This window comes from Dryobates pubescens, chromosome 18 (genome assembly GCF_014839835.1).
Source record: "Dryobates pubescens isolate bDryPub1 chromosome 18, bDryPub1.pri, whole genome shotgun sequence".
Classification (NCBI taxonomy): domain Eukaryota; kingdom Metazoa; phylum Chordata; class Aves; order Piciformes; family Picidae; genus Dryobates; species Dryobates pubescens.
The window spans coordinates 21,791,746-21,929,283 of NC_071629.1; the positions used below are offsets into that span (position 1 = coordinate 21,791,746).

The 137,538-nt window shown below is 55.3% G+C and overlaps 2 protein-coding genes across 4 annotated transcripts; one reads left to right on the forward strand and one right to left on the reverse strand.

The window, feature by feature from the left end:
- Nucleotides 1–16,430: 16,430 nt before the first annotated feature.
- On the forward strand, nucleotides 16,431–119,650 carry PLS3 (plastin 3). 3 transcript variants are annotated; one of them, XM_054169308.1, is made up of 17 exons: nucleotides 16,431–16,488; nucleotides 75,622–75,708; nucleotides 89,494–89,657; nucleotides 95,029–95,158; nucleotides 96,943–97,075; nucleotides 99,808–99,889; nucleotides 101,188–101,353; nucleotides 105,934–106,076; nucleotides 106,898–106,924; nucleotides 107,040–107,135; nucleotides 108,129–108,324; nucleotides 110,822–110,900; nucleotides 112,031–112,145; nucleotides 113,004–113,137; nucleotides 114,870–114,993; nucleotides 115,943–116,067; nucleotides 119,489–119,650. In XM_054169308.1, exons 2-17 carry the CDS (start codon nucleotides 75,642–75,644, stop codon nucleotides 119,619–119,621), a joined length of 1,914 nt encoding a protein of 637 aa, XP_054025283.1. In that variant the 5' UTR covers nucleotides 16,431–16,488; nucleotides 75,622–75,641; the 3' UTR covers nucleotides 119,622–119,650. The 3 variants fall into 3 exon arrangements, with proteins under 3 accessions (XP_054025283.1, XP_054025285.1, XP_054025284.1); XM_054169309.1 differs by lacking the exon at nucleotides 16,431–16,488 and adding an exon at nucleotides 53,689–53,828; XM_054169310.1 differs by lacking the exon at nucleotides 106,898–106,924.
- Nucleotides 119,651–131,205: 11,555 nt separating this feature from the next.
- On the reverse strand, nucleotides 131,206–132,589 carry LOC104301317 (nyctalopin-like). The gene has a single exon (XM_009901689.2). The coding sequence runs from the start codon at nucleotides 132,587–132,589 to the stop codon at nucleotides 131,300–131,302; it is 1,290 nt and encodes a 429-aa protein (XP_009899991.2). The 3' UTR covers nucleotides 131,206–131,299.
- Nucleotides 132,590–137,538: the final 4,949 nt, after the last annotated feature.

Genomic DNA, 137,538 nt, shown 5'->3' on the forward strand with positions numbered 1-137,538 from the left:
CTCCAGGTGGGGTCTCAGCAGAGCGGAGCAGACATGATCACCTTTGTCCCATAGCACCTAAATCCTCCAAGCAGAGAGTGCAAGGGGGCAGCCAGGCCCAGAGAGCAGTGTGCTGAAGGAGGGGGCACTGTGGAGGGGAGCTGGAAATGGAACAGATCATGCAAAACACTCACACACAGACACAAACCCACCACCAAAATCCCACAAACAAGCAAACTGAAAACCAGAAACAAAGGGAAAAAAACCCACACAAACCAGCCCAAAAGCTGGGCTGGGCCAAGGGCAATGTCCAGCTCTCAGGCCTGAAGGATTCCACCAGCTGGGTGCCATTAGCTGGAGTGGGACTTGACAGGGGAAGCTTCAAGACTCCTAACATTGCTGACTGACAGATTAGCACCATGGTGAGAGTCACAGACTCACAGAATGGCAGGGGTTGGAAGGGACCTCTGGAGATCATCCAGCCCAACCCCTCCTGCCAGAGCAGACTCACCTAGGGCAGGTCACACAGCAGTGGGTCCAGACATGCCTTGAATGTCTCCAGAGAAGCAGACTCCACAACCTCCCTGGACAAATGATGCCCAGAAGATGCCAAAGCTGAGCTTTAGACCAGAAGGATGGATGCGAGTGGGAAAGCTTCCTCCCAGCTAGGGATGTAAAAGCTTTACAGGCTTTGCTGATCCAGGCCAGGATGCTGGTGGCCCTCTTGGCCACCTGGGCATACCCTGGTTCAGGTTCAGCTGGCTGTTGATCAGCACCCCCAGGTCTGTTACTGCTGGCCAGTTCCCAGCCACTCTGCCCCAAGCCTCATGGGGTTGTTGTGACCCAAGTGCAGCACCAACCCTTGGCCTTGTTGAAATTCATCCCCTTGGCCTAAACCCAGTGCTTGAACCTGGCCAGATCCCTCTCTGGTGTCTTCCCATCCTCCAGCAGATCCATGTTCCCTCACCAGGGGTGTCCCCCAGGGATCAGTGCTGGGCCCCAGCCTGTTCAATATCTTTACTGATGACCTGGAGGAGGGGATTGAGTCCATCAGCAGTAACTTTGCAGATGACAGCAAGCTGGGAGCAGGAGTTGATCTGTTAGAGGGTAGGAGAGCTCTGCAGAGGGACCTTGCCAGGCTGGGCAGATGGGCAGAGGCCAAGGGCAGGAGATTGAACACATCCAAGTGCCAGGTGCTGCACATTGGCCACAGCAACCCCAGGCAGTGCTACAGGCTGGGGGCAGAGTGGCTGAGAGCAGCCAGGCAGAGAGGGACCTGGGGGTGCTGGTTGATGGTAGGCTGAACATGAGCCTGCAGTGTGCCCAGGTGGCCAAGAAGGCCAAGGGCATCCTGGCCTGCATCAGGAACAGTGTGGCCAGCAGGAGCAGGGAGGTCATTGTGCCCTGGTTGGGCCACAGCTTGAGTCCTGTGTCCAGTTCTGGGCTCCTCAGGTTAGGAAAGATGTTGAGCTGCTGGAAGGTGTCCAGAGAAGGGCAACAAAGCTGGGGAGGGGTCTGGAGCACAGCCCTGTGAGGAGAGGCTGATTTGATGATCTCAAAGGTCTCTTCCAACCTGGTTAATTCTGTATTCTGCATCTGCATCAGTCTCTTGTCACATGCAACAAGTGTCAGGACAAGAGGAAACAGCCTCAAGTTGCACAGGGGAGGTTCAGGTTGGATGTTAGGAACAATTTCTTCCCAGCAAGGGCTCTCAGGCCCTGTCCCAGGCTGCCTGGGGAGGTGTTGGAGCCACCATCCCTGCAGGGGTTTCAAAGCTGCATGGATGTGGAGCTGAGGGATGTGGATCAGTGGCAGTGGCTTAGCAGCAGTGGTGGATTGTGAGCTCTGGCTGAGCTTGGGCTTGATCTCACAGGTCTCTTCCAACCTCAAGAGTTGTATGGTGCTGTGTTGGGGTCAGCACTGCTGTTTCAAGTTTCAAAGGATAAACCAAGGTTTAGCCACTTAGCAGCTTGGTGACAGAGAAAGCTCCCTCAGATTTTCCTCCAGCAGCAGCAGCAGCTTGGTAGATCATTAAGCTTTTAATGATGAAAAGCCTCTTCTGGCAGATCAAGAGAGGGATATTTAGTGGCTGGCAAAATGGTTTAATGTGTTAATGCCTTCAGCAGTGCTTCCTTCTCAACATTTCTTGTGAGACCCATGTGTGAAGGCAAAACCAAGGAAGTTGCAAGAGCTAATTGGGGCAAAATCAAACCTAAGGCCAAGCTTTGCTTGCCCTACTTCTAGGAGTGTGCTTTATTCATGGCTTGAACACCAGTGGAAGTTGGGCTGGATAGGAGCACCAGAAATGTGGAAAGTGAGGACAGATAATGCTAAAACAGCAACAAAGCAAAGAACAGCTCCAGGCACCAGTACAGGTTGGGGACTGAGCTGCTGGAGAGCAGTGAAGGGGGAAAGGACCTGGGGGGTCCTGGTGGATGGAAGGTTGACCATGAGCCAGCAATGTGCTCTGGTGGCCAAGAAGGCCAAGGGCAGCCTGGGGTGGATCAGAAGGGCTGTGGTCAGTAGGTCAGAGAGGTTCTCCTCCCCCTCTGCTCTGCCCTGCTGAGGCCACAGCTGGAATCTTGTGTCCAGTTCTGGGCCCCTCAGCTCAAGAAGGACCTCAGGGAATTGCTTGAGAGAGTCCAGCCCAGAGCCACAAAGATGCTGCAGGCAGTGCAACATCTTCCTCATGAGGAGAGCCTGAGGGAGCTGAGGGCTCTGTGGCTTGGAGAGGAGGAGCCTGAGGGTGAGCTCCTTGCTGGGGATAAAGCTGTGCAGGGGCAGTGCCCAGAGGCTGGAGCCAGGCTCTGCTGGGGGATGCCCAATGCCAGCACAAGGGGCAGTGGTGGAAGCTGAGGCAGAGGAAGTGCCATGGGCACAGGAGGAAACATTTTGTCCCTGTGAGGGTGCCAGAGCCCTGGAGCAGGCTGCCCAGGGGGGCTGTGGAGTCTCCTTCTGTGGAGATATTCCAACCCCACCTGGCTGTGCTCCTGTGTGAGCTGCCCTGGGTGACCCTGCCCTGGCAGGGGGTTGGACTGGATGAGCTCTGGAGGTCCCTTCCAAGCACTACTGTTCTGTGACTCTGTGGAAAAGGGTAGGAAGGGATCAAAACTCTTCACATTGCTGATTTTATGCAGGAGATAAGCTCTCTGTGGGGCAGATATGTGTTCCTCTGTCCTCCTTGTGGGGCTTTTGGTGATGGTAGCTCTTAACACTGTGTTTTGTCTCCATCTGGGGCACAGGAGATGGTGAAGTTGGGAGAACTGAAAACACAGACACCACTCAGCCCAGCCAGCTCTGCTTCCTGGAGGCAGACACCTGGGCTGCACACAGAACCATGGAATCAATAAGGTTGGAAAAGACCTCGGAGATCATCAAGTCCAACCTGTCACCAAACACCATCTGATCAACTAAACCATGGCACCAAGTGCCACATCCAGTCCCTCTTGAACACCTCCAGGGATGGTGACTCCACCACCTCCCTGGGCAGCACATCCCAATGGCCAATCTCTCTTTCTGTGAATAATTTCTTCCTCACCTCCAGCCTAAACCTCCCCTGGCACAGCTTGAGGCTGTGTCCTCTTGTTCTGGTGCTGGGTGCCTGGCAGAAGAGACCAATCCCCACCTGGCTACAACCTCCTTTCAGGTAGTTGTGGAGAGCAAGAAGGTCTCCCCTGAGCCTCCTCTTCTGCAGGCTAAGCAACCCCAGCTCCCTCAGCCTCTCCTCACAGGGCTGTGCTCCAGACCCCTCCCCAGCTTTGTTGTCCTTCTCTGGACACCTTCCAGCAACTCAACATGATGAGTTTCTGGGTGGAATTCCTTTCTGGAGCTGATGCTGAGGAATGAGCTTGGGGGCTTGGGGATATTTTCAGTCCTTTCCCAGTAAATGACTTTGGTTGGTTGGTTGGTTGGTTGGTTTTTAATAGAGTCTGTTGGTCAAAACCTGCAGGTTGTGGTCAGGCTGGAACAGAAATGCCAGGCTAGATCCAATTGCTGTGGTGGAATCACAGAGAGCAGCCCCCTAGAGAAGGGCCTGGGAGTGCTGGTGGGCAACAAGTCCTGCATGGGACAGCAATGTGCCCTGGGGGCCAAGAAGGCCAAGGGGATCCTGGGGGGCGTTCAGAGGAGTGTGGCCAGCAGAGCCAGGGAGGTTCTCCTCCCCCTCTGCTCTGCCCTGCTGAGACCTCCCCTGGAATATTGCATCCAGCTCTGGGCTCCCCAGTTCAGGAGGGACAGGGATCTGCTGGAGAGAGTCCAAGGGAGGGCTGCAAGGATGCTGAAGGGACTGCAGCACTGCCTGGGGAGGAGAGGCTGAGAGCCCTGGGGCTGTTTAGTCTGGAGAGGAGAAGGCTGAGAGGGATCTGATCAATGTCTATCAATAGCTGAGGGCTGGAGGTCAGGAGGGAGGGCACAGGCTCTGCTTACTTGCACCCTGGGATAGGCCAAGGGGTATGGATGGAAACTCCAGCACAGGAGGTTCCATCTCAACATGAGGAGAAACTTCTTCCCTGTGAGGGTCCCAGAGCCCTGGAGCAGGCTGCCCAGAGAGGTTGTGGAGTCTCCTTCTCTGGAGCCTTCCCAGCCCCATCTGGATGTGTTCCTGTGTGACCTGTGCTGGATTCTGTGGTCCTGCTCTGGCAGGGGGGTTGGACTGGAAGATCTCCAGAGGTCCTTTCCAACCCCTAACATCCTGTGAGCCTGTGAAGCCATCTGAGAGCAGGGGATGAGGTTTCTGCTCACCCATCTTGGCTGTCACCAGTGCTCCCCCACATCAATGGCAGCAACTCTCCATGTGAGCCCCAGTTTGTTATGAATTCATGAAGGATTGCTTGGCCAGAGGAGTTTGACTCTTCATGCAGCTTCTTCACTGCTGAGCACTTTCCTCTCAGCCTGGACAAGATACAGCCTGCTCTGGCCAAAGAATTAGGGGGGTGGGGGGGTTGAGACACAGGAGCTTCCTGTGAACTGGTACAGACTGTCCCAAGGCTGCATACTTGGAGGCATGGCTGAGGTGCTGCCTGCAGGGCTGGGCTTGCTCTCAGTGCTGCTGACTGCTCTGAGAGAAACATTTTACATTTTCCAAGTTGGATGTCACCATAGCAGAGCTGTTGGTTTGCCCTGAGCTCCTGCTGAGACCACACCTGCAGTACTGAGTCCAGTTTTGGGCCCCCCAGGTGAAGAGACACAGGGATGTGCTGGAGAGACTCCAACAGAGAGCCATGAGGATGCTTAGGGGAGTTGAGCATCTCCCCTGTGAAGAGAGACTGAGAGCCCTGGGGCTGTTTAGCCTGGAGAAGAGAAGACTGAGAGGGATCTGATCAATGTCTATCAATACCTGAGGGCTGGGGGTCAAGTGGAGGGGCCCAAGCTCTTTTGGGTGGTGCACAGCAATAAGACAAGGAACAACAGGTTCAAGCTGGAACAGAGAAGGTTTTAGCTGAACATGAGGGGAAACTTTACAGTGATGGTGCTGGAGGCCTGGAGCAGGCTGCCCAGAGAGGTTGTGGAGTCTCCTGCTCTGGAGACTTTCAAACCCCACCTGGATGCATTCCTGGGTGACCCTGCTCTGGCAGGGGGGTTGGACCTGATGATCTCTGGAGGTCCCTTCCAGTCTCTAACATTCTGTGATCCTGTGATCACATCTGTGAGAATTCTGTGGCACTGCTTTGCACCAGCTGACCAGGAGGAGTGTGGAAAAGACCTTCTGCACTGCTGGAAAGAAGTGTGGTGATGATTCCAGGATGCAGATTTGAGGGGGAAAGGAGCCAGTGGTTTTACAACATGGAAATGCACTTTGCTTGGGTTTGTGGTTTGGGGTTGTTTGGTTTTTTTCCTCTTGAAGAAAATATTGCTTGCTTTTAAGATGAAGTTAGCAGGACACAGGTTAGACTTCATTCCAACCGAAGTTTGTTACTGGGATACGAACCCTCAGCCCAGGGCAAATGACTTCAGCAGTTGACAGCCACAGGCTGCAAGGGCCCAGCTACCCAAGAACCCTGCCTGCAGTCAGGCACCAAGAGGAAAATTCATTTTAACGTGTCTACATCAGCAAAAAACTGGAACAGCAAGAGCTCAGCACAGGGAGTACAGTGGTGGGGTCAGGAAGGAGGAATTGCTGCCAGCTGGATCCAGCATGCTGCACGCTGTGCCCTGGGGACTGATCCATGCTCCTGTGCCAGGGGAATCACAGAACTGTCAGGGCTGGAAGGGACCTCAAGGCTCAGCCAGTTCCAACCCCCTGCCATGGCCAGGGACACCTCACACTACAGCAGGTTGCTCACAGCCACCTCCAGCCTGGCTGCAAACACCTCCAGGCAGGAGGCTTCCACCACCTCCCTGGGCAGCCTGTGCCAGGCTCTCACCACCCTCCTGGGGAACAACTTCTTCCTAACATCCAATCCCAATTTCCCCACTTCTAATTTTGCTCCATCCCCCCCAGTCCTATCACTCCCTGACACCCTCAAAAGTCCCTCCCCAGCTTTCTTGTATCCCCCTGCAGATCCTGGAAGGCCACAATTAGGTCTCCTCAGAGCCTTCTCTTCTCCAGCCTGCACAACCCCAACTCCCTCAGTCTGTCCTCACAGCAGACCAGCTCCAGCCCTCTGCTCCTCCTCCTGGCCCTTCTCTGGACACCTTCCAGCCCCTCCAGATCCTTCCTGGCACAGAAGCTCCAGAACTGGCCCCAGAGCTGCAGCTGTGGTCTCAGCAGAGTGGAGCGGAGGGGCAGAATCCCCTCCCTGGCCCTGCTGGCTCTGCTTCTCTTGCTGCAGCCCAGCATCAATGAATGGAGCTCAGCACCACTCATGGAGCTGGCCATGAGGCTAACCCCTTTGCACCTACAGCCTGCAGCTGCTCCATGCCCTGCAGTTGCAGCATCCATGCTGTTTGGGGTCCTGCACAGGGAGGAAAGGAGAGAGATCCCAGCTTGACTGGCACTAAGAGACAAGGCTGGAAATGCCTTGGAGAGGTGAACTACTCCATCCCATGCCCCACAGCAGATTGCTGGAAAAGCTACCTAGAAGAACAAGATCTGGGGCTGTTGGTTGACAGCCAGCTGAACATGAGCCAGAGTGTGCCCAGGTGGCCAAGAAGGCCACCATTAGCCTGGCCTGGAGCAGCAATGGTGTGGCCAGCAGGAGCAGGGCAGGGATTGTCCCCCGCAGGGATTGTCCCCCTGTAGCCTTAAAAACCTCCAGGGATGAGGCTTCCACCATCTCCCTGGGCAACTTGTGCCAGGCTTTCAAGACCCATCTGGATGTGCTCCTGTGTGACCTGTGCTAGATTCTGTTGGGGGGGTGTGGATTCAATGATCTCCAGAGGTCCCTTCCAGCTGGTGAGGCACACCTTGAGTCCTAAGTTCAGTTTTAGGCCCTCACTCCAAGAAGGACATTGAGGTGCTGGAGGAGGTCCAGAGAATGACAAACAAACTGGGGAAGGGTCTGGAGAAGAGGGCTGGGGAGGAGCAGCTGAGGGAGCTGGAGGGGTTTAGCCTGGATAAGAAGAGGCTGAGGGAGACCTCATTGCTCTCCACAGCTCCCTGAGAGGAGGCTGCAGTGAGGTGGGGGTTGGGCTCTGCTCCCAAGTCTCAGGTGATAGAACCAGGGGAAATGGCCTGAAACTGTGCCAGGGGAGGGTTAGGTTGGAGGTTAGGAAAAATTTATTTACTGAAGGAGTGGTCAGGGATTGGCAGAGGCTGCCCAGGGAGGTGGTGGAGTCCCCATCCCTGGAGGTGCTCAAGAAACCTGTGGCCATGGCACCTGGGGCCATGGTTTGATGGCTGTGGTGGGGTTGTGCTGAAGGTTGGACTGGGTGATCTTAGAGGTCTTTCCCAGCCTTACTGATTCTATCACCTGACTCATTTTTACTTGCCCTGTCTCACATTCATCCACCACAAGTTCTCTGCACTCCCCTTGGCCTGTGTGTCCCTTACCACAAAATCCACAACATCTTCCACCAATTCTTTCCTGCTGTGGCCACAGCAATAGAGCTCAGGGAATGCAAAGCACTGATAGGGAAATGTTGGCTGATGGATGACCCTTACCTCTGCTGGGGAGGCTGCCACCCACCTGAGCCTCCCAGTTTTGGTACAGCAGAATCAGCCTTGCCCACACTCAGCTCCTGGGAGATGCAGCTCAGCCTAGGAGGGCAGCACAGCTTCCTCTGCTCTGCAGGTCTGCCTCGATGCAATGCAAGCTTGGGAGGTCAGGGCACTTGGGCTGACCCCTGCTCTGCAGGACATGGGAGGAGGAAATAAAGCCTTGCAGTTACTACATCTGTAGGAGAAACCCCCTCTCTGGGGGGCATTGAGAGGAATGTGTCCAGCAGATCCAGGGAGCTTCTCCTCCCCCTCTGCTCTGCGCTGCTGAGACCTCACCTGGAATATTGCATCCAGCTCTGGGCTCCCCAGCTCAGGAGGGACAGGGATCTGCTGGAGAGAGTCCAAGGCAGGGCTCCAAGGATGCTGAAGGGACTGCAGCAGTGCCTGGGGAGGAGAGGCTGAGAGCCCTGGGGCTGTTTAGTCTGGAGAGGAGAAGGCTGAGAGGGATCTGATCAATGTCTATCAATAGCTGAGGGCTGGAGGTCAAGAGGGAGGGGACAGCTCTGCTCACTGTGCCCTGGGATAGGCCAAGGGGCAATGGATGGAAACTCCAGCACAGGAGGTTCCACCTCAGCATGAGGAGGAACTTCTTCCCTGTGATGATCCCAGGGGCCTGGAGCAGGCTGCCCAGAGAGGTTGTGGAGTCTCCTTCTCTGGAGCCTTTCCAGCCCCATCTGGATGTGTTCCTGTGCGACCTGTGCTGGATTCTATGCTCCTGCTCTGGCAGGGGGTTGGACTCGATGGCCTTTGGAGGTCCCTTCAAACCCCTAACATCCTCTGATCCTGTGAGCCAGTGAACTGCTCAGCTGAGTTTGTCCAGGTCACTGCATGGAATTTTGTGCTTCCTGGGCCCAGCAGGAGCTGCCTGGGGTGTTCAGCTTGGCAGGCCTGATGCAGCCTGGCCTCAGAGCCCCTGGGAGCAGTTAACCCCCAGTGCAGCCTGGCTGCAGCACTGCAAAGCACCTTCCATCCTGGGCAGAGTGCAGGGGAGCTGAGTGTCCCACACACAGCCTCCAGCACCTGCCCTGCTGCCTTCCATGGGTGATGCACAGCTGGAGGGAGAGGTTTGCATTTCAGGACAGCCCTTTTTTTCCCTCCTTGGCAAATATCATTATCCGAAATCAGCTCACAGGAGTTTTGTGAGCCTTGTCTCATTCTGCCTTTCCCCTGCTTGACACAGGCACTAATAGTTCCAACATTTACCAGCACTGACACCTCTCCAGGCTGGCTCCCCAGCCCTGGGCCTGCAGGGGTGTAGACAGCCCTGCTCTGCTGCTGCCCTGCCCTGGCTTGTGGAGGCTGTGGCATGGCTGAGACTTGAAGGAGCTGTGGGAACTGTGTGCCAGGATGAGTAAAGTGAGGGAGAAGGCAAAAGGTAGAGGGAAAGAAAAGGGAAAGGGAAAGGGAAAAAAGGAGGAAGAAGAAGAGGACAAAGAAGAGGATGAAGAAGAGGAGCAGGAGGAGAAGGAAAGGGGAAGAGGAAGGGAAGGGGAAGGGGAAGGGAAGGTTTGGGAAGGAAAGGGAAGGTCTGGGAAGGGAAGGTAAGGGAAGGGGAAGGGAAGGTTTGGGAAGGTAAGGAAAGGAAAGGGAAGGTTTGGGAAGGGAAGGAAAGGAAAGGAAAGGAAAGGGAAGGTTTGGGAAGGGAAAGGGAAGGTTAGGGAAGGGAAAGGAAAGGAAAGGAAAGGAAAGGAAAGGAAAGGAAAGGAAAGGAAAGGAAAGGAAAGGAAAGGAAAGGAAAGGAAAGGAAAGGAAAGGAAAGGAAAGGAAAGGAAAGGAAAGGAAAGGAAAGGAAAGGAAAGGAAAGGAAAGGAAAAAATAAAAAGAAATAAGAAAAAGAAAAAAAAAGGAAAAAAAGGGAAAAGGATAAAGGAGAATGAAAAGGGAGAAAAAAGTTTGGAGAAAAGGAGAACAAAATATTGACAGAGATCTTGTGGGCAAGGAAAACCAAAAGAAGCCCAAATTAGCTGGTAGCAAATGGACAAATATTAGAAGCAAGGCCATCACTGCCATGGAGGTGAGCACTGTGCACACAGTTCATCCTCTCCCCTCCCCTCCCCTCCCCTCCCCTCCCCTCCCCTCCCCTCCCCTCCCCTCCCCTCCCCTCCCCTCCCCTCCCCTCCCCTCCCCTCCCCTCCCCTCCCCTCCCCTCCCCTCCCCTCCCATCCCATCCCATCCCATCCCATCCCATCCCATCCCATCCCATCCCATCCCATCCCATCCCATCCCATCCCACCCCACCCCATCCTCTCTGTATTGAACTGCCTATGCCAGCAGCTTCTTTACTTCCTGCCCCCAGTCTTGTCCCAACACAGAACCAGCTGAGTGAAATATTGCCCTGGTCTGGGCTCACCAACCCACCAGGCTTTGCCTCCTTCAGATCCTTCCAAAACTCCCATTCCAGGGTGGCAGTGCCCAGCTCTGAGTGGGCTGCCAGGATGTAATAAGCAGCTGCACAGGGAACACCCAGCAGCAGTTAATGACCAGGCTGCCACCTGCCAAGCTGTCAGCCTTAGATGAGCTGCTGCCACCCCCGTGGGCAGGGACTGTGCTTTCCAGAGTTTGTGGCTAACTCTGCTGGGTTCTTCTGCCCCAAACTGCCAGTGTCTGACCTCCTGCCTCTTGTGCTCCCTGGAAACACAGTTTTGTTTGGAAACAGTTGTTTGTGCCTTATCTATGACAAAGGGAATGTGGAGTCAGTAGCTGTTCAGAGCCTGGTCTTGATGGGTTGATAACTTCATAGTCACAGAACAGTAGTGGTTGGAAGGGACCTCCAGAGATCATCCAGTCCGACCCCCCTGCCAGAGCAGGGTCACCCAGGGCAGGTCACCCAGGAGCACATCCAGGTGGGCTTGGAAAGTCTCCAGAGAAGGAGACTCCACAACCCCCCTGGGCAGCCTGCTCCAGGCCTCCAGCACCCTCACACCAAAGAAATTCCTCCTCATGTTGAGGTGGAGCTTCCTGTGTTCCAGTTTGTGTCCATTGCCCCTTGTCCTGTCACTGGGCACCACTGTAAAGAGCCTGGCCCCTTCTTCTTGACACTCATCCTTCAGATATTTATAGACATTGCTCAGCTCCCCTCCCAGCCTTCTCTTCTCCAGGCTGAACAGCCCCAGGGCTCTCATCCTCTCCTCATCACACAGACGTTCCAGGCCCCTCACCGTCCTCATGGCCTCTGTGGGACACTCTCTAGTTTATCCCTGTCCCTCTTGAGCTGGAAAGCTCAGAACTGGACACAGTACTCCAGATGTGGCCTCACCAGGGCAGAATAGATGGGGAGGAGAGCTTCCTTTGACCTGCTGGCCACACTCTGGTTGCACCCCAGGAGACCATTGGCCTTATGCCCACAGGGACACATTGCTGTCCTATGGATAACTTAATGTCCACCAGGAGTTAAGTAAAGAGAAGAGCCAAAGCCACCTCCTCATTGCCATGCTGCTTTGTTGTTGGGCTCTGTCTGGTTCACAGTGATGGAGGGGAGTTCACTCTGCTGATAGGAACTGCAAATAAAGTTTCCAGTCACTCACTCTCCTTCCAAAGGTCAATGAGTCCTCTGGAAGCTCAGCCCATAAAACCCCTGTAGTTAAGGGTGGTACAAGGACACAATGTGATTCCCTCTGCCTTGCCACTGCTGGGTTGGAAGGGGGGACCTCTCCCTACTCTGCAGCATGAGCAATCCCTGGGGACAACAACAATCTCCTTGACAGGAGGGGGCACAAATTGACAGCAACAAAACCTCTGCTGCAGAAGGGAGGCAGCCTGAAACCCTGAGCAAGCCCTTTGCCAAAGCTTGAACTTGCCTTGCAGGGAATAAACAAGAGGTGGTTTCACAACACAGTCCAGAGTCCCATGAGGAGATCTGGCAGTCAGGACAGTGAGAGAGAAGGCACCTGGCAAGCAGCTTGCCTGCAGCCTGGCAGGGTGGTAACTGCAGTGGGCAATCCACACACACATGAAAAGTCACACAGGCCAACCTTGCTCTGTAAACTTATAGCTACTTATCACAGCTCACAGGATGTTAGGGGTTTGAAGGGACCTCCAAAGGCCATCGAGTCCAACCCCCCTGCCAGAGCAGGAGCACAGAATCCAGCACAGGTCACACAGGAACTCATCCAGACAGGGCTGGAAAGGCTCCAGGGAAGGAGACTCCACAACCTCTCTGGGCAGCCTGCTCCAGGGCTCTGTGAGCCTCACAGTGAAGAACCTCCTCATGTGGAGGTGGAACCTCCTAAGCCTGGATTTGTGCTTGGGACTGCTGGATTGCCCCAGCCCAGCTGCAGGACCTGGCACTTGGCCTTGTTGAACTTCATGAAGGTAGCCTGGCCCCAGCTCTCCAGCCTGTCCCAATCCCTCTGGAGGCCATCTCTTCCCTTCAGCATGCCAAGTGCATCACATGGCTTTGTGTCATCTGCAAACCTGCCGAGTCCCACTGCCTCAGTCCCGCTGCCCATATTGCTGATGGAGATGTGCCCAGCCCTGGTCCCAGATACCTGTGTGCTGTCTGGCCCTAACCTCTCCATTCACTCATGGGAGGTCCCTCTGTGCTCTTGGTCCTTTTCTAAACAGCAGCCTTTTGGAAAGGGCTTAGAAAATGTCCCAAACATCATTTCAGACCTTGGCCAGCATGAATATTCCAGATCTACCCTGTGCTTCAGTCTCTGTTTAAAATCTCCATGGGGCTTTTGCAGAAGAGCATTGGTTTTCCCCTCTGACCCAGGCCAAACTGTCACCCTTCCTCTTCCAGCTACTTCTGCTGTGGATGCAGGGAAATAATAACCCAGCTGGAAGCTGTCAGGTGATCTTGAGAGAGTTTGTTCATTGTTGCCCAAAGCAGAAGTTGCTGGGCTGTGTGTTTACTTTTGTCAAGAAAGGGAAGCCAATGTCTGTGTTCATGAGTGGGATTAGCCACAAAGAATCAGCCACTTGTGTGGTTTTGTAGAGGGCACTCCCTAGTTCTGTGGAAATCATAGACCCACAGACTGCCAGCTTGGAAGGGACACCAAGGATCCTCTGCTCCAGCCTCTCCAGGTGACAGTGCAGTTGCCATGAGCTGGCTCAGCACCCTGGCAAGCTGAGTCTCAAGCTGCCCAGTGCAGGGCACTCCACTGCTGCCCTTGGGAGATGATTCCAGGGTCTGACTGTGCTCATGGCAAACATTTTCTCCTGGAGTGCAATGGGAATGTCCCCAGCAGTACCTTGTCCCCATCCCCCCTTGTCTGTTCCATGGCACTCCTTGTACAAAGGGAGTCTCCATCCTTCTGGCAGGCATCCACTATGTCCTGGTCCATGGTGGTAGGTTCCCCCCTAAGCCTTCCCTCCTCAAGGCTGAACAAATCCAGCTCCCTCAGCCTGTCTTCATATGAAGAGAAACTGAGAGCCCTGGGGCTGTTTAGTCTGGAGAAGAGAAGGCTGAGAGGGAGCTGATCAATGTCTATCAATATCTGAGGGGTGGGGGTCAAGTGGAGGGGGCCAAGCTCTTTTGGGTGGTGCACAGCAATAAGACAAGGAACAACAGGTTCAAGCTTGAACAGAGAAAGTTTCAGCTCAACATGAGGAGAAACTTCTTTACAGTGAGGGTCACAGAGCCCTGGAGCAGGCTGCCCAGGGAGGTTGTGGAGTCTCCTGCTCTGGAGACTTTCCAGACCCACCTGGATGCATTCTTGTGCAGACCACCCGGGGTGACCCTGCTCTGGCAGGGGGGGTTGGACCTGATGATCTCTGGAGGTCCCTTTCCAACCCCTAATGTTTTGTGATTCTGTGACAAGCTAGGGTCTTCCAGCCCTTTGAAATGACTCTCCACACTTTGACATCTCACTTAGCAATCCATCAAAACCTTTAGCTGAGCTTGCTGACTCTGCCAGGGAACAGTCAATGGGATCATCTGCTGCAGCTTAACTCCCTCTGTGCATGAAGACACAGGGGGAATCCCACTAAAGAAGCAACTGGTGAATGTTCAATATGTTTAGTCCTCTGCTCCCTCATTTAGAGAACAAAGAGTTGCCTGTTTCGTACCACTGGGTATAGACAAAAGCAGGGCCCAGAAATGTGTCATCTGCATTTTCTGAACAGTCAAGATCTACAAAGATGATTTCATGTCTCCAGCTCTTTTGTGTTGGCTCCCTAGCAAAAGCTGGCAAGACAAACAAATAATCTAAAGTATATTTTGGGGGAGTGAAATTTGCAGCCAGGGTCAGAAATGCTCCCAGTTCTGCGGCTGTGTTTGCAATGCAATGCTAAGCATCAGCCTAATCAACAAGGACAGGGGACTGTTTGAGCACATCCAGAGGAGGCCACAAAGATGATCAGGGACAGGCTGAGAGAGTTGGGGCTGTGCAGCCTGGAGAAGAGAAGGCTCCAGGGAGACCTCAGAGCAGCCTTCCAGTACCTGAAGGGGCTCCAGGAGAGCTGGGGAGGGACTTCTGCACAAGGGCTGGGAGTGGCAGGATGAGGAACAATGGCTTTGAGCTGGGAGAGGGGAGATTGAGACTGGAGATGAGGAAGAAATTCTTGGAGGGGGAAACACTGGCACAGGCTGCCCAGGGAGGCTGTGTCTGCCTCCTCCCTGGAGGTGTTGAAGGCCAGGCTGGATGAGGCCTTGAGCAAGCTGGGCTGGTGTGAGGTGTCCCTGCCCCATGGCAGGGGATTGGAACTGGGTGATCTTCACCTGGAATATCTCCAGGGATGGGGCCTCAACCACCTCCCTGGGCAATCTCTTCCAGTGTTTCACCACCCTCATGGTGCAGAACTTGTTCCTCACATCAGTCTTAATCTGCTCTGCTCTACTTCGCAGCCATTGCTCCTAGTCCTGCCACTTCAGGTCATCTTGTGCCTGGAAGTGTTTAAGACCAGGCTGGTCTTGAGCAAGCTGGGCTGGTGGGAGGTGTCCCTGCCCATGGCAGGGGGGTTGGAACTGGATGATCTTCAAGGTGCCTTCCAACCCAAACCTTTCTATGAATCTATGAATCTGAGCACAGGACTGCCACTCTGATGCATAAAATTGAACTAATCCTTTAGATCAGTATCAAATGACACCTCCTGAGATCTGGTCTAATAAACTGCTGAAGAAGTAAGAGCTTCTGACCTCCAATGGGAACTCCAATGATGCGGAAAGAAAGAAAAGGATGAAGAGAGGAGGCTTTAATTCTTCTCAGGAAGCTGCTCCTGCTAATGTGATGAGGAAGCTCCCAGTGTGATCCGTGTCACTGCCATCACGTGCCACCATGCTTTGAGACCTCCTCATGTTGCATCTAAAACCAGAAGAGGGTTTTGATACCCAAACCTATGCTTTCTCCTGGTCCTGATGGAGATGGCAGTGTTTGGCTGCTGGAGTGGGATACATCTTCCCCCTTTTCTGGCCCAGCTCCACCGTGCAGCTCTGCCCCCCTGGTTCCTTCTCTCCATCCACCTCCTCCTTCCCGTGGCAACTTTTGCTCTTCCTTTCTCAGTTCTGGGCCTCCTTTGAATTAACTTCTGTTCTCCGCCTCTTCTGCGTAAAAGCCTCCCTAAGGCCCTTGGCTTCCTGAGCTCTTGTAGTGATTTTTGGTGTGAATGTGTGCCAAATGTAGAAATTAGGACATTTACAAGGCCACCTATCCCAAATCGGTCAGCTGGAGGCTGGGTGGGGAAGGCTGAGGCAGTGCTCGCTCCCCAGGGTCACAGACACGGGGCAAAAAGGCCCAGGAATCCCCACCCCGCCCGTGGGAATGGGACTCTGGGCCAGCCCTTCGTTCCTCTGTGTGGGACCACCAGCACCGGCTTCCCCTGAGCATCCCCAGCGCTGTCTCCTCTCCTGGAGAGACGAGGGGAGATTGCAAGGGGAGCCCGGAGCTTCTCTCTGTCTGGTGCAGCTGAGGGACACGGAGCTGCCCCACGTATGGCAGAAAGGATGGAGGCTTGCACTGGAAGAGAGATGAGGGGACACGAGAGGCAGGGATGCTTGTAGGGAAGCAGAGATGAGCGCTTGGAGAAGGCTGCACACAGGAGAAGAATAATAGATATTTGTGGCACAGGAGGGGTGCAGGCACAGGGCGTGGGATGCCTGCGCAGGAGCTGGGATTTATGCAGAGGGGGTGGGATGGACGGACAGGTGGGATGCACAGGAGGTGGGAAGCCGGCAACGCATGGAGGCAGAAGAGGAGGGATGCCGGCAGGGCAAAGCAGAGGAAGGCAGGACGAAGCAGAGCAGCCCGGCGGGGCCGGGACCGCAGCTCCTCCCCGTCCTGAGTGACTCCGCGGCCGCCTAATGGCCGCGCCGGGAGCTGGTGATGCGCAGCCCCGCGGTCCAATCCGGCTGGGGCGGCGGGGCCGGGGCGCGCCGAGCGCGGGCAGCGGGGCTGGGGCACGGCGCGGCACGGCACGGCACGGCACGGCAGGGCGCAGGTCGGCGCGGCACGGCGGCTCGGCTCGCACGGGCGGTGAGTGCTCCCGGGGGCTCTCCCAGCGCGGCTCCAACTTGGGGGAAGTTGCCCGCGCTCGGAGCTCCGCCGGCCCGGGCGCAGCATCCCGGGGGTGGGTGTTGGGGTGCGGGGAACGCGCCGACTGGCCCCGGCGGCTCCACGGGGCCCGGCCCGGCCCTCGCTGCCGCCCCAGCTCTGCTCCCGTGTCCCCTCGCCGCCCCGGCGGTGTTCCGGGACAATGGCGCGGAGCGCTGCCGCCGGGGCACCCGGGACGCGTTCGCTGGGCGCCTTCTTGCCGCAGCTCCCAGCCTCCCCCGCCGCGCTGGCTGCCTCATCCCGCTGGAAAAGTTCCTCGGGCCGGGAGCCCCGCGGCGGCATGGAGCGGGCCGGGCAGCGGGGCTCGGCGTGGGCATGGAGCGGGCCGGGCAGCGGGGCTCGGCGTGGGCATGGAGCGGGCCGGGCAGCGGGGCTCGGCGTGGGCATGGAGCGGGCCGGGCAGCGGGGCTCGGCGTGGGCATGGAGCGGGCCGGGCAGCGGGGCTCGGCGTCGCCGTGCCCGCCGCCGCGGGCTCCGGGCTTTGTGCGGGGGATGGGGAGCAGGACTCGGCTGCGAGTTCCCGCAGAGCGGCTCGGAAAGAGGCTGCCGCTGGCGTTTAACTTTGCTGCAGCAATATGCTCCAAAGTGCGAGGGCTGCAGCCGGCTTCTGACCGAGCTGGAGCGGGATGGAACGAAAGGAGCTCGGGAGGCGGCTGTGTAGGTTTATTTTTGTACATCTCTAATTCGGACGGGGAAAGGAAGTGTCACCCAGCTTTCCCCGAACAATGGCTCCTTGTTGGCAGCCTCGGAGCGAAAGGGGACGAGCCCGGAGGTGAAGGTCTGTACTTTGCTGTACGTAGGAAAAGCTGGGGGGCAGCCTGGCACTGAAGCGTTCCCATGGATGGCCTCGAGTCCTGCTGCTCGCAGAGGGAGCACGCCGCGGGCACCGCTCTGCTCCAGCTGTGTGTTTTTATCCGAGTGCCAGCAGCGATGTGACACGTGGATGGGAATCTAACCCCCAGCGAATGCTTCCTTGGGCCAGGCTGCAGGAGCAGCATCCACCCCTTCAAGCAGGGCATCATTCGAGCTACTTTATTTCGTTTCAGGAGAGCTGTCGGTATAGCTGCGAGCAAATGCCATTGAATCAGCCTCCGAGGTTGTTATTGCTGTTACACAATCCCAGTGGAATGCATCTGCACACAGAGCTAGGCTTCCTGTTTTTGGTCAGCCTGTAGAAGAGACTATAAAAGATAATAGATATCTCAGATAAATTGCTTTTGCATGGGGGTTTGGAAGCATTGTTCAGCCAGTAACACTTGTGACGTTCTGCTGTGAGCCCTGGTAACTTGAGAAGGAAAACCCCCCTTGATGCTGGGAGACTTTACCCACAGTAACTTTAAAGACAACAGCTGGAACCTGGATATAAAAAGGGGGGGGGGGAGGGAACAGTTACAGAGATAACATGTGTGAGTGCCGTGCATGATGATGTGGAGAAACTCAATCTGCTTTGTCAAGAAACCTTGTGCTGGTGGCTTGTCGGGGGAGAGCAGGGTTTGGAGGGGATTAGTGGGCACAAGGTGAATCCCCTGGGTGCAATATCCCGGGGCCGATTCCTGCCTTGGGGGGTGGGGTGGTGGTGTTTGAAAGCCGCCTGTGGGGGAGTCTGCCTGCAGAGAGTTTAAATTCCAGATCTGCTGGTTTGCATCTGAATAACTCTTAATTAATTAGAGGGGGGAAAAAAAGGGGGGAAATAAAACCAATTTGCCGAGAGAAATCTTTTCTGTGCCTAAACCCTGCCGCAATCACAGCCTGTGAGTCTTGCCAGAAGTGTAACAATTTGAGGATGTTGCTTGGTTGTAACCAAGCTCCTTTGGAGGAATTCCTTGCTTGTGAAAGGTGAATTACTCACTCTTTGTCTGGCTGAAGAGATTGTAATGTGATTATTAAACTCGGGTGCGAGGTATAAAGAATTCTGCTCGACCAGGGGCTTTGTTCTCTTATCAAAGCTAAGCTGACTAAATTTCCCTCTCGTCTAAAGTAGGCAAACATCTCCCCAGATTAAAGAATGCCCCAAACTCCAGAAACCTATTTGCTGGTTTTGCTGGATGAGGGTCACGGTGGCGGGGGGGCTCAGGGGACTGATGGCTTCATTAGGTATTCAGCTGATGGATGCTTGGACTGGGGATAGTTGCGGAGGAACTCCTTCCCCTGGGGCTCCCCTACTGATTTCCCAGCTCTGGGTTTCGATTGTTGTGAGATTAAGGTGGTGAAGTGAAGGAATTGCAGCCTCGTTAAAGGGCTTTGCTGATGAATCCACTCAGGATTCATCCCACCTCAGGAGGGACCTTCTGGTAACCCTTTCTTTCTTGTCTTTGCTCTGCTGTCTGGTGCAGCTACTTGTCTGGCTTTGGAGAAATGAAATTAGGGGACTGGAGCACTGCCTGGGCAGGAGAGGCTGAGAGCCCTGGGGCTGTTTAGTCTGGAGAGAAGACTGAGAGGGGATCTGATCAATGTTTATAAATATCTGAGGGCTGGGGGTCAGGAGGGAGGGCACAGGCTCTGCTCAGTTGCACCCCATGATAGGACAAGGGGCAATGGATATAAACTCCAGCACAGGAGCTTCCACCTCAACATGAAGAGGAACTTCTTCCCTGTGAGGGTCACAGAGCCCTGGAACAGGCTGCCCAGAGGGGTTGTGGAGTCTCTTTCCCTGGAGCCTTTCCAGCCCTGTCTGGATGAGTTCCTGTGACCTGTGCTGGATTCTGTGCTCCTGCTGGGGGGTTGGACGTGATGATCTCTGCAGGTCCTTTCCAACCCCTAACATCCTGTGAGCCTGTGAAATGGAAGTACAGCAGTTCTGACCTAAAGGAAGCCAATGGAAAGGGTGATAGGGGCAACAGTTCAGTCATTCTGCTTAAGCAGCTGCCAGTGAGCTGAGTGATCCAAGTGCCAGGGGAGCAGCTTCGTGGGTGAACTCGATGTTGGAAGCATTGCAGTAGAGCTGCAAGTGCTCCAGTGCTTGGAGCAGCAGGACAGGAGCTGTGTGTTGGCTGCTGTGTGCAGTGTGATGTACAGGGAGAAGGGAAGAGCTTTCCTTTTTGTATGATTGGCAAGGAGGTTAGGGAGGGTGTGACCAGCATCTTTCCACAGAGAAATCTTAATCCACTTCCTTGTCAAAGTGGATAGCAGTGATCTATTCACTGATGGTAGGGATCAAATAGTGATCTGTTCAGCCTGGAGAAGAGGAGGCTCCAGGGAGACCTTAGAGCAGCCTTCCAGTACCTGAAGGGGCTCCAGAAGAGCTGGGGAGGGACTTGGGACAAGGGCTGGGAGTGACAGGATGAGAAACAATGGCTTGGAACTGGAAGAGGGGAGACTGAGACTGGGGATAGGGAAGAAATCGTTGAGAGTGAGGGCGGATGAGGCCTTGAGCAGCCTGGGCTGGTGGGAGGTGTCCCTGCCCATGGCAGGGGGGTTGGGACTGGATGAGCTTTAAGGTCCCTTCCAACCCAACCCATTCTAGGATTCTATGAAAAGGAAGGTTTTGCTCTGCAGCTGCCAGGCAGGTGTCTGGGAAGCTTTTTAACTTCTGTATTTCACTTTACCCTTCCCACAGACGTGGTGGAAGTTCTGCATTCATGCTTGTTTGTTTGTTTGTTGGAGGGGGGGTTGTTTGGTTTGGGTTTTTTTTTATGTACAATTAGCAACTTTAATCACTCCATGAGCTCAATGTCCAAAAAGATACTGAATTCTTAATGCACTGAAGTGCTGATTATGCACAAGTCAGCAACTAGTTAATATTGACACAGCACATTGTGGCTATCCCCAAGACGAGGAGGAACTGCAGCAGTGCTAAGTTACAAATTAATAGTGATTATTGCACCCTGCAGGTGGGTAGCTTGTCAGTCACATGTTTAAACAGCTGGCCCTGAGAGATGGCAACCTGCTTTTCTCTGCCTCCCTCCAGGCTGCAGCAGTAATTTGGCACAGGTAAGCATGGAATGGCTTGAGATGGAAGGGAGCTTAAAAATGGTCCAGTTCCAACCCCCCTGCCATGGGCAGGGACACCTCCCAGCAGCCCAGCTTGCTCAAGGCCTCACCCAGCCTGGTCTTAAACACTTCCAGGCACAAGATGACCTGCAGTGGCAGGACTAGGAGTAATGGATGCAAAGTAGAGCAGAGCAGATTGAGATTGATGTGAGGAACAAGCTCCGCACCATGAGGGTGGTGGAACACTGGAACAGGTTGCCCAGGGTTGAGGCCCCATCCCTGGAGATATTCCAGGTGAGGCTTGATGGGGCTCTGGGCAACCTGATCTAGTTAGGGATGTCCCTGCTGACTGCAGGGGGTTTGGACTGGATGAGCTTTGGAGAGAGCCCTTCCAGCCCAAACCATTCTAAGAACTTCTCTGGGCAGCCCATTCCATACTCGTAACTCTCAACCTAAGCCTAAACAACCACCCCAACTATGCTGCTTCTGCCTTTTGCTGCTGACACACAGACACAAACCAAGTTGCAGCCACATAAATGTCACCTCTGCCAACTGCAAAGCAGCACCACAGCAGGTGACACCTCTGTCCTTCTTCCCCCACCTTTGCTGTCCAGCTCTCTCTTTGATCCAAAGCATCACCACATCCCTGCAGAGTGTTCACCTGCCCACCAGCTCAGCAGGTCCAGAGCCCCCCTCAAACACCCTTGTGACCATCCTCAATCAGTCCACCACACAATGGTGAGCTGGGACTTTGCAGGCCACTGCTGCATCTACATGAAACCCAGCAACCAGGCTGCTTCAGCATCGCTTCTCCTGCCACAGACAAGTTCTGAGTGCTGTGGACCAGGATTCCCCATTTGCCCCTCTTAAAGATTGGTTTTTCTGGCACAGGAGCTAAGAAGGAACATGGTGTAGAACATTTTAACTTAACAAGAATAAGTCAATACACTCACTCTCGAGCAGAACTCAGAGGGGCTTTGGGTGTGCTGAAAACACAGCCTGTGATTTACTGCCCTGTAAAACAGGTCAGCAGGAGCATGGATAGGCTGCACTTTGGGCAATGTCACCAAACAAATTACCCCCACCTGAAGTGTCACCAGCAAGATGACTTCATGGGCTAAATGATCCTCTTCTAAGTTATCAGCTTGCTGGAGGATCATAGAACCATTGAATGGTTTGGGTTGGAAAGGAGCTTAAAGATCATCCAGCTCCAACCCTCCTGCCATGGGCAGGGACACCTCCCACCAGCCCAGGCTGCTCAAGGCCTCATCCAGCCTGGCCTTGAACACCTCCAGGGAGGAGGCAGCCACAGCCTCCCTGGGCAACTTGTGCCAGAGTCTCACCACCTTCACTCAACAATTTCTTTCCAGTCTCCCCTCTCAGTCTCCCCTCTCAGTCTCCCCTCTCAGTCTCCCCTCTCAGTCTCCCCTCTCAGTCTCCCCTCTCAGTCTCCCCTCTCAGTCTCCCCTCTCAGTCTCCCCTCTCAGTCTCCCCTCTCAGTCTCCCCTCTCAGTCTCCCCTCTCAGTCTCCCCTCTCAGTCTCCCCTCTCAGTCTCCCCTCTCAGTCTCCCCTCTCAGTCTCCCCTCTCAGTCTCCCCTCTCAGTCTCCCCTCTCAGTCTCCCCTCTCAGTCTCCCCTCTCAGTCTCCCCTCTCAATGCCATTGTTCCTCATCCTGGCACTCCCAGCCCTTGTCACAAGTCCTTCCCCAGCTCTCCTGGAGCCCCTTCAGGTACTGGAAGGTTGCTCTAAGGTCTCCCTGGAGCCGTCTCCAGGCTGAACAGCCCCAGCTCTCCCAGCCTGTCCCCTCAGAGGAGGTTCTCCATCCTCTGATCATCTTGGTGGTCTCCTCTGGAGCCTCTCCAGCAGCTCCAGGTCCTTCTTGTGCTGGGGGCCCCAGAGCTGGAGGCAGTGCTGCAGGTGGGCTCTGAGCAGAGCAGAGGGGCAGAATCCCCTCCCTGTGCTGCTGCTCTCCCTGCTCTGGCTGCAGCTCAGCACACAGCTGGCTCTGGGCTGCCAGGGACCAGTGCTGGCTCCTGGGGAGTTTGTCACTGTCAACCCCTTCCAGTCCTTCTCAAGACTGCTCTCAAGTATGTTGCAAGACTTGAGAGGAGCTGTTGTAGTGAGGATGATACAAGGCTGTATCAGATCAGTGTCTGCTTGGCTGATCTAATGAATGCCACAATATCACCTGCCTGTGCCCTCTCCCTGGTCCCCAAACCCTTTGCTAGGCGTCTGTTGATGCCTTTGCACACACATTCCTGTTGGCACTTGGGGAACCTGATCGTTGTGCAAGTAGCAGAGGCTGTGTTTGTGGGGAGTAAATCTTGACTGAGCTCAACCTGAAGTGCTGTTAGTCAGGGTTTGTGGAAGGACAGTTTCAGCTCTGACCCTCCCAGAGGGTTGGTCAGGCTCAGAGCACAGTGAGCTCTCCCTGCCTGCACTGTTAAAGCCCTTTCCCTTCCTGCAGGTGCCTGCTACCCTTGCTGTGGTGAGAGGTGCGGTCTCATGAGTTGGATGAGGGTCTAGCATCTGTGCTCTGGGTGGTGTGGCTGGGAAAATGCTGCTCACTGGCCATCCTGTGGGCCCTGGGAGAAGGGACAGCTCAGGTGACAGTGCCTAGGTGGCTGTACTCACCTCCAGCTGTGTGACTGACTTTGGTCAGGCTTTGGCACAGGCTGCCCAGGGAGGTGGTGGAGTCCCCATCCCTGGAGGGGTTCAAGAAACCTGTGGCTATGGCACTTGGGGCTGTGGTTGTGCTGGGTAGGGGGTTGGACTGGGTGATCTTAGAGGCCTTTTCCAACCTGATCACTTCTAGATTGTATGACTGCTGTCCCTGGAGTGTGCTACTCAGGCTGCCCAGGGAGGTAGTAGAAGCCTTATCCCTGGAGGTGTTTGCAGCCAGGCTGGCTGTGGCTGTGAGCAACCTGCTGTAGTGTGAGGTGTCCCTGCCCATGGCAGGGGGGTTGGAACTGGCTGAGCCTTGAGGTCCCTTCCAGCCCTGACAATTCTATGATTCTACTCTTGCATGCCCTGCTCTATCCACACACTGGCTAATGGATTTATTGGATGGCAGGGGATTAAAAATAGGTATCCCTGTGTTGTGGTCTGTGCTGGGAGTGGATGTGGGGTGGATGATGCTCAAAGAGAGCAGCATCTGTTACACCTTCAGTCTTAGCAGCTGCCTATTCCATGCTCTTTAATGCTGAAGTTGCAGGTGATGAGCCAGGCTTTCCTGTCCATCCTCACTAGTGGTTCCAGCCCTGGATGTTCTTCCTGCTTCCAGGTCAGCTTTTTCTGAAGCAGAGACTTGGATAGTGTCTCTCCATCATGTTCTGCTGTGAGATTCCCTTGGGGTGCTGCAGCACAGTCTGTGACAAGGCTCCTGGTTTGTGCAGATACCTTTGCTGAGTGAAGGGCAAAGTGAGGTGTAGATTTCCCAGAGTCACAGAATGTCAGGGGCTGGAAGGGACCTCAAAAGCTCATCCAGTCCAACCCCCTGCCAGAGCAGGGTCACCTAGAGCAGCTCACACAGGAACACAGCCAGGTGGGGTTGGAATATCTCCACAGAAGGAGACTCCACAGCCCCCCTGGGCAGCCTGCTCCAGGGCTCTGGCACCCTCACAGGGACAAAATGTTTCCTCCTGTGTCCATGGCACTTCCTCTGCCTCAGCTTCCACCACTGCCCCTTGTGCTGGCATTGGGCAGCACCCAGCAGAGCCTGGCTCCACCCTGCACAGCTTTATCCCCAGCAAGGAGCTCACCTCTCAGCCTCCTCCTCTCCAAGCTCCAGAGCCCTCAGCTCCCTCAGGCTCTCCTCATGAGGAAGATGTTCCACTGCCTGCAGCAGCTCTGTGGCTCTGTGCTGGACTCTCTCAAGCAGTTCCCTGAGCTCCTTCTTGAGCTGAGGGGCCCAGAACTGGACACAAGATTCCAGCTGTGGCCTCAGCAGGGCAGAGCAGAGGGGGAAGAGAACCTCTCTGACCTACTGACCACAGCCCTTCTGATCCACCCCAGGCTGCCCTTGGCCTTCTTGGCCACCAGAGCTCATTGCTGGCTCATGGCCAACCTCCCATCCACCAGGACCCCCCAGGTTCTTTTCCTCTGCTTCACCAGGAAGCAGCAGCAGCCTGACTGGGTGGCATTGCCACACTGTGCCATCAGCTTGGGGACAGGGAATGCCAGGTGCCAGAAGCCCTCCTGCCCCATCTCACTATGCTGCAGCCCTCAGCCTACCCGGTCTCCCTTGGCACAGGGCACCAGCACGCCTCCCAGGGCGGGTGTGCTGTGGCACTGGGCTCATGCTGCTGTAGAGGGTGATGGATGCCCACCCTTGTCATTGATGATCAAAGAGATCATCTGAGTACAGCCAGAAGATGTGACTGTGTGTGGCTGCAGACCCCAGCCCTGGACAGCAGGTGCTGTGAGAGGTTTCAGGTGTTTGGTGTGCCCCTGTGTGATCTGCCAGCTGCTGTCTGAGCAACAGAACATGGAGAATCACAGAACTGACCAGGCTGCAAAAGACCTCAGAGATCACCAAGTCCAACCTATTACCCAGCACCTCCTGACAACTAAACCATGGCTCCAAGTGCCACATCCAAGCCTTTCTTGAACACCTCCAGGGACAGGGACTCCACCACCTCCCTGGGCAGCACATTCCAAGGGCCAATTACTCTTTCTGGGAAGAACTTTCTCCTCACCTCCAGCCTAAACCTCCCCTGGCACATCTTGAGCCTGTGCCCTCTTGTTCTGGTTGCCTGGGAGAAGAGACCAACCCCCACCTGGCTACAACCTCCCTTCAGGGAGTTGGAGAAAGCAAGGAGGTCTCCCCTGAGCCTCCTCTTCTCCAGGCTAAGCAACTGCAGACCAACCCCAGAGTTGATGGAGCTGGAAGACAAATGTCTCCTGGAGGGCTGGAGAGGGGTGGGAGGAGAGGACATGGCCACCTGCCCTCTGCTAATACCACACTGTTTCATGGAGTCATAGAATGGGCTGGGGTGGAAGAGACCTCCAAAGTTCATCCAGTCCAATCTCCCTGCAGTCCCCAGAGACATCCCCAACTAGATCAGGCTGCCCAGGGCCTCCTTGAGCCTCATCTTGAATATCTCCAGGGATGGGACCATAACCACCTCCCTGGACAACCTGTTCCAGTGTTCCACCACCCTCATGGTGCAGAACTTGTTCCTAACATCCAATCTAAACCTGCTCTGCTATAGCCTGAAGCCACTGCCTCTCATCCTGTTTGCCCTGGGGCTGGTGGCATTGGAGGTCATTGAGCTGTCCCCTGTGGTGTGCCAGTCTGATGTCATAGCTCTTAGCAGGCAGGGCTGGCTGCTGTGCCTGGTCTACCCTCTTTGGGCAGGTCTGTTCCCATCAGAGGGGTGTGGACCTCCTTGGACAGGATGCTGAGCTGAGCTGTGCTGGCCAGTCCTGTGCCCAGCCAGTACACTCAGTCACTGTGGCATCTGCTGCCTCCTGGGAATCTGCCATCTGTGGGCTTTTTTTGGTGATAGATGAAGTGTGCCAAGAGTGACCAGCAAGTCCTGCCTGCCTCACTTGGGAGGCTGAGGTCATCTGTAGCTCCTCTGGCACCTCATGTTTTGCCTTGGGCCTTTCTGGGTTAACACTTTGGCTGCTCCAGGCTAGTTTGGTCACTGGTGTGGTGTGAGTGGTGCAGGCTCACAGGATGTTAGGGGTTGGAAGGGACCCCTAGGAGCACATAAGGAGGAGGTAGCCTCCATGTCCCCAGGAGAGCTGGAGCCATTGAGAGCTACTTTCCCCCTTCTGCTTCTTGTTCTCGTTGCTTCCTCTTCATCTCTACCTTCCATCAGCCATGAGGGCCCCTGCTGCCCATGGAAATGCAGCCTTCCTAGCAGGTGGGCTGCTTGCCTTCTTTGGAATCATAGTATCAGTTAGGGTTGGAAGGGACCACAAGGATCATCTAGCTCCAACCCCCCTGCCATGGGCAGGGACACCCCACACTACATCAGGCTGCCCAGAGCCTCATCCAGCCTGGGCTTAAACACCTCCAGGGATGGGGCCTCAACCACCTCCCTGGACAACCCATTCCAGGGCTTCACCACTCTCATGGGGAAGAACTTCCTCCTCACCTCCAGCCTGAATCTCCCCACCTCCAGCTTCATTCCATTCCCCCTAGTCCTATCACTGCCTGAGATCCTGAGCAGTCCCTCCCCAGCCTTTCTGTAGCCCCCTTCAGATCCTGGAAGGCCACAATGAGGTCACCTGGGAGCCTTCTCTTCTCCAGACTGCACAGCCCCAACTCCTTCAGTCTGTCCTCACAGGAGAGGTGCTCCAGCCCTCTGCTCCTCCTCCTGGCCCTTCTCTGGACACCTTCCAGCACCTCCAGATCCCTCTTGCAATAGGGGCTCCAGAACTGGAGGCAGTACTCCAGGTGGGGTCTCAGCAGAGCTGAGCAGAGGGGCAGAATCCCCTCCCTGGCCCTGCTGGCCACACTTCTCTTGCTGCAGCCCAGGCTCTGGTTGGCTTTCTGGGCTGCAAGTGCACACTGAGAGCTCCTGGTGAGCTTCTCCTCCCCCAGCACCCCCAAGTCTCTCTCCTCAGGGCTGCTTTCCAGCCAGTCCCTGCCCAGCCTGCATTTGTGCCTGGGATTGCCTCCACCCAGCTGCAGGACCCTGCCCTTGGTCTTGTTGAAGCTCCTGAGGTTGGCTTGTGCCCACCTCTCCAGCCTGTCCAGGTCCCTCTGGATGGATCCCTTCCCTCCAGCTGTCTGCTGCACCACACAGCTTGGTGCCATCAGCAAACCTGCTGAGGGTGCACTCAGTGCCACTGTCCATGGCCCCAGCATTAATTTTGCCAGACCAACTCAGCTAGCAGCACATGGAGCTGTGTTCACAAGCAAGACCTCCCCTCCCCAGTGGAATGCAATGAATGTGTACAACATACCCAGGATTGACAATGTTATACACATTTACAACTAGCAAACAACACTAAAGCCTCCCTGGTCAGAGAGCAGGGAAGCTGTTCCACTGCCCTCCCTCCCCCTGTCCCACAAGGGAGAGAGAAAGCAGTGGGTTAGACTTAACAGCTCAGCCAAGGCCAGCTGACAAGCAGGTTAATCTCTCCTGAGTGAAGCAAACCAGCAGAGATCAGAAGAGAGAATTGGTTAGGTACAGCCCTTCTTATTCTAGATATTTACCCAGTGAATTTGTGTAGCATAATCTTTTGTTTCCCTTCTCACACCCAACAGTGATTTATTTATTCATGGCTTTCTACTTTGCTGCTCAAAATCTGTAGCTACATTTTAAAGGCACAGCCTAAAACCACCACAGCCCTCTTAAGGGCTCATCAGTTCTCAGTTGTCAGCCTAACACCACTGTGGCCATTGAACCCTGTCCCCAGGTGCCATGGCCACAGGTTCCTTGAACCCCTCCAGGGATGGGGATTCTGCCACCTGAGGTCCCTGGGCAGCCTGTGCCAATCCCTGGCCACTCTTGCAGCAAAGACATTTTTCCTCATCTCCAACCTAACCCTCCCCTGGTGCAACTTGAGGCCATCTCCTCTCCTTCTGTCACCTGAGTTTAGGGAGAGGAGTCCAACCCCCACCTCACTGCAACCTCTTCTCAGGGAGCTGTAGAGAGCAATGAGGTCTCCCTTCAGCCTCCTCTTCTCCAGGCTGAACACCCCCAGCTCCCTCAGCTGCTCCTCCCCAGCCCTGTTCTCCAGAGCCTTCCCCAGCTTTGTGACCATTCTCTGGACCTGTTGCAGCTCCTCAGTGTCCTGCTTGGAGTGAGCAGCCCAAACCTGAACCCAGGACTCCAGGTGTGGCCTCTCCAGTGCTGACTCCAGGGGTCAGTCTCTGTTCTGCTCCTGCTGACCACACCATTGCTGATGCAGGCCAGGCTGCTGGTGGCTGCCTTGGCCACCTGGGCACACCCTGGCTCATGTTCAGCTGCTCTCAACCAGCACCCCAAGGTCCTTTTCTGCCAGGCAAGTTTCTTTGTGTGCCCCAGTGCCAGCTGTCCCATGCTGTCCCAAAGCCCTCTGCTGTGGGTTGATGTCCATGTTCCTGAGGGTGACTTGCCTGCTCCTGCAGCATCCAGACTGTCCCTGTGGGGTGCAGCAGCCTGTGCCCTGCTGACATTTGGGAACTGGTATGGGGGAGATGAAACAACAATTGGTTTGAGCTGCATCTGGGGGTGTGGGGAGCAAGACAACTGTTTGAAAGGGGGAGCTGCAGCAGGGGCTGCTGCTGCTGTCAATCCATATGGGCCAGATGCTTCTAAGCAGCCTCCTTGTCTCATTTCCTTCTGTGAAATGCTTGCAGCTGTTTCTCCTGCTTCTTCAGTAGGCTTGGGGTTGTTTTTTTGGTTCCTGTAGAGAGTGATAGCTCACAGATGCTGCTGGGAGTTCCCACTGCATAGATGGGAAGAGGCTCTGCTGCTCTTCAAGAGAATAGAATGGCATAGAATTGACCAGGTTGGAAGAGACCTCAGAGATCACAGTGTCACATAGTGTCACACAGTGTCACACAGTATCACCAAGGTTGGAAGAGACCTCGAGGATCATCGAATCCAACTTGTCACCACAGACCTCATGACCAGACCATGGCACCAAGTGCCACATCCAATCCCCTCTTGAACACCTCCAGGGATGGTGACTCCACCACCTCCCTGGGCAGCACATTCCAATAGTGAATGACTCTCTCTGTGACGAACTTTCTCCTCACCTCCAGCCTAAACTTCCCCCAGTGGAGCTTGAGACTGTGTCCTCTTGTTCTGGTGCTGGTTGCCTGGGAGAAGAGACCAACCCCCACCTGGCTACAATCTCCCTTCAGGGAGCTGTACAGAGCAAAGAGGTCACCCCTGAGCCTCCTCTTCTGCAGGCTAAGCAACCCCAGCTCCCTCAGCCTCTCCTCACAGGGCTGTGCTCAAGGCCTCTCCCCAGCCTTGTTGCCCTTCTCTGGACACCTTCAAGTCTCTCAATGTCCTTCTTAAACTGAGGAGCCCAGAACTGGACACAGGACTCAAGGTGTGGCCTAACCAGTGCTGAGCACAGGGCACAATGACCTCCCTGCTCCTGCTGGCCACACTGTTCCTGATGCAGGCCAGGATGCCCTTGGCCTTCTTGGCCCCCTGGGCACACTGCTGGCTCATGTTTAGGCAGCTGTCAATCAGCACCCCCAGGTCCCTCTCTGTTTGGCAGCTCTCAGCCACTCTGACCCCAGCCTGTAGCTCTGCCTGGGGTTTCTGTGGCCAAAGTGCAGCCCATGGCACTTGGACTTGTTGAATGCCATCCTGTTGGCCTCTGCCCATCTGTCCAGTCGGTCGAGGTCCCTCTGCAGAGCCCTTCTGCCCTCTAACTGACCAACATCTGCTCCTAACTTGGTGTCATCTGCAAACTTGCTGATGCCTGGCTCAACCCCCTCATCCAGATCATCAGTGAAGATGTTAAAGAGGATGGGGCCCAGCACTGATCCCTGGGGCACACCACTGGTGCCTGGCTGCCAGCTGGCTGTGGCACCATTCACCACCAGTCTCTGGGCTCAGCCTCCAGCCAGTTCCTAACCCAGCTCAGAGTGCTGCTGTCCAAGCCAGGGGCTGACAGCTTAGCCAAGTCCATCAAGTCCAACCTATCCCTTTCCACTATAGAAGGGGAAGATTGGATCAGTTCTTGACAAGGGGCAGTCCAAGGTAAGACCTCCTTTGCCCCAGGTGCCTCAGCCCCATCATCTCCCCCATCACCCCTATCTCTTGTCTGCTGAGATGCCTGAAGCCAGCACAAAGCTTCCAACAGTTCTGGAGGTGGAGCAGAAGAGACACAACTCTTAATACACAGAACACAGAGAATCAACCAGGTTGGAAAAGACCTTCAAGATCATCAAGTCCCACCCAGCACCATCTCATCAACTAAACCATGGCACCAAGCACCCCCATCCAGTCTCTTCTTGAACACCTCCAGTGATGGTGACATTTGCCTGCTGGCTGTTCCAGCACTTCCCCCTTTTCAAAGACCAGCTGATCATATCTGGGGGGTTGAGCAGGTGACTTCTAAAGGTCCTTTCCAATCCAAACCGTTGTATGATTCTCATATCTTTCTTTATTGTCTTTAACCATGATTGCTAAGTCACAGAGAGCACATTTCAGTGCTCATCTTTGAAGCTGAGCCTCACTTCTCTGTGCTGAGGAAAGAGCAGAGAGGCTTCCAGTATCTTTATTCACCTTGAAGATGCTTTGTGTGACAACACCTGAGTGATCCAGGACATAGTGGAGATGAAGAGTAGATGCCAAAGACCAAGAGAGAGAAGCTGTGGTGTCTCTGCAGGGGGGGGGAGGGGGAGCTGATGGTTTGAAGTAAGCCTTTGGGTTGCTTTTTTGAAGCTGAAAATAGAATTTGCTGTCCCATTCGTTGTTTCCTCATCACATACTGCCCTCAGTGAGGGAAGGGAGAGCACAGGTAGCTGTTGCTGTCACTTGTGGGTGTAACAAGGATGGAAGAAGTAGTGTTGGCCATGGCCTGGTGTTAAGAGGTGTTCCCCATCCAGTCTGGCTGCTGTGCTTATAAAATTTGGGTTGAACTTCACAGCATTGCTTAGATGTTTGCCTTTTCCCTAAGAAGTCTATCACCAGAGTCCCTTCCAGGCTGGGAGAGTTAGGGCTGTACAGGCTGGAGAAGAGAAGGCTTCAGGGAGACCTCAGAGCAGCCTTCCAGTACCTGAAGGGGCTCCAGGAGAGCTGGGGAGGGACTTGTGACAAGGGCTGGGAGTGACAGGATGAGGAACAATGGAGCAGAGGGGGAGAATCCCCTCCCTGCCCTGCTGGCCACACTTCTCTTGCTGCAGCCCAGGCTCTGCTTGGCTCTCTGGGCTGCAAGTGCTCACTGCTGGCTCCTCTTGAGCTTCTCCTCCAGCAGCACCCCCAAGGCCTTTTCTCCAGGGCTGCTCTCCAGCCAGTCCCTGCCCAGCCTGTATCAGTGCCTGGGATTGCCCTGACTCAGCTGCAGCACCTTGCACTTGGTCTTGTTGAACCTCCTGAGGTTGTCCTGGGCCCAGCTCTGCCCAGGTGCCTCTGGATTGATCCTTCCTTCCAGCTGTCAGCAGCACCACACAGCTCGGTGCTGAGGCTGCCTCGATGCCACTGTCCATGGCACCAACCAAGATGTCAAACAAGCCTGGTCCCAGTCTCTATAACTCTCCTGGGGCTCTACTCTTCTCAGCCCATGTTCTAAATGATGCTTTAGAAATTGCTGCAGGAAGTGGAAAAGAAAGTCACTCTGCTGTTCTTTAGAGCCAAGTGCACAGGATAGGTCCTGCCCTTCCCTCCATTCACTTTTCATAGCCTCCTTTGTTTTTCATTTATATTTCTTTTTTATTCTAAATTCCTCCCCTCCTCAAAATAGATGCAGCAGCAGCCTGCAAGGAAAGGCTGCCAGGAGTTGGTCTTGTGGATTATAGTTGGCCTGCTTGGAGCCTGACCCCACCCTACGTAGGCTTGGATTAAAAATAGCCTTTCTTCTCAGCAGGCTGAAAACCCTGCACAGCATGGTCATGGTGTGGTTCCTTGGGGAGGCTGGCAGCCACAGGAAGCCCTTCAGCTATGGAATACCTCAGAAGAAATCTGTTTCTGCTAGTTCAGGCAGAAGGGCTGAGGTGACTGGTGCTGGGGAGGTGTGCAGCCAAGGGTCTGACTGCAGCACAGGAGGCAAATCCCAGCCTGGGCTGCAGCCACAGCAGTGTTGCCAGCAGATCCACAGAGGTGCTTCTGCCACTTTTGCTTTGCTCTGCTCTGCTGAGACCTCACCTGCAGTGCTGTGTGCAGCTCTGGAGCCCTCAGCACAGGAAGGACCTGGAGCTGATGGAGAGGGTCCAGAGGAGGCCATGAGAATGATCAGGGGGTTGGTGCAGCTCTGCTATGGGGACAGGCTGAGGGAGCTGGGGGTGTTCAGCCTGGAGAATAGAATGCTCTGGGGAGACCTAGTAGCAGCCTGCCAGTACCTGAAGGAGGCTACAGGAAGGATGGAGAGAGACTGTTTGCAAAGGCCTGCAGGGACAGGAGCAGGGGCAGTGGCTTCAAACCAGAGCCAAGCAGATTGAGATTGGATGTGAGGAACAAGTTCTGCACCATGAGGGTGGTGGAACACTGGAACAGGCTGCCCAGGGAGGTAGCTGGGGCTCCATCCCTGGAGATTTTCAAGATGAGGCTGGACAGGGCTCTGGGCAACCTGATCTAGTGGAGGATGTCCCTGCTGACTGCAGGGGGTTGGACTTGATGAGCTTTGGAGGTCCCTTCTGGCCTGGACCTTCCTATGGCTGTCAGCCATGTAGTTATTGTAGATACTAAGGCAAGGATCTGAAAGGGTTGAAAACTGTAGACTGCAGTGCCCTGGAAAGAGTCTTGGTCTGTCCTACTAAGGGAAGAGTTGGCTGGATGGGGTAAAGAGATGAATGGATGCTGTGCCTCAAGGGCAGGAAGCAGTCAAGGCCTTTGTTGGTTCCTTGAATGCCCATCTGGGCTTAGGCAGCCTTTAATAAAGCACTGGCAGAAGCTCTTATGCTTCAGCACCTGTGAAGGTAACATCTTGGTGCAATGGCAGGGTGCTTGGTGCCTGGTACCAGGACCCTGAGGCTCTGCTTGAGGCTCTGCTCCTTGGGGAAGTGTTTAGGGATGGAGGAGGTCCCTGGGTGGGGAGGTGCATCCACAAAGTCCAGGAGACTCACAGATCCCTAGCTTCATGAAGGACAGAGCTCTGGCCAGCTGAAAATGGGGGCAAATGCTTCCTATCGCTGCTCTGCTACCTGGCTGTGTGAGCGTGGCAGGGAGCTGGGTGAGGATGGGTGCTGCTCTGGTGGCTGGAGGTCTTGCACTCCTGGAGAGATGGCAATCCTGGCCTGAAAAGACAGCCTTTGGGCTTCTTGCCTTCATGCTGACCAGTGTTTTGGTGCCTGGCAAGAGCAGCAACACCGTGAGGCTACTCCAGGCATTAGGCTGCCAGCTTAAGTACCTCCCAGCTCAGGTGCTGCCAGGAGGTCAACAAGGGCTGGGAGACTGCTCCTGCCCCACATCCTGCCCAGAGCTGAGCTGCACACTCCTCCCTCTCCTTATAGAACAGGAAAACCCACTGAGGGCAAGAGGTTGAGTGGTGTAGTGATCTCATTCTCCCACTGCCTATTGGAAAAGCCAAACCTCAAACCCAAGACTTCTCGGAGAAGTCTGAGTGGTTGGCCTTGGGGGAGGAGGAGGGCAGAGTGGAGTGTCTCCTTGCTCTGGGCATCTGGCCTCTGCTTCATGAACCTCAACTGTTGACTTCCTGTGTTGATCAATTTGTTTTCCACTGTCCCTGGCCATGCTTGTGTGAGGCAGCAAGGAGTTTTACAGGTGGCAGCAGATGCCAGCCCCTCGCAGGCTGCTGCCCGCTCTGCGGAGGAAGGCAGCCTGCAGCTCAGCTGGGATCAGGGAATCATACAATGCACTGGGTTGGAAAGGAACCTTGAAGGTCATCTTGTCCACCCCCACTGCAGTCAGCAGGTTGCTCAGGGGCCTGTCAAGTTTGACCTTGAATGTCTCCAGGGATGGGGCCTCCACTGCATCTCTGGGCAGCCTGTTCCAGTGTTCCACCACCTTCCTTGTGCAGAGCTTCCTCCTGATGTCCAACCTAACTCTGTCCTGCTCCAGCTTCAAACCATTGCCTCTTGTCCTGTCCCCACAGCCCCTTCTGAACAGTCCCTCCCCAGCCTGTAAATGTAGTTCTGAGGTCCCCCTGGAGTCTTTTCTCTAGGCTGAACAGCTCCAACTCTCCCAGCCTGTGTAGCAGAGGTGTTCCAGCCCTCTGATCATCTTCATGGCTGTCCTCTGGACCCACTGCAGCAGGTCCATGTCCTTCCTGTGCTGGGGGCCACAGAGCTAGACATGGTACTCCAGTTGAGGTCTCATCAGGATCCCCTCTCCCCAGCTCTGGCCACACTGCTTTGGATACAGCCCAGGCCTTGGCCTTCTGTGCTGGCATTGCTGGCTCCTGTCCAGCTTCTTCCCCATCAGCACCCCCAAGTCCACCTCTACAGGGCTGCTCTCAATCTCAGCATCCCTCAGCCTGGATTCATCTTGAGGGCTGCCTTGATCTAGGTGCAGGACCTTGCAATTTGCCTTATTGAACCTCGTGAGGTTCTCCTGAGCCCAGTTCTCAAGCCTATCTAGGTCCATCTGGATGGCATCCTGTCCTTCAGTCTTGTCAGCAGCACCAGCAAACCTGCTGAGGGTGCAGGGGGATGTGGCAGCAGGCAGTGCTGCCTGGTGAGGGAAGCCCCAGGCTCAGCCATGAGCCCCTGGGTCTGCAGGGCTGGAGTGGGAACAAAGGAGCAGGGCAGGAAGAGGGCAGGGAGCCTCTGCCTGTTGCCTGCTCCCCAACTGTTTATGCCTGGCCTGCTCTGTGGGCCTGGAGCTGTTCATAGAATTGTCAGGGTTGGAAGGGACCTCAAGGCTCAGCCAGTTCCAACCCCCCTGCCATGGCCAGGGACACCTCACACCACAGCAGGTTGCTCACAGCCACCTCCAGCCTGGCTGCAAACACCTCCAGGCAGGAGGCTTCCACCAGCTCCCTGGGCAACCTGTGCCAGGCTCTCACCACCCTCCTGGGGAACAACTTCTTCCTCACATCCAATCTCAATCTCCCCACTTCTAGTTTTGCCCCATCCCCCCCTATCACTCCCTGACACCCTCAAAAGTCCCTCCCCAGCTTTCTTGGAGCCCCCTTCAGATCCTGGAAGGCCACAATTAGGTCTGCTCAGAGCCTTCTCCTCTCCAGCCTGCACAACCCCAACTCCCTCAGTCCGTCCTCAGAGCAGAGCAGCTCCAGCCCTCTGCTCCTCCTCGTGGCCCTTCTCTGGCCACCTTCCAGCCCCTCCAGATCCTTCCTGTATGTGGATTTGTTGATCAGATGTCTCTGAGATGCCTTTTTCCTTTCATTTTGTTTCTTTTGCAGACTGTGCCTTGGCCTCTTCAGCTTCTGTTTCTCCCATTCTAGGCCGGGCTGTATAAAGGCTTGCTGTGAAATATTACCTCTTCTACAAACCTCTGTAAACAGCCATGAAATTGGCTGTAGAAGAACACTAGAAGGATTAATTTTTTTCCCCCTCCCCTCCCAAAAGCTTGGGGACAGAGCCTCCAGGCTTTGCCTAATTCAGCTGCATGTTTTCCCTTCAGCTGCAAGTCAAGGGGCTGTTTGTTCCTATCTCAACTTCTCAAAGTGGAAAAACTGACTCCTGCAGTTATGGCTGCTACAGACCCATTTTTTTTTGAGGGGAGGGTGGTTTTTTTGGTGTGGGTTTTGTTTTTGCTAGAGGAAACAGAATTTTTCTGGTGGGGGGGGGAGAAGGGGGGGAAATGCTAGCTAGGCTGCTTTGAAAAGTAATATAAATACAGGAACATCAATAAGGCAGTGTGAGCTGTTGCCCACAGCAGGGTCAAGTTAAGACAGGGAGAGTCCTGCAAAGCAGAAAGAAGCCAAGCAAGAAGAAAGCCTGGGAGGGACTTTTTTAAGGCCAGGCTGGATGTGGCTGTGAGCAAACCTGCTGTAGTGTGAGGTGTCCCTGGCCATGGCAAGGGGGTGGGTGGAAGTGGATGATCCTTGAGGTCCCTTCCAATCCTGATTATTCTGTGATTCTGTGAGTCTGATGGTCTGGGGAGGAGGAGGGAGACTGAGGACTGTCCTGTGTTGGTGCTGCACTTACCAGGTGCTGCAGGAGGCTGTGCTTCAGGGAGGTGCTGTGTTTGGCAGGAGGTGTTGGTGACCTCTGGGGCTGGAGCTGGCTCGCCTGTGACATGCAGTAGATGATCCTGCCCTCGACCTCTGTCCTGTTAATGCAACTCCTTTGCTGGAACTCCTTCAGCTTCCTTGGCTCCAGATGGTGGGGAGGCTGTTTTGCTAGGGGGAAAAAAAAAAAAGGCCAAAAAACTCGAGGAATTAATTGTAGAGCTCTAGGGATATCCTCTTGGAGTCCAGCTGCAATTGTTGTGTCTTGTGGGGGCGATAGGAAATGAAGCTTAAGCAAAATCCCCTTTGTTCTCCCTTGCCTTTTGTTCTCCTGAAGGTCAGCATGTGAGAAGCCTTTGGATCCTAGAAGGAAAAGAGGAAGGCAGGCAGCAGCTCTGCACTTGATTGCTGTATGTGGGAATCATTTTCTGTCAAGATGTTAGAGATTACATTGAGGCTCTCCAGAGTTCCATGCACAAGATGTTGAAGGTCTTGAATGACAGAAGCTTGTAGGCTCTCTGGGTGAGGTGGAAGGGGATGTGCAGTGTGATGGTGTTTGGTGGAGCAAGGTTGCACTGTTAACCTGTGTGCCACTGCTAATCTTCTTCTTTGCCTGTTGTGTTGGACTCTAACAACTACAGCTAAGTCCCTGCTTTCCTGCATGCTCCTTCCCTCAAAGTATCATAGAATTGTTTGGGTTGGAAAAGATCTGTAAGATCACCCAGTCCAACCAGCAACCCAGCACCACCATGGCCCCAAGTGCCATGGCCAAAGGTTTCTGGAACACCTCCAGGGATGGGGACTCCACCACCTCCCTGGGCAGCCTCTGCCAATCCCTGACCACTCTTGCAGCAAAGGAATTGCTCTTAATGTCCAACCTAAACCTCCCCTGGCACAATTGCAGCCTCTGGATAAGGTGGAAGGGGATGTACAGTGTGGTGCTGTTTGATGGAACAAGGTTACACTGGCACCTGTGTGCCACTGACAGTCTTCTTCCCTGCCTGTGGTGTTGGAATCTGAAAACCACAGCTAAGCTTTTCTGCATGCTCTTTCCCTCAGAGTATCATAGACATGTTTGAGTTGGAAAAGCCTTCCAAGATCACCCAGTCCAACCAGCAACCCAACACCACCGTGGCCTCCAAGCCATGGCCACAGGTTTCCTGAACACCTCCAGGGATGGGGACTCCACCACCTCCCTGGGCAGCCTCTGCCAATCCCTGACCACTCTTGCAGCAGAGACATTTTCCCTCATCTCCAACCTAACCCTCCCCTGGTGCAACTTCAGGCCATTTCCTCTTCTCCTGTCACCTGATACAAGGGAGAGGAGACCCAGCCCCATCTCAGCACAAGCTCCTTTGCAGCTTGGCATCACAGCAAGGTGTGGTCCTGCTTCTGCATGCTGGAAGCACTGCAGAGCACTGCATTGGTGCTGCACTGAGGGCTGCACTTTGTGCATCAGTGGTTTTGCTTCCTGAGAGCCTTCCACCAAGGATGTCCCCAGCAGCTTCCAACAGAGCTTGGAGACTGCAGCCCTTTGGGTTACCACATCTGGAGCAGCATGTGGCTTCCTAAATCTGATCAGGGTTTGGGTTGGTTTTGGTTTGGGGTTTTTTATGCTGTTGGATTTGAAATGTTTGCATTGCTCTTGGCCCCACTGCTGTTGCAGTGTGCAGGGCACTGTCCCAGCCTGGCTGCAGCAGCTCACCGCTGCCAGCACTGCTCTGCTGACCCCACACCTGAAGCCTCACCTGCCTCCAGTTCTGGGGCCCCCAGCACAAGAAGGACCTGGAGCTGCTGGAGAGGGTCTAGAGGAGGCCACCAAGATGATGAGAGGGCTGCAGAACCTCCCCTGTGGGAACAGGCTGGGAGAAGTGGGGCTGTTGAGCCTGGAGAAGAGAAGGCTCCAGGGAGACTTTGGAGCAGCCTTCCAGTACCTGAAGGGGCTCCAGGAGAGCTGGGGAGGGACTTGTGACAAGGGCTGGGAGCGACAGGATGAGGAACAATGGCTTTGAGCTGGGAGAGGGGAGATTGAGACTGGAGATGAGGAAGAAATTCTTTAGAGTGAGGGTGGGGAGAGACTGGCACAGGCTGCCCAGGGAGGTGGTGGAAACCTCATGCCTGGAGGTTTTTTAAGGCCAGGCTGGATGTGGCTGTGAGCAACCTGATCTAGTGTGAGGTGTCCCTGCCCATGGCAGGGGGCCTGGAACTGGATGATCCTTGAGGTCCTTCCAACCCTGGACAGTTCTGTGATTCTTATTCAAAATGTTGTTTTCAGAAGGCCCAGCTTCCCCTCTCTCTTCACAGGCAAAGGTGAATCCTACCTAAGTGAGGATTCAGAATCCTGAGCCTTGCTTCCCTGAACACACCTGTAAAACTATTTCCATTTGCCCTCTATTGACCTCCTCTGAAGTGCTGCTAGCTCAGAAACAAAACCAGGAGCAAACCTTCTCCCTGCTTATCTGCACACCACCTCCACCACTCAACATGGGGTAACTCCACATTCACCTCCACCAGCCTGTGCACCCCCTGAAACACCTCTCTCCATCCATTCTTGGAGGCCAAACCCCCTGTGCAGCACTCAGGAAGCAAAAGCTTAGTGGCATTCCTGGTTTGCAGCTCCCTTCCTCTTGTTTCTGTGACCAGGTGGAGACAAGTACCTTGTTCTGTGCTGGGTCAGGGGAATGGTTACCTACAGGATTTATAGAGCAATATTTTTATGTACATAACACTGCAGCTGCTTAGAGGTTAGAGCAGGAGTCAAACACTGGTTTAAGCCAAGGAAAGCAGCAGCAGGCTGGAGCATCAGCCCTGGAGTATCATGGAATTGTCAGGGCTGGAAGGGACCTCAAGGCTCAGCCAGTTCCAAACCCCTGCCATGGGCAGGTACACCTCACACTACAGCAGGTTGCTCAGAGCCACATCCAGGCCTTAAAAACCTCCAGGCATGAGGCTTCCACCACCTCCCTGGGCAACCTTTGCCAGTCTCTCACCACCCTCCTGGGGAAGATCTGCCTGCTCCTCACCACCCTGCTGCAGAGGCCGTGAGGCAGGAGAGCATCCAAGCCTGTCCCTGCCACGAGACACAGCATCCTGGAATCTCAAACCCACAGCCCTGCTCCAAACCCAAACAAGGCTCCCCTGCCCCTCCCCAGCTGATTAGGAGCACAAAGCTGCAGTGGCAGCACAACCAGGAGCCAGGATTTATGCTTTCTTTTTTAACCCAGCCATTGTTTAGCAAGCAGTCCAGCTCCACAAAATCTGAATGCCAATTACAGGCATGGGCAATTCCTTGAATTTAAGTTTCCACTTGGTTGGAGCTGTTCCTGACAGGCTGAAGACTTTGGTGCTCCTCCAGCAGTTTTGTCTGCTGGGAGAGGCGATGCTGAGCTCTTCCAGAAAGACAGGGACAGCGACTGGGAAAACCTATGGGACCCATTCACCAGCCCCAACCTTTCCAGAAGGGCAGAGTCAAAGGCAGCAAGTTCAGCCCTACTGTTTGTGAAAGCAAAGACAGGGTTCTGCCCTGTGGCATTGGGTGGCCAGTGGCAGAGGCAGATCTGCAATCCCCCTCTGCTGCTACTCTGAGCACAGCCAGTCAAGCACAAGCCATAGAATGGTTTGGGTTGGAAGGGAGCTTAAAGCTCATCCAGTTCCAAACCCCTGCCATGGGCAAGGACACCTCCCACCAGCCCAGGTTGCTCAAGGCCTCATCCAGCCTGGCCTTGAACAGCTGCAGGGAGGAGGCAGCCACAGCTCTGCTCATCCTCATGGCCTTTCTCTGGACACCTTCCAGCACCTCCAGATCTTTCCTGTAAGGTGACTTAATTGTGGCCTTCCAGTATCTGAAGGGGGCCTGCAAGAAGCCTGGGGAGGGACTAGGGGGAATGGAATGAAGCTGGAGGTGGGGAGATTCAGGCTGGAGGTGAGGAGGAAGTTCTTCCCCATGAGAGTGGTGAAGCCCTGGAATGGGTTGTCCAGGGAGGTGGTTGGGGCCCTGTCCCTGGAGGTGTTCAAACCCAGGCTGGATGAGGCTCTGGGCAGCCTGCTCTAGTGTGGGGTGTCCCTGCCCATGGCAGGGGGGTTGGAACTAGCTGATCCTTGTGGTCCCTTCCAAGCCTGTCTGATACTACTATGATAATAGAGGCTCCAGAACTCCAGAGCTCCAGCTGTGGTCTCAGCAGAGTGGAGCAGAGGGGCAGACTCCCCTCCCTGGCCCTGCTGGCCACACTTCTCTTGCTGCATATTAAGTGGCCTTAATATCTGCCTTAAACTTTAGCCTGTTCCTTTCTGCACTGCTTGGCTGAGCGTGGGACTAAGCTTTCCTCGGGGACACGGATGGGAGAGGTTCCAGTGCAATCCTGCCCCTGCCCTTCTGCTGCCCTCCCCTTTTGTCAACTTGCTGCTGGTCTAATTTCCAGCTGGGCTTTTGCCCCTGCTTTGTCTGAGCCCAGTGCCCAGGCAAAGGCATCACACACAGACTTCTTGCTGAAAATCTGAAAACCTTGCCTTGCTTCTGCCCAGCCAGGAGGCTCCTGCAAGCCACCTGGACTCTCCTGTGTTATGGTAGTGCCCAGCCTACACTAGTTTGACCCATCACTAATGACAAGACCTTTGATGTCTTTCTCCCTTCCTCCCCTTTCTCTAAGGGGTATGTACTTTGGTTTTTAGCTGGGTTATGTAGCATGGACATGAGCCTGCAATGTTCACTTGCAGCCCAGAAAGCATCCTGGGCCGCATCAAAAGCAGTGTGGCCAGCAGATGGAGAGAGGGGATTCTGCCTTTCTGCTCTGCTCTGCTGAGACCTCACCTGCAGGGCTGTGTGCAGCTCTGGAGCCCTCAACACAGGAAGGATGTGGACCTGGTGGAGAGGGTCCGGAGAAGGGCCATGAAAGGTGATCAGGGTCTTGGACTACCTCTGCTGTGAGGACAAGCTGAGGGAGCTGGTGGAGAAGGCTCAGGAGAGACCTAATAGCAGCCTGCCAGGACCTGAAGGGGGCTACAGGAAGGCTGCAAAGGGGCTGCTTTCAAAGGCCTGCAGGGACAGGATGAAGGACAATGTTTTGGAATGAGAGAGGGTTTAGATTGGATGTTAGGAGCAAGTTCTTTAGCATGAGGGTGGTGGAACACTGGAACAGGTTGCCCAGGGAGGTGGTTGTGGCCCCATCCCTGGAGATATTCAAGGTCAGGCTTGGTGGTGCTCTGGCCAGCCTGATCTAGTAGAGGATGTCGCTGCTGACTGCAGAGGGGGTTGGACTGGATGAGCTTTGGAGGTCCCTTCCAACCCAAACCCTTCTGTGGTTCTATTCTGTTTCTGTCCTCTCAAGGCCTATATAAAGAGGTAGTGGAAAGCCATGAAATGAAGCAGGATCCTGCCCCATCTGCATAGCCTTCAAACCCTCTGTTAGGTAAGAGCCTTCACAAGCACTGCTGGTCAATAATTCACTTCAGCAATTAAGGCTTTGTGCATTGGGTGGGTATGAACTTGACACCAGAGCAAGGTACTGCACTTTCTGTGGTGCATTGCCCTTTGGTGTGTCAGTGCTCATAGCTCGTGTTCTGGGTCAGCATTTGTGCCTCTTTGGTGTAATCCATGCTGGAGCTTGTGGTGTTAATTGCTCCTAGCTAGAGACCTTCCCTTCCTATGGTGGTAATAGCTCCTAACTAGAGACCTTCCCTTCCTATGGTGGTAATAGCTCCTAACTAGAGACCTTCCCTTCCTATGGTGGTAATTGCTCATAGGTGGAGACCTTACCCTTCTATGGTGTTAATTACTCCTAGCTGTAGACCTTCCCCTCCTACCTGAACTGCAGAATTGATTCATGCCTTCTAGCCCACAGCATGTTTTACTCAGTCTTGGCTTTATGGAGGACCTGTAGGTGGTTGGGGTTTTATTTGGTGGTTGTGTGGTTTGTGTTTGGGTTTTTTTCTTCAATTAGGAAGGATGAGGATTTTTTTAATTAACTGATTCATAAACATTGAACTCAGCAGCAGGCTCGAGACAGGAAGGAATCTGCAGTGGAAGCAAAGCCTGGCTTCAAAGCATGGAGATCAGCCTTGCTACTAGCAGTTATGTTGGGGTTTTTCTTTGTGGGCTGGAAAATGTGAGGCAGTTTACTAATTAACAGTGTTAACGAGCTCTGTAGTGAAGGTTGCACTCCAAGGACCTGAAGGCTATGGGTGATGTGTGTGTGTGTGAGTGGTAATCCAGGTCTGCTTCACCTTGCTGTGCACATGAAGAGGGTGCAGCAGTTGTGGGAGCCTCTGAAGTTAGCCTCCCCGGTAGGTCCGTCCTGCAGAAGACCTTTTGGTTGCTGGGGTCTGAGGCAAAAAGAGCAGCCAGGGAGGGAGCCAAGAAATGCAGCACGAGCTAAATGCCAGGAAAAAGCTTCCAGGTCCCTTGAGGTTTGATTCTGGACTAGTTCAAGACAGCTGAAACTGTAGGCCCCACTTGCACAACATGATGAGCTGCTTGCCAAACTGTTCTACCTCCTACATCTGGCTGGACATCCAGACGAGATACCAGTGACTCCTTGAAGATCCTCTTGGGCTGGGCTGGGCACCTGGGCTGCTGCCTGGGTTGGGCTGGGACTGTACCAGCTTTGCCTTGACCCTTCCCCAGCACTGAAACCTCTCTGATAAGGGGAAGCCACCCACAGATGGGTCATGTGGGGCTGAGGAGCCACCCACAGCCTCTCCACTAGCCAGGAGTGGTCCCTGGAGGTGTTCAAGAGGGGACTGGACGTGACACTTGAAGCCATGGTTTAGTTAGTCATAAGGTGTTGGGTGACAGGTTGGACTTGATGATCTCTGAAGTCTTTTCCAGCCTTATTGAGTCTATGCTGCTGTGGTTTCCAGCAGCCTGATCTGGTCAGTGATCAACAGCTGACTAAGTGCCTGTTTGCTGGTTGGAGCAGGCAGAGCTATAACCCTCTCCGGCATGTAGGTGGAAGGTACCGAGCAGCCCCTGACCTCTGCCTCTCCATAATTGCCACTCTTGCCCACAGTCCCTGGATTCATTTATTATTATTTTTCCAGCCACATCCTTTCTGCTGCCAAAATCTCACTTGGAAGATTACACCAATTCATTCAGTCAGCAGCCTGATAGGCTGCTGCTTCTGCAGGGAAGTCACTGGCGGTGCTCGGCGGGGCGGATGGGGCTTGTCTGCTGTTGCCTTCCCAAATCAAGATGAGGTGCAGTGCTTGGCTTTGGTAACTGTGTTTGTGTTTTGGTCTTTGGAAAGTGTTTTCTCGGGGGGAAAAGTCTGGCTCCAGTAGCTGAACCCTTTGCAAAGCTGTTCACAGGCTCACAGGATGTCAGGGGTTGGAAGGGACCTCCAAAGATCATCGAGTCCAACCCCCCTGCCAGAGCAGGAGCAGAGAATCCAGCACAAGTCACACAGGAACACATCCAGATGGGGCTGGAAAGGCTCCAGAGAAGGAGACTCCACAACCTCTCTGGGCAGCCTGCTCCAGGGCTCTGGGACCCTCACAGGGAAGAAGTTCCTCCTCATCTTGAGGTGGAACCTCCTGTGCTGGAGTTTCCATTCATTGCCTCTTGTCCTATCCCATGGTGCAAGTGAGCAGAGCCTGTGCCCTCCCTCCTGACCCCCCAGCCCTCAACTATTGATAGACATTGATCAGATCCCTCTCAGCCTTCTCCTCTCCAGACTAAACAGCCCCAGGGCTCTCAGCCTCTCCTCCCCAGGCAGTGCTGCAGTCCCTTCAGCATCCTTGAAGCCCTCTCTTGGACTCTCTCCAGCAGATCCCTGTCCCTCCTGGACTGGGGAGCCCAGAGCTGGATGCAGTATATGCAGGGGAGGTCTCAGCAGGGCAGAGTAGGTGGGAGGAGAACCTCCCTGGCTCTGCTGGACACACTTCTCTGAATGCCCCCCAGGACCCCATTGGCCTTCTTGCTGTCCCATGAAGAACTTGTCCACCAGCACTCCCAGGTCCTTCTCCAGGGGGCTGCTCTGCAGCAGATCACCTCCCAGCCTGTGCTGCTGCAGTTTGTTCTTCCTTCCCAGGTGCAGGACTCTGCTCTTATCCTTGTTGAACCTCATTAGGTTCCTCTCTGCCCAGCCCTCAGCCTGTCCAAGCCTCTGACTGGCTGCACAGCCTTCAGGTATCTCAGTCAAGCCTCCCAGTTTGGTATCATCAAGCAAACTTGCTGAGCTGTGGTGCCTGCCCTGCTCAGGTGCAGTTTTACTGCGTGCCCAGGTCAGCTCCTCTTTGCACACTTTAGTCTTCCTCAGCCTTCATCTCATGCTGCTGCAATTGCCTGAAGAAAGCTGTTTCCTCTGGGGTGTGATGGGGGCAAGGTGCACTTCATGATGAGTTAGGTGGAGCTGTAACTGGCTTGGCTTGCTGTAACTCTGCCCCAAGTTCCTGCCAGCAGCCTCTGCTTTGGCCAGAAGACGACGTAGCAGAGGAGATGGGGAAGTGCTCAGAGCTGGTGGTGCCCTGCTCAGTCTGAGCTGCCTGCAGGGCTGCCCAGAGCAAACCCCAGCAGGACTGCAAAGCCCTGCAGCGTGGTCAGTGTTGGCTCCAAGGACCTTGCAGTCCTGGTGGATAACAAGTTATCCATGGGACAGCAATGTGACCTTGGGGACAAGAGGGCCAATGGGATCCTGGGGTGCATCAGGAAGAGTGTGGCCAGCAGGTCAAGGGAGGTTCTCTTCCTACACTACTCTGCCCTGGTGTGACCACGTTTGGAGTACTGTGTCCAGTTCTGGGCTCCCCAGTTCAAGAGGGACAGAGTGTCCAACAGAGGCTGTGAGGATGATGAAGGGACTGGAACAGCTGTGTGATGAGGAAGAGCTGAGCCCTGGGGCTGTTTAGCCTGGAGAGGAGAAGGCTGAGAGGGGATCTGATCAATGTCTATACATACCTGAAGGTTCCAGGCTCTTTTCAGTGGTGCCCTGTGGAAGGACAAGAGGCAATGGACAGAAAGTGGAGCAACATAAGGAACATAACATCCAATGGGATGGCATTTAACAAGTCCAAGTGCCAGGTGCTGCACTTTGGCCACAACAAACACAGGCAGTGCTACAGGCTGGGGTCAGAGTGGCTGAGAGCTGCCAAACAGAGAGGGACCTGGGGGTGCTGGTTGACAGCCACCTAAACATGAGCCAGCAGTGTGCCCAGGGGGCCAAGAAGGCCAAGGGCATCCTGGCCTGCATCAGGAACAGTGTGGCCAGCAGGAGCAGGGAAGTCATTGTGCCCTGTGCTCAGCACTGGTTAGGCCACATCTTGAGTCCTGTGTCCAGTTCTGGGCCCCTCAGTTTAGGAAGGACATTGAGAGACTTGAAGGTGTCCAGAGAAGGGCAACAAAACTGGGGAGGGGTCTGGAGCACAGCCTTGTGAGGAGAGGCTGAGGGAGCTGGGGTTGCTTAGCCTGGAGAAGAGGAGGCTCAGAGGTGACCTTATTGCCCTGTACAGCTACCTGAAGGGAGGTTGTAGCCAGGAAGGGGTTGGTCTCTTCTCCCAGGCAAGCAGCACCAGAACAAGAGGACACAGTCTCAAGCTGTGCCAGGGGAAGTTTAGGCTGGAGGTGAGGAGAAAGTTCTTCACAGAGAGAGTCATTCATCATTGGAATGTGCTGCCCAGGGAGGTGGTGGAGTCCCCATCCCTGTAGGTGTTCAGGAGGGGATTGGATGTGGCACTTGGTGCCATGGTCTAGTCATGAGGTCTGTGGTGACAGGTTGGACTTGATGATCCTCGAGGTCTCTTCCAACCTTAGCAATATGTGATACTGTGATAAGGAAAAACTTTTTTGGTGTGAGGGTGCTGGAGCCCTGGAGCAGGCTGCCCAGGGAGGTTGTGGAGTCTCCCTCTCTGGAGACTTTCAGGCCTCGTTTGGATGTGTTCCTGTGTGACCTGTCTTAGGTGACCCTGCTTTGTCAGGGGGGTTGATCTCTGGAGGTCCTTTCCAACCCTTCCCATTCTGTGATTCTGTCCTAGGAAGCAGAGAAGGTCTTGCAGCTGCTTTTCCAGGACGAGTGCACGAACGAGTTCCAGGGTCACCTTTACTTTCTCACTTGCTGTACAGAAACCCCACCCTAGACACCCTATTGCCCGTGATCTCAAGGGAATAACTTGCTCATTCCCCCCCACCCCCCTTATTCCCTCTATCCACACCCACCTCTTTGTGCCTTTCAAATTTAATAAAGTGGGTGACTCAGTCCTAAATATAAAGCCTGCTTCCGGCATCATCTGCCTGTGGCTCATTTCCTGCGGCTGACATCAGTGGAGCCTCCGACTTCCTTATGAAATGGTGAGACAGGAGACCTCCTTCTCCTTCTCCTCGTGCTCTGGCCATCCTTTGCTGACCCTTTGCTGACTGCCAGGCTCTTTGCTCCGAGCTGTGAACAGCAGTTAATGGCTGAGCTGAGCCTCCTTGGAGCGCGGGTGGAAAGGGAGCCAGCGCTCGGCTCTGTCCTGCTCTGCACCGTCAGAGCTCTGCTTTGCAAGCCTTTGGTTGTAGGGTTTTTTTTGTTGTTGCTGTTTTAACTCAAGGCTTGCAGTCCCCTGCTTGCATATGCAAGGTTTTTATTAAAGAAGCATGAGCCTGACGAATGTCTTGCTTTCTTCCAGATGCCAGGGTCGCTGAAAGAGCTGCTCAGGAAGCCTTTATGGGAGGAGCGGGGTGGGGGAAATGTAGGCAGATGTTGTTGCTGTGTTTGTAGGGTGTCCTTCAACAGACTGAGAAATTGAGGAGTTCAGGTCAGATGCTTGCTCCTCACTTGTCAAATAGAATAGGATAGAACAGAACAGAATATAACAGAATAGAATAGAATAGAATAGAATAGAATAGACCAGGTTGGAAGAGACCTTCGAGATCATCGCGTCCAACCCATCAACCAATCCAACACCACCTAAACAACTAACCCATGGCACCAAGCACCCCATCAAGTCTCCTCCTGAACACCTCCAGTGATGGTGACTCCACCACCTTCCCGGGCAGCACATTCCAATGGGCAATCACTCTTTCTGTGTAGAATTTCTTCCTAACATCCAGCCTAAACCTCCCCTGGCACAGCTTGAGACTGTGTCCTCTTGTTCTGGTGCTGGGTGCCTGGGAGAAGAGACCAACCTCTGCCTGTCTACAATCTCCCTTAAAGTAGTTGTAGAGAGCAATAAGGTCACCCCTGAGTCTCCTCTTCTCCAGGCTAAGCAACCCCAGCTCCCTCAGCCTCTCCTCGTAGGGCTTATGCTCCAAACCCCTCACCAACTTTGTTGCCCTTCTCTGGACTCGTTCCAGCAAGTCAACCTCCTTCCTAAACTGAGGGGCCCAGAACTGGACACAGGGCTCGAGGTATGGCCTAACCAGTGCAGTGTACAGGGGCAGAATGACCTCCCTGCTCCTGCTGGCCACACTGTTCCTGATGCAGGCCAGGATGCCATTGACCCTCCTGGCTGCCTGGGCACACTGCAGGCTCATGTTCAGCCTACCATCAACCAGCACCCCCAGGTCCTTCTCTGCCTGGCTGCTCTCAGCCACTCTGACCCCAGCCTGTAGCACTGCCTGGGGTTGCTGTGGCCAATGTGCAGCACCTGGCACTTGGATGTGTTCAATCTCCTGCCCTTGACCTCTGCCCATCTGCCCAGCCTGTCCAGGTCCCTCTGCAAATCTTTCCATAGCAGTTGGCATGGATAGAAGGCACTCTGCAGATGGTCACAAGAGGGGACTGGACGTTTGGTTTAGTCCTGAGGTCTGTGGTGACAGGTTGGACTTGATGATCATTGAGGTCTCTTCCAGCCATGGTGATTCTGTGTGATTCTGTGAAGGTGAAGGCAAGAAGTGTGCAAGCCCTCAACCTGCACTGAAAAAGCCCAGGGGAGGCTGCTTCTGTCCATCTGTGCCTGATGGCATTAAAAGCCTTGTCTCAAAAAAGAGAAGGTGGATAGAGCTGGAGGAGAAGGCAGTGGCTGGCACATGGCAAGTGGTCACTGATCCCAGTCCAAAATGGGATGGTGGCTGGTCCCTCAACTGTGCTCTCTGAAGCCCTGGCTGATCAAGGGTGGTGGCTTCTTTCTGATGGAGGGCACTAGGGTTAGACACTGGTTTAGATTAGATGTAGTATTCAGATGTATTGGGTTAGTATTAGCAAACAATGGAACTCTTTAGAAGGGGTGGATAACTTCCACCCACCACACCTTGTTTCTCTTCCAACCATAATCTTTGACCCTGTCCCTTCTCTCTGTTTTTTTTGAAAGAGGGAGGGTGCTCCTGAGAATGCTTTGACAAGCAGCACCAGAGCAGGCAGGGCCAGGCAAAGGCACCTATGCCACTCCTGGAGGCCCACTCAGGTCTGCTGATGGCCTACTGGCTCTGGGACCTCCTGGGCTCCATGGCCCAGCCCTCTGGCTATGGAGGTTCTCTAGCATCAGTCTGCTGGAGGGGGGGCCAGGCATGCCCTGCACCCTCTTGGCTGGATGATAGTGGAGTTGGCTGTATCCCAGTAAGCAGCTCCTGTAGGCAGGAGCTAGAGGTGCTTACAGGCAAACCCCTTCCCATTAGTCACAAGGGCTGATGTGGCATGCCAGGGACTTCTGCATTGCCATGGGCTTCGCTGGGGTCTTGTACATAGGATCAGAGGATGTTAGGGGTTTGGAAGGGACCTCAAAAGGCCATTGAGTCCAACCCCCCTGCCAGAGCAGGAGCAGAGAATCCAGCACAGGTCACACAGGAACACATCCAGATGGGGTTGGAAAAACTCCAGAGGAGACTCCACAACCTCTCTGGGCAGCCTGCTCCAGGGCTCTGGGACCCTCACAATGAAGAAGTTCCTCCTCATCTTGAGGTGGAACCTCCTGTGCTGGAGTTTCCATCCATTGCCCCTTGTCCTTTTCCAGGGTGCAACTGAGCAGAGGCTGTCCCCTGTCTCCTGACCCCCAGCCCTCAGCTATTGATAGACATTGATCAGATCCCTCTCAGCCTTCTCCTCTCCAGACTAAACAGCCCTAGGGCTCGTAGCCCTTCCTCATCAGGCAGTGCTGAAGTCCTTTCAGCATCCTTGTAGCCCTCCCTTGGACTCTCTCCAGCAGATCCCTGTCCCTCCTGACCTGGGGAGCCCAGACCTGGATGCAGTATTCCAGGTGAGGTCTCAGCAGGGCAGAGCAAAGGGGAAGGAGAACCTCCTTCGATTCACAGCTTGCACTATTAGCATCTCTTGGCATTGCTAACTAGGGATGGAAAAGTCTGCTTCTGGAGCAGGAAGGAGAGCCTGGTGTCCAGGAGCACTCCTGGGCAGTGGGACTGACTGGGGAGAGCAGCGGGGCTGCACAGCCCCCTGCGGCCAAAAGCCAGTGCGTTGGATGTGCTCCCTGTCTCCTCCAGAGCATTGCCTGAGGGCAAGCGGTGAGAGGGACCAGGTGACTCCTGGATTTACCCTCTCTGCTCCCTCATCACCTGGAAGGCAGCAGCTGCCGCTCCCACAGCTGTGGCTGAGTCACCTCTGGAGGGTGAGCAGGTATTAGTGGCCTCCCGGTGAAACTTGGCAGCTGGAGCTGCGGGAGAGCTGCTGGAAGCCCTTCTTGCGTGCCCGCCTCTGAGCAGAGCACCGTCTGAGCGCCTCCGGGCACGGGCTGCTTCCCTAAAAGGCTTTCTGTGGAAGGAGAAAAGGCAGCGTGCTCTGCTGGCCTGGCCACGACACTTCCTCTTGTGGCGAAGGGCAGGGGGAGCGGCGCGCCGGGGGAGCGGCCAGCCCGGAGGAGGCGTGCGGGGAGCGGCCGCGGAGCTGCACGTCCGCTGCCGGCCCTCACCACACCCCGGCCCGCCGAGGCTCGGGGCGTGAGGCGGGGATGGGTGGTGGCTGGCACTGCCGCAGAGCTATTTTAGGTGTGAGTGTAATTGCAGGTTGGGCTGACAGGCTGGATTTGGCAGCGTGGGGGGAGAGGCGGGGTGCTGCCGCCGCTCCTCTGCGAGCAGGGCAGATGTGCTCCCCCTGTACCCCAGGGGAGCTTCTCCTCGCCGTGGAGCTGCTGAGGAGCAGTGCTGATGGGGTTGGCAGTGCCCTTGCCCTTCCCAGCAGGGGGAAGGAAAAGAGCTGCTAGCCCCTGGAGTGTGCATTACCTGGAGGAACAGAAAGGGAAGCAAGCAGAGCTTTGAAGATCCAGGGGCTAGTGGCTGTCGGGGGTCTGCTCTGCGGCTTCCATCTGCCGCCTGCACACCTGCAGGTGCTGCTTCTCTAGTCCAGTAACACAAATGCCAGTGCCAAGGAGAGGAGGTTCCTCCTTTCTCCCCCTAAACAGGCACTGCTCCTGTTGGTAAACATTCACAACCTAGTTTGGAAGCTGGGCTTTCACGGCATCAGAGAATCATTGTGGTTGGAAAAGACCTTTCAGCTCATCCAGTCCAACTGTTCTCCAGCTCTGCCAAGGCTGGGTCTAAACCATGGCCCTCAGCACCACATCTCTGCCTCTTTCAAGCACCTCCAGGGAAGGGGATTCAACCACCTCCCTGAGCAGCCTATCCCAGTATTTGAGAACCCCCTCCAGTCAAGAAGTTTGTTCTACTGTCCAACCTAAACCTCCCTTGGCACAACTTGAAGCCATTTCCTCTCATCCTGTCCCTTATTACTACAGAGAAGAAACCAATGCCCACCTGGCTCCAACCTCCATTCAGGAAGCTGTAGAGAGCAATGTGGTCTCTCCTCAGCCTCTTCTCCACGCTAAACACCCTCAGCTCCCTCAGCTGCTCCTCCCCAGCCCTGTTCTCCAGACCCCTCCCCAGCTTGGTTGCCCTCTTTGGTAAGCTCTCATCAGGTCCTATCAAGCCCCCAAAAGCCTCAGCACTTCCTTAACCTTGCAGGATGAACTGACACTGTACAATGTGCTCACACAGAGCGAAAAGTGGAGGAACTTAAACTTCCTGAGATATCTTCAGTTGTTCCCTGAGACTCTGGAGGCTGGATGTTGCCACTGGTTTGAAACAGAACAGTCAGATGTGCTGCTTGCACCCAGGGGCTGAAGCCAGAGGCCTGGAGCAGGCTGCCCAGGGAAGCTGTGGAGTCTCCTTCTCTGGAGCCTTTCCAGCCCCATCTGGATGTGTTCCTGTGTGACCTGTGCTGGATTCTATGCTCATGCTCTAGCAGGGGGGTTGGACTTGATGGTCTTTGAAGGTCCCTTCCACCCCCTAACATCCTGTGATCCTATGAAACAGAGTCAGTGTTGCTCTCCCTTGAAGCTTGTCTGATGCACAGGCAGCCTGATTTTGGTGGAGTGCAGAGGAGGTTTTCAAGCCAACTCCTTTCCTTTCAAGTTGCAGCTGCAGTTTTGGGCACAAACCCACCTCTTTTAGTTTCCATTCTGTTTACCATCCTGAGGAAGCTGCTGGCAGGTTGTGGGTCTCAGCTTTGGTTGTGTGGTTTTTTTCTTCCTTAATATATATTGTTTGAAACTGTATAGCTGGAAGCTGAATTTTCAGGTGATGCCCAAGGAATGGAACCAGGCAATGATTCACTTTCCTGGCAGGCATGACTTTAAAGAAGAAATACCACCACCACCCCACCCCCCCCTCCAAGGACCCCCCAAGGTCAAGTGGTTTTAATTTTTAGAACAGTCATGGGTTCTTCACATTCTTCTCTAAACCCCTTGCATTGTGTTGATTAGTGACAGCCTCTCCTTTTAGCTAGGGGAGGGCTCAAGCATTATGGGCTTAGGAGGAGCAGGAATTCCTGGAATGTCACAGAAGCACAGAATGCATTGGGTTGGAAGGGACCCTCAGATGTCATCTTGCCCAACCCCCCCCTGCAGTCAGCAGGGACCTCACCTAGATCAGGTTGCTCAGGGCCACATCAGCTTGACTCTGAATGTCCAGGGATGGGGCTTCCATCACGTCTCTGTGCAACCTGCTCCAGCACTTCACTGCCTTCGTTGTGCAGAGCTTCCTCCTGATGTCCAACCTAACTCTGCCCTGCTCCAGCTTCAAACCATTGCCTCTCATCCTGTCTCCCCAGGCCCTTCTGAATAGTCCCTCCCCAGCCTTCCTGGAGGTCCCCTTCAGCTACTGGAAAGCTGCTCTAAGGTCTCCTGGAGCCTTCTCATCTCCAGGCTGCACATCCCCAGTTCTTTCAGCCTGTCTTTATAGGAGAGGTTCTCCAGCCCTCTGATCATCTGAGTGGCCTCCTCTGGTCCCACTCCAACAGTTCCATGTCCTTCTTGGGTTGGATGCCCCAGAACTGGACACAGTACTCCATGTGAGGTCTCTGACCAGAGCAGAGCAGAGGGGCAGAATCCCCTCCCTTCGTCTGGTGGCCACTTAACCTTTTTGGTGCTTGATTGTGCTCCAGTGCTTTGCATCAGCACCAAAGTAGTACATGATGTTTCCATGGCATGTGTCTTCCTGGCTGGTAGCAGATGCTCTGAACTCTGCATTTGCCACCCCTTCAGACCACTGTGGCAGGTGGCATCATCCTTCAGTGGGTACTCTCCGGATCCTCATGTTCTGCTTGTAAGCTTCTGGGGGTTTTAAAGGCATCCATCTCATAAAAGGAGAACATAAACTGAAGTACAAGCTCTGTGTTGGGTTGAAAGTAGTCCTGGAGAAAGAGTCTTGGAGGTGCTGGGTGCTGAGCAGCTCCCCAGGAGCCAGCAGTGCCCTCCTGCTGCCCAGCAGGCAGCTGTGTGCTGGGCTGCAGCCAGAGCAGGGTGGGCAGCAGGGCAGCAGAGGGGATTCTGCCCCTGGGCTCTGCTCTGCCCAGACCTCACCTCCAATCCTGCCTCCATTTCTGGTGTCCCCAGCAGAAGGAGGACACAGAGCTGCAGGAGTGAGGCCAGAGGTGGCCACAAGGGCTGGAGCAGCTCTGCCGTGGGGACAGGCTGAGGGGGCTGGGGTGTTCAGCCTGGAGAAGAGAAGCCTCCAGGGGGACTTCAGAGCTGCCTGCCAGGACCTGAAGGGATCCTGCAGGAAGGCTGCAGAGAGACTTTTCCTGAGGGTGTCTAGGGACAGGGCAAGGGGGAATGGTTTAAAGCTGAGGCAGAGCAGGGTTAGACTGGAGCTGAGGAAGAAGCTATTTAGTATGAGGCTGGTGAGACTCTGGCACAGGCTGCCCAGGGAGGCTATGGATGTCCCCTGCCTGAAGGTGTTTAAGGCCAGGCTGGATGAGGCCTTGAGCAACCTGGGCTGGTGGGAGGTGTCCCTGCCCGTGGCAGGAGGATTGGAGTAGATGATCTCTGAGGTCCCTCCCAACCTGAGCCCTTCTCTGTTGCTGCTTGGCTGAGAGCCAGCAACCCAGAATGTCTTTTAAGTTAAAAGCAAACTCTTTTGCCTGGAATATTTTATTTTAATAATAAAAGAAATCGTTTGCTTACCTCAAAAGTTTGGTGGGTTTTTATTTTATCTTTCTGCCTCCTGTTCCGACCAAAAGAAACAAAAGCTGGGTAGTTGCTGGGGGAGGATCCCTCACCCCAGCTGCCTGTCCCTGTGCCTTCCTTGCAACGCGTCTCTCTCGCTCTGTGACCATGACCGCATCCCTTCTGTGGCTCTCGGGAAGCGACCTCCCCTTTGCTGGGCGGGGATGGTGGGAGGAATGTTGGCTCTCCAGATCCCCGCTGTGGGCGTGCGAGAAGCTTCAGCGCTCGCCTCGGCTTCCCCGGGAGAGGAGGAGAGGTAAGGGGATGGAGGATGCTGCTGCTGCTGCTGCTGCTCGGGGCTCTGGCTGGCTGCGCGGCTGCCAACCGCATGCCAGGAGGCTGTCCTGCAGCTCCTTGTTTTGCTTTCATTTTCTCAGGCAGACGTCTTAGGGGATTCCCTATTGCTGTCGTGGGGAAGGGGAAGCAGGCGAAGATTAATTCTGGGCGTGGATGGGCTTTAACTTCGGGCTTTGCCCGCGCGTTGGGCTGAGCAGCGCCTGCGAGCAGAGCGGCAGGCAGGGCTGCCGCGGGCTTTGCAGCGCCGAGCGCTGAGTGCTTGCAAGTGAGGGCTGAGGGTGTGTCTGCCCAGAAATCTCAGTCTGGGGCACATCTTGGCCCATCTCAGGCTTTTAAAAAGCAGAGCTGCTTCGACTCGCAGCGTTAGAAGCGTTAAATAATTCAACCTCTGCCTGAGGAGCTCTGAGTACAGCTGGGAAATGGCTGTAGGCTGCTGCCTGTGCTGGCTACCTAACTTCTTTTTCTTGGGGGGTGGTGGTGGTGGTGGTGTCTTTTACCTGAAGAGGATGGGCTCTGAGTGCTGCTCTGATGGGAATAGCATGTGGCATCAGAGCCTGCAGGGAGTTTTGTTTCCCAGCAGTGTTTGGTAAGTTGCTATACGTGGTGCTGGAAGCCCGTGTAGACCATCTCCATATGCTCTAGCAGCTGCTACTGTCTTAAACACCTCTGTGTACTAACTCCTTTTAAGTATTGGCCTGAAATGCTGGGGGGTTAGTTAGTTAGTTAGTTAGTTAGTTAGTTAGTTAGTTAGTTAGTTAGTTAGTTAGTTAGTTAGTGCTGAAAACCTCAGCTTTGACTGCAGACCTGTCAAACTCATCTAGGGTAGCTTCTCCATACCCTGGTTTTGCTTGCACTGAGTGTGTCGCTCTGAGGTTTTGCTCCCTCCTGTTTTGCCCTCCATTTATTTTGTGCAAAACAGCTGGCTGTGAGGAGTGATTTCCACAGCTGGAGGACTTTCACACCCTCCTGGAATTCAGAGTAGCAATGAGGCTGTTTACAGTGCACACATCCCTTCAACCACTACATCTGTCCTAAGGGTAATGGGCAGTGGCTGAGCTGCTAAACCAAGGGAGGAGGATGAGAAAGCAAAGCAGCTTGAAGGGACCTAATGAGAAGTTAATTCTTGGCTGCAGAAGTGCTGGGTGCATCTTGGAGATCCTGCTTGGCCTTGAAACCTGCTCATTAGAGTTCATTTTGCAGGAATTATTAATGCTTGTCCAAAATCCAAGAATCACAGAGTAGAGGTTTGCCTGGTGCTGGACTGGTGGCTTTTGCTTCCCCTTGGGGTTAGATGAAATGACAGAGAAGTGTGTAGGAAACACCCTGCTGTCAGAGTGAACCTTGGGAGGCTTCTGGGAGGCAAAGGCAGCAGCTCCCCTGCTCCTCTGGCTAATTCACATTAACCTTTGATTAATGCCTCTGCTGTTTTAAGGATAGGTAGCATCTGTCCCACCTTCTCCAGAGGAAAGAAGAGTGGAATTTACAGGGTTTTTCCTCTGCTTCCAGAAGCAGCTAGGAATAGCCACACAGTGACAATGATTGATTGCAGCCTACTGTTCCTTACTTGCCCTGAATCAAATTATTTTGGCTTTTCCCTTCTTTTATTATTCCTTCCTCCCCTCCTCCCCCCCCCCCCCAAGTGCTTTCTCCTGTTGTAGGCAACAGGAGAAGGAGGGGGAAAGGTTTGTCTTCTTTTATTTGTGGTTCTTCCTATTCATAGCATCATGGAATGGTTTAGGCTGGAAGGGACCTTAAAGGTCATCTAGTCCCAGGGACACCTTCCACCAGCCCAGGTTGCTCAAGGCCTCATCCAAGCTGGCCTTGAACACCCCCAGGGAGGGAGCAGCCACAGCCTCCCTGGGTAACCTATGGAGAGAAGCTGCTCAATTTCCTGGGTCTTAAAAACCTTTTGAAGCACAGTTCCAAGGCTTAGAGTGTGGTTTGTAGTTTCTAGTGGCTTGTTTCTTATTTAAGCAAACATTTCTTGACACACTTCTCTGGATGTTGATTGCCTGGGCAGCAGCAGCAGCAGCAGCAGCTTCCTGCTGTTGGGATTTCACCCCTGGCGGTGCCGTTTCAGGACACCTCTGTTTGCCTTCAGACTGTGATAAAAGAGTCTGCAAAATCACTGCAGCACAGCTGTACCTTCTCAGAGGTTGCACAACCCCCACCCTCCTGAAATGAACTGGTGAAACTCCCTCTGGTCCAGCTCACCAGGGACTGGCACTGTCACGCTGGGGGTTTGGCTTGCAGCAGCTTGTTTGCTGGCGTGGAGCAGGCAGTGACTGCAGTGGGATGGAAGTTAGGGATCAGGCTGGTGCCCCTGCCTGGGCTGGAGGGAAGTTCAGCAGACTGAGTAATGCTTCCTGCTTTACCCTGGCATTGAATATCAGTCTCTTATCTGCCAGTGTATTGAGGTCTCTTTATCCACAGTCGTAGCAGGTTCAACAAGGCCAAGGGCTGGCACTTGGCTCACAACAAACCCATGCATGCTCCAGGCTTGGGGCAGAGTGGCTGGAAACTGTCCAGCAGGGAAAGACCTGGGCTTGTTGGTTGACTGCCAGCTGAAAATGAGCCAGGGTGTGCCCAGGTGGCCAAGAAGGCCACTAGCATCCTGCCCTGGTTTGGCAATAGCATGGCCAGCAGGAGCAGGGCAGGGATTGTCTCCCTGTAATCAGCACTGGTGAGGCCACACCTGCAGTACTGCAGAGCTGAATTTTGGGGCTCCTCACTCCAAGAAGGACATTGAGGTGCTGGAACATGTCCAGAGAAGGGCAGCAAAGCTGGGGAAGGGCTGGTGAGGAGCAGCTGAGGAAACTGGGGTTGTTTATTGTGGAGAAGAGGAGGCTGAGGGGAGACCTCTGCTCTCTACATCTCCTTGAAAGGAGGTTGGAGCCAGGTGGGGTTGGTCTGTTCTCCAGAGTGGCTAGCTACAGAATGAGAGGAGATGGCCTCAAGTTGCACCAGGGGAGGTTTAGGTTGGAGATGAGGAAAAATGTCTTTGCTGCAAGAGTGGTCAGGGATTGGCACAGGCTGCCCAGGGAGGTGGTGGAGTCCCCATCCCTGGAGCTGTTCAAAAAGCATCCAGACATGGCACTTGGGAACATGGTGGTGTGGGCATAATAGTGTTGGGCTGGGTGTTTAGAGGGTTGGTGCTGGTGCTGATGATCTTTGAAGTCTTTTGCAACCTTTATGATGCTGTGATTCTACCTGAGAGTGGAGGCTGGAAGTGAAGATGGGTGTGGGCTGCATGGGCCTTGACTCCCTTGGAAGGGCTTTATGCAGCTGCTGGGAACTAGGGCACAGGCTGAGATCTGCAGCTCACCCCAGTAAGGAACTGGGCTCCTTCTGGGTTGAACATTGGGCAATGGACTCATGCTTAAAGCATGTGGAGGGTGAGCTGCAGGTCTCAGCAGGCAGGTCTGGATCGCTTCGGGGGAAGGATATTCACCCTGATTCAGCCCTGGGATCCTCATCCCTCCTCCCCTCTGCAGGCAGGCAGGGAACCTGCTGGCTTTCCCACTGCTGCTCTGGGAGGCCCTTCACTTGTGATGGGAGGTGAGAGGTGGGTGCTTTCTTGAAGTCATTTATGGTTAAGATCTAGAGTGAGCAGGAGGAAGTGTTTCATGCTGCTGTTTGGGAGGCTACACAAGAGTAAGACTTACTGTCGGTGTAAGAATTTCCTGAGAGGCTAAGCATGACTGCGTTTTTTTCATCTGAGCCAGAGCCAGGAATACAAATGGAGCTTTCTGAGTCTCTCAGGCCATTAGCTTACATCTGACCCCTGCCCCCCTGCCTCTTTTTTACCTCCTTGCACTTTGGTTTGAATTCTCTCAGAACATGACTTGCTTTTGCAAGCCAGGCAGAGGGATGAGTGCTCAGCTTTTCCTTTTTACCTTGAGAGTTCCTGAAAGGATCCCCTGCTTGGTGATGTACTGGTTGGTTAATGGGGAGGGCAGTATTGCTGTTTCCACTGATGGGAGCAAACTGCTGAAATTCAGCAGTGAGCTGAACCCCTCTGGTGGGTTATGGCCTCAAATGTGCTCTCATCCTGGAGCGGTCGCTCTGCTCAACTTGGTGGTGTGCCAAAACTCAGCCTTCAGGAGAAGTGTCTGGCAAGGAGCCTTAAAAAGCCTCTTTGCCAGATAACCTCTCCTAAACATTGCATTAGTGCCTGATCAGTAGTGCTTCAAGCAGGATGTTATCTCTTTGCTGCTGGGCCCTGCAGGTTCCGAGTCCTCTGCACATGGATGTGTCAGAGTGGGAGCAGCAAGCTGGTTGGTACTGCCTGGCCATGAATCTGCAGCTTGGTGTGTGTGTGTGTGTGTGAGTGCAGCTGCAGGCTCTAGCAGGCAGCTGCACTCCTCAAGAGTTGGCACAGCCCCTGCTTGGACCACCCATCCAATCCACCTCACCCTGCTCTTCCATGTCCAGGAGGATATAAACTACAGCACCTCAAGATGAGGAGGAACTTCTTCCCTGAGAGGGTCCCAGAGCCCTGGAGCAGGCTGCCCAGAGAGGTTGTGGAGTCTCCTTCTCTGGAGCCTTTCCAGCCCTGTCTGGATGTGCTCCTGTGTGACCTGTGCTGGATTCTCTGCTCCTGCTCTGGCAGGGGGGTTGGACTCAAGGATCTCCAGAGGTCCCTTCCAGCCCCTAACATCCTGTGAGGCTTCAGGGTGTAGATCTGCAGCAAGATTTCTGTGCTTCTCTCTTCCATTGAAGTTCCCAACAGGTTTTACATTTCTGTCTGTCCAGCCTCCTTGCAGTAAATGCTGGATCATGAGAGCAGGCAGGCATCCATCTGTTTGCTTCAGGACTCTGTCTCACCCCCTCAGGGGCATCATCAGGGACAGCTCTGGCTGCCAGCCCTTCAGGGCTGTGTTGGGAGGACTGCACTGAGGTCTGGGGAAGCTTTGTTAGTTTATTGGGTTTGGTTGGTTTGGTTTTATTGTTTGTTTGTTATTTTTGTTGTGTTTGTGTTGTTTTTGTGCTGTTTTGTTGGGTTTTTTTCACCCTCTCCCCATGTGCAGCTGAAGTGGAGGCATTTGTGTTACTCCAGCTTGTGCTCTCCTCCAGCCTTTGGGCAACTTGCTCTCAGGTGGCTGAGCATCCTCAGCTGCCTGAGCATCTTCAGCTGCCTGCCTCTCTCTTCTGTTTCCTGTGTCTGCAAGGCAGTGATTTGTGTACTCACCCCTCCACCTTTCTGTGTCATGTCCTGAGCCTTCAGTGTTCTGGATGCTGCCCATGGCTTTCCTGGGCTTTTAGCAAGGGGCTGATTCCTGCTTGGTGCTGTGAGAGGGTTTGATGCTGATCTGGGGCTTCCTGTGGCTATAGCTTGGTTCTGGGTCAGGCTGCTGAATGTGCTCACCATTATCCTGGCTGCACCCCAGAAAGTCTTGGCTGTGCCAGAGGGGTAAGAGGCCTGGGAAGTGGCTGATAGCTCAGCAGTTGTTTTTAATAAGGGTTTAGGATGGCTGAAGCTAATGAGGCTGGTTCTGTCTTGAAGGCAGAGAGGACACCTTGAGCAACATGCAGAAAGTGAAGGAGCAGGGTGTCCAGGCTGTCCATGGATGCTGGGGCAGCAGTTAAAGTCTAAGCAGAAAGCATAGCAAAGCTTGGCTGGTGGTTCTCCTGTGTGTCCTGCTCTAGGTGACCCTGCTCTGGCAGGGGGTGTTGGGCCTGGTGATCTCTGGATCTTCCACCCCCTACCGTTCTGTGATTCCCATACCAATGGAGGGCCCCTGCCTCTGTGTGGCCCAGAGCTCTGTTGAGCACCTCCCAAAGCACTGCTCAGAAAAAGCTCTGGGGTTGTCCTCCCTAGGTGAATTTCTCCTCCCTAGGAGGAATTGGGTTTTTAACCTGGACCTGCTGGAGGAGGAGGAGGTGTCCAGAGGTGGATACCCTACAGAGGCATTGCTTCCAAACCCAGAGAGAGCTGCTGGCAAGCCAAGCGTGGTGACTAACTCCAGCATTTGTCTCTCCTCTTGATGTGTTTAGCAGATCTTTTCCTTTGCAGCAGGGGTGAGTTGTGTAACAACAAGGGCAAAGCCTCACAGTCTGCTCCCAGGTGAAAATAATCCTAGCAGGGAGCCTGTCTCTCCCTGCATGCCAGTTTTAGCTTCCTAATGAAATGTTATTCATGTTTGAAAACCTCCTAATGGGATTTCTGCTGGTTCAGAGATGCTTCAAAAGTGGCAGCTGGAGATAATCTCCACATCACAGAATCACAGAACTGTCAGGGTTGGAAGGGACCTCAAGGATCAGCCAGTTCCAGGCCTCCTGCCATGGGCAGGGACACCTCACACTACAGCAGGCTGCTCACAGCCACAGCCAGCCTGGCCTTAAAATCCTCCAGGCATGAGGCTTCCACCACCTCCCTGGGCAACCTGTGCCAGGCTCTCACCACCCTCCTGGGGAACAACTTCCTCCTAACATCCAATCTCAATCTCCCTTCCTCTATCTTAGATCCATCCCCCCCCCAGTCCTATCACTCCCTGACACCCTACAAAGTCCCTCCCCAGCTTTCTTGCAGCCCCCTTCAGATACTGGAAGGCCACAAGAAGGTTTCCTGGGAGCCTTCTCTTCTCCAGCCTGCACAACCCCAACTCTCTCACTCTGTCTCCAGAGCAGAGCAGCTCCAGCCCTCTGCTCATCCTCGAGGCCCTTCTCTGGCCACCTTCCAGCCCCTCCAGAGCCTTCCTGGCACAGAGGCTCCAGAACTGGCCCCAGAGCTCCAGCTGTGGTCTGAGCAGAGTGGAGCAGAGGGGCAGAATCCCCTCCCTGGCCCTGCTGGCCACACTTCATGTGGGGTTAGGAGGTAGTGAGCTGTCAGGTGGACTTGCTATCTGTGGTCCTGGTCCTTTCCCTGTGGCTGCAGAGCAGGTGAGGAGTGGGCTGCACAATGGGCATGGGTGGGCCAAAGTGTGTCCTGTGTGTGAAGGCAGCAGCTTGAGGAAGCTGCAGAGCTGGGGGGTGAGAGCTGGCTCATTTGCAGAGCAAGGCCAGCTTTAAGGAGCTCTGTGTGAAACCTCAGGCTGTGTGTGCTTGCTCCTTGGCCTGTTGAGGTGAGCAGTTTGCTGTGTGCCTGGCCAGGGAAAGCTGGGTTAAGAAGGGAGTAAAGGAGGGTTAGGGTGATGGCTCTGCAGGTGCCTACTGCCTGCTGTTCAGTAGCTCAAGCACTGCAGGAGTTGAGAGCAGAGTCTCATCTGCTCTGTGCCCAGCGTGCACAAAGCTTGGTTGAAGGGGAAGATGAACAGCAAAATGATCAAGGCCAGCAGGTGATCTTCCCCTCTGTTCCACTCTGGAGAGACCTCACCTGGGGTACTGTATCCAAGTCTGGGGTCCTCAGCATCAGAGAGACATTGGACCTGTTGGAGCCACAGAAATGATGGAATTATGAGGACAGGTTATTGGGTTTTTCTTAGCAGGGCCTGCTGCAATAGGCTAAGGGGTAATGGTTTGAACTAAAGGAGGGTAAATTCACACTAGATGAGGAAGAGATGTTCTACAGTGAGAGTGGTGAAACACTGCAGCAGGTTGCCTAGAGAGATGGTAGAAGCCCCATCCTTTGAGACACTCAAGGTCAGGTTGGATGAGGCTCTGAGCAACCTGATGCAGTTGAAGATGTCCCTGCTCATTGCAGGAGGCTGGACTAAATGACCTTTACAGGCCCCTTCCAACCCAAACTGTTCTCTGATCCTATGAGGGGTGCAGCTGCTTGGCCAAGTCTGGCACTGCAAAGAAATACCTGCTCAAAGCTATGTGCAACCCTTTCCTCACAGGATGTGAGGGGCTGGAAGGGACCTCTGGAGATACTTGAGTCCAATCCCCTTGCCAGAGCAGGAGCAGAGAATCCAGCACAGGTCACACAGGAACACATCCAGGTGGGTCTTGAAAGTCTCCAGAGAAGGAGGCTCCACAACCTCTCTGGGCAGCCTGCTCCAGGGCTCTGTGCCCCAAAGCTGTGTGGCTCCAGGTGAGGCAGGCAGAGGAAGCAGCTAACAGCAGTTAATAGACCTCTGTTAATGAGTTAATAAGACCTGTTTTGCATACCTGAGCACCACATCCGTGCAAAGAGCAACAGAGAAGTGATTTGTGGGGGTGCAGTGGTTTGTAGCAGAGTCCTGCTGGTAAAGGTTTTAGCCACCACAGCAGTGCAGTCTCTGCAGGTGGGGAAGCATCTTCTGATCACTGCTCTGATCAGAATGAGAGGCACCTACCGCTGTGTGACAGGCAGGAGCATGGTTATGGTCTGCTTTGAGCCCCTGCCTTGTCTGCAAGGTAATTAGGATGATAGTCACAGATTGGAAGGGGACACAGGGATTGGAAGGGAAGTCACAGGGTTGGAAGGGACCTCAAGGATCAGTCAGTTCCAGGCCCCCTGCCATGGCCAGGGACACCTCACACTACAGCAGGTTGCTCACAGCCACCTCCAGCCTGGCTGCAAACACCTCCAGGCAGGAGGCTTCCACCACCTCCCTGGGCAGCCTGTGCCAGGCTCTCACCACCCTCCTGGGGAACAACTTCTTCCTCACATCCAATCTCAATCTCCCCTCCTCTAGCTTGGATCCATCTCCCCCAGTCCTATCATTCCCTGACACCCTCAAAAGTCCCTCCCCAGCTTTCTTGGAGCTCCCTTAGGATACTGGAAGGCCACAATTAGGTCTCCTCAGAGCCTTCTCTTCTCCAGATTGCACAACCCCAACTCTCTCAGTCTGTCTCCATAGCAGAGCAGCTCCAGCCCTCTGCTCATCCTTGTGGCCATGCTCTGGCCACCTTCCAGCCCCTCCAGATCCTTCCTGGCACAGTGGCCCTGCTGGCCACACTTCTCTTGCTGCAGCCCAGGCTGTGCTTGGCTCTCTGGGCTGCAAGTGCTCCCTGCTGGCTCCTGCTGAGCTTCTCCTCCCCCAGCACCCCCAAGGCCTTTTCTTCAGGGCTGCTCTCCAGCCAGTCCCTGCCCAGCCTGTATCAGTGCCTGGGATTGCCTTGCCCCAGCTGCAGCACCTTGCCCTTGGTCTTGTTGAACCTCCTGAGGTTCAACTGTCCTGGGCCCAGCTCTGCCCAGGTGCCTCTGGATTGATCCTTCCCTCCAGCTGTCAGCAGCACCACACAGCTTGGTGCTGAGGCTGCCTCAATGCCACTGTCCAGGTCACCAACCAAGATGTTAACCAAGCCTGGTCCCAGCACTGATCCTGAGGGACTCCACTTGTCCCTGGCCTCCACTTGGCCATGGACCATTGACAGCCACTCTCTGGCTGTGGCCATCAAGCCAGTTCTGTATCCACTGAATGGTTCATCCATGGAAGCATCCTGCACCAGCTTGGAGACCAGGAGACTTGGAGACCAGCTTGCAGCTGCCCATTGTCCATGGAGGAGAGTTGCTGCAGTCTCAGGAGGTGCCTGCAGCATCCCAGTCCCCTGGGCAGGGAAGCAGAGCACCCTCAGGCTTTAGCACTCAGCAGGGACTCGCTCCCCTCTCTGCTTTGCCCTGGGCAGAGTGGCTGCCCTGGGCTGGCCCAGCAGCTCTGGAGCTTGCAGAGTCCTGCCAGGGTTAGACACTGGCCTTGGGGAGGGCTCTGTGTGGCAGTGGGGGAGCAGCCCCTGCAGCAGAGCGTTGGGTGGTGACCCACAGCTTCCGAGGGGAGCTGGGAGGGGTGAAGGGGGCAAGGGCAGCCGGGGGGTGTGGATGCCCACACCATTCTCTGATGCCCAGCCCTACCTGCAGAACAGGGAGGAAGAGGAGGATGGGGTGAGCCACAGGAAGCCTGAGGGCTGAATCCTACATCAGCTGAATCACAGAATGGTTTGGAAGGGAACTCAAAGCTCATCCAGTTCCAACCACCCTACCACGTGCAGGGACCCCTCCCACCAGCACAGCTTGCTCAGGGCCTCATCCAGCCTGGCCTTCAACACCTCCAGGGAGGAGGCAGCCACAGCCTCCCAGGGCAGCCTGTGCCAGAGTCTCACCACCCTCACTCTAAAGAATGTCTCCCTAATCTCCAGTCTCAATCTCCCCTGTCCCAGCTCAAAGCCATTGTTCCTCATCCTGTCACTCCCAGCCCTCGTCCAAAGGCCCTCCCCAGCTCTGCTGGAGCTCCTTCAGGTCCTGGCAGGCTGCTCTGAGGTCTCCCTGGAGCCTTCTCTTCTCCAGCCTGAACAGCCCCACCTCTCTCAGCCTGTCCCACAGGGGAGGGTCTCCAGCCTCTGATCATCTTGGTGGCCTCCTCTGAACCTGCTCCAACAGCTGCATGTCCTCCTTCTGCTGGGGGCCCCAGAGTCACCTGGATTCTCACCAGGCTTCCCTCCAAGTTGTCCAGGTGGCTGTGGCAGTGCTGCAAGCCTGGGGGTGGTGGCCCTGGGCTGCAGGAGCCTTGGGTGCCTGGCAGTGCCCTTCCTAACTGCTGAAGCAAGCCTGAGGTGTGCTGGGGCAGCGGGCAGGGGGCTGTGGGTTTTGAAGTAGCTTTAATTAGCTAATGCTGACTGAGTTGGCTTCCTGTGTCTGGAGCCCTGCTCATGAGAAGGCAGCAAAACCACAGGTTCCTCTGGCAAGGGGAGTGCAGAGGGGGTGAGTCACTGCTCCAGGCTGGGCCTGCTGCACTCTTGGGTTTTTTTTTGGGTGGTGGTTGTTTAAATGGGATGGAAAAAAAGGAGAGCTTAATTGCTTTCTGTTGACACTTCAGTGGGGCTCTGCATTGGCCTGCTGGAGCAAACAAGTGGCTGCTGTTAATCAGTCAGTTGTAGAGATCCTGGAAGAGGGCAGGGCTGGAGGGGACAGGGTGGGCTGGCTCCTCACAAGCTGACACTGAGCTGCTAGGAAAGCAAATTCTTCCATTTGAATCAGCAGCAAATTCCAGCTCTGTTTCTGTTGGAAGTGCTCAGAGTGGCTGTCAGGAAATATTTGGTTGCTGTGTGCTCTCAGGATCCAATGAATCCTCCAGCTCCCAAGGAGATGTGCCAGTGCCTGAATGCTCCTTTCCTTTGCCCCCTGTTTTTTCCAGCCATCCCTGTGCAGGATGCAGCTCCTCCTCATGGGAAACAGCCCTGGGGACTTTTGGTGTCAGTTGTTCTTTTTCCTCTGGGCTTGAGTGCTTTTCAGTTTCCATCTCAGCAGCTCATCCACCCAAGTGACCTGGGTGTCTTCTGTCACTTGTGCTGGAAGCACTGAGTGCTGCTATCAGTGGCATCCCTCCCATGGCAGCCCCCAGTGCTGTGTCTCCAGGTGGCTTACAGCTGTTTAAACCACGCTGGCTGGGGCAGCTTTCTGTGCCCTGCCTTCTACTGCAGTTCAGCCTGGAGAGCAAATAAACTAATTCCTCACTCAGTTTAGAAGCTATAAAAGTTGTTTGCACAGAAACTTTATATACAGCCCCTCTCTGGGAAGGGAGCTGACATTTGCAAACCTGAGATGCACTCAAGGCAGCTCTGACCTGCTGCACAAAGCCTGCAGAGGACAGGAATGATGCAGATGACACCAAACTGGGCAGGAGTTGTGATCTGCTCAAATGTAGGAAGGCTCTGCAGAAGGACAGCCTGAAGTCAAGGGCATGAGATTCAGCAAGCCAAGTGCCAGCTCACAACGACCCCATGAGGGCTCCAGGCTTGGGGCAGAGTGGCTGGAAACTGCCCAAGCAGAGAAAGCCCTGGGGGTGCTGGGTGAGAGCAGCTGGAGATGAGCCAGGGGGTGCCCAGGTGGGCAAGAAGGCCACCAGCAGCCCGGCCTGGAGCAGCAATGGTGTGGCCAGCAGGAGCAGGGCAGGGATTGTCCTCCTGTACTGGTGAGGCCACATCTTGAGTCCTGGGGCCCTCAAGCCAAGAAGGACATTGAGGAGCTGCAGCAGGTCCAGAGAAGGGCAACCAAGCTGGGGAAGGGTCTGGAGAAGAGGGCTGGGGAGGAGCAGGTGAGGGAGCTGAGGGTGTTTGGTGTGGAGAAGAGGAGGCTGAGGGAGACCTCATTGCTCTCTACAGCTCCCTGAGAGGAGGCTGCAGTGAGGTGGGGGTCTCAGGGGATAGAAGGAGAGGAAATGGCCTGAAGTTGCACCAGGGGAGGGTTAGGTTGGAGATGAGGAAAAATGTCTTTGCTGCAAGAGTGGTCAGGGATTGGCAGAGGCTGCCCAGGGAGGTGGTGGAGTCCCCATGCCTGGAGGTGTTCAGGGAACCTGTGGCCATGGCACTTGGGGCCATGGTTTAGTGGCCATGGGGGTGTTGGGTTGATGTCTGGACTGGATGAATTAGAGGGCTTTTCCAACCTTAATGACTCTGTGATTGTATAAATGGGCAGCATTATGCCAGCCACTCTCCTCTGAAGCTGCTTTTGTGTACCCACGTGTTATGGAGTGGCTTTGCTTTGTGTCCCGCAGGGTGGGAGGTGAAGGCAGGAGCAGTAGGGGTCTGGAGTGGGAGCTGCTTTCTTACACACTCCCTTTATGTGTGCTGTCTGATTTGGCACCAGGGTGTAAAATAGGTGTGGGATCATTGGCTCCCTGCTGTCTCTCCTTTCACAGAATCACAGAATTCACCAGGTTGGAAAAGGCCTTGGAGATCATTGAGTCCAACTATCACCCAGTACCATCTGATCAACTAAACCAAGTGCCTCATCCAGGCTCTTCCTAAACACCTCCAGGGATGGTGACTCCACCACCTCCCTGGGCAGCACATTCCAATGGCCAATCTCTCTTGCTGGGAAGAATTTCTTGCTCACACCCAGTCTAAACCTTCCCTGGCACAGCTTGAGACTGTGTCACTGCTTGCCTGGGAGAAAAGACCAACCCCCACCTGGCTACAAGCTCCTTCTAGGGAGCTGTAGAGGGCAAGAAGGTCTCCCCTGAGCCTCCTCTTCTGCAGGCTAAGCAACCCCAGCTCCCTCAGTCTCTCCTCACAGGGCTGTGCTCCAGACCCCTCCCCAGCTTTGTTGCCCTTCTCTGGACACCTTCCAGCATCTCAACATCTTTCCTGACCTGAGGAGCCCAGAGCTGGACACAGGACTCAAGGTGTGGCCTAACCAGTGCTGAGCACAGGGCACAATGACTTCCCTGCTCCTGCTGGCCACACTCTTCCTGATGCAGGCCAGGATGCCCTTGGCCTTCTTGGCCCCCTGAGCACACTGCAGGCTCATGTTCAGCTGCTGTCCACCACTATGCCCAGGTCCCTCTCTGCCTGGCTGCTCTCAGCCACTCTGTCCCCAGCCTGTAGCATTGGTTGTGGCCAATGTTTAGAACCTGGCACTTGGATGTGTTCAATCTCCTGCCCTTGGCCTCTGCCCATCTGTCCAGCCTGTTGAGGTCCCTCTGCAGAGCTCTCCTACCCTCTAACAGATCAACTCCTGCCCCCCAGCTTGCTGTCATCTGCAAACTTATTGATGATGGACTCCATCCCCTCCTCCAGATCACCAATCAAGGTGGACAGGACCCCCCTTGTTCTCCCTCCTTTCCTCTGGACTGGGTTTCTAGCTGTGGGTTTGTCCCTGGCTGCCCTGGCCTGGCCTGGCAGGGGCAGTGGGGGGGAAGGTGCCGTGGCCAGGCGTGAGCAGCGGGGAGCTACGTTCCCCCAGGGCTTGGCGGGAGGCAGCTGATGTGTGCTCCCCCTGCCAGCCTGATGAAAGGGCTTTTCATGTCCCTGAAGACAAAGCCTCTTGTTTCAAAACACAACTGAATGAAAAACAGGATTCTGAATGCCCTCGACTCAGCTATTAAACACAAACAAACCCCACACCCCCCCCCAAAAAAAACCTGGAAAGCTTCCCCAGCAGGCCCAGTGTAGCAGTGCTGGTCTCATACCTCCCAGTGCAAAACAACCCCACAACCAGCCCAAACCTCTCTAAAAGAGCTGTGAGAGCTTAGCAGTTCCTTGCCAACCTGGACCTTTGGGGCCCAGGAACCTTTTCCTCTAGGAACACCTTCAGGTGCTGGAAGGTTGCCCTGAGGTCTCCCTGGAGCCTTCTCTTCTCCAGGCTCAACAGCCCCACTTCTCCCAGCCTCTCCCCACAGGGGAGGTCCTGCAGCCCTCTCATCATCTTGGTGGCCTCCTCTGGACCCTCTCCAGCAGCTCCAGGTCCTTCTTGTGCTGGGAGTCCCAGGACTGGTGGGACTTCAGGTGTGGACCTGGGGGTGCTGATTGACAGCTGCCTAAACATGAGCCAGCAGTGTGCCCAGGGGGCCAAGAAGGCCAAGGGCATCCTGGCCTGCATCAGGAACAGTGTGGCCAGCAGGAGCAGGGAAGTCATTGTGCCCTGTGCTCAGCACTGGTTAGGCCACACCTTGAGTCCTGTGTCCAGTTCTGGGCCCCTCAGTTTAGGAAGGACATTGAGAGACTTGAAGGTGTCCAGAGAAGGGCAACAAGTCTGGGGAGAGGTCTGGAGCACAGCCCTGTGAGGAGAGGCTGAGGGAGCTGGGGTTGCTTAGCCTGGAGAGGAGGAGGCTCAGGGGAGACCTTCTTGCTCTCTCCAACTCCCTGAAGGGAGGTTGTGGCCAGGAGGGAGTTGCTCTCTTCTCCCAGGCACCCAGCACCAGAACAAGAGGACACAGTCTCAAGCTGTGCCAGGGGAGGTTTAGGCTGGAGGTGAGGAGAAAGTTCTTCCCACAGAGAGAGTTGTAGCCATTGGGATGTGCTGCCCAGGGAGGTGGTGGAGTCCCCATCCCTGGAGCTGTTCAAGAGGGGATTGGATGTGGCACTTGGTGCCATGGTCTAGTTATGAGGTCTGTGGTGCCAGGTTGGACTCGATGACCTCTAAGGTCTCTTCCAGCCTTGGTGATTCTGTGATTCTGGTGTCAGCAGAGCAGTGCTGGCAGCAGTGAGCTTCTGCAGCCAGGCTGGGACAGTGCCCTGCACACTGCAACAGCAGTGGGGACAAGAGCAATGCAAACATTTCAAAACCAACAGCATAAAAAACCCCAAACCAAAACCAACCCAAACCCTGATCAGATTTAGGAAGCCACATGCTGCTCCAGATGTGGTAACCCAAAGGGCTGCAGTCTCCAAGCTCTGTTGGAAGCTGCTGGGGACATCCTTGGTGGAAGGCTCTCAGGAAGCAAAACCACTGATGCACAAAGTGCAGCCCTCAGTGCAGCACCAATGCAGTGCTCTGCAGTGCTTCCAGCATGCAGAAGCAGGACCACACCTTGCTGTGATGCCAAGCTGCAAAGGAGCTTGTGCTGAGATTGGGCTGGGTCTCCTCTCCCTTGTATCAGGTGACAGGAGAAGAGGAAATGGCCTGAAGTTGCACCAGGGGAGGGTTAGGTTGGAGATGAGGGAAAATGTCTTTGGTGCAAGGGTGGTCAGGGATTGGCACAGGCTGCCCAGGGAGGTGGTGGAGTCCCCATCCCTGGAGGTGTTCAGGAAACCTGTGGCCATGGCTTGGAGGCCACGGTGGTGTTGGGTTGCTGGTTGGACTGGGTGATCTTGGAAGGCTTTTCCAACTCAAACCAGTCTATGATACTCTGAGGGAAAGAGCATGCAGAAAAGCTTAGCTGTGGTTTTCAGATTCCAACACCACAGGCAGGGAAGAAGACTGTCAGTGGCACACAGGTGCCAGTGTAACCTTGTTCCATCAAACAGCACCACACTGTACATCCCCTTCCACCTTATCCAGAGGCTGCAGTTGTGCCAGGGGAGGTTTAGGTTGGACATTAAGAGCAATTCCTTTGCTGCAAGAGTGGTCAGGGATTGGCAGAGGCTGCCCAGGGAGGTGGTGGAGTCCCCATCCCTGGAGGTGTTCCAGAAACCTGTGGCCATGGCACCTGGGGCTGTGGTTTGGAGGCCATGGTGGGGTTGGGTTGATGGTTGGACTGGATGGACCTTAAAGGTCTTTTCCAACCCAAAGAATTGTATGATTTGCTGTTTTGTTCTAAGATACTTTCCCCTTCCCAAACAGCTGTCACAAAGTCAGGTGTCTGCTGTTTCTCTGTCGGTTTAAGTTCATTCCCTCTCTTCTCATGCAGAGAAACAAAGCAAAAAGGAAGAAATGGTTTGGGGGTGTGAAAAAAGGAAGGGTGGTGAAGCTGTTTTGTAGACTTCTGAATGAGCTGAACAGCAGAGGGGCTGGAATGGAGATTTATTTTGAAGTGAAAACCCACAGACACAACTGCAGGGCACATCCACAGCTTGGTATTTCTCTAATGAAATCCCAGCAGAGAAAGCTCTCAGCTCCTGCTGGTGCTTTGCTGCTTGTTTTGGTGTTAAGATGTTGAAGATAATCAGCAGAGAAGAGCAACAAAGCTGGGGAGGAGTTTGGAGGACAGCCCTGTGAGGAGAGGCTGAGAGAGCTGGGGTTGCTTAGCCTGGAGAAGAGGAGGCTCAGAGGTGACCTTATTGCCCTGTACAGCTACCTGAAGGGAGGTTGTAGCCAGGTGGGGGTTGGTCTCTTCTCCCAGGCAACCAGCACCAGAACAAGAGGACACAATCTCAAGCTGTGCCAGGGGAGGTATGAGCTGGATATCAGGAAGAAGTTCTTCCCACAGAGAGAGATTGGCCACTGGAATGTGCTGCCCAGGGAGGTGGTGGAGTCACCATCCCTGGAGGTGTTTAGGAGGAGCCTGGGTGAGGCACTTGGTGCCATGGTTGAGTTGATCAGATGGTGCTGGGTGACAGGGTGGACTCAATGATCTCCAAGGTCTTTTCCAACCTGGTTCATTCTGTATTCAGCAGCAAAAGAAATTCTGATGAAGTGGTTAGCTGATGATGCTTTTGGAGATCCCTTTTCGAGGGAAATCCTCATGGTTTGGAAATGAATTGGTGCAAATGAGGGGTTAGGAAGAAGGGAGAAGTTGTGTGGGAGGGCTGGCTGAGTTTTCAGTCTCCTGGCTGAGCCTGTCCTGCCTGGCAGCCCATGCCACCTCCCTCTGCAGTCAAAACTCTCCCTTCCTGAGAGTGTTCCCCAAGTGTTTCTGCCAGTTGTGAAATCTGCCACTTGTAGCATCACTGAACCTGCTCAGAGCTGACTTTCTTGCTGAGCAACTCCTTCATCCCCTGGAAATAACAGCCAGGCTTGGCTGCCACCGAGGCTTGGGCTGCTGGGGCACCTGTGGGGTGCTGCAGGGAAGGGGCTGCGCCTGGAGCTGGGTTCATAGATTCATGGAGTGGTTTGGGTTGGAAGGGACCTTTAAAGATCATCCAGTTCCAACCACCCTGCCATGTGCAGGGACACCTCCCCCCAGCCCAGGTTGCTCAAGGCCTCTGGGATAGGTCCCAGACCAGCAGCCTGGGCATCCCTCAGGATGGGCAGTGCTGCCCCCAGCAATTCCTGCAGCAGCAAAGGACCTGCATGGGAGCACTTCCTGGGGCAATCAGTCTTAACTTAGCAAAACAGTGCCAACTGCTGTGCTGCTTCCCTTTTGATTGGTGTTCTCTCTCAGTCTGATGCAGTTTTGCTGCAACTCCTGCCCCTGCCCCACTCTTGGCAGTACAAGCCTTGGCTGCCTTGCTGCTGGTGGCTTTTTACTGCCTGTGAACCACATTCCCCTGTCTGCTGGCAGCTCTGCAGATGCTGGCAGGTGGGGTCTGATGTGCTTGCCTTCATGTCTCTGCAGTGATGCAACTTCTTGTTGACTTTCTGTGCTGCTGGCACCTGTCTGAGCTGCTTTCCCAGGCAGCCACACCTGCCCTTTTGCTCTCCTCTCCACTTTGCTCTCCTCTCCACCAGCTTCGTTTTCTTCCCAGACCCAGTGAAGTGCTTCAGAAAATGAATGCTTGCAGCTCCAGGCAAAGCTGGGAGCCTGAGCTAACAGGTGCTTGTGAAGGCAGCCCAGAGCCCCAGACAAAAGAGGCTTTGCAAAGCAGAGCCCAGGCATTTGTGAAGCTGAGTCTCTTTTGCCTTGCTCAGCAAGCCAATGCCAGCCAGGATCCTGCCTTCTGACAGGCTGTAAACCTGGAGTCCCCCCCCTGCTGCATGGAGCAGCAGAGCTTGGGGACTGAGCTGCTGGAGAGCAGTGAAGGGTAAAAGGACCTGGGGGGTCCTGGTGGATGGAAGGCTGGCCATGAGCCAGCAACGTGCTCTGGTGGCCAAGAAGGCCAAGGGCAGCCTGGGGTGGATCAGAAGGGCTGTGGTCAGTAGGTCAGAGAGGTTCTCCTCCCCCTCTGCTCTGCCCTGCTGAGGCCACCGCTGGAATATTGTGTCCAGTTCTGGGCCCCTCAGGTCAGGAAGGAGCTCAGGGAACTGCTGGAGAGACTCCAGCCCAGAGCCACAGAGCTGCTGCAGGCAGTGCAACATCTTCCTCAGGAGGAGAGCCTGAGGGAGCTGAGGGCTCTGGAGCTTGGAGAGGAGGAGCCTGAGGGTGAGCTCCTTGCTGGGGATAAAGCTGTGCAGGGGGAGTGCCCAGAGGCTGGAGCCAGGCTCTGCTGGAGGATGCCCAATGCCAGCACAAGGGGCAGTGGTGGAAGCTGAGGCAGAGGAAGTGCCATGGGCACAGGAGGAAACATTTTGTCCCTGTGAGGGTGCCAGAGCCCTGGAGCAGGCTGCCCAGGGGGGCTGTGGAGTCTCCTTCTGTGGAGCTATTCCAACCCCACCTGGCTGTGCTCCTGTGTGAGCTGCTCTAGGTGTGGGGTTGGACTGGATGAGCTCTGGAGGTCCCTTCCAGCCCCTAACATTCTGTACCTCTGTGCTTTTGCTTGCAGAGGAGGCAGCTGTGTCTGCTCCCACAGGCAGAGGAGGAACCTTTTGTTTTCTCAGCTTACAGCAACTGTAGCTGGAATATGTTGGAATGTAAATCCTAATCTGAAGCTGCACTGAGCCTGTCCAGATTTAGAAAGACCTTGAGCTGGAGCTATCAGGGTCTGCTCCAGTGTGCTTCTCAGTGCCTCCTGGTCTTTGTTTATGCCCAGGGATTGCTCTGTTTGCATTGTTCCCTTGAGTGCTGATCTCTCCCTGGTGTTGGCTGCAAGCACAGAACGGTGAGGGTTGAAAGGAAGCTCTGGAGGTCATGGAGCCCAACCCCCCTGCCGAATGCCAACAGAGTCTGATCTCCAGATCTGACCCTGCAGTCACCAATGCCCTGGGAAAGGGATGTGGGCAGCCCTTTGCCATCTGTATGGTGATACCTCCTGCACAGACTGCTCAGGGGGAACCTGAGCAGTAGTTGGAAAGGAGGATTATAGCAGATGAGTGTGGGAGCTCTGTGCCTCATCTCCTCCTGCTTCTTAGCCACCGAGCAGATCTGATCAAATCAGCGCTTCTGCATCCTTGGGGGGTGAGTGTAGCCAGTGCTGGCTGTTCTTCCCTGGCTGGTGGTGCTCCTGATGTATCATAGTATCAGTCAGGGTTGGAAGGGACCACAAGGATCATCCAGTTCCAACCCCCCCTGCCATGGGCAGGGACACCCCACACTAGATCAGGCTGCCCAGAGCCTCATCCAGCCTGGGCTTAAACACCTCCAGGGACAGGGCCCCAACCACCTCCCTGGACAACCCATTCCAGGGCTTCACCACTCTCATGGGGAAGAACTTCCTCCTCACCTCCAGCCTGAATCTCCCCACCTCCAGCTTCATTCCATTCCCCCTAGTCCTATCACTGCCTGAGATCCTGAGCAGTCCCTCCCCAGCCTTCTTGGAGCCCCCTTCAGATCCTGGAAGGCCACAATGAGGTCACTTGGGAGCCTTCTCTTCTCCAGACTGAACAGCCCCAACTCCCTCAGTCTGTCCTCACAGGAGAGGTGCTCCAGCCCTCTGCTCATCCTCCTGGCCCTTCTCTGGACACCTTCCAGCACCTCCAGATCCCTCTTGCAATAGGGGCTCCAGAACTGGAGGCAGTACTCCAGGTGGGGTCTCACCAGAGCTGAGCAGAGGGGGAGAATCCCCTCCATGGCCCTGCTGGCCACACTTCTCTTGCTGCAGCCCAGGCTCTGGTTGGCTTTCTGGGCTGCAAGTGCACACTGAGAGCTCCTGGTGAGCTTCTCCTCCCCCAGCACCCCCAAGTCTCTCTCCTCAGGGCTGCTTTCCAGCCAGTCCCTGCCCAGCCTGGATTTGTGCCTGGGATTGCCTCCACCCAGCTGCAGGACCCTGCCCTTGCTCTTGTTGAAGCTCCTGAGGTTGGCTTGTGCCCACCTCTCCAGCCTGTCCAGGTCCCTCTGGATGGATCCCTTCCCTCCAGCTGTCTGCTGCACCACACAGCTTGGTGCCATCAGCAAACTTGCTGAGGGTGCACTCAATGCCACTGTCCATGGCACCCACAGAGATGTTGAACAAGCCTGGTCCCAGGGCTGACCCCTGAGGGACTCTGCTTGTCCCTGGCCTCCACTGGGCCATGGAGCCATGGACAGCCACTCTTTGTGTGCTGTGCCTGGCTGGGCAAGGGGGTGGGAGTGGAAGGGTCAGTGGCTAAGCAAACAGCCTGTGGCTAGCATGGATTGTTGAGAGGCTGACTGGGGAAGCAGGTTGACAGTTTTCTTGTAGGGAAGCAGGTTGTTTGCTTGCCACAAGCAGTATTAGGCATAGAGCTTTGTGCAGAAAAAAAGGAAAACCTTTTTCAGGTACTGTTCAGAATCTCTCTTGTTTGAGCTTGGTAGCTCTCAGGGGGCAGACAGGCAGTGTCTGCAGTCAGTATCCCATGCAGTCATATTTTAGCTGTGGGTTCTGGGTTTTGTTCCAGGTTGTGGAAAATCATGGAATTGTCAGGGCTGGAAGGGACCTCAAGGCTCAGCCAGTTCCAACCCCCTGCCATGGCCAGGGACACCTCACACCACAGCAGGCTGCTCACAGCCACCTCCAGCCTGGCTGCAAACACCTCCAGGCAGGAGGCTTCCACCACCTCCCTGGGCAGCCTGTGCCAGGCTCTCACCACCCTCATGGGGAACAACTTCTTCCTCACAGCCAATCTCAATCTCCCCACTTCTAATTTTGCTCCATCCCCCCCAGTCCTATCACTCCCTGGCACCCTCAAAAGTCCCTCCCCAGCTTTCTTGCAGCCCCCTTCAGATACTGGAAGGCCACAATTAGGTCTGCTCAGAGCCTTCTCCTCTCCAGCCTGCACAACCCCAACTCCCTCAGTCTGTCCTCACAGCAGAGCAGCTCCAGCCCTCTGCTCCTCCTCCTGGCCCTTCTCTGGACACCTTCCAGCCCCTCCAGATCCTTCCTGGCACAGAGGCTCCAGAACTGGCCCCAGAGCTGCAGCTGTGGTCTCAGCAGAGTGGAGCAGAGGGGCAGAATCCCCTCCCTGGCCCTGCTGGCCACACTTCTCTTGCTGCAGCCCAGGCTCTGCTTGGCTCTCTGGGCTGCAAGAGATCATCCAGTTCCAACCCCTGCCATGGGCAGGGACACCTCCCACCAGCCCAGCTTGCTCAAGGCCTCATTCAGCCTGAATCTCCCCACTTCTAGTTTTGCTCCATCCCTCCAGTCCTATCATACCCTGACACCCTAAAAAGTCCCTCCCCAGCTTTATTGTAGCCCCTTTCAGATCCTGGAAGGCCACAAGAAGGTCTCCCTGGAGCCTTCTCTTCCCTGAACAACCCCAAGTCTCAGCCTCTGGAGATCAGAGCTTTTCAGCCCTGGGTAGCACACACTGGGTAGCAGCAGGCCCATGAAGTGTGTCCAGAAGCTCACAGCCCATAAAACAAATAGCCAGGGGTAAATATTAACGAGGCTAATGGCCTTTTGGACTTGCTAAGGAGGGCATTTGCCATCTCCTGAGCTTCACACAGCTGGTTTCTGAGTGGCAAGATAAAGGTGGCTGCAGGAGCTGCAGTGACCTTGGTGCCGCTTGTTGCTGTGCTGCCCTTCAGAGCTGGATGGCAGCCTGGTTTCACTCACTGTCCCTTTCTCTCCCCTTTTAGATCCTCCCTAACTTCATGAGATGGCCAACACCACGCAGATCTCCAAAGATGAGCTGGAGGAGCTCAAGGAGGCCTTTGCCAAAGTGGGTAAGTCCCAGCCAGGAGCGCTGCTGTCTGCTGCGCCTTTGCCAGGGCTTCAGCCCAGCCCTGCCAGCAGGATGTGGGCAGTCTGCTGCCTTTGTGGTCCCCTCTGTGCCAGGCAGTGCCTTGGCAGCCTTCTTGCTTCTGGCTCCTCACTTCAAGGCGAGGAGCACAAAGGGAGGGATGCTGCCAGTCTGGCTGCCGCTGAGCCTTGCCCTCTTGCTCCAGGGTGGGCTTTGGTGATTCCTGAGGGCAGAAGAAGTATCACAGAATCATGGAATCATAGACTCAATGAGGCTGGAAAAGATCACCAAGTCCAACCTATTACCTAATGCCTAACACCTCCTGACAACTGAACCATGGCTCCAAGTGCCACATCCAAGCCTTTCTTGAACACCTCCAGGGATGGTGACTCCGCCACCTCCCTGGGCAGCACATTTCAGTGGCTCTCTATGCCACATTTCTCTCTCTCTATGAAGAATTTCTTCCTAACACCCACTCTAAACCTCCCCTGGCACAGTTTGAGACTGTGTCCTCTTGTTCTGGTGCTGGGTGCCTGGGAGAAGAGACCAACCCCCACCTGGCTACAACCTCCCTTCAGGGAGTTGGAGAGAGCAAGAAGGTCTCCCCTGAGCCTCCTCCTCTCCAGGCTAAGCAACCCCAGCTCCCTCAGCCTCTCCTCACAGGGCTGTGCTCCAGACCCCTCCCCAGCTTTGTTGCCCTTCTCTGGATACCTTCCAGCAGCTCAACCTCCTTCCTAAACTGAGGGGCCCAGAACTGGCCACAGGCCTCAAGGTGTGGCCTAACCAGTGCTGAGCACAGGGCACAATGACCTCCCTGCTCCTGCTGGCCACACTGCTCCTGATGCAGGCCAGGATGCCCTTGGCCTTCTTGGCCCCCTGGGCACACTGCTGGCTCTTGTTCAGCTGCTGTCAACCAGCACCCCCAGGTCCCTCTCTGCCTGGCTGCTCTCAGCCACTCTGCCCCCAGCCTTTAGCCCTGCCTGGGGTTGTTGTGGCCAAAGTGCAGCACTTGGGCTTGTTCCCTGCCGTCCTGTTGGACTCTGTCCATCTGTCCTGCCTGGCAAGATCCCTCTGGAGAGCCACAACAGGTACTGCATTCCTGTGGCCCAGGCAGCACTTCAGGGCTTGCCCAGTGCTTGGGTTTGATGCTGTTGGTTTGGGCAGGGTGGCTGAGCCATGCAGATGGTAAGTGGAGCTGCTGCCTTTCTGGTTTGTGCAGGTGCATCTGAGGCACTCTGCTTGGGCAGCTGGGAGGCAAAGCCTAATGAGTGTCTCTTTACCTGGCCATTAGGGAACAACTTGTGGTGACAATCCAAAGCTTTGTGGCTGCCTTGCATGTGCATTGCCCTCTGGTGGCTCTCTTTCTTCTCTGGTTCTTACCTCCCTAACAGACAGTTGGGTGCTGAGGGGTTGTACAGCCCATGTTGCTCTGCCTGCCTTCCTGCTTTGGCAAACCCTGCCCTGGCATTGCAGAGGTCTCTTGCCTTGGCATTGCAGGGGTCTCCTGCCCTGGCATTGCAGGAGTCTCTTGCCCTGGCATTGCACAGGTCTCTTGCCCTGGCATTGCAGAGGTCTCTTGCCCTGGCATTGCAGGGTTCTCTTGCCTTGGCATTGCACTGGTCTCTTGCCTTGGCATTGCAGGGGTCTCTTGCCCTGGCATTGCAGAGATCTCCTGCCCTGGCATTGCAGGGCTCTCTTGCCTTGGCATTGCAGGGGTCTCTTGCCCTGGCATTGCAGGGGTCTCTTGCCTTGGCATTGCACTGGTCTCTTGCCTTGGCATTGCAGGGGTCTCTTGCCCTGGCATTGCAGGGGTCTCTTGCCCTGGCATTGCAGAGGTCTCCTGCCCTGGCATTGCAGGGGTCTCCTGCCCTGGCATTGCAGAGGTCTCCTGCCCTGGCATTGCAGGGGTCTCTTGCCCTGGCATTGCAGGGGTCTCTTGCCTTGGCATTGCAGGGGTCTCTTGCCCTGGCATTGCAGAGGTCTCTTGGCAGGCTGCTGCAGGAAGCTGCTTTGGGCAGAAGCCTGACATCATGGGGGAAATAGTTTTCTGCTGATTTAGTTTCTTGATCTGGCTTACAGGAGGATCAGAGGAAAGCCAGGGAGGGGTGGGATGGGAGGTGGACCTCAGCAGTGTGGACTGAGGTCAGTGTGTGCAGCTGAGGAACCACACCCAGGACTGGCACAGGCCAGGGGCGAGTTGCACAAGTGGTGAGAGGCAGTGTTTTGTTCTCTGAAGGGACATCTTTGCTTGAGCACTGGTTATCAACACAGGCTGGTCACTGCCTCCCATCTGTCTGGGCTGAGCTGCCTTCTGGAGCAAGGTGGCTCTGAGAACTCTTAGGGCAGGTTGAGTTTGCAGTCTGTGGAGGGAAGCAGGAATTTCAGAGACAGCTGATTGCCAAGGAGCACTGCACCCTGCTGGGATGTGCTTCAAGCTGCATTTCAGGCAGTCCCCTCTCCCCCTTCCCAAGACTTCTCCAGCAGGTGCAAGGGAGCTGCTGCAGAAGGAGATGGAGTAGAGTAGAGTAGAATAGAATAGAATTAAAATATAATTAGACTAGACTAGAATAGAATAGAATAGAATAGAATAGAATAGAATAAACCAGGTTGGAAAAGACCTCAGAGATCATCAATTCCAACCTATCACCCAACACCATCTGAGCAACTCAACCATGGCTCCAAGTGCCTCATCCAGGCTCTTCCTAAACACCTCCAGGGATGGTGACTCCACCACCTCCCTGGGCAGCACATCCCAATGGCTAACAACTCTCTATGAAGAATTTCTTCCTAACATCCAGCCTAAACCTCCCCTGGCACAGCTTCAGACTGTGTCCTCTTGTTCTGGTGCTGGGTGCCTGGCAGAAGAGACCAACCCCCACCTGGCTACAGCCTCCCTTCAGGGAGTTGGAGAGAGCAATGAGGTCTCCCCTGAGCCTCCTCTTCTGCAGGCTAAGCAACCCCAGCTCCCTCAGCCTCTCCTCACAGGGCTGTGCTCCAGACCCCTCCCCAGCTTTGTTGCCCTTCTCTGGACACCTTCAAGTGTCTCAATGTCCTTCTTAAGCTGAGGAGCCCAGAACTGGAGACAGGACTCAAGGTGTGGCCTAACCAGTGCTGAGCACAGGGCACAAGGACTTCCCTGCTCCTGCTGGCCACACTGTTCCTGATGCAGGCCAGGATGCCATTGGCCTTCTTGGCTGCTGGGCACACTGCTGGCTCCTGTTCAGCTGCTGTCAACCAGCACCCCCAGGTCCCTCTCTGCCTGGCAGCTCTCAGCCACTCTGCCCCCAGCCTGTAGCCCTGCCTGGGGTTGTTGTGGCCAAAGTGCAGAACCTGGCATCATCCTTCTTGCTGCCTAATCTGCCTGTGAGTGCCAGCCTTAACAAAGCTGGGGTGTAGGAAGCCCATTCTGTCCTTGGATACACTTAAAATTGTTAACTTGGATGGAATGTGGCATTAGTGTGTGTGGAAATGATTGAGATGAGCTTGGCTGGCAGCCTTTGCTCTGGAAACATGGAGAGACCCAAGTCAGGTCTTGCTTTGTGGCAGGAAACCAGCTCGACCTGCTCAGGGGGTGGGTCCTGCCTCGGTGTGCAATGACAACAGCAGTGTCAAAAGTTGGCTCTTAGCTGAGCAATGTGATCTGGACACCCCCAGAGGAGGGATGAGGTCTGCTGGTCCTCCTCAGCTCCCTTCTGGTTTGGGTGCTTTAGGCATGGTACAGCCCCCAGGCCTTGCTGTGGGATGTGCCTGTCAGGAGTGTCTCTAAGAGCAGAGTCCTGCACCTGGGCAGGAAGAATAAACTGCAGCAGCACAGGCTGGCAGGGGATCTGCTGGAGAGCAGCCCTGGGGAAGGACCTGGCAGTGCTGCTGGACAACAAGCTCTGCCCTGGGGGCCAAGAAGGCCAAGGGGATCCTGGGGGGGCATTGAGAGCAGTGTGTCCAGCAGAGCCAGGGAGGTTCTCCTCCCCCTCTGCTCTGCCCTGCTGAGACCTCACCTGGAATATTGCATCCAGGTCTGGGCTCCCCAGTTCAGGAGGGACAGGGATCTGCTGGAGAGAGTCCAAGGGAGGGCTCCAAGGATGCTGAAGGGACTGCAGCACTGTCTGGGGAGGAGAGGCTGAGAGCCCTGGGGCTGTTTAGTCTGGAGGGTGAGGGTCAAGAGGTAGGGGACAGGCTCTGCTCAGCTACACCCTGGGATAGGACAAGGGGCAATGGATACAAATTCCAGCACAGGAGGTTCCACCTCAAGATGAGGAGGAACTTCTTCCCTGGGAGGGTCCCAGAGCCCTGGAGCAGGCTGCCCAGAGAGGTTGTGGAGTCTCCTTCTCTGGAGCCTTCCCAGCCCTGTCTGGATGTGTTCCTGTGTGACCTGTGCTGGATTCTCTGCTCCTGCTCTGGCTGGGGGTTGGACTTGATGGCCTTTGGAGGTCCCTTCCAACCCCTAACATCCTGTGAGCCTGTGACCTCAGAGGTGTGTGTTGCACCAGCTGGACCAGATTGAGAGATCTGGGGGGTGCTGGGAGGCAGTGAGATGAGTCACTGTGAGGTGTGTTACTGCGAGGTGTTGCTGTGCACTCTCTTGCTCTTGGCCCTCCTTGACAGTTGAAGATAAGCTGCCCAGAAGGGTTGTGGAGTCTCCATCTCTGGAGGCATTCAAAACCCACCTGGATGTGTTCCTGTGTGATTCACTCTGGGTGATCCTGCTCTAGCAGGGGGAGTGGACTTGATGATCTTCAAGAGGTCCCACCCCATTGTGTGACTCTGGGTGAAACCATGGTCTAAAGTCTGCTGCAGTTGAGACAGGCAGCTCCCAGCAACCTCTGGCCAGGGATTTGTACTGGAAATGATCCATGTGGTAAACAGCAGTGGGGAAAAAAGCATTTTGACACCTGAAAAAAAGTAATTAAGAGGGGCATGAGGACCACCTAGGCCTTGAAGGACCTGCAGGGTAATGGGGGAAGAGCAAGTTGCTCTGGTGCCCCCAGAAAGCCACTGAGCCGCTGGAGCAGGTCCAGAGGAGGCCACAAGGCTGGAGAAGCTCCCCTGTGGGGCCAGGCTGGGAGACCTTAGAGCAGCCTTCCAGGACCTGAAGGGAGAGCTGGGCAGGGACTTTTGTCACAAGCTGGGAGTGGCAGGCTGAGGGACAATGGCTTTGAGCTGGGAGAGGGGAGTTTGAGACTGGAGATGAGGAAGAAATTCTTTGCAGTGAGGGTGGTGAGAGACTGGCACAGGTTGCCCAGGGAGGTGTTCAAGGCCGGGCTGAATGAGGCCTTGAGCAAGTTGGGCTAGTGGGAGGTGTCCCTATGGCAGGAGGGTTGGAGCTGGATGATCTCTAAGATCCTTTCCCAGCCACCCCATGCAGTGATTCTCTGCACTCTCAGCTGGTTTCTGAGCCTGCTCCGCTGAGCGGTGTGTGGGTACCACCAGAGAGTGGCCCTTGGTAGGGGAGGCAGGGCAGAACAGAATCTGCAGCCTTCCTCTGTTTGTTTGCCCTCTCCTTGCTCCACTAGCAGAGATAAGCATCTCCTCCTCCTGGAAACACCAAGTACTTAAAAGCTGAACACTTTGTTCCCTGCTGCTGCTGCTGCTGCAAGGTGGGGAACAATGCCCTGAGCCTTACGGGGCTCAGTGATCCTGCTGGAGTGTGTCCTGCTCAGCCTTTCTCCTTAAAAGGCAACGTGTGGCTTACTTTCCCCCTCACATCCTGTTATTTCAGCTATTTTAAGGGCTGGTCTGGAGGCAGCTGAGCCAGAGCTGGGAGCAGCTCTGGGCTTTGGGTTGCAGCAGCAGCAGCAGCAGCAGCAGCAGCTGGGCAGGAGGCGCTGGCCGCGTGGCGCTGCAGTGGCCTTGCCCGGCTGTGGTGCCCTGGCAGGCATGCATCTTGCAGGAGAAACAGGAAGCTGCTTGGTGTGCTGTAGTTTCCTCTCCACCAGGCAGGCTGCCATGAAGCCAGGCTGGAGCACTCCTGCCTAAAACCATTTGCACTTTCTTCCATCAGTAATTCCGGGAGGAGCGGCGAAGGGTTTGGGTCGGGAGAGCTTCTGCTCCAGCAGGCTCTGCAGCTGGGGAGCAGCCTGGCAGGCTGTGGTAGACAGGGGGTTGGCACCACCTCTTGTCTGAGGGCTGGGTGCAGGACATCTAGCAAGGTCCATGGCTAAGTGCAGTCCCTCAGGGATCAGTGCTGAGACCAGTTGTAATTAACATCTTTGCTGGTGACATGGACAGTGGCATTGAGCAGCCTCAGCACCAAGCTGTGTGGTGCTGCTGACAGCTGGAGGGAAGGATCCATCCAGAGGCACCTGGGCAGGCTGCAGAGCTGGGCCCAGGACAACCTCAGGAGGTTCAACAAGGGCAAGGTCCTTAGCTGGGGCAGGGCAACCCCAGGCACTGATACAGGCTGGGCAGGGACTGGCTGGAGAGCAGCCCTGAAGAAAAGGCCCTGGGGGTGCTGGGGGATGAGAAGCTCAAGAGGAGCCAGCAGTGAGCACTTGCAGCCCAGAGAGCCAAGCAGAGCCTGGGCTGCAGCAAGGGAAGCAGGGCCAGGGAGGGGATTCTGCCCCTCTGCTCCACTCTGCTGAGACCACAGCTGCAGCTCTGGGGCCAGTTCTGGAGCCTCTGGGCTGGAAGGTGTCCAGAGAAGGGCCACGAGGAGGAGCAGAGGGCTGGAGCTGCTCTGCCAGGGAGACAGCCTGAGGGAGTTGGGGTTGTGCAGTCTGGAGAGGAGAAGGCTCTGAGGAGACCTAATTGTGGCCTTCCAGGATCTGCAGGGGGCTCCAAGAAAGCTGGGGAGGGACTTTTGAGGGTGTCAGGGAGGGATAGGACTGGGGCGGGGGGGGGGGGGAAATGAAGCAAAACTAGAAGTGGGGAGATTGAGATTGGCTGTGAGGAAGAAGTTGTTCCCCATGAGGGTGGTGAGAGCCTGGCACAGGCTGCCCAGGGAGGTGGTGGAAGCCTCCTGCCTGGAGGTGTTTGCAGCCAGGCTGGAGGTGGCTGTGAGCAACCTGCTGTAGTGTGAGGTGTCCCTGGCCATGGCAGGGGGGTTGGAACTGGATGATTCTTGGGATCCCTTCTAACCCTGACAATTCTGTGATTCTAAGGTGTCACATTGTGGGCCTGCAGTAGTGCCAGAAAGAATCCTGGGGCTTGCTGGTGCTGCACAGGTGCCTGTTTTAATGCTGCTGCTTTGTACACCTGGCTGTGATGCCAGAGAGGGGCATGGGGACAGCAAGAAGGAAAGAAGCTGTCCTGTGGGATAGGGGTCTCAGGCCTGTTTGTCATGTTCATAGGGCTCAAGGCTTTTTGACATGTTAAAAAGGGAATGTGTCCACCACAGTCACTGGTGAAGGTTCCTCAGCTCTGCTGCCAAACCCCTGGGCTGGTGCCTCCACCAACCAGGACACTGCAGTCTGCCCTTCTGTGGCCAAGAGTGGCCAAGAAGGCCAATGGCATCCTGGCCTGCATCAGGAACAGTGTGGCCAAGCAGGAGCAGGGAGGTCATTGTGCCCTGTGCTCAGCACTGGTTAGGCCACACCTTGAGTCCTGTGTCCAGTTCTGGGCTCCTCAGTTCAAGAAGGACATTGAGAGACTTGAAGGTGTCCAGAGAAGGGCAATGAGGCTGGGGAGGGGTCTGGAGCACAGCCCTGTGAGGAGAGGCTGAGGGAGCTGGGGTTGCTTAGCCTGCAGAAGAGGAGGCTCAGGGGAGACCTTCTTGCTCTCTCCAACTCCCTGAAGGGAGGTTGTAGCCAGGTGGGGGTTGGTCTCTTCTCCCAGGCAAGCAGCACCAGAACAAGAGGACACAGTCTCAAGCTGTGCCAGGGGGAGGTTTAGGCTGGATGTTAGGAAGAAATTCTTCATAGAGAGAGAGTTGTTAGCCATTGGGATGTGCTGCCCAGGGAGGTGGTGGAGTCACCATCCCTGGAGGTGTTTAGGAAGAGCCTGGATGAGGCACTTGGTGCCATGGTTGAGTTGCTCAGATGGTGTTGGGTGATAGGTTGGACTGGATGATCTCTGAGGTCTTTTCCAACCTGGTTTATTCTATTCTATTCTATTCTATTCTATTCTATTCTATTCTATTCTATTCTATTCCATTCCATTCCATTCCATTCCATTCCATTCCATTCCATTCCATTCCATTCCATTCCATTCCATTCCATTCCATTCCATTCCACTCCATTCCATTCTCTTCTATAAGCTGAGATGAGAGCATCTTTACTGCCAAAGCAGGACCTTGGGCTCTTGCTGCTGCACCAACAGACCTCTCTTGCTCATAAATCCACTCCCAAAGTGTCTGGGACATGGATGCCCTTTTTATCACTGGGTTATGGAATGGGTTGTGTTGGAAGGGACCTCCAAAGGTCACCCAGTCCAACCCCCCCTGCAGCAGGCAGGGACACCCTCCACTAGATCTGCTTGCTCAGAGCTTTGCCAAGCCTGACTGCTGTATTTTTGTGTCAGGACATTATGGAAGAGTAGCTCTCACAGGTGAGGGTTTGGGATATTGTTAAGAGTTGGAAGAATTTAAGCTCTGAGAGCCAAGGAGGTTGAGTGCAGTATGGTGCATTGCTCAGCAGCCTGCCCTGTCTGCCTGAGCCCAGTGCAGGAGCTGAGAGCCCTTCTGATGAGCAGCATCTGTGCTGGTGCTGAGCTCCTGAGCTGCCTGTGCTCCCATCTGAGAGGCTTTCAGAAGGCTCTTCCTGCAGCAGAGCCACCAGAGGTAAACCCTTTTTGACCTAGGCACACCTTAGGACAGGGAAGATGCTGCTGTGCAAGGGGGAACAGAGCCCTCAGTGTGTTGACTTGGTAGTCAAGTCTGCTCCCTGCTCTGCAGCCAGGTTTGATGCTTTCAGGCTGGCACTGAGGTCTGCTGAGCAAGAGTGAATGGACCAGACAGTGGCCTGGGCTAACTCCTCACCTGCATTTCAGTGTTTGAAAGCTCTGATTTCTGTTCTACAAGCAAGAGTGGGGACTGGTTCTTGGCCCTTGTGCCCAAGAAGGCAAATGGCATTCTGGGATGTGGTTGTAGTAGGTCCAGAGAGGTTCTCCTGCCCCTCTACTCTGCCCTGCTGAGGCCACATCTGCAATGTTGTGTCCAGGTGTGGGCCCCTCAGCTCAAGAAGGACCTCGGGGAACTGCTTGGGAGAAGGATCTGGCATCTCACACCAGCCACCACTTCCCAAGCAAGCACAGAACTCAGACCAACAGACAAAACTTTCAAGTGCCTCAACCACCTCCCTGGGCAACCTGCTGCAGTGTTCCACCAGCCTCCTGGTGCAGAACTTGTTCTTCACATCCAGCCTAAGTCTGCTTTGCTCTAACTTCAAACCATTGTCTCTGTCCCCCACCCTGCAAACTGCCCACACACTCTCCTGGGCACCCCCACCCCAAGCAGGTCACCTTGCAGCAGGGCACACTCCCTGCACCCTTGGCTGCAGTCCTCCTGCCCCAGGCTCACCTCTGCTGCTCCTCTGCTGGCCACATCCCCACTGCTTCTGAACACCACGAGCCAGCAAAGTCTCCTTGTGCCCAAGGCCAGTGACATCCTGGGGGGTGGTTAGCAGGTCCAGAGAGGTTCTGCTGCCCCTCTGCTCTGCCCTGCTGAGGCCACAGCTGGAATATTGTGTCCAGTTCTGGGCCCCTCAGCTCAAGAAAGAGCTCAGGGAACTGCTTGGGAGAGTCCAGCCCAGAGGCACAGAGCTGCTGCAGGCAGTGCAACATCTCCCTGTGAGGCCAGGCTGAGGCAGCTGGGGCTGGGAGCTTGGAGCAGAGGAGCCTGAGGGCTGCCCTCATGGCTGGGGATAGAGATGTGCAGGGCTGGAGCCAGGCTCTGCTCAGGGATGGCCAAGCACAGCACAAGGGGTGCTGGGGGCAAGCTGGAGCAGAGGAGGTGCCACAGGAACAGAAGGAAACCTTTCACCAGCCCAGGCTGCTCAAGGCCTCATCCAGCCTGGCCTTGAACACCTCCAGGGAGGGACATCCACAACCTCCCTGGGCAACCTGTTCCAGTGTCTCCCCAGTGATAGGCTGAGGCCAGTCACATCCTGGGCTGCATGAAAAGCAGCATGGCCAGGAGATGGAGAGAGGTGATTCTGCCTCTCTGCTCTGGTGAGACCTCACTGGAGTGCTATGTCAAACCCAGCAAGGACAGGGACCTGATGGAGAGGGTCCAGAGGAGGCCAAGAAGATGATCAGGGGGTTGGAGCAGCTCTGCTATGAGAACAGGCTGAGGGAGTTAGGGCTGTTCAGCCTGGAGAAGAGAAGGCTCCAGGGAGAGCTTAGAGCAGCCTTCCAATAGCTGAAGTGGGCTACAAGAAAGCTGCAGAGGAACTGTTTGCAGACAGCTGAAGGGACAGGATGAGAGGCACTGGTTTGAAATCAGACAAAAGCAGATTCAGATTGGATGTTAGGAACAAATTCTTTACTATGAGGGTGGTGGAAGACTGGAACAGGTTGCCCAGGGAGGTGGTTGAGGACCCATCCCTGGAGATAATTCAAGGTCAGGCTTGGTGGGGATCTGAGCAACCTGATGTTGTTAAGGATCTGATCCAGTATCTGCAGGGGGCTCCAGGAAAGCTGGGGAGGGACTTTTGAGGGTGTCAGGGAGTGACAGGACTGGGGGGGATGGAGCAGAAATAGAAATGGGGAAATTGAGATTGGATGTGAGGAAAAAGTTGTTCCCCATGAGGGTGGTGAGAGCCTGGCACAGGCTGCCCAGGGAGGTGGTGGAAGCCTCCTGCCTGGCGGTGTTTGCAGCCAGGCTGGAGGTGGCTGTGAGCAACCTGCTGTAGTGTGAGGTGTCCCTGGCCATGGCAGGGGGGTTGGAACTGGCTGAGCCTTGAGGTCCCTTCCAACCCTGACAATTCTGTGATTCTAGGGATGTCCCTGCTGACTGCAGGGGAGAGGGAGGGTTGGACTGGATGAGCTTTGGAGGTCCCTTCCAACCCAAACTGTGCTGTGACTCTGTCTTGAGGGGAAATGGTTTGCTGGTGACATCTCAAGCTGGGGTGTGCAATAAACCTGGCCTTGGTGTTTTTCATCTTAATCCACTGAAATTGATGCTGTTCTGTAGTTTGAGAGCTAGGAAGTGGCTGGGGGGGGGGTGGAGTTCAGGGTTGCTCTGTGTGGCTTTGGAGGTTTGCCCCTGTGCATTTGAAATTCACTTTCTTGCCAGCTTTTAGAAACCAGTTTTGAGATCCCACAGGGGTCTGGGAAGGGAGAAAGGCTGAAGTGGTGCTGTGGCCATGCTGTCTGCTGGAGCACTGCTGTGAAAGCCCAACCTAAAAGCCACCACCACAGATACCTTGCTCAAAGTGAATTGGCTTCAGAGATTTGTTAAACACAATGAACAAATAGCAGTCTTTAGAGCTAGCCTGATTGTTTTCCTCTTACTCTTCAAGGTATTTCCCTTTAAACATCATTTCTGGCCCCAGTGGCTCTGGTGTGGGATTCCCTCTTGAACACCAGCAAATAGCTGAGGCTGGCATCACACAGCCTGGGGAGTGTGAGCATCTGTGAGCAGCAGGAGCTGTTGCTTGAGTGGAATTCAGCTCTCTGGCCTTAGGGGAGAGGCTGCTGCTTTATAAACAACAAAGGAATTCTCCTCTGGGGGATATGGCTGAGTGAGGCCAGGCAGGGCTGGGTGCCCTGCAGCACTGGGGTTTTGGTGGTGAGCTGCACTCAGCCAGGCACCATCCCAGCACCAGCACCTCTGGAGGTGGGGGAGAAGGTCACAAAGCTGCTTAAATGCAGAGACTGAGCTGCACTCAGCCATGCACCATCCCAGCACCTCTGGAGGTGGGGGAGAAGGTCACAAAGCTGTTTAAATGCAGAGCCTGAGCTGCACTCAGCCATGCACCATCCCAGCACCTCTGGAGGTGGGGAGAAGGTCTCAAAGCTGCTTAAATGCAGAGACTGAGCTGCACTCAGCCATGCACCATCCCAGCACCTCTGGAGGTGGGGAGAAGGTCACAAAGCTGCTTAAATGCAGAGCCTGAGCTGCACTCAGCCATGCACCATCCCAGCACCTCTGGAGGTGGGGGAGAAGGTCTCAAAGCTGCTTAAATGCAGAGACTGAGCTGCACTCAGCCATGCACCATCCCAGCACCTCTGGAGGTGGGGAGAAGGTCTCAAAGCTGCTTAAATGCAGAGCCTGAGCTGCATTCAGCCATGCACCATCCCAGCACCTCTGGAGGTGGGGGAGAAGGTCTCAAAGCTGCTTAAATGCAGAGACTGAGCTGCACTCAGCCATGCACCATCCCAGCACCTCTGGAGGTGGGGGAGAAGGTCATAAAGCTGCTTAAATGCAGAGCCTGAGCTGCACTCAGCCGTGCACCATTCCAGCACCTCTGGAGGTGGGGGAGAAGGTCTCAAAGCTGCTTAAATGCAGAGACTGAGCTGCACTCAGCCATGCACCATCCCAGCACCTCTGGAGGTGGGGAGAAGGTCTCAAAGCTGCTTAAATGCAGAGCCTGAGCTGCATTCAGCCATGCACCATCCCAGCACCTCTGGAGGTGGGGAGAAGGTCTCAAAGCTGCTTAAATGCAGAGCCTGAGCTGCACTCAGCCATGCACCATCCCAGCACCTCTGGAGGTGGGGAGAAGGTCTCAAAGCTGCTTAAATGCAGAGACTGAGCTGCACTCAGCCATGCACCATTCCAGCACCTCTGGAGGTGGGGAAGAAGGTTATAAAGCTGCTTAAATGCAGAGACTGAGCTGCACTCAGCCATGCACCATCCCAGCACCTCTGGAGGTGGTGGAGAAGGTTATAAAGCTGCTTAAATGCAGAGACTGAGCTGCACTCAGCCATGCACCATCCCAGCACCTCTGGAGGTGGTGGAGAAGGTTATAAAGCTGCTTAAATGCAGAGACTGAGCTGCACTCAGCCATGCACCATTCCAGCACCTCTGGAGGTGGGGAGAAGGTCACAAAGCTGCTTAAATGCAGAGACTGAGCTGCACTCAGCCATGCACCATCCCAGCACCTCTGGAGGTGGTGGAGAAGGTTATAAAGCTGCTTAAATGCAGAGACTGAGCTGCACTCAGCCATGCACCATCCCAGCACCTCTGGAGGTGGGGAGAAGGTCCCAAAGCTGCTTAAATGCAGAGACTGAGCTGCACTCAGCCATGCACCATCCCAGCACCTCTGGAGGTGGGGAGAAGGTCATAAAGCTGCTTAAATGCAGAGACTGAGCTGCACTCAGCCATGCACCATCCCAGCACCTCTGGAGGTGGGGAGAAGGTCATAAAGCTGCTTAAATGCAGAGACTGAGCTGCACTCAGCCATGCACCATCCCAGCACCTCTGGAGGTGGGGAGAAGGTCTCAAAGCTGCTTAAATGCAGAGGTTGCTCTTGTTTAGCCTTAAAGGGCTAGGCTGATGTCTTCAGTACAAGCACTGTGTCAAACTGGGAGAGCCTGTGGCAGAATGACATTTGCATCTCTACCTCCTCAACCCACCCAGGTATTCACTGAATCAGCCAGGTTGGAAGAGACCTCCAGGGTCATCAAGTCCAACCTATCACCCAACACCATCTGATCAACCAGACCATGGCACTAAGTGCCTCATCCAGGCTCTTCTTGAGCACCTCCAGGGGTGTTGACTCCACCACCTCCCTGGGCAGCACATTCCAATAGCCAGTCTCTCTTGCTGGGTTCCAAGATCAAGCCTAAACCTCCCCTGGCACGTGGGCTGTGTTTCTGCCCTGCTTTCTGGGGCTGGGCTGGTTAGGGTATTGGCATCTTCCTAAAACCTCCTCCTGTCCTTCCTCTCCCTCAGACCTCAACAGCAATGGGTTCATCTGTGACTATGAGCTGCATGAGCTCTTCAAGGAAGCCAACCTTCCTCTGCCTGGGTACAAAGTGAGAGAGATCATCCAGAAGCTGATGATCGACGGCGACAAGAATAAGGATGGGAAGATCAGCTTTGAAGAGTTTGTCTATGTAAGTGGTGCCTCTGAATTGCCTCCTGCCTGGGGGACCAAGCTAAGGAAGGGTGTGGAAGAGGACTGACAGACCTACCCTGTGGGGAAAGGCTAGGAGAGCTGGGTTTGTTCAGCCTGGAGAAGGGAAGGCTCAGGGGAGACCTCATCACCAGGGAGCAGGACATGAAGGGTGGCTGCCAGGAGGATGGAGACTCCCTGGGTACAAGGAGTGCCATGGAACAGACAAGGGGGGATGGGGACAAGGTACTGCTGGGGACATTCCCATTGCACTCCAGGAGAAAATGTTTGCCATGAGCACAGTCAGACCCTGGAATCATCTCCCAAGGGCAGCAGTGGAGTGCCCTGCACTGGGCAGCTTGAGACTCAGCTTGCCAGGGTGCTGAGCCAGCTCATGGCAACTGCACTGTCACCTGGAGAGGCTGGAGCAGAGGATCCCTGGGGTCCCTTCCAAGCTGGCAGTCTGGGATTCTAAGAGCTTGAACCTGACTTCTCAGCCACTTAGCCTAATCCTAGTTTTTTTTCTCCAAACTGATCCCTTCTGAGGACTTAACCATCTAAAAATCAGTCCCTTGGGCAGGCCTCTGCCTATGAGCAGTCCTTTGTGCCAGCCTTTAGATTTGGCCACAGGGCAAATATGTTGTTTTGACACCAAGCCAAGCAAGACCCACATGCTTTTCCTGAGTGAAAGCTTCATGGGAGGCTGAAGGACCATTTGCACATGAGGTGACAACTGGGAAAAAAGGGCTTCCAGTTCTGCAGGCTTCCAGTATTTGACTTCCAACCTTAGTTATACTGTGATACTGTGACTGGAAGCTGCTCCTGTTTTGCAGGCCCATTGTTGTTTCCCCAGTGAAGCAGCATAATTTCCTTCCTCAGTTTAATGGGACTTAGAATTATTTGCTAAAGACTGGAGAGGGCCTTTCAAGAGGCAGTTGGAGTTAACCAAGCTGTGTGCTGAGCTGGACTCACAGGAGGGCAGGGATGGCATCCAGAAGGATCTTGACAGGCTTGAGAAGTGGCCAGGGCCAGCTGCAGGAGGTTCAACAAGTCACAGGGCAAGGTCCTGCAGCTGGGCCAGCCCCAGGCACCAATCCAGGCTGGGTGCAGAGTGGGCTGAGAGCAGCCCTGCAGAAAAAGCCTTGGGGGTGCTGGGTGCTGAGCAGCTCCCCAGGAGCCAGCAGTGCCCTCCTGCTGCCCAGCAGGCAGCTGTGTGCTGGGCTGCAGCCAGAGCAGGGTGGGCAGCAGGGCAGCAGAGGGGATTCTGCCCCTGGGCTCTGCTCTGCTCAGACCTCACCTCCAACCCTGCCTCCAGCTCTGCTGTCCCCAGCAGAAGGAGGACACAGAGCTGCAGGAGTGAGGCCAGAGGTGGCCACAAAGATGATCCCAGGGCTGGAGCAGCTCTGCTGTGAGGCCAGGCTGAGGGAGCTGGGGTGTTCAGCCTGGAGAGGAGAAGGCTTCAGGAGGACCTTAGAGCTGCCTGCCAGGACCTGAAGGGGTCCTGCAGGAAGCTGCAGAGAGACTTTTGCTGAGGGGGTCTGGAGCCAGGCCAGGGGGGAATGGTTTGAAGCTGAGGCAGAGCAGGGTTAGACTGGAGCCGAGGAAGAAGTTCTTCAGCAGGAGGGTGGTGAGAGTCTGGCACAGGTTGCCCAAGGGAGGCTGTGGCTGCCTCCTGCCTGCAGGTGTTTAAGGCCAGGTTGGATGAGGCCTTGAGCAAGCAGGTCTAATTGAGAGGCATCCCTGCCCATGGCAGGGGAGTTGGAGTAGATGATCTCTGAGGTCCCTTCCAACCTGAGCCAGTCTGTGATTCCATGGAAAGTGCTAGATGCTGACCTGGGAAAGAACCAGATCTGTTTGTTGCCTTAAAAGAATAGAACAGGAGTAAGGAGCTAGAAGCTGGAGACTACATCTAACCTTCAACCTTCTTCCCTGAGAAACAGGTGAGAGAAAAAAAATGTCCTTTGCTTTATTTCCACAGAAGCAGAACATTTCTCCAGGGGTACTGCTCCCATCTCCATCCCTTCATCCTTTCCATGCTCTGATGGCTGGATACTGAGAGAGGCATAAAAAGCCTGGGCAGTACCTTAGAGGTTTTCCCTCCCAGCTAGCCTCTTTCTTGGCATTCCTTCATTTACCTTCACCTTCTGTTCCCTAATTTGTTTCCAGCCCCTCTGAACTCTTGAGTTCGGAGCCGCCTCGTAAGTTGGAGCTTGCTTGCAGCCTGGCCACACCTGCATGCTGGGGGCATGTTGGCAGCTGGTGGTTTGAGCTGGGCCATGACTCTTTAACTGTGCACCAACCAGGAAGGGAGAAAGCAGCCTCTTGTGCCTACCTTGGGATGGGTGGCAAGGGTCTGGGGAAAGTCCTGGGGACAGCTAAAGCCACGCAGTGGATTTGGAGAGCCAGAGCTGTTGCTGCTTGCTAACCCTCAGCACTGCTGCTGGGGTCTGCAGCTGTGCAGGCTGCAGTTGCAGTTGTGTTTGCAGCCTGATGGAAACTAATTTGGTTAAGTTTTCTGGGAGGGTGGTTGGGGTTTTTTTTTCTCCTTTCACCTTAGCCTGGAGCAGAGAAGGCTCTGGGGAGGCCTTACAGTGGCATTTCTGAGTGGGGATCTCCAGGAAGGCTGGGGAGGGACTGTGCAGAAGGGTTTGGAGTTACAGGGTGAGAGGCAGTGGTTTGAAAGTGGAGCAGGGGAGGGTTGGGTTGGACATCAGGAGCAAGCTCTGCACAGGGAGGGTGGTGAGACACTGGCACAGGCTGCCCAGGGAGGTGCTTGAGGTCCCATCCTAGGAGACATTCAAGGTCAATCTTGATGGGCTTTGGGCAACCTGGTCTAGTTGGAGGTATGCCCTTGGACTCAGCACTGGTCAGGCCACACATACTGGGTTCAGTTTTAAGGCACTCATTCTGAGAAGGACATTTTGAGGCTGGAGCAAGTCCAGAGAAGGGCAACAGAGCTGGGGAAGGGTCTGGAGAACAGGGCTGGGGAGGAGCTGCTGAGGGAGCTGGGGGTGTTGAGTGTGGAGAAGAAGAGTCTGAGGGGAGACCTCATTGCCCTCTGCAGCTCCCTGAGGTTGCAGTGAGGTGAGGCTTGGGCTCTTCTCCCTAGGATCAGGTGATAGGACAGAAGGAAATGGCCTGAAGTTGTGCCAGGGGAGGGTTAGGTTGGAGATGAGGAAAAATGTCTTTGGTGCAAGAGTGGTCAGGGATTGGCACAGGCTGCCCAGGGAGGTGGTGGAGTCCCCATCCCTGGAGGTGTTCAAGCCATTGGGGCCATGGTTTAGTGGCCATGGTGGTGTTGGGTTGATGATCTTAGAGAGCCTTTCAAACCAAACCCATTCTGTCATTCTCTGTCCCTGTGCTCTACAGGGGGGTTGGACAAGATGACCTTCTTGGGTCCCCTCCAACCCAATGCCTCCTGTTTTAAGCCACTGAAGGCTTGGGGTTTTTTTCTCACAGCTGCTTAGCTCTGTAGGACCTCAGGGCCAGCAAGAATTAAAACACAAGGTGTTCAGTAACACCTGCAGTCCTTCTGCATTGAAGCATCTCCTCTGCCCTCGAGGCTGAGGGTGTTTTGTCGGTTAGCCCAGGCCTGGTTTTAGAGGAAGGGAGAACTGTTTTCCTCCCCTTGTTTTTAGGCAAGGAGAAACTGTTTCCTGGTTTTAGGGGAGGGGAAACTGTTTTCCTGGTTTCAGGGGAGAGGGAACTGTTTCCCTGGTTTTAGAGGAGGGATGAACTGTTTTCCTCCCCTTGCTTTTAGGGGAGAGGGAACTGTTTCCCTGGTTTTAGAGGAGGGATGAACTGTTTTCCTGGTTTCAGGGGAGAGGGAACTGTTTCCCTGGTTTTAGAGGAGGGATGAACTGTTTTCCTCCCCTTATTTTTAGGGGAGAGGAAGCTGTTTCCCTAGTTTTAGAGGAGGGATGAACTGTTTTCCTCCCCTTGTTTTTAGGGGAGAGGGAACTATTTCCCTGGTTTTAGGGGAGAGGGAACTGTTTTCCTCCCCTTGTTTTTAGGCAAGGGGAAACTGTTTCCCTTTTTTTAGGGGAGAGGGAACTGTTTCCCTGGTTTTAGAGGAGGGGAGAGAGCTGTTTTCCTCCCCTTGTTTTTTGGGGAAGGGGTACTGTTTCCCTGGTATTAGAGGAGAGGGAACTGTTTTCCTCCCCTTGTCTTTAGGGGAGGGGGAACTGTTTCCTTGGTTTTAGAGGAGGGATGAACTGGTTTCCTCCCCTTATTTTTAAGGGAGAGGGAGCTGTTTCCCTAGTTTTAGAGGAGGGATGAACTGTTTTCCTCCCCTTATTTTTAAGGGAGAGGGAGCTGTTTCCCTAGTTTTAGAGGAGGGATGAACTGGTTTCCTCCCCTTGTTTTTAGGGGAGAGGGAGCTGTTTCCCTGGTTTTAGAGGAGAGGGAACTGTTTTCCTCCCCTTGTTTTTAGGCAAGGGGAAACTGTTTCCCTTTTTTCAGGGGAGAGGGAGCTGTTTCCCTGGTTTTAGAGGAGGGGAGAGCTGTTTTCCTCCCCTTGTTTTTAGGGGAGGGGGAACTGTTTCCCTGGTTTTAGAGGAGGGATGAACTGTTTTCCACCCCTTATTTTTAGGGGAGAGGGAGCTGTTTCCCTAGTTTTAGAGGAGAGGGAACTGTTTTCCTCCCCTTGTTTTTAGGGGAGGGGGAACTGTTTCCTTGGTTTTAGAGGAGGGATGAACTGGTTTCCTCCCCTTGTTTCTAGGGGAGGGGGAACTGTTTCCCTGTTTTTAGGGGAGAGGGAACTGTTTCCCTGGTTTTAGGGGAGAGGGAACTGTTTTCCTGTGTTTAGGGGAGAGGGAGCTGTTTCCCTGGTTTTAGGGGAGGGGGAAGCTCTCCCTGGAGCACTGCTTCCCACCTGTTTGTTGCAGAGCTGAGTGTTGCCTCATTCTTGGGTTTGTGGCCCCAGTCTTGGGTGTGAACTGAAGTCACATTCACAGGTGTGTGTTGCTTTCACAGAGAGGTTCAGGCACAGCAGCTGTGCCAGCTGGGGTCCTGCTGCATGTGTGACCTGCTCTGACCGCCAAGGGCTTCACGTTTTGTGCCTCGTGGCCTTTTGAGATCTCCTTGGCCAGGTGACTGTGTGTGAGGTCTTCATGCCTGATGCTTCTGGTTTCAGCAGGCACCTGCAATAGGTTTGAGAAGGTTTGGGATGACTGCCCCACTGTCCATGTTCCATCTAATCCTGCTCCACCCTCGCTGTGCCCTCCACCTTTGCTGCCGGGTTGGGTTGGTTTGGGGGTTTTTATCACCACCCAGCTTGCTGTGAAGCTGAGAAGAAATGGCTGCTTCTGTGGTCCTTTTCATGTTGTGGAAGAGAGGTGTTCCTTTACCTGACAGAGCACTTTGACTTGCAGATTTTCCAAGAGGTGAAGAGCAGTGACATTGCCAAGACCTTCCGGAAAGCCATCAACAGGAAGGAAGGGATCTGTGCCATCGGGGGCACCTCCGAGCTCTCCAGCGAGGGCACCCAGCACTCCTACTCAGGTACCACTCCCCCTTCCTGCTCCTCTCTTGCCCACCTGCAGCCCAGATCTCCAAACTAGCTGCTCTGTACACCTTTCTGATCCTCTCTTGGCCTAGTAGAGTCCAGATCTCCAAAGCAGGAGATCCTTACAGTGCCCTGCCCTGTTCTCTGCTAGCTGCCTGATACCACATCAAGGTGAGAGCAGGACAGAATGAGAAGGTCTTTCTGCCTGGCCACTCTCCAGCTGCTCTCTGCCTCTCCACTCTCCACAGTCCCCAGCCTGTAGAGTGGCTGGAGAGCAGGCAGGCAGAAAGGTACCTGGGGGTACTGGTGGACAGCTGCTGAACAGGAGCCAGCAGTGTGCCCAGGGGGTCAAGAAGGCCAAGGGCATCCTGGCCTGCATCAGGAAGAGTGTGGCCAGCAGGAGCAGGGAAGTCCTTGTGCCCTGTGCTCAACACTGGTTAGGCCACACCTTGAGTCCTGTGTCCAGTTCTGGGCTCCTCAGTTTAGGAAAGATGCTGAGATGCTGGAAGGTGTCCAGAGAAGGGCAACAAAGCTGGGGAGGGGTCTGGAGCACAGCCCTGTGAGGAGAGGCTGAGGGACCTGGGGTTGCTTAGCCTGCAGAAGAGGAGGCTCAGGGGAGACCTTCTTGCTCTCTCCAACTCCCTGAAGGGAGGTAGTAGCCAGGTGGGGGTTGGTCTCTTCTCCCAGGCAAGCAGCACCAGAACAAGAGGACACAGTCTCAAGCTGCACCAGGGGGAAGTTTAGGTTTGATCTTGGAAAGAAGCTCTTCCCAGCAAGAGAGATTGCCCTTTGGAATGGGCTGCCCAGGGAGGGGGTGGGGTCAATGTCCCTGGAGGTGTTTAATGAAAGCCTGGATGAGGCACTTAGTGCCATGGTCTGGTTGATTAGTTAGGGTTGGGTGATCAGTTGGACTTCATGGTCTTGGAGGTCTCTTCCAAGCTGGCTGATTCTGTGGTAATGCATGGTCAGCAGTGAGTAAATTCAGTGTGTGTTTCTCTGGTTTGTTAGCTGTGCTTGCTGATGAAGTTCTTGTGACACCAGGGGGACACAGGGAGGCCTCATAACTACATTTCAGTATCTGCAGGGGCCCTCCAGGAAGGCTGGGGAGGGACTGTGCAGAAGGGTTTGGAGTGATAGGACAAGGGGTGATGGTTTGAAAGTGGAGCAGGGCAGAGTTAGTTGAACATCAGGAGGAAGCTCTGCACAGCGAGGGTGGTGAGACACTGGCACAGGCTGCCCAGGGAGGTGGCTGAGGCCCCAGCCCTGGAGACATTCAAGGTCAATCTTGATAGGTTCTGGGCAACCTGATCTAGTTGGAGGTGTGCCCTTGGACTCAGCACTGGTGAGGCCACACCTCACATACTGGGTTTAGTCTTGGGTCCCTCACTCCAGGAAGGACATTGAAGGGCTGGAGTGTGTCCCTGGGCAGCCTGCTCTAGCTGGAGGTGTCCCTGCTGCCTGCGGGGGGGTTGGGCAAGATGCTCTCTTCCAACCCAGTGCAAGCTGTGACTCTGTGCACTTGGCTGAAATAAAGTTGTTGAGTAATAAACAAATGACAGGAAGATTATGGGAACTGGAGGGGAGAGTCAGATCCCTGTAACCTTTGTGTGGCTTATCAGCTGGTGTGGTAATGACAGTGGGGGGTGGGTGGGTGGGGGGTGTTATTTCCCTGGGCTCATTGTACACTGCTTCTTTTGGGGGGGGAAAAAAAAACCCTTTGCTAAAGATTTAAAAAAAAATCCCAAATGTAAGGTTTAAAATGTGCACTTGCTTATCTTAGAGGAAGAAAAATATGCCTTTGTCAACTGGATGAACAAAGCCCTGGAGAACGATCCCGACTGCAGGCACGTCATTCCGATGAACCCCAACACAGACGACCTCTTCAAAGCTGTGGGAGATGGCATTGTGCTCTGGTAAGTCATGGAACCACAGCATCAGTGAGACCTCAGAGAGCAGCAAGTCCAACCTAATACCTAACACCTCCTGACAACTACACCAGGGCTCCAAGTGCCACATCCAATCCCCTCTTGAACACCTCCGGGGATGGGGACTCCACCACCTCCCTGGGCAGCACATCCCAATGGCCAGTTACTCTTTCTGGGAGGAACTTTCTCCTCACCTCCAGCCTAAACCTCCCCTGGCACAGCTTGAGACTGTGTCCTCTTGTTCTGGTGCTGGGTGCCTGAGAGAAGAGACCAACCCCCACCTGGCTACAAGCTCATTCTAGGGAGCTGTAGAGGGCAAGAAGGTCTCCCCTGAGCCTCCTCTTCTCCAGGCTAAGCAACCCCAGCTCCCTCAGCCTCTCCTCACAGGGCTGTGCTCCAGACCCCTCCCCAGCTTTGTTGTCCTTCTCTGGACACCTTCCAGCAGCTCAACATCTTTCCTAAAGTGAGGGGCCCAGAACTGGACACAGGACTCAAGGTGTGGCCTAAGCAATGCTGAGCACAGGGCACAATGACCTCCCTGCTCCTGCTGGCCAGGATGCCCTTGGCCTTCTTGCCCCCCTGAGCACACTGCTGCCTCATATTCAGCTGCTGTCCACCAGTACTCCCATGTCCCTCTCTGCCTGGCTTCTCTCCAGCCACTCTGCCCCCAGCCTGTAGCACTGCCTGGGGTTGCTGTGGCCAAAGTGCAGCAAAGGGCTTCAGCTCCAGGGGGGAAGATTGGAGCCTTTTCACCTGGCCCCCAGCGGGAGAGGAAGGCAATTTACAGCCTTTTTCTCTCCCCCAACCTCCTATGATGGTGGTGGGGAAGGGGGGTTTGCAGCACCCCATAACAGCTTGTGAGGAGAATTTTCAGCCTCTTTCTCACCTGCTTTAGTGCCTGCTGTGTGTCACCAGGCTGTTCTGTGTGCAGGCACAGGAGCTGGGGCAGCCAGGCTTTGGCAGTCCCCGTGGGATGCTTCAGCTCTGGTGCCAGCTTCACAAGCTGGTGGTCTGGTTTAGTGTCTTTGGTAGGGCTTGAGAGTGGCTTTGCTGAGGGGGAGGAGGTGCCCTGTGGGAGCAGAGCTTGTCCTGGTGCCAAGTGAGCGTGATGTGAGGTAGCCTGGGGAAGGGCAGAGCTGCTTTCTTGGATCTTTAGACAGACAGTGACCTCTGTGGGAATGTTAGGGACCCTCAAACTGCACCCAAACTGGCCACCCTCTTGCTGCCTGTGATCCTAAATGCACTGAAGTTACTAAAGAGAGCTGATTGGACTGCATGCTGAAATGCAAAAGCATCCAGGGCTGCTAGACACCAACAGCTTTTTATGTGGGGGGGTTTGGGTTGGTGCTTTGGGCCTGGTGTTTTCATGCAACTCAGTTAATACAGTGGAGAACTGCTTCAGGCTGGAACTTCAGTGTCAATACTCAAAAGATACTTAGGAGGCTTCCTGGCACCCACCCACCCACCCACCTACCCTCCCTCCCTCCCTCCCTCCCTCCCTTCCTTCCTTCCTTCCTCCCTTCCTTCCTCCCTTCCTTCCTCCCTTCCTTCCTCCCTTCCTTCCTCCTTCCCTCCCTCCCTTCCTTCCTCCCTCCCTCCCTCCCTCCCTCCCTCCCTCCCTCCCTTCCTCCCTTCCTCCCTTCCTCCCTTCCTCCCTTCCTCCCTTCCTCCCTTCCTCCCTTCCTCCCTTCCTTCCTTCCTTCCTTCCTTCCTTCCTTCCTTCCTTCCTTCCTCCCTTCCTTCCTCCCTTCCTTCCTCCCTTCCTTCCTCCCTTCCTTCCTCCCTTCCTTCCTCCCTTCCTTCCTCCCTTCCTTCCTCCCTTCCTTCCTCCCTTCCTTCCTCCCTTCCTTCCTCCCTTCCTCCCTCCCTTCCTCCCTCCCTTCCTCCCTCCCTTCCTCCCTCCCTTCCTCCCTCCCTTCCTCCCTTCCTTCCTTCCTTCCTTCCTTCCTTCCTTCCTTCCTTCCTTCCTTCCTTCCCCACTTCCTCTCTTCCTTCCCCCTTCTTCTTTTTCTTCCCCCCTTCTTCCTCTCTTCCTTCCCCCCCTTCTTCCTCTTTTCCTCCCCCCACCACCTTCTTCCTCTTTTCCTTTTCCCCTCCTTCTTCCTTTTTCTTTCCTCTCTGGTTTGTCAGTTTTGTTTTGGCTTTCTGGTGCTGCTTTTTCCCTTCCCTGCTTTCAAGTCCTTCAGCACTTTTGGCACATCAGCTCAGACTCTCAAGTCAACCCTCGCCATGGCTTTTTTGGTGCCTCACAGCCCTGCTGTGTGCCTCCCACCAAGCCCTGGGGGCGTGTGCCTGCTCTCCTGCAGCAGCAGCTTCTCCTTGCCAGCAGCAGGGCATCCTTAGCCCAGGAGGAAACACCAATGCCGTGGCTGCCACAAGGAGCAAGGAGGCTTCACCACTTCAGTGCCTGCCCCCTGAATCATTCATGTGCTCTTTGTGCTCCAGCAGCTGAGCTCAGGAGTGGCCAGTGAGGTGTTTAAGGTTTCAGGGCTTAGCTATTAGTTACAGACACCTCCTTGGGCACCTAAATATTAACTCCTGATTTGCACAACCTTGATTTCTTTAAAACAAAGCCCACCCCAGGGAAAGGCAGTGTGTGTGGTGGGGAGGGCTTTGGGTTTTGCTGAGGTGAAAGAGCAAATGTTGATAACATGTCATTGGTTTTGGTTTTGTTTTGTGGTGTGTTTGTTGGTGGTGTTTGTTTGCCTGCCTCCTGCCAGCAAAATGATCAATCTGTCTGTCCCGGACACTATCGATGAGAGAGCAATTAACAAGAAGAAGCTGACCCCGTTCATCATCCAGGTATGTATCACAGTCTCACAGTCTCACTAAGGTTGGAAGAGACCTCAAGGATCATCCAGTCCAACCTGTCACCACAGACCTCACAACTAGACCATGGCACCAAGTGCCACATCCAATCCCCTCTTGAACACCTCCAGGGATGGGGACTCCACCACCTCCCTGGGCAGCACATTCCAATGACGAACGACTCGCTCGGTGAAGAACTTTCTCCTCACCTCGAGTCTAAACCTCCCCTGGCACAGCTTGAGACTGTGTCCTCTTGTTCTGGTGCTGCTTGCCTTGGAGAAGAAACCAACCCCTTCCTGGCTACAACCACCTTTCAGGTAGTTGTAGAGGGCAATGAGGTCACCCCTGAGCCTCCTCTTCTCCAGGGTTGCTCCCTCAGCCTCTCCTCACAGGGCTGTGCTCCAGACCCCTCCCCAGCCTTGTTGCCCTTCTCTGAACACCTTCAAGTGTCTCAATGTCCTTCTTAAACTGAGGAGCCCAGAACTGGACACAGAACTCAAGGTGTGGCCTAACCAATACTGAGCACAGGGCACAATGACCTCCCTGCTCCTGCTGGCCACACTCTTCCTGATGCAGGCCAGGATGCCATTGGCCCTCTTGGCCACCTGGGCACACTGCTGGCTCATGTTTAGGCGGCTGTCAACCAGCACCCCCAGGTCCCTCTCTGTTTGGCAGCTCATGTCTCTTGTTTGTGCTGAAATCCACAGTCAGAAGGGATGCAACCAGCCTGCTGGCTTCAGGCACTGCTGGGGAAGCCTGGAAAGGAGCAGGGTTTGTCACTTGTGTTCAATAATTCAGGGCAGCTTTCATTGGCAGCTCACAAGGGCATAAAAATGCTGAACTTCCTGGCTGCAGCTGGTGCTGCTGTGGTCATCCTGGGCAGGGCTGCCTCTTTCCAGCCCTGTGGCTTGTGGCTTTCTGAACAGCCCACCACGGGCATGCCACAGGATGGTGTTGGGAGGGGGGGAGCGGGGTGGGGAGTGTTTGTGTACCAATGACTACATCTCCAGCCTTATCCATGCCGGCACCACTAGAGGCAACTAACTCAGAGGCTGAAACCAAACACCAGAGGCTGAAATTAAACCCTGGTGCCCGCTGCAGTTCTTATTGATTCGGCCCGCTGCTGCCGCAGCTCCGGCTCAGCCCGCAGCCGGAGCGCGCCCGCGGGGAGCCCTCTCCTGCGCGCCGCCGGAGCCAGCCCGAGGGAGGAATCTCCGCTCTCCGGTGCTAGATGAAAGGCAAAGCAGCATCTCCCCCGGCTGTGACTCACCCAGCTGCGCTGCCGTTCGCAGGAGAACCTGAACCTGGCGCTGAATTCGGCCTCGGCCATCGGCTGCCATGTGGTCAACATCGGGGCGGAGGATCTGAGGGAAGGGAAGCCCCACCTGGTGCTGGGGCTGCTCTGGCAGATCATCAAGATCGGCCTCTTCGCCGACATCGAGCTCAGCAGGAACGAAGGTACAGCGCTCCCGGCGCCGGGCGGGGCTGGGGGGCACCCCGAGGGGCAGCCAGCCCCAACCCCCCTGCCGTGCCCAGGGGCACCTCACCCCACAGCAGGCTGCTCACAGCCACAGCCAGCCTGGCTGCAAACACCTCCAGGCAGGAGGCTGCCACCACCTCCCTGGGCAGCCTGTGCCAGGCTCTCACCACCCTCATGGGGAACAACTTCTTCCTCACATCCAAGCTGAATCTTCCCACTTCTAGTTTTGCTCCATCCCCCCCAGTCCTGTCACTCCCTGACACCCTCAAAAGTCCCTCCCCAGCTTTCTTGGAGCCCCCTGCAGATACTGGAAGGCCACAATTAGGTCTCCTCAGAGCCTTCTCTTCTCCAGACTACACAACCCCAACTCCCTCACTCTGTCCTCAGAGCAGAGCAGCTCCAGCCCTCTGCTCCTCCTCGTGGCCCTTCTCTGGACACCTTCCAGCCCCTCCAGATCCTTCCTGGCACAGAGGCTCCAGAACTGGCCCCAGAGCTGCAGCTGTGGTCTCAGCAGAGTGGAGCAGAGGGGCAGAATCCCCTCCCTGGCCCTGCTGGCCACACTTCTCTTGCTGCAGCCCAGGCTCTGCTTGGCTCTCTGGGCTGCAAGTGCTCCCTGCTGGCTCCTCTTGAGCTTCTCCTCCCCCAGCACCCCCAAGGCCTTTTCTTCAGGGCTGCTCTCAAGCCAATCACTGCCCAGACTCTATCAGTGCTGGGATTGCCCTGCCCCAGCTGCAGGACCTAAAGGAAAGGACAGTGAAGGGAAGTGTGAAGGGGCAATGTCTGCCCAGCAAGGAGCCTCAGGCACTGTCCTAGGCTGCCCAGGAGGGTGGTGGGGGTTGGTCTCTTCTCACATGCAACAAGTGAGAGTACAAGAGGAAACAGCCTCAAGTTGTGCCTGGGGAGGTTCAGGTTGGATGTTAGAAAAAACCTCTTCCCATCAAGGGTTCTCAGGCACTGTCCCAGGCTGCCCAGGGAGCTGGGGGAGTCTCCACCCCTGAGGGGTCTAAAAGCTGCATGGAGGTGGTGCTGGGGAATGTGGGTTAGTGGCAGGGGCTTAGCAGGGGTGGGGCTGTGTCTCAGTACAGAGAGGCAAAGAGCCTCAGCTCTTTTGAATATTTCCCTGTTATGAAATTAGAGACACAAATGAGGCCAAAATATCAACAGCCCTCCAGGCTATTGAGTAAGAGAATACAGTGGATGGATCAGAAGAAGGAAGAGGGAGAGAGAGAAAATAGAGAGAGAGAGAGGAGGGAGATAGAAACGGGAAGGAATTGTATTACCACCCCCCAAGACAGTTTGGGTCTGTGGAGGAAGGCTGCTGCAGCTTTGGCATGGAGGAGAGGTCATCCTTGTTGGCTGTGCTGTCCTCCAGCAGAGGAGGGGAGGGAGAGATCCCAAAGTCCAAGTCCAGGTCCTTCTCTGAGCAGCCTCTTCAGCTCCAGGAGCTGCAGCAGGCAGAACTTAGGAGATGGAGAGAGGCTTCCTCCTGCTCTGCTGCCTCCAGGCTCCATGGGGATGTCTTTCCTCCTGTCCCTGTCCTTTTCTCTCCTGGTGTTTTCTTCAGAGCTGCACTGCCCAGGTGTTTTCCTTCTCCTGAGCCAGGAGCTGCTCAGATCTCTTGTACTGTGTTTTAGGGATGTGTCCAGGTGGTGAACCCTTTGCAGCATCCTCCCTTCCCAGGGCAGCTGATGGGTAGGGCTGACCTTGTCTGGGCACATTCCAGAGAGTCCTTATCCAGTGGCATCTGCCCAGTACACATCAGCTGTTGTCTGGGCAAGCAGCAAAGGTGATTTTATCTTTGCTGAGTCACATCAAGAGAGACAAGATTGAGCCTCTCACAGGCTGTGAGTTCTAGGTGAGCTTAGACTTGGTCTCAAAGGTCTTTGAAAGTCTGTGAGGCTGTTTAGTCTGGAGAGGAGAAGACTGAGAGGGGAATTAATCAATGTCTATCAATATCTGAGGGCTGGGGGTCAGGAGGGAGGGCACAGGCTCTGCTCACTTGCACCCTGGGATAGGACAAGGGGCAATGGATGGAAAAATCCAGCACAGGAGGTTCCACCTCAACAGGAGGAGGAACTTCTTCCCTGTGAGGGTCCCAGAGCCCTGGAGCAGGCTGCCCAGAGAGGTTGTGGAGTCTCCTGCTCTGGAGCCTTTCCAGCCCCATCTGGATGTGTTCCTGTGTGACCTGTGCTGGATTCTCTGCTCCTGCTCTGGCAGGGGGCTTGGACTGGAAGCTCTCCAGAGGTCCCTTCCAACCCCTAACATCCTGAGATCCTCTGAGCCATGAAGTGATCACTTCTAAAGCTGTCATTCACAGCCTGCCACTGCCTCTTCCCTCCTCTGCTGAAAGGGGGATGCTCACCTTCAGGTTCCAGAGGGCATGTGCTGAGCTGAGTGCCCTGCAGGCAGGTTCAGGTGGGGAGGTTGTGCTGTCTGGGTGGTGTCAGCCTTGGAGAGCTGGCTGAATACAAGGCTCTAAGCGGAGGCACATCCTGGTGCAAGCTTTGTGGTGTGAATGAGCACATTGCTGTGTGTGGGCTGGGGCTGGGCAGGCTTCCCTGGTGTGCTTCAGCCACAGGTACATAAAGCTGCTGGGGGGTGGCAACAACTGCTTGCTGGTTAGAGACAACTACACATCTTCAGCAGCTGAAGGGGAGCTACAAGAAAGCCTGGAAGGGACTTTTGACAATGGATTGTACTGACAGGATGAGGGACAGTGGCTTTGGGCTGGGAGGGGGGAGATTGAGACTGGAGATGAGGAAGGAATTCTTTAGGGTGAGGGGGTGCTGAGAGAGCTGGGGCTGTTCAGCATGGAGAAGAGAAAGTTCCAGGGAGACCTTAGAGCAGCCTTCCAGTAACTGAAGGGCTCCAGGAGAGCTGAGGAGGGACTTGTGACAAGGGCTGGGAGGGACAGGATGAGGAACAATGGCTTTGAGCTGGGAGAGGAGAGATTGAGAGTGGAGATGAGGAAGGAACTGTTGAGAGTGAGGGTGGGGAGACTCTGGCACAGGCTGCCCAGGGAGGCTGTGGCTGCCTCCTCCCTGGAGGTGTTGAAGGCCAGGCTGGATGAGGCCTTGAGCAGCCTGGGCTGGTGAGAGGTGTCCCTGCCCACGGCAGGGGTGCTGGAGCTGGTGGACCTTTGCAAGGCCCTTCCAGCTCAAACCATTCAATCATTCTGCAATCTTCCTTAATAACAACCAAAAAGGAGGCCTCCAGCTCTTTGGGAAGGTGTTTGCAGTGGCTCAGATCCTCCCTGCTGCTGTCAGTGGTGCAGCTGAGCTCTTGCTTTGGTTCTGGTGCTTCGAGAGCGGTGCCGCAGCTCCCCGCAGGGCTCGCTTGGTCCCGCGCCACAGCCTCCACAACTGAAGCTCTGCAGATCATTCACAGAGCTCTGCTGTTCCTGCATGGGCTCTCAGGAGCCTCCAGCTGGATGGAGGAGCTTTGGTGGCTTTTCTTGAAGCTTCCCAGCTGTGCAGTAGTTTGGCTTGGGCTGGAAATGCAGGGCAGGGGGGAAGCAATGGGTAGCTGGAAGGGCACTTCTCGTGGTTTCTTCCCTGTGTCAGTCAGGGAGAGGTAAATTTGCATTTAGCCTGCTCTCATCAGTTGAAAAGGCTGCATGGGCAAGCCAGGGAATTGTGTTCTATGAGAAAATGGAAAATAGTCCCCACACACTTTCCTAAGTTGGGAAAAAACTCCACTACTGTTCAGATTGTTTGGACTTAACCAATAGTTGGTTATTGTCCTCCCCTTCTGCCCCTGGAATCATGGAATCATAGAATTATAGAATCAACCAGGGTGGAAAAGACCTCAGAGATCATCAAGTCCAACCTAGTACCTAACCCTTCCTGACAACTAAACCATGGCTCCAAGTGCCACATCCAATCCCCTCTTGAACACCTCGAGGGATGGGGACTCCACCACCTCCCTGGGCAGCACATTCCAATGGCCAATCTCTCTTGCTGGGGAGAACTTTCTCCTCCCCTCCAGCCTAACCCTCCCCTGGCATAACTTGAGACTGTGTCTTCTTGTTCTGGTGCTGGGTGCCTGGGAGAAGAGACCAACCCCCACCTGGCTACAACCTCCCTTCAGGTAGAGATAGACAGCAAGAAGGTCTCCCCTGAGCCTCCTCTTCTGCAGGCTAAGCAACCCCAGCTCCCTCAGCCTCTCCTCACAGGGCTGTGCTCCAGACCCCTCCCCAGCTTTGTTGCCCTTCTCTGGACACCTTCAAGTCTCTCAAAGTCCTTCTTAAACTGAGGGGCCCAGAACTGGCCACAGGACTCCAGGTGTGGCCTAACCAATGCAGAGTACAGGGGCACAATGACTTCCCTGCTCCTGCTGGCCACACTGTTCCTGATGCAGGCCAGGGTGAGTGAGCTGCTCTGTGTCTGCCAGGGATGGCCTCACTTCTTCCTGTCCTCTTGTGCTGCCACTGGTTGCCTGGGAGAAGAGACCAAAGATGCTGCTGTAACTCTGAATTCTGGTGTGCAGGTTTGCCTCTGGCAAACTCCTTCCTTCCTTCCTTCCTTTCTTCCCCTCACAAGGACTTTCTCTTCCCTAGCACTGGCTGCCTTACTTCGTGATGGGGAGAATCTGGAGGACCTTATGAAGCTCTCCCCAGAGGAGCTGCTCCTAAGATGGGCCAACTTCCACTTGGAAAACGCAGGCTGGCACAAAATCAATAACTTCAGCTCAGATATCAAGGTACTGAGAGCTCTCCTGAGTGGCAAAAGAAGGGAACCAAGGCCCTCCTGTGCCCTACACTGGGCTGAGAATGGGAGTGCAGGGGTTTGCAGCTGTTTTCCCCCGTGAGGGGGTTGGCCCTGTTCAAGCTCAGCACTCACAGGGTGGTGGCTCCTGGGGCAATGGGGGTTCTTGTTTTCCTTTGGACACTGACCTCAGCACATGGCCAGAAGCTTTGAGGAGGAGAAAGAAAACTGAAGGTTAAAGGGCTGTTGGGGGTGGAAAGAAAACCACTTGATAACTGAGGTGCCTGGGGAGCCCAGAGCCCACCCCTCTGTATGCACCTCTGGGCACTCTGATTGCCAGCTTCCAAACTGCTCAGCAGCTTTGCTGATAGCTGGTGGCTTCCCTGGTGCAACCCACAGGCTGTGAGGTCTGTGCTGAGGTCCTTCTTAGTGCTGAGGCCTAAAAGGACTTGTAGCTGATAAATAATTACTGCAGCTGTTTGCTCCTCCTAGTCTGTGCCAGGCCCTGGCTTCTCTCCTTTAAGGAGTTCTAGCTAATGGGTAGGCACAGGAGAAGACCTTCAGACTTCTCAGAATCAGCTTTGCCTCTGTGGGGCCATTGGCATTGTTGCTGTGGCCTTCTTTAGGGGTTAGGGCTGCCTTGGGGTAGCCCTGGCAGAAGAAGCAGCCTGGGGTCCCTGCCTGCTTCAGCTGTGGCACCAGAGCTGGCAGCAAATAGTTGAACTCCACAATTTGCATCCTGACTGTTCCTAACCTTTTGCCTTTCTCTTTCCTTTCCTGCTGCCTGGATTTCTTCCCCTTGTGCTCTCCTTTAAGCTTACAGATTTTGGTAACTCAGTGAAGGTACTCAGCTGTGCACAGTGACTGGTTAAAATGAGCCTGCAATGGGTGGGGGTGGTGGTGATGTTCACTGCTGTGGGGGGAGACCTGAAGTTTGTGTTTTTTCATCCCTTTCCAGGATTCCAGAGCCTATTTCCACCTCCTCAATCAAATTGCACCTAAAGGGCAGAAGGAAGGAGAGCCTCAGATCGATATTAACATGTCTGGTTTCAATGTAAGTGTCCAGGCTGTCCTGTCCTCCTGCCACAAGCCACCCCTGCCCTGTCACTGCCCTCTGACCTCTGGCTAACCTGCCAGCTGAGTTTCTGGAGTGTCTAAGGTGTCAGTGGGCCTGGCACACCTGGAGTGCCTGCTGAAGGAGTGCTTGGTGCAGGCCTGGTCACTGCCTGCCAGGTAACAAACAGGACTGGGAGAGCATCTGTGGCTTTGCTCCATCTGGGAGCTTGCTGCCTTCTGCTTGTGAGCATCTAAGGGCAAGGAGCACAACAGTTGGAAAGAACAGAAACTTGGGGAGTGACAGGATCCCAGGATGGTGGGGGCTGGAAGGGGGCTCTGGAGATTGAGCACAACCCCCCTGCCAGAGCAGTGTCACCCAGGGCAGGTCACCCAGGAACACATCCAGGAGGAGTTTGAGTCTCCAGAGCAGGAGACTCCACAACCTCTCTGGGCAGCCTGCTCCAGGGCTCAGCACCCTCTCACCAAAGAGGCTTTTCCTCATATTGAGGTGGAACCTCCTGGGTTCTACTTTGTGTCCACTGCCTCTTGTCCTCTCACAGGACACCTCTGAAAAGAGCCTGGCCCCTTCCTCTTGACCCCCAGCCCTCAGCTATTGATAGACATTGATCAGATCCCTCTCAGCCTTCTCCTCTCCAGACTAAACAGCCCCAGGGCTCTCAGCCTCTCCTCACCAGGCAGTGCTGCAGTCCCATAAATATCTGAGGGCTGGGGGTCAGGAAGGAGGGGACAGCCTCTGCACCCTGAGATAGGACAAGGGGCAGTGGATGGAAACTGCAGCACAGGAGGTTCCACCTCAACATGAGGAGGAACTTCTTCCCTGTGCTCCTGCTCTGGCAGGGGCTTGGACTCGATGGCCTTTGGAGGTCCCTTCCAACCCCCTAACCTCCTGTGATGGCCGCACACAGCAAGTCAGGAGCTTCCCATCTGCTTTGCTTTGTGTCCTGACCTCTTTGCCCGGCTGCCCTGGCAGGAGAAGGATGACCTGAGGAGGGCAGAGTACATGCTGCAGCAGGCGGAGCGCCTGGGCTGCCGGCAGTTCGTCACTCCGGCCGACGTGGTCAGCGGCAACCCCAAGCTCAACCTGGCCTTCGTCGCCAACCTCTTCAACAAGTACCCAGCACTCACCAAGCCTGAGAACCAGGACATCGACTGGACCCTGCTGGAAGGTGAGGGCCCTGCTGGCAGGTGAGGGTCCTGCTGGCAGGTGAGGGTCCTGCTAGCAGGTGAGGGTCCTGCTGGAAGGTGAGGGCCCTGCTGGAAGGTGAGGGCCCTGCTGGCAGGTGAGGGCCCTGCTGGAAGGTGAGGGCCCTGCTGGCAGGTGAGGGTCCTGCTGGCAGGTGAGGGCCCTGCTGGCAGGTGAGAGCCCTGCTGGCAGGTGAGGGCCCTGCTGGCAGGTGAGGGTCCTGCTGGCAGGTGAGGGTCCTGCTGGCAGGTGAGGGCCCTGCTGGCAGGTGAGGGTCCTGCTGGCAGGTGAGGGACTTGCTGGCAGGTGAGAGCCCTGCTGGCAGGTGAGGGTCCTGCTGGAAGGTGAGGGTCCTGCTGGCAGGTGAGGGCCCTGCTGGCAGGTGAGGGTCCTGCTGGCAGGTGAGGGTCCTGCTGGAAGGTGAGAGCCCTGCTGGCAGGTGAGGGCCCTGCTGGCAGGTGAGAGCCCTGCTGGCAGGTGAGGGTCCTGCTGGCAGGTGAGGGACTTGCTGGCAGGTGAGAGCCCTGCTGGCAGGTGAGGGTCCTGCTGGAAGGTGAGGGTCCTGCTGGCAGGTGAGGGCCCTGCTGGCAGGTGAGGGTCCTGCTGGAAGGTGAGGGTCCTGCTGGCAGGTGAGAGCCCTGCTGGCAGGTGAGGGTCCTGCTGGCAGGTGAGGGTCCTGCTGGCAGGTGAGGGCCCTGCTGGCAGGTGAGGGTCCTGCTGGCAGGTGAGGGCCCTGCTGGCAGGTGAGGGCCCTGCTGGCAGGTGAGGGACTTGCTGGAAGGTTAGGACCCTGCTGGCAGGTGAGGGTCCTGCTGGCAGGTGAGGGTCCTGCTGGCAGGTGAGGGTCCTGCTGGCAGGTGAGGGACTTGCTGGAAGGTGAGGGTCCTGCTGGCAGGTGAGGGTCCTGCTGGCATGTGAGGGTCCTGCTGGCAGGTGAGGGCCCTGCTGGCAGGTGAGGGTCCTGCTGGCAGGTGAGGGCCCTGCTGGCAGGTGAGGGTCCTGCTGGCAGGTGAGGGTCCTGCTGGCAGGTGAGGGACTTGCTGGAAGGTTAGGACCCTGCCAGCCACGGTGGCGATGGATCAGTGGCGAAAGGCAAAGCCTTGGGTCGCAGCAGGCTGCGCTCCCCCTGCTGGGCAACCAGCACCAGAACAAGAGGACACAGTCTCAAGCTGTGCCAGGGGAGGTTTAGGCTGGAGGCGAGGAGAAAGTTCTTCCCAGCAAGAGAGATTGGCCCTTGGGATGTGCTGCCCAGGGAGGTGGTGGAGTCACCATCCCTGGAGGTGTTCAAGAGGGGATTGGATGTGGCACTGGGAGCCATGGTTCAGTTGTCAGGAGGTGTTGGGTGACAGGATGTGCTTGATGATCTCTGAGGCCTTTTCCAACCTTATTGATTCTGTGATTCTGTGAAGTGAGCTGAGGCTGCCATGGGTGTTGACTGCCTTGGGGTGGATGAGGAGGGCACGTGAGAGCATGTGTAGCTGCTCTGACCCTGATGTGGAGCCTCAACTTGTTAGGAGCACTGCCAGCAACCTGTCAATCCCCATGCCAGGGCTAGGGATGTTTTGCCATTCCCTGGGATGGACAGAGAGCACCTCAGTAATGCAACAAGATCATAGAACTGTCAGGGCTGGAAGGGACCTCAAGGCTCAGCCAGTTCCAACCCCCCTGCCATGGGCAGGGACACCTCACACTACAGCAGGTTGCTCACAGCCACAGCCAGCCTGGCTGCAAACACCTCCAGGCAGGAGGCTTCCACCACCTCCCTGGGCAGCCTGTGCCAGGCTCTCACCACCCTCATGGGGAACAACTTCTTCCTAACATCCAATCTCAATTTCCCCACTTCCAGTTCTGCTCCATCCCCCCAGTCCTATCACTCCCTGATACCCTACAAAGTCCCTCCCCAGCTTTCTTGGAGCCCCCTGCAGATCCTGGAAGGCCACAAGAAGATCTCCTGGGAGCCTTCTCCTCTCCAGCCTGCACAACCCCAACTCCCTCAGTCTGTCCTCATAGCAGAGCAGCTCCAGCCCTCTGCTCATCCTCGTGGCCCTTCTCTGGCCACCTTCCAGCCCCTCCAGATCCTTCCTGGCACAGAGGCTCCAGAACTGGATGCAGTACTCCAGATGTTTGTGGGAGCTCTGGTCGCTGGCAGAATTGGGCTTAGGGCTTAGGCTTCCCTGGCTCCCAGGCAGCAGTCAGCTAACACCCATGGGGAAGACCTTCCAGCTGCTTTTTCTTGCATCAGGTGCACAAGGCAAACTCTTCTGTGGCCTGGGGAGGTCAAACTGGCAGCCAAAACCTGGCATCAGGGCAACTTCATTCCTTTGAAGGAATGGGGGTGTAGGGGGTGGGAAATACCCATTTTCTGCTCAAGAATCTAATCAATGAGCTGTGCTGCTCGAGGCTCCCTGCCTTGCAAGGTGGAAAACTCTGTGGCCCTGGGGGGTTGCAGAAGTGGCCTGACCCTGTCTCCTGTGATCTAGGAGAGACTCGTGAGGAACGGACCTTCCGCAACTGGATGAACTCCCTCGGCGTCAACCCCCACGTCAACCACCTCTACGGGTGAGGGACAGCCTCCTGGCACAGGCACAGCTGGGCAGGGGGCAGGAAAAGAGCCAGAAAGGGGGAGAAGAGCAAGGAGGCAGAAGGGGGAAAAGGAAAAGAGGCAGAAAAGGGGAAAGGGAAAAGGGGCAGAAGGGGGGAAAAGGAAAGAGGCAGAAGGGGGAGAAAAGGAAAAGAGGCAGAAGGGGAGGGAAAGGAAAGAGGCAGAAGGGGGAAAAGGAAAGAGGCAGAAGGGGGGAAAGGAAAGAGGCAGAAGTGGGAAAAGGAAAGAGGCAGAAGGGGGAGAAAAGGAAAAGAGGCAGGAGGGGGAGAAAAGGAAAAGAGGCAGAAAGGGTAAAAGGAAAGAGGCAGAAAAGGGGAAAGGGAAAAGAGGCGGGGGGGAGAAAAGGAAAAGGCAGAAAGGGGAAAAGGAAAGAGGTGGGAAAGGGAAAAGAGGCAGAAAGGGGAGAAAAGAAAAAGAGGCAGAAAGGGGGAAAGGGAAAAGAGGCAGAAAGGGGAGAAAGGGAAAAGAGGCAGAAAGGGGAGAAAGGGAAAAGAGGCAGAAAGGGGAGAAAAGAAAAAGAGGCAGAAAGGGGGAAGAGAAAAGAGGCAGAAAGGGGAGAAAGGGAAAAGAGGCAGAAAGGGGAGAAAGGGAAAAGAGGCAGAAAGGGGAGAAAGGGAAAAGAGGCAGAAAGGGGAGAAAGGGAAAAGAGGCAGAAAGGGGGAAAGGGAAAAGAGGCAGAAAGGGGGAAAGGGAAAAGAGGCAGAAAGGGGAGAAAGGGAAAAGAGGCAGAAAGGGGAGAAAGGGAAAAGAGGCAGGAATGGGGGAAGGGAAAAGAGGCAGAAAGGGGCAAAAGAGTCCCTCCCAGCTTTCTTGAAGCCCCCTTCAGGTACTGGAAGGCTGCTCTAAGGTTTCCCTGGACAGCCTGAACAGCCCCAACTCTCCCAGCCTGTCCCCAGAGGGGAGCTTCTGCAGCCCTCTGATCACCTTTGTGGGCCACTCTGGAGCCTCTCCAGCAGCTCCAGGTCCTTCTTGTGCTGGGTTTCATTTTAGAGTAGCTGAAAGTGCAACAACTGTGAAGTGTCATTAATTATTCTTGGTGTGTCAGAGCACATTTAACTCTTGGGACATTTGTTGTTTCCCCCTCCAGTGATCTCCAGGATGCCCTGGTAATACTGCAGCTGTATGAAAAGATCAAGGTCCCTGTTGACTGGAATAAGGTCAATAAACCTCCATACCCCAAGCTGGGAGCAAACATGAAAAAGGTGAGAATTGCAAAGGACTTGAAAAGAAGCTGTGCACACTGAATCACAGGCTCACAGGATGTTAGGGCTTGGAAGGGACCTCTGATCATCAAGTCCAACCCCCCTGCAGGAGCATAGAATCCAGCACAGGTCACACAGGAACACATCCAGAGGGGGCTGGAAAGGCTCCAGAGAAGGAGACTCCACAACCTCTCTGGGCAGCCTGCTCCAGGGCTCTGGGACCCTCACAGGGAAGAAGTTCCTCCTCATCTTGAGGTGGAAACTCCTGTGCTGGAGTTTCTATCCATTGCTCCTTGTCCTATCCCAGGGCACAGTGAGCAGAGGCTGTCTCCTCCCTCCTGACCCCCAGCTCTCAGATACTTATAGACATTGATCAGATCCCTCTCAGCCTTCTCCTCTCCAGACTAAACAGCCCCAGGGCTCTCAGCCTCTCCTCCCCAGGCAGTGCTGCAGTCCCTTCAGCACCCTTGAAGCCCTTCCTTGGACTCTCCCCAGCAGATCCCTGTCCCTCCTGAACTGGGGAGCCCAGACCTGGATGCAACATTCCAGGGGAGGTCTCAGCAGGGCAGAGCAGAGGGGGAGGAGAACCTCCCTGGCTCTGCTGGACACACTCCTGAATGCCCCCAGGACCCCATTGGCCTTCTTGGCCCCCAGGGCACATTGCTGTCCCATGCAGAACTTGTTGCCCAGCATCATTCCCAGGTCCTTCTCCAGGTCCTCCCAGGAAGTTGATTCTTCCTGCCCAGCTGCAGGACCCTGCACTGAAAACCCTTCTTTGAGTCTCCCACTGGAGTGAGTGCACCTGGGAGTGCTTTTTCTGTTTCAACTCTTTTTTCCTTTGTGTGTTTCCCTCTGTAGCTAGAAAACTGTAACTATGCTGTGGACTTGGGGAAGCATCCAGCTAAATTCTCTCTGGTTGGCATTGGAGGACAGGATCTGAATGATGGCAACCCCACACTCACCCTGGCCTTAGTCTGGCAGTTGATGAGAAGGTAGGACCTGACTCAAAGACAGAAAACCTGTGACTGGAGTACAGAGTTTGGGAAGGGTTTGGGGTTTTGTTTTAGCCACCAGAGCACTGCAGCACCAGAGCAGAGTGTAAAAGCCATGTCCTTGGAGGGGGATTCCTGGGGCCCAGCTGGACAGAATTGTGGCAGAGCTGATCCTGCTGCATGTAGAAGCCTGGAGCAGAGAAGCTGCTGGTGGGGCTGTGAACATCCTGCTGACCAGCATCACCTCTGTCTCACCTGCACAGAGTTGGTCCACATGCAGAAACCCTAAGCAGGGACATTTGCACAGCTTTCATGGCCTTGTCTTCTGGCTGGGGATTGAGAGAGGAACATTTCCAAGGCTGCTTTATAAAGATCCTCTTCCTGCACTGGAATGGGGGGGAGGGAGAAAACTTAGCAACAGGTAAAGTTGTTTGGCCTTTTTCTTGCTGTTTCTGAGGAATCCTAAATTGGTGCAAATATATCAGCCAAAGAATCACAGAGGCACAGAATGTTAGGGGCTGGAAGGGACCTCCAGAGCTCATCCAGTCCAAGCCCCTGCCAGAGCAGGGTCACCTAGAGCAGCTCACACAGGAACACAGCCAGGTGGGGTTGGAATATCTCCAGAGAGGAAGACTCCACAGCTCCCCTGAGCAGCCTGCTCCAGGGCTCTGTCACCCTCACAGGGACAAAATGTTTCCTCCTGTGCCCATGGCACTTCATCATAGTATCAGTCAGGCTTGGAAGGGACCACAAGGATCAGCTAGTTCCAACCCCCCTGCCATGGGCAGGGACACCCCACACTAGATCAGGCTACCCAGAGCCTCATCCAGCCTGGGCTTAAACACCTCCAGGGACAGGGCCTCAACCACCTCCCTGGACAACCCATTCCAGGGCTTCACCACTCTCATGGGGAAGAACTTCCTCCTCACCTCCAGCCTGAATCTCCCCACCTCCAGCTTCATTCCATTCCCCCTAGTCCTATCACTACCTGAGATCCTCTGCCACTTCCTCTGCCTCAGCTTCCACCACTGCCCCTTGTTGCTGGCATTGGGCAGCACCCAGCAGAGCCTGGCTCCAGCCTCTGGGCACTCAACCTGCACAGCTTTATCCCCAGCAAGGAGCTCACCCTCAGGCTCCTCTGCTCCAAGCCACAGAGCCCTCAGCTCCCTCAGGCTCTCCTCCTGAGGAAGATGTTGCACTGCCTGCAGCAGCTTTGTGGCTCTGTGCTGGACTCTTTCAAGCAGTTCCCTGAGGCCCTTCTTGAGCTGAGGGGCCCAGAGCTGGACACAATATTCCAGCTGTGGCCTCAGCAGGGCAGAGCAGAGGGGGAAGAGAACCTCTCTCAACCTAGAGCTGCAGAGGAGCTCCTTATTTGACAGTGGAGGTCAGAATGCTCCCTTGTAAGCTGATCCACACCAGTAGGTAATGTGTTATCCCTATGGCTCAGTGGTGGGAGAGTTTGACAGGTGTCCTGAGCCCAGGCAATCTTTGGAGCTCATATTAAAGGATTTGCAAGGCTGGAAAGCCTGAATGCTCTAGCAGAAGTCACACTTCAGAGGAGGTTGATGCTGATTCCTTGTGGCTGAAGGAGTTTAAACAAAAGTAGCCAAGGGAAAAAAGCAGAGCTGAGACTTTAAAGAGTTCCCAAGCTGCCATGGGCTCACAGAGCATCCTGGCTGCCTGCTCACCAGGGACTTGGCCCTAATCTTCTTTTCTCTCTGCCACTTCACAGGTACACACTGAATGTCCTGGAGGACCTGGGTGATGGTCAGAAAGCAAATGATGACATTATAGTCAGCTGGGTAAACCAGACCCTGAAAGAAGCTGGCAAGTCCACCTCCATCCAGAACTTCAAGGTTCAAGTTCCTCTCTTGCATCCAAAAATGAGAGGGGTGTCCAAAAAGCGTTTGCTTGGCTGGGGGAGGAGCAGGGGCATCAGAAAGGGGTTTAAAGAGGACAGGATTCAGTCTGTGCTGGGAGCTAAGTGGCTTCAGGCTACCAAAGAGGAGGCTTTTTAGAACTGCCCATGGCAGGGAGCAGCAATGGGGCAAGAGAGCTGATAGGTTGGTAGAGGAGGGGAGGATGGTTGGGCTCAGGGGCAGAGGTAGGGGGCTGAGATCATATAATTATAGAATTGTTTGGGTTGGAGAAGCTCTCTGAGATCATCCAGTCCAACCCCACCATGGCCACTACACCCTGGCCCCAAGTGCCATGGCCACAGGTGCCTTGAACCCCTCCAGGGATGGGGACTCCACCACCTCCCTGGGCAGCCTGTGCCAATCCCTGACCACTCTTGCACCAAAGACATTTGTCCTCACCTCCAACCTAACCCTCCCCTGGTGCAACTTCAGGCCATTTCCTCTCCTTCTATCACCTGATAGAAGGAAGAAGAGCCCAACCCCCACCTCACTGCAACCTCCCTTCAGGGAGCTGCAGAGAGCAATGAGGTCTCCCCTCAGCCTCCTCTTCTCTCCCTGGCAAGCAGAGGGGCAGGAGCTGGTGAGCAGTTGCAGGTGAGCATTGTCCCTCAGGCTGTGCTCAGAGGGACAGAGCTGCTGCTGCCTGCACTGCTTCCCATTGCCAGGGCTCTTGGGGGAAGCTGCAGTAAGGCCCTGATGCTCCTGCCAGTGGTGAAGCAGCAGCTTGGTTTTCCCTTTGATGCAGCTGGGAGTCATCACTGGTGCTGCTGTTTGAGGTGGCCTGATGAAAGCTCAGCTTGTTGCACGTTGCAGGGCAGCCCAGGTGAGGTGAGGAGGGTGCTTTAGGAATCAAGGCATTCACCTCTGCCTCCCTTCTTTTCCACAGGACAAGAGCATCAGCACAAGCTTGGCAGTTGTGGATTTAATTGATGCTATCCAGCCTGGCTGTATCAACTATGACCTGGTGAAGACAGGTCACCTATCAGAAGATGACAAACACAATAATGCAAAGTGAGTTTCCTGTCTCCAGAGCTGGATTGCACTGAAAGGAGTGAACCTTCTCTGTGCTGCCCTCAAGCTGCAGCTGTTTTTACCACACTTCAGTGCTGTGCTTTTCAGTCTTTGAATGCTGGACCTTTCAGACAGGCAGCACTGCTGGGAATTCAGCTGCCCTCCTTGCTCAGAGCCATAGAATCACAGAATAGTCCAGGCTGGAAGGGATCTTCAAAGCTCATCCAGTCCAACCCCCTCCTGCATCCAGCAGGGACATCCCCAACTAGATCAGGTTGCCCAGAGCCCTGTCCAGCCTCACCTTCAATATCTCCAGGGATGGAGCCTCAACCACCTCCCTGGGCAGCCTGTTGCAGTGTTGCAGCAGCCTCCTGGTGCAGAATTTGTTCCTCACATCCAATCTCAATCTGCTCTGCTCTGGTTTGAAGCCACTGCCCCTGCTCCTGCCCCTGCAGGCCTTTGCAAACAGTCTCTCTCCATCCTTCTTTAGCCCCCTTCAGGTCCTGGCAGGCTGCTATTAGGTCTGCCTGGAGCCTTCCCTTCTCCAGGCTGAACACCCCCAGCTCCCTCAGCCTGTCCTCATGGCAGAGCTGCTCCAAATCCCTAACCATTTTCATGGCCTCCTCTGGACTCTCTCCATCAGCTCCAGGCCCTTCCTGTGCTGAGGGCTCCAGAGCTGCACACAGCACTGCAGGTGAGGTCTCAGCAGAGCAGAGCAAAGTGTCAGAATCACCTCTCTGGATCTCTGGCTGCATTGCTGTGGCTGCAGCCCAGGCTGGGATTTGCCTTCTGTGCTGCCTGCTCCTGGCCAGCTTCTCATCCATATTCTGGAGGGAGTTGTTGGCTGGTCTCCCTTGCCTGTTAGGAGAAATGCAGAGCAGCCCAAGCAGTTCTCAGCAATCATGTGCTGCTGCTGACCTCTTTGTTCAGGCACAGGAGGGTTTGAAGGGGAGCCCTTGCATGTCTCATGTCTTGCTGAATCACCTCAGCTTGTCCAGTTTCAGGTCTGGCCATTGGGAGATGCCTTTGCAATGGGGATTCTGCCACTCTTCTGCACTGACCCTCTTGGTGGTTCTTGGAAAGCCTAAACAATTCCCAAACCCTTTGATTTACAAAGCAAATGTTCAGGATGAGCTGGGGGCACACAGAGCCTTGCAGCTTTGAAACAGAATTCACTGATTCATAGAATCATAGATTGAGTTGGAAGGGACCTTGAAGATCATCCAGTTCCAACCCCCCTGCCATGGGCAGGGACACCTCCCACCAGCCCAGGCTGCTCAGGGCCTCATCCAGCCTGGCCTTCAACACATCCAGGGAGGAGGCAGCCACAGCCTCCCTGGGCAGCCTGTGCCAGTGTCTCCCCACCTTCACTCTCTTGAACTTCTTCCTAGTCTCCAGTCTCAATCTCCCCTTTCCCAGCTCCAAGCCATTGTCCCTCATCCTGGCACTACAGGCCCTTGTCAAAAGTCCCTCCCCAGCTTTCTTGGAGCCCCCTTCAGATCCTGGAAGGCCACAATTAGGTCTCCTCAGAGCCTTCTCTTCTCCAGATTGCACAACCCCAACTCCCTCAGTCTGTCCTCAGAGCAGAGCACCTCCAGCCCTCTGCTCATCCTCGTGGCTCTTCTCTGGACACCTTCCAGCCCCTCCAGATCCTTCCTGGCACAGAGGCTCCAGAACTGGCCCCAGAGCTCCAGCTGTGGTCTGAGCAGAGTGGAGCAGAGGGGCAGAATCCCCTCCCTGGCCCTGCTGGCCACACTTCTCTTGCTGCAGCCCAGGCTCTGCTTGGCTCTCTGGGCTGCAAGTGCTCCCTGCTGGCTCCTCTTGAGCTTCTCCTCCCCCAGCACCCCCAAGGCCTTTTCTTCAGGGCTGCTCTCAAGCCAATCACTGCCCAGGCTCTATCAGTGCTGTGATTGCCCTGCCCCAGCTGCAGGACCTAAAGGAAAGGACAGTGAAGGGAAGTGTGAAGGGGCAATGTCTGCCCAGCAAGGAGGCTCAGGCACTGTCCCAGGCTGCCCAGGGAGCTGGGGGAGTCACCACCCCTGAGGGGTCTAAAAGCTGCATGGAGGTGGTGCAGCTGCCACCACTTCCTGCTGATGTCCAACCTAACTCTGCCCTGCTCCAGTTTCAAACCATTTCCCCTCACCCTATCCCCACAGCCCCTTCTGAACAGTCCCTTCCCCAGCCTGCCTGGAGGTCCCCTGCAGATCTTGCCTTGTCCTTTGTTGACATTGAGTTGATTTGTGATTGCTTGTTAGCAAACTCCTGGCCAAGCTGTCAGCCCCTGGCTTGGACAGCAGCACTCTGTGCTGGGTCAGGAACTGGCTGGAGGCTGAGCCCAGAGAGTGGTGGTGAATGGTGCCACAGCCAGCTGGCAGCCAGGCACCAGTGGCGTCCCCCAGGGATCAGTGCTGGGCCCCATCCTCTTTAACATCTTCATTGATGGTCTGGAGGAGGGGATTGAGTCCATCATCAGTAAATTTGCAGATGACACCAAGCTGGGGGCAGGAGTTGATCTGCTGGAGGGTAGAGAGGCTCTGCAGAGGGACCTTGCCAGGCTGGGCAGATGGGCAGAGGCCAGGGGCAGGAGATTGAACACATCCAAGTGCCAGGTTCTGCACATTGGCCACAGCAACCCCAGGCAGTGCTACAGGCTGGGGTCAGAGTGGCTGAGAGCAGCCAGGCAGAGAGGGACCTGGGGGTGCTGGTTGATGGTAGGCTGAACAGGAGCCTGCAGTGTGCCCAGGCAGCCAAGAGGGCCAATGGCATCCTGGCCTGCATCAGGAACAGTGTGGCCAGCAGGAGCAGGGAAGTCATTGTGCCCTGTGCTCAGCACTGGTTAGGCCACACCTTGAGTCCTGTCTCCAGTTCTGGGCTCCTCAGTTTAGGAAGGAGGTTGACTTGCTGGAAGGTGTCCAGAGAAGGGCAACAAAGCTGGGGAGGGGTCTGGAGCACAGCCCTGTGAGGAGAGGCTGAGGGAGCTGGGGTTGCTTAGCCTGCAGAAGAGGAGACTCAGGGGAGACCTTCTTGCTCTCTCCAACTCCCTGAAGGAAGGTTGTAGCCAGGCAGAGGTTGGTCTCTTCTGCCAGGCAGGCAAGCAGCACCAGAACAAGAGGACACAGTCTCAAGCTGTGCCAGGGGAGGTTTATGTTGGATGTGAGGAAGAAGTTCTACACAGAGAGAATGATTGCCCATTGGAATGGGCTGCCTGGGGAGGTGGTGGAGTCACCATCACTGGAGGTGTTCAGGAGGAAACTTGATGGGGTGCTTGGTGCCATGGTTTGGTTGATTAGGTGGTGTTGGGTGATGGGTTGGAGACGATGATCTTGACGGTCTCTTCCAACCTGGTTTATTCTAGTCCAGTCTAGTCTAGTCTATCCCAGGTCTGACCCCCCCCCTGTTGTTTTTTCCCCCTGGTCATTAGGTATGCAGTGTCCATGGCCAGAAGGATTGGTGCCAGAGTTTATGCCCTCCCAGAAGACCTGGTGGAGGTGAAACCGAAGATGGTCATGACGGTGTTTGCCTGCTTGATGGGCCGAGGGATGAAGCGAGTATAAAAGAGCTGAGCCTGGGAAAGGAGAAGGCAAAAAAGGAAAATAAAAGTTTAAAACAAAACAAAACAAAAAAAAGGAAAAAAAAAAAAAAAAAAAAAAAGAAAAAAAGGAGAAATAAAATGCAGCAAACCAAGCCCCAGCCTGCCCCCCTGGGTGCACGAGGAGCAGCCCCACAGCCAGCACGCTGAGGCGCCGCCGGCCGGCGAGCCGGCGAAGGTCCCGGGACTTTGGGCGGCGCTTTGCCAGGGAAAGCTCTCGGCAGCATTCCCAGGGAGAGGAGCTGGAAGCAGCAGCCAGGCTCCTGGCCCACAGCAGAGCTGAGCTGCCCCCAGAGCTCACAGAAATGCATTCACACCACACCTGCAGCTTGCCTTTGGGCCGCTGTTGCTCAGATGCTCCCTGCCTGTTTGGGGGCTTTTTGTGTGCTCTTCTTTCCTTTCTTTTCCTCCTCTTTCCTTTCTGTTTCTCCTCTTTCCTTTCTTTTCCTCCTGTTTCCTTTCTTTTTCTCCTCTTTCCTTTCTTTTTCTCCCCTTTCCTTTCTTTTTCTCCTCTTTCCTTTCTTTTCCTCCTCTTTCCTTTCTGTTTCTCCTCTTTCCTTTCTTTTTCTCCTCTTTCCTTTCTTTTTCTCCTCTTTCCTTTCTTTTCCTCCTCTTTCCTTTCTTTTCCTCTTCTTTCCTTTCTTTTCCTCCTCTTTCCTTTCTTTTCCTCTTCTTTCCTTTCTTTTCCTCTTCTTTCCTTTCTTTTTCTTTCCTTTTTTTCTCTTCCTTTTTTCTCTTCTTTCCTTTTTTCTTCTTCTTTCCTCTTTTTTATTCTTTTTTCCTCTTCTTTCCTTTCTCCTCTTCTTTCCTTTCTCCTCTTCTTTCCTTTCTCCTCTTCTTTCCTTTTTTTCTCTTCCTTTTTTCCTCCTTTCCTGTTTTTCCTCTTCTTTCCCTCTTCTTTTTTCTCTTCTTTCCTTTTTTCTCTTCTTTCCTTTTTTTCCCCCTTCTTTCCTTTTTTTCCCCCTTCTTTCTTTTTTCTTTCTTCTATTTTTTTATCCCCCCTGAGAGCTCTCAAAGGTGGTTGAGTTGTAATGGGAACCAATCCAGTTTCTCTCTGCAATCCATAGAGTCCAAGCTGGCTTTGATTTCTTCCTTAACTCTGCAAATGAAGCTTGAGTACAAGTTGGGACCTGCAGGCCAGCTTGCAGTGCTCACTGACAAAGGGAAGATGGGCAGATGGGATCTCCCTCTGCTGTTGGGGAGATGGAATTGGGCAGATTGGATCTTCCTCTGGTGTTGGGGAGATGGAATTGGGCAGATTGGAGCTTCCCCTGCTGTTGGGGAGATGGAGTCTTCATCTGGTGTTGGGCAGATGGGATCTTCCCTTGGCTTTAGGAAGATGGGAATCTCCCTCTGGTGTTGGGAACGTGGGATTAAGCAGATGGGATCTTCCCATGGTGTTGGGAAGATGGAGTCTTCATCTGGTGTTGGGAAGATGGGATCTCCCTATGGTGTTGAGAAGATGGGATTAGGAAGATGGGATCTTCCCATGGTGTTGGGCAGATGGGATCTCCCTATGGTGTGAACATGGAATTGGGCAGATGGGATCTCCCTCTGCTGTTGGGAAGATGGGATTAGAAAGCTGGGATCTGCCTCTGCTGTTGGGCAGTTGGGGTCTTCATCTGGTGTTGGGGAGATGGAATTGGGCAGGTTGGAGCTTCCCCTGCTTTTGGGGAGATGGAATTTTCATCTGGTGTTGGGCAGATGGGATCTTCCCTCTGGTGTTGGGAAGATGGGATTAGGAAGGTGGGATCTTCCCATGGTGTTGAGCAGATGGGATCTCCCTCTGCTGTTGTGAACATGGAATTGGGAAGCTGGGATGGAGTCTTCATCTGGTGTTGGGGAGGTGGAATTGGGCAGATTGGAGCTTCCCCTGCTTTTGGGGAGATGGAACTTTCATCTGGAGTTGGGCAGATGGGACCTTCCCTTGGCTTTAGGAAGATGGGAATCTCCCTCTGGAGTCGGGAAGGTGGGAATCTCCCTCTAGTGGTAGGAAGATGGGAATCTCCCTCTGGTGCTGGGCAGATGGGATCTCCCTCTGGGCTTCTCTGGCCACGGTGCTTTTCCCTACACCTTAACCTAATGAAGGCAAATACACCCTGGCAGGGCCTGTGTTTGATTGCTTGTTTGTTTTTCCTCTTGCTGCTTACAAAAAGAGGCCTTTGGGGGTGACTTTTTTTGTGTGGTGGTGTGGATTTGCCTCTTCTCCCCACCCCCACCCCCTTAAAGTCCTCTCTGCAAACCCCACCACCCTTGGAGCTGTTGCAGAAGGAAGACCCCAGGTTGCTGGGGGCAGGGTTGCCCCCTGGGAAGGGGAAAAAGTGAATGCAGTTCTGGATGCCTCTTGGCCCAGCTCTGTGCACCTAGGGAAGGACTTTTAGAGGAAGGTCTGCATGAAAACTATTCACTTTTGTTGTTCTTTTTTTTTTTCCTTCTTTTTTTTGGGGGGGTGGGGGTGTAGGGGTGGGGGAGGGGTTGGTTGGTTGGTTGCTTGGTTGGCTTTTATGGTGTTAATTTAAAGTGCTGTCGGGTAGGAAACCCGAGGCTGCACCGTGGCGAGGGTTTGGGGGTGGGGTGGGGTGGAGGAAGGAAAACCTGCCCAGGAAAGGTTGCTGGGACAGAGATTAAAAAGCAAAGCAAAGCAAAAAGAAACCAACAGAGAGCAAAAAGAAAGCAAACCAAAAGGAAACCAAAAGAAAGCAGAAGCTATTTTTTACAGATCCAAGGGAGAGACGTCGCCAAAGAAGGGAAGATGCTGTGCCCATAGAGTTTATTATCTTGCTTTGGCAAGCTCTTTGCTATATATTTTTTGGAGGGGGGGGGAGGGGGAGAGATCATATTTGCTATCCTGAGCTATTCCAAGTGATGTAATATGGTGGCAAAGCATTAGTTGAAATAAATGATGATGATAATAAAGAATAATTCCAAAGCGAAGCCAAAAAGGACCTTTGGCTGCCGGCTTCTGGCATTCTTCAGCCTGACCCAGCAGGGGCAGCCTGGCCTGGCCTGGCAGCTAGGTGGGAGGCCTGAAAGTCCCCACAGAAGGAGAGTCCCCACAACCTCTCTGAGCAGCCTTGCTGCAGGGCTCTGCCACCCTCAGCCTCCTCAGGTTAGGAAAGATGTTGAGCTGCTGGAAGGTGTCCAGAGAAGGGCAACAAAGCTGGGGAGGGGTCTGGAGCACAGCCCTGTGAGGAGAGGCTGAGGGAGCTGGGGTTGCTTAGCCTGCAGAAGAGGAGGCTCAGGGGAGACCTTCTTGCTCTCTCCAACTCCCTGAAGGGAGGTTGTAGCCAGGTGGGGGTTGGTCTCTTCTCCCAGGCATCCAGCACCAGAACAAGAGGACACAGTCTCAAGCTGTGCCAGGGGAGGTTTGGGCTGGAGGTTAGGAAGTTCTTCTCAGAAAGAGAGATTGGCCATTGGGATGTGCTGCCCAGGGAGGTGGTGGAGTCACCATCCCTGGAGGTGTTTAGGAAGAGACTGGATGAGGTACTTGGTGCCATGGTTTAGTTGATCAGATGGTGCTGGGTGATAGGTTGGACTGGATGATCTCCAAGGTATTTTCCAACCTGGTTAATTCTATTCTATTCTATTCTATTCTATTCTATTCTATTCTATTCTATTCAGGTTGAGGTAGTGTTGAGAAGTGTTGAGGTAGTGCAGCAGAATCTCCAAACTCTCCTTAGCAGAAGGATGTGCAGGTCACAAGTGCAGAGCATTAGGGGTTGGAAGGGACCTCCAGAGATCATCCAGTCCAAGCCCCCTGCCAGAGCAGGGGCACCCAGGGCAGCTCACACAGGAATGCATCCAGATGGGGCTGGAAAGGCTCCAGAGCAGGAGATTCCACAACCTCTCTGGGCAGCCTGCTCCAGGGCTCAGCAGCCTCACAGGGACAAAGTTTTCCCTCCTGTTCCCCTGGCACCTCCTCTGCTCCAACTTGCCCCCAGCACCCCTTGTGCTGTGCCTGGCCATGCCTGAGCAGAGCCTGGCTCCAGCCCTGCACATCTCTATCCCCAGCCATGAGGTCACCCTCAGGCTCCTCTGCTCCAAGCTCCCAGCCTCAGCTCCCTCAGCTGTGCTCACAGGGAGATGTTGAACTGCCTGCAGCAGCTCTGTGCCTCTGGGCTGGACTCTCCCAAGCAGTTCCCTGAGCTCTTTCTTGAGCTGAGGGGCCCAGAACTGGACACAATATTCCAGCTGTGGCCTCAGCAGGGCAGAGCAGAGGGGCAGCAGAACCTCTCTGGACCTACTCCCCACCCCCCAGGATGTCACTGGCCTTGGGCACAAGGAGACTTTGCTGGCTCGTGGTGTTCAGAAGCAGTGGGGATGTGGCCAGCAGAGGAGCAGCAGAGGTGAGCCTGGGGCAGGAGTACTGCAGCCAAGGGTGCAGGGAGTGTGCCCTGCTGCAAGGTGACCTGCTTGGGGTGGGGGTGCCCAGGAGAGTGTGTGGGCAGTTTGCAGGGTGGGGGACAGAGACAATGGTTTGGAGTTAGAGCAAAGCAGACTTAGGCTGGATGTGAGGAACAAGTTCTGCACCAGGAGGCTGGTGGAACACTGCAGCAGGTTGCCCAGGGAGGTGGTTGAGGCTCCATCTCTGGAGATATTGAAGGTGAGGTTGGACAGGGCTCTGGGCAACCTGATGTAGTTGGGGATGCCCCTGATGACTGCAGGGGGTTGGACTGGATGAGCTTTGGAGGTCCCTTCCAGCCTAAACCACTCTAGGATTCTGTTTGGGGAATCGTGTTTGGGACAGGAGTGAGGGGGATCTGGCAGCATCTCAGATACCTCTCTTTTTCTATTAGCACTTGAAAGTTTTCTCTCTTGAGCTGATTTTTGGGCTTGCTTGGGACATGGTGGCTGGAGAGAGATGCCAGCTCCTTCTCAGCACCCCTCTTTCTCCGGTCAGAAACCTTTCTATGCCACTCCTGCAGCTGTTGCTTCTGGGCTCCAAAGCTGAAGATACCAAACTGGGAGGCTTGGCTGAGACACCTGAAGGCTGTGAGACTATTCAGAGACTTGGACAGGCTGAGAGCTGGGCAGAGAGAAGCCTGATGAGGTTCAGCAAGGATAAGAGCAGAGTCCTGCACCTGGGCAGGAAGAATAAACTGCAGCAGGACAGGCTGGAAGGGGATCTGCTGGAGAGCAGCCCTGGGGAGAGGGACCTGGGAGTGCTGCTGGACAACAAGTTCTGCATGGGACAGCAGAAGGCAGAAGGCCAATGGGGTCCTGGGCTGCATTAAGAGTGTGTCCAACAGATCCAGGGAGGTTCTCCTCCCCCTCTACTCTGCCCTGCTGAGACCTCACCTGGAATATTGCATCCAGCTCTGGGCTCCCCAGTCCAGGAGGGACAGGGATCTGCTGGAGAGAGTCCAAGGGAGGGCTCCAAGGATGCTGAAGGGACTGCAGCACTGCCTGGGGAGGAGAGGCTGAGAGCCCTGGGGCTGTTCAGTCTGGAGAGCAGAAGGCTGAGAGGGATCTGATCAATGTCTATCAATAGCTGAGGGCTGGGGGTCAGGAGGGAGGGGACAGGGACAGGCTCTGCTCAGTTGCACCCTGGCCAAGGGGCAATGGATGGAAACTCCAGCACAGAGATCTGCTGGAGAGCATCCTTGTAGCCCTCCCTTGAACTCTCTCAAGTAGCCCTTTGGGGCCACCTCAGGATGACTTCTGAGGCTCCCTTCCAGCCCGATGCATTCCATCACTGTGATCTCCGGTGTTTGGATGGCAGCAGCGTGGCTGCTTTGGTGGGAGTTTTTCTTGTAGCCCTTGAAAGAGTCATTATTTTTGGTGGGGTTTTGGGGGGGGGGGGGGGGTTAAACCCCCTCCCCAGGGGTCTCGGCAGGCAGCCTGGGGCGCAGCTCGGTGCTGCCATCACCGCGGCTCTGAAGCGCAGCAGCTTGAGTCGGGCTCCTGTTCGGGGCTTCGCCAGGCGGTGGCGTGGAAGGGGAAGGAATCAGCTCTTGCCAGCAGCCGGAGAGCAGGGGCTGAGCCGGGGGAAACCTTTCAGCAGTTCCGATGTTTCAATGGGAAACAACAACAACAAACAATAACACCCACCCCCCCCAAAAAAAAACAACCAACAACAACAACGACACCAAAGCAAAGCAAATCAAACACCCCACAACCAACCAAACAAGGGCTCTGCAGAGGAACCTTGCCAGGCTGGACAGATGGGCAGAGTCCAACAGGATGGCAGGGAACAAGTCCAAGGTTCTACACCTTGGCCACAACAGCCCCAGGCAGTGCTACAGGTTGGGGACAGAGTGGCTGAGAGCAGCCAGGCAGAGAGAGACCTGGGGGTGCTGGTTGATGGTAGGCTGAACATGAGCCAGCAGTGTGCCCAGGGGGCCAAGAAGGCCAATGGCATCCTGGCCTGCATCAGGAACAGTGTGGCCAGCAGGAGCAGGGAAGTCATTGTGCCCTGTGCTCAGCACTGGTTAGGCCACACCTGGAGTCCTGTGTCCAGTTCTGGGCTCCTCAGTTTAGGAAAGATGCTGAGCTGCTGGAAGGTGTCCAGAGAAGGGCAACAAAGCTGGGGAGGGGTCTGGAGCACAGCCCTGTGAGGAGAGGCTGAGGGAGCTGGGGTTGCTTAGCCATTGATGAGATTCCCTCTCACCAGGATCACAGAATGGTAGGGGCTGACACTCTGAGCATTTTTATGTCCCTCCTCTGGACCCTCTCCCTCAGCTCCAGGTCCTTCCTGTACTGAGGGCTCCAGAGCTGCACACAGCACTGCAGGTGAGGTCTCCCCAGAGCAGAGCAAAGAGGCAGAATCACCTCTCTGGATCTGCTGGCAGCACAGCTTTGGCTGCAGCCCAGGCTGGGATTTGCCTTCTGTGCTGCAAGCTCACCCTGCCTGCTCCTGGCCAGCTTCTCCCCCACCAGCACCCCCAAGTCCTTCTCCTCAGGGCTGCTTTCTATCCCCTCCTCCCCCAGCCTGTACTGCCAGTGAGGATTGTCCCAGGCCAGGTGCAGAGCCCTGCACTTGCTCTTGTTGAACCTCAGGAGGTTCCCCTGGGCACCACCTCTGCAGCCTGCCCAGGTCCCTCTGGTGCATCCCCAGCCCCACTCAGCTGGGTGCCAGCTGCACACTGCTGCTGCTGCCTCATTCCATCTCCTTCTCTGTGTCCTCTAAAATCTCCCAGCTGCCTAAAGCCAAATGCCTCCAGAGCTGACAGGATGATGCTGAAAGATCTGAGATGTCTTCTCCATGCAGGATCTGGCTTGTAGTTTATGAAGGACTGAAGACACAGAAGTCTCAAACTCTCTACCTTTCCAGCAGCCTGGGCAATCCTGTGCCTGCCTGGGAAGCACAGGCACAGAGCAGGACACTCTGCCAGCTTCAGCAAGGGACTCCACTGCTGCTTGACTCTGCCACTTTGTTTTGCTCTTTCCTTCTCTCTAGCTAAGAGCCAAGCTCCTGGCCTGGTTAGCACAAGGAATCAGCTACAGCTGCAAAGAAATCTCTCCTTGCTCTCCCTCCAGCAGCTGCTTCTTCCCACCCAGACCTGTGGTGGTCTCCCATAAGTGCCAGAAGAAGGCTTCAACCATTTGGGGTTTTGTTTGCATTGTGGTCTCTCCTTCTCTTTCTGCCCTTGCTATGGCCTGGCCTGACCCAAGGACTGACCACAATCACAGAGGCACAGAGGCACAGAATGTTAGGGGCTGGGAGGGACCTCCAGAGCTCATCCAGTCCAAGCCCCTGCCAGAGCAGGGTCACCTAGAGCAGCTCACACAGGAACACAGCCAGGTGGGGTTGGAATATCTCCTGAGAGGAAGACTCCACAGCCCCCCTGGGCAGCCTGCTCCAGGGCTCTGTCACCCTCACAGGGACAAAATGTTTCCTCCTGTTCCCATGGCACTTCATCATAGTATCAGTCAGGCTTGGAAGGGACCACAAGGATCATCTAGTTCCAACCCCCCCTGCCATGGGCAGGGACACCCCACACTAGATCAGGCTGCCCAGAGCCTCATCCAGCCTGGGCTTAAACACCTCCAGGGACGGGGCCTCTACCACCTCCCTGGACAACCCATTCCAGGGCTTCACCACTCTCATGGGGAAGAACTTCCTCCTCACCTCCAGCCTGAATCTCCCCACCTCCAGCTTCATTCCATTCCCCCTGGTCCTATCACTACCTGAGATCCTCTGCCACTTCCTCTGCCTCAGCTTCCACCACTGCCCCTTGTGCTGGCATTGGGCAGCACCCAGCAGAGCCTGGCTCCAGCCTCTGGGCACTCATCCTTTCCAAACTAAACAGCCCCAATTCTCTCAGCCTTTCCTCATCAGAGCTGTTCCTGTGCCCTCAGCATCGTTGTAGCCCTTTGCTGTACCCTCTCTAGCAAGTCCCTGTCCCTCTTGAACTGGGGAGCCCAAACCTGGTCACAATACTCCAGATGTGGCCTCACCAGGGCAGACAAAAGCAGGAGGAGAACCTCCCTCGACCTGCTGGCCACACTTCTTGATGCACCCCAGGGTGCCCTTGGCCTTCTTGGCCATGAGGGCACATTGCTGCCTCGTGGGCATCCTGTTGTCCCCAGGTCCCCTTCTGCCCATGTGCTGCTCTCTTTGTTTCTAGCACTAAGCAAAGGCTTATTTCTCTCTTATCCCTTATTGGCTTGGGATAGCTCCCCTAAGGACAGGGACAAAGGTGGTGTGTGCCACATGGTCTGCCCCCTTGCTGCCTTCTGAGTGCTCAGTGAACAGGGGACCTGTCTTGTGGCAAGTGTTTGTGCAGAAGCAGTTGCTGGGAACCTGCTCCTTTCCCTGCAGTGTTGTCTGGGTGGCCTTCCTTTGGCAAACCAGGTGAGAAACCATCACTGAATACATCTTGGAGGGCAAAACCCAAATTGCTGCAAAGAACAGCAGTGGCTACCCTCCTGTGTGCTTCCAGCCATGTGCTGGTGCCCCTGCTCTGGCAGGGGGTTGGACTCAATGATCTCTGGAGGTCCCTTCCACACCCCCCCAGTCTGTGACTCTTCAACACACAGCACACTGAGGTGTGATGAATGCTGGCCAGGAGTGGCAGAGCTGCTTTGGGGTGGGGGTTGTGTTAGAGCCTTGCCTTGCTGCACTAGAGCAGTGTCTGATGGGGCAGGAGTGAAGTGGTGGTGGTGGTGAAGGGTGGCTCAGGCTCTGGGGAGAGATTCAGCATCCCAGGGCAGAGCATGGGCAATGGCTGTGCCTCTCAGAGAGCTTCCCTTGGTCTCAGGGGAGCAGCTCTGCTGCTGGAGTGCCAGCACAGCTCTCCATGTGTCAGCCATAGAAACAGCAGCAGAGCTCCTTCCTGCACCCCTGTGCTGAGCTTGCATGGCACAGTTGGTAGCTAAAGGCATTTCAAGATACTCTTGGTCAAGGTTATCTCAAGTTCAAGAAGGCCAAGGGCAAGGCCCTAGAGCTGCATTGGGGCAATCCCAAGCACAAGTCCAGGCTGGGCAGGGAGTGGCTGGAGAGCAGGCTTAAGGAGAAGGCCTTGGGGGTGTCAGGTGGTGACAAAGTGCCCAGGAGCCAGCACTGGTCCCTGGCAGCCCAGAGGCAGCTGAGTGCTGAGCTGCAGCCAGAGCAGGGAGAGCAGCAGCACAGGGAGGGGATTCTGCCCCTCTGCTCTGCTCTGCTCAGAGCCCACCTGCAGCACTGCCTCCAGCTCTGGGGCCCCCAGCACAAGAAGGACCTGGAGCTGCTGGAGAGGCTCCAGAGGAGGCCACAGAGATGAGCAGAGGCTGCAGAACCTCCTCTGAGGGTCCAGGCTGGGAGAGTTGGGGCTGTTCAGCCTGGAGAAGAGAAGGCTTCAGGGAGACCTCAAAGCAGCCTTCCAGTACCTGAAGGGGCTCCAGGAGAGCTGGGGAGGGACTTGTGACAAGGGCTGGAAGTGCCAGGACGAGGAACAATGGCTTTGAGCTGGGAGAGGGGAGATTGAGACTGAAGATGAGGAAGACATTCCTGAGAGTGAGGTTGGTGCAACCCATTCCATATTCCTAATTCATAACCAAAGGCTGAACAAAACACCTTCCAGCCTGGGTGACTCTGTCAATACTTCTGTGATGGAAGCACCTTGATGACCCAGCAGTGTCTCCCAGCAGCTGGAGGTGGGTGGCCTGAGGGTGGGGTATGGCACTGGTGTGATGCCACATTGGAGCTCACTGACAGAATGCAGGGGGCCACAACTCATGCAGATCATCCCTTAGACAAAGGAAGCCTTTGCAGGGGTACAGGCAGTCTGCTGAGGCTCAGTGTTCTGGGAGCCACCATGTTTCACCTGCTGTCAGCCTCTTCCCCCTAGCAACAAGCAAGAGGGTGAGAGGAAATGGCCTCAAGCTGCCCCAGGGGAGGTTTAGATTGGACATGAGGACAAACTTCTTCACTGGAAGGGTTCTCAAAGCCTGGCACAGGCTGCCCAGGGAGGTGCTTGAATCCCCCAGACCTGGAGGTGTTTGAAAGAGGCAGAGCTGTGGTGCTGAGGGCCATGGTTTAGCAGCAGCCTTGGTAAGAGTTAGAGAGTGTTTGGGACTGGATGAGCTGCAAAGGCTTTTCCAACCAAAATGGTTCTGTGATTCCATGACCTTTTTTTGCTCACCCCTCCAACACTGCTTTGCATTCTGAGAGCAAAGTGTGAGGTTGTGGCAGCTGTGGGACCCACTGCACCTTCACACAGATGCCTCTGGGCTGAACCTTTTGCAGGGCCTCCAGCTGTGCTGGAACACCTGCAATTCAGCCCTGCTTCAGCAGTGCTCACCGCAGCTGGGCACAGGAAGGCAGCCTGAGCCTGACAGAACACATGGGGTCTGTGGGGGGGTGAGGGGGCAGAGGCAGTACTGGGGCCGTGCTTCCCAGCCCCACAAGTTCTTCACAGAAAGAGTTATTGACCATTGGAATGTGCTGCCCAGGGAGGTGGTGGAGTCACCATCACTGGAGGTGTTCAGGACGAGACTTGATGGGATGCTTGGTGCCATGGTTTAGATCAGATGGTGTTGGGTGATAGGTTGGACTTGATGATGTCAAAGGTCTCTTCCAACCTGGTTAATTCTATTCTATTTTCCATTCCCCAGCACAACCCCCACCCCCCCAGGCCTGAACTTGCTCATGGGAGCTTCTCTTTTGGATGTCAACATTTAGCCTGGAGAAGAGGAGGCTCAGGGGAGACCTTCTTGCTCTCTCCAACTCCCTGAAGGAAGGTTGTAGCCAGGTGGGGGTTGGTCTCTTCTCCCAGGCACCCAGCACCAGAACAAGAGGACACAGTCTCAAGCTGTGCCAGGGGAGGTTTAGGCTGGAGGTGAGGAGAAAGTTCTTCCCAGCAAGAGAGATTGGCCATGGGAATGTGCTGCCCAGGGAGGTGGTGGAGTCACCATCCCTGGAGGTGTTTAGGAAGAGCCTGGATGAGGCACTTGGTGCCATGGTCTAGTTGATCAGATGGTGTTGGGTGCTAGGTTGGACCTGATGATCTCTCAGGTCTTTTCCAGCCTGGTTAATTCTATTCTATTCATTTATGCTCTGTCGTGACATCAGCATTCCAGATCTGAGCAGTGTGTGTGAAGGAAGCCTTTATTCCTGCACAGTAAACTCCTTCTGTTTCCATACAAACCCCACCCGTGGTGAGAAACAGAGAGCAAGGGCCGGGGGGGGGAACCCACCAGCAGTAAATCTCTATTTAAACATCACCAAAACGTGGCCAGGGAGGAGTCCCAGCCCCTGGGCAGCCACCACACGTGGCAGAGGAGCGCCAACAGGACCACCTCGCTGGCGAGGGGAGGGGGCCCTGGAGCCAGGCTGGTGCCAGCCACCCGGCACTTGTCTTCGCTTGCCGGCTCAGGTGGCACTGCACAGCCTGCCGGGTCCCCCGGCCGGAGGGCATCCAGAGGCAGGGAGCTGTTGGGGCCGGGGAAGGCGCAGGGCAGCCCTTGGACAGCTCCCCGGCGCCCGGCCGTCCGCCGCCAGAACCACAGCATCCCGCAGTCGCATCGCCAGGGGTTGTGGGCCAGCAGGACGCGCTTCAGCTTGGGCAGCTCTGCCAGCAGCCCCGCGGGGAGGGAGCTCAGGTTGTTCCTGCCCAGGTGAAGGAAGTGCAGCTGGTGTAAGTCCAGGAAAGCAGAGCCCGAGACGGAGGAGATCCGGTTGTTGTTCAGGTACAGGCTCCTCAAGCTCGGGAGGCGCCTGAAGGCGCAGCCCACGGCGCTGATCCTGTTGGCTTCCAGGTGCATGGTCCTGAGCCGGATCAAGCCCTCGAAAAGCTCATTAGGCAAATCGGCCACGAAGTTGTGCCCTAAATTTAACACTCCCAGCCTGAGCAGCCGGCTGAAGGCGCCGCTCTGGATGATCCAGATCCGGTTCTTCCGGAGATTCAGGTCGCTGAGGGCCCCCAGGTCCTTCAGGGAGTCCCTGCCGATGGCTTCGATGTGGTTGCCCTCCAGGGACAGCCTGCTGAGGCTGGAGAGGTTGTGGAAGGCCTGGGGCACGTAGCGCATGTTGTTGGAGGCCAGGTCGAGCCTCTCCAGGGAGGGCAGGTGGGAGAAGAGCAGAGGGTGGACTTCGAAGATGTTGCAGTGGGAGAGGTCCAGGCTGACGAGGTTCGGGAGCCCCCTGAAGGTGTTGGCGTGCAGGTAGGTGAGGCGTGAGTTCCTGCTGAGGTGCAGCTCCCGCAGCCTGCCCAGAGCCTGGAAGGTGCCCGGCGACAGGAAGGTCAGGTTGTTGCCGTCCAGCCAGAGGCTGTGCAGGGAGGTCAGGTTCTGGAAGGTGCCGGCGCCGAGCATCCGCAGGTAGTTGTTGGAGAGGTTGAGAGAGGTGGTGGAGGCTGCGAGCTCCGCGGGGAGGGCCCGCAGCCCGGCCCTGCTGCAGCGGATGACCTCCTGGGGAGCGCAGCTGCACATGCTGGGGCAGGACTCAGACAGGTTGGGGCTCAGCCCAGCCTCCGCTGCACAGGTGAATGCAAAGGTGACAAGCAAGAACATGACCGGCAGCCTGCCGAGAGGAGAGAAGGGGGCGAGAAAGAGAGGCTGTACCTTGCGGCGAGGCGAGCTGCCGGCATGGCAGGGCGCTGGGGGCACGCCGAGAGGCGATCCGCCGGCCCTGCCCGCAGCACGCCCCGGGGGCACCCAGGCTCCGGGCACGGGAAAGCCGATTAGGAGCCGCCGGCTCTGCCGGGATTTGCAGGGAGCTTGGGACAGCTCCGGGCTGAGCGGCAGCTCCGCGGCTCCCTGAGCAAAAGGAGGTCAGAGCCAGGTGCGGGTCAGGCTCTTCTACTCAGCAACAAGTGATAGGCTGAGGGGAAGTGACCTCAGGTTGTCCCACGGGAGGTTCAGGTTGGAGCTGGTCCTTGAGGTCCCTTCCAACCCTACCAATTCTATGATTCTGTTGAGGGACTTTTGAGGGGGTCAGGGAGGGATAGGACTGGGGGGGATGGAGCAGAACTAGAAGTGGGGAGATTGAGATTGGCTGTGAGGAAGAAGTTGTTCCCCATGAGGTTGGTGAGAGCCTGGCACAGGCTGCCCAGGGAGGTGGTGGAAGCCTCCTGCCTGGAGGTGTTTGCAGCCAGGCTGGAGGTGGCTGTGAGCAACCTGCTGTAGTGTGAGGTGTCCCTGGCCATGGCAGGGGGTTGGGACTGGCTGAGCCTTGAGGTCCCTTCCAGCCCTGACAATTCCATGATTCTATTCTCTGGAAGGGTTCTCCAAGCCTGGCACAGGCTGCCCAGGGAGGTGGTTAAATCCCCATCCCTGGAGGTGTTTCAGAGAGGCAGAGATGTGGTGTGAGGGAGGCCACTGGAACTTTCCACTGGCTGGGGCTTCAGCAAAGGCAGTGGCACCTGGGGGTGGGGGCTGGCACCAGGGCTGGCACCCTGGGGTGACTGCACTTGGGGCAGGTGCCCTGGGGGTGGGATGGTGGCTGGCACCCTGGGGTGACTGCACTTGGGGCAGGTGCCCTGGGGTGGGATGAGGGCTGGTACCCTGGGTTGGCTGCACAGGGATGAGATGGGGGCTGGATGCTAAGCAAAGCAGGATGGTGGCTGAGCCCTGAGCACAGCCCTGTCAATTGCAGGCTGCTTTGCAGCTAAATGAGAGAGTGCCAGGAGCTGTGCAAGCCTCCCACTCCCTGCCACCTGAGAGTGTGTGGGGGAGAGCTGTGTCCTGGTGGAGTCTCTCCTGGGATGACTACAAGTGGCAAAAGCTGCAGAGCACCCCAAGGGCACACTGCCCTCCCCAGGGTGCAGCCTGTCTCCAGCACACCTGAGGATGCCACCAACCAGCTGGAGGTGGGCTGAGGTCTCTAAAGCCCATGTCCTCAGGCTGTTCCCTGCTTTGCATCCCATAGTCAGAGAGCAAAGGAAAAGTGCAGGCAGGGAGGTGAGGGATGCTGCTGGCAGCCAGGGGTCAGCAATCTGCAATCCTCTGGCCAAGAGGACTCAGACCCAGGCTGGCAGCTGAGGACTCAGACCCAGGCTGGCAGCTGAGGATTCAGACCCAGCCTGGTAGCTGAGGACTCAGACCCAGGCTGGCAGCAGAGGACTCAGACCCAGCCTGGCAGCTGAGGATTCAGACCCAGCCTGGCATCTGAGGACTCAGACCCAGCCTGGCATCTGAGGACTCAGACCCAGCCTGGCAGCTGAGGACTCAGACCCAGCCTGGCAGCTGAGGACTCAGACCCAGGCTGGCTACAACCTCCCTGCAGGGAGTTGGAGAGAGCAAGAAGGTCTCCCCTGAGCCTCCTCTTCTCCAGGCTAAGCAACCCCAGCTCCCTCAGCCTCTCCTCCCAGGGCTGTGCTCCAGACCCCTCCCCAGCTTTGTTGCCCTTCTCTGGACACCTTCCAGCAGCTCAACATCTTTCCTAAACTGAGGAGCCCAGAACTGGACACAGGACTCAAGGTGTGGCCTAACCAGTGCTGAGCACAGGGCACAATGACCTCCCTGCTCCTGCTGGCCACACTGTTCCTGATGCAGGCCAGGGACTGATGATTGATGATTGAGTTGCTCTGTGCCTGCCAGGGATGGGCTCAGTTCTTCCTGGTTTTGTGGCTCAGGATGGAGATGGATTGCTACTCTGGTGTCCTGAGCTTGGTGCCTGGCTGGGACTCCAGCACTGCTGTCACATTCTGGCCTTTGTTTAAGCCCAGTCTCTGCTGCTCCTTGATTTGATACTGGAACTTTCCAGGGACTGGAAGCATGCAGCTCTTGGAGCTCATCACTGCCAGATGTTGCTCAGCTGGACTAAAGCAGAGTGATGCAACAGGAACACACAAATGAACAGGCTCACAGGATGCTGGAGCTGCCCTCAGAGCTTGTGGAGCCTCCTTCTCCAGAGGTTTTCAGGCTTGGCTGTGTCCTTGGGTGACCTGCCCTGGGTGATCTGGCTCTGGCAGGGGGGTTGGGCTGGGTGATCTCTGGAGGTCCCTTCAGCCTCTACCATTGTGTTGTTGTGTGACTCTGGGATCTGCAAAGCTGCTCCTTCTGACAGCTGGATGTAGGATCCTGTTGTGATCTGGGGGAGCAGAGCTCAGCTGCCATAAAAGCTCTGCTTTGGCCATTGCAGCATCCAGGAGGGTTGGGCTCTGTGCCTGCTGTGGGCAAAGCCTGGTGCTTGGTGGTTAATCTTTTTTCCAGGGCCATGGCTCAGAGCTGTGCAGCACTGGGGACTGGAGCCCTGACCATGGCCTGCTGTCTACAGCAGAGCCAGGGGTGCTGGGGGCCTGCAGCAGAGCTGCTCACTGCCTCTGACAGCAGTGGGTGCTGCCTGTTGCAGTCACTGCTCTGCTGCTTTCTTTGCTACTTTTAGTGACTTACAGCTGAGGAGTGAACAAACAATGTCATGCAGGGTAACCTCAGCCTTGGCAGGGCTCTTGCCTGGGCTCAGATAGGAAAAGCTCCCCAGGAGCCAGCACTGGTCCCTGGCAGCCCAGCAGGCAGCTGTGTGCTGAGCTGCAGCCAGAGCAGGGAGAGCAGCAGCACAGGGAGGGGATTCTGCCCCTCTGCTCTGCTCAGACCCCACCTGCAGCACTGCCTCCAGCTCTGGGCTCCAGCACAAGAAGGACCTGGAGCTGCTGGAGAGGGTCCAGAGGAGGCCACAGAGATGATCAGAGGGCTGCAGAACCTCCCCTGTGGGGACAGGCTGGGAGAGTTGGGGCTGTTCAGCCTGGAGGAGAGAAGGCTCCAGGAGCAGCCTTTCAGGTCCTGAAGGGCTCCAGGAGAGCTGGGGAGGGACTTTGGACAAGCGCTGGGAGTGCCAGGATGAGGAACAATGGCTTTGAGCTGGGAGAGGGGAGAGTGAGACTGGAGATGAGGAAGAAATTCTTTAGACTGAGGGTGGGGAGACATTGGCACAGGCTGCCCAGGGAGGCTGTGGCTGCCCTCTCACTGGAGATGTTCAAGCCAGGCTGGATGAGGCCTTGAGCAGCCTGGGCTGGTGGGAGGGGTCCCTGCCCATGGTGTGGGGGTTGGAACTGGATGAGCTTTGAGTTCCCTTCCAACCCAACCCATTCTGTGATCCCATCAAAGGTTTCTGCATGCAGGGGCTGGAAAGGCTGTCCCCCTTCCCTCCAAACTGCCTCTCCCACTCCAGACCTTGAAGTGCTTCAAACCCTGACTTATTCTAGGCTTGACTGGTCCACTGAATGGGACCAGAGCTCTCTGATGCTGTACTCTGCTGGCTCCTGCCTGGGTGGCCCTTGTGTTCACCACTGTGCTGCTGAGCAGTGGGGGAGCAGAGCTTCCCCCAGCCCTCCTCACTGCTTCCAAGGGAAATCTTGGCTCCAGGAAGGAAACTGAAACGCTGCCCAGGCTCTTCCCTGCAGCAAGGCTCATAGCTGTCCCTCCTGGCCGTGGCACAGGCTCTGGCTGTCAGGGCTGAGCACACTGCAGAGGCAGGGGAGGCTGTGCAGCCAAGGTCAGTGGAGAGGAAGGGCTGCAGTGGAAAGGGTGTGCTGTGATCAGCCAGCTGGAGAAACAGCCCCGTGAAGGCTCCAGGCTTGGGGCAGGCTGGCTGGGATCTGTCCAGCAGAACAAGACCTGGAGGTGGTGGTTGACAGCCAGCTGAGTATGAGCCACTCTGTGCCCAGGTGGGCAAGAAGGCCACCAGCAGCCTGGCCTGGAGCAGCAAGGGTGTGGCCAGCAGCAGCCTGGCCAGCAGGACCAGGACAGCAGGACCTGGACTCACACTGGGGAGGCCACACCTGGAGTCCTGGCTTCAGTTTTGGGGCCCTGGCTCCAAGAAGGACGTTGAGGAGCTGGAGCAGGTCCAGAGAAGGGCACAAGCTGGGGAAGGGTCTGGAGAGCAGGGCTGGGGAGGAGCAGCTGAGGGAGCTGGGGGGGGTTTAGTGTGGAGAAGAAGAGGCTGAGGGAGACCTCATTGCTCTCTGCAGCTCCCTGAGAGGAGATAACAACTCCCTCTCAGGCTGGCAAGGTCTAACCTCAAGAGCTGGCTCTGGCAGCCTGCTCAGAACACTCCAGCCCTGCCAGCAGCAGCTCCATGCAAAACCTGGAGTTCCTCAATCAGTCAGCTGAGGATTGGGTGGGTGCTTTGGTCTGGGTGGGATTGGGTGGGTGGGATTGGGTGGGTGGGTGCTTTGGGGTGGGGGGGGATTGGGTGGGTGGGTGCTTTGGGGTGAGGGGGATTGAGTGGGGGGGATTGGGTGGGTGGGTGCTTTGGGGTGGGGGGGGATTGGGTGGGTGGGTGCTTTGGGGTGGGTGCTTTGGGGTGAGGGGGATTGAGTGGGGGGGATTGGGTGGGTGGGTGCTTTGGGGTGGGGGGGGATTGGGTGGGTGGGTGCTTTGGGGTGGGTGCTTTGGGGTGAGGGGGATTGAGTGGGGGGGATTGGGTGGGGGGGTGCTTTGGGGTGGGTGGGATTGGGTGAGTGGGATTGAGTGGGATTGAGTGGGTGGGTGGGTGGGTGCTTTGGGGTGGGTGGGCACAA

What these genes read in the sequence shown, in the direction of transcription:
- PLS3 (XM_054169308.1), top strand. Translation starts at nt 75,642, where the DNA reads ATGGCCAACACCACGCAGATCTCCAAAGATGAGCTGGAGGAGCTCAAG. An exon ending in ACTTCAGCTCAGATATCAAG is followed by an intron (nt 106,077 to 106,897) that starts GTACTGAGAGCT and finishes CTCTCCTTTAAG; the next exon opens with CTTACAGATTTTGGTAACTC. An exon ending in CACGTCAACCACCTCTACGG is followed by an intron (nt 110,901 to 112,030) that starts GTGAGGGACAGC and finishes TTCCCCCTCCAG; the next exon opens with TGATCTCCAGGATGCCCTGG.
- LOC104301317 (XM_009901689.2), bottom strand. Translation starts at nt 132,589, where the DNA reads ATGTTCTTGCTTGTCACCTTTGCATTCACCTGTGCAGCGGAGGCTGGG.